Source organism: Arvicola amphibius, chromosome 10, assembly GCF_903992535.2.
Source record: "Arvicola amphibius chromosome 10, mArvAmp1.2, whole genome shotgun sequence".
NCBI lineage: Eukaryota > Metazoa > Chordata > Mammalia > Rodentia > Cricetidae > Arvicola > Arvicola amphibius.
In genome coordinates, this window is record NC_052056.1 from 77,452,448 (window position 1) to 77,586,378 (window position 133,931).

Here is a 133,931-nt window from a genome sequence, read left to right on the forward strand (position 1 = left end):
TCGGCGGAGATCGTGGGGGTCTCGCGGGGCGTGGCCTGGCGAGGGACCCCCGAGCCCCGAATCCGAGGCGACCGAGCTAGTGGCTGGGCGGTGGGCAGGTCCGGGTCCTGGGAAGGCCACACGGCCGAGCTTTCCCACAGGTTTGCGACTCAGGCTGCAGGCAGGAGGACCTCTGCAGCTGGGTCCCCGGAGTGCAAGCTTCTTCGCTTTCTCCATCCCTACCACCCTTTCTCAAGTCTCCAAGTCACCACTGAGAGCCTCCAGATCTCCGTGGACTTGAACTGTGGAACCCCCAGATCAGAACACAGGGAGCCGACATCCAATTTCCGTGTCCACATTTGCGCCTCTTCCATATGCCTGTTATTTTTTTCTTGGTCTCTTTACATCGATTTTTTTTTTAAAAGCACACCGCTGAGGGTGGGTGTACACATTTTAATACGTCTTAGCGCCCTCTAGAGTGTTAGTATTTATTGTATTGAGAATACCCCTAATTGATTAGATTACGACTTTTATTGCCAGTTACCCATGAGTTGCCATTTACATAGCGACTCTCAAGTGATTGATTACTCTCTTCTGTATTCTTCCTAACTGGAAGATGGAATTTTATTGGTTTTTAAGATAGCGTGTGTGTAATTCAAGATGGCCTCAACTATGCAACCCAAGGATGATCTTGAACTTGACTCTTAAAACTTATTATTGAGTGAATAAGCGTGGGCAAGCACATTCAGCATGCAGTGGAGGACAGAGAACAGCTCTGCTTCTCTCCCACCATGTGGGACCTGTGATTTGAACTCAGGTTACCAGGCTTGACAGCAAGTGCATTTACCCAGTGAACCATCAGGCTGGCTCTTTTATTTTTAAAGGATTTAATCTTCTAATTTTTTAAGGTTTATTTTTGTTTCTATCTATGCGGATGTGTTAACGCATCCCACATACGTGCATATCTGTGGAGGCCAGAAGAGGGCATCAAATATTCAGTAGCTGGAATTACAGGTGGCTTTGAACCACCCAACGAGGTTGGGTGTGCGAGCGAGCAAGTGTGCATGCACGCTTCTGTGTGTGTGTGTGTAAGAGAGAGACAGACACGGGCCTATTGTGTTTAAGAGATGCTTGCACGAGCATGGGGGTGGTTATTTGTGGGAGCAAGGGCTACACCACTGAAGACTGATTCTGTTAGACATGATGGGGAGCACCTTTAATCCTAGCAAAGACAGGTGGATCTCTGTGATTCTCTGAGTTCCAATGAAATATGGAACTCCATAGTGAGTTCCAGCAGACATACATAGCAGACCCTGTACCCAAAGAGGAAAAAAAGAAAAAGATTTCAAAAGGTTAGAGCAGTGGCTTGGGGTTGAGAGCCCTCGCTGCTCTTGCAGGACTGGGGTTCATTCCCAGCACCCACATCACAACTCAGTTCTAGGGGATCCAACACCTTCTTCTGGCCTCTGTGGTCATCTACATGTACATGCACACAAACACACAAGTGCATACATGCAGACACAAAGACATATATTTAAAACTATATGATAAATCTTTAAAAACAGGAAAAGATTTGATAACCCTAGCAACCACACACACACACACACACACACACACACGCCTGTGAGTGAATGTGATCAGCTCCATCTTGTGCTGGGTTCCTCAGCACAGCAGCCACACACGTTCAGAAAGTGTGTTCCACAGACACTCCCCCTCCTCCGCTGTCACATTCTCTTTGGCCTGTCTTCACAGTGCTCCCAGGCCTTGGAGGTGCCAACACAGATGTCCTGTTTAGGGCTGAGCATTCAACTGTCTTGTTTCAAAACTTAAACCAGTTATGACTGTTAGCCGTTGGCCACTGTAAACGGAAGCAAGCAGCACCGACCCATGGTGAATCACGAACATGTAAACATGAACATTTAGATGACAGTCTGACCACACAGCCATGAGCAGGGCAGCAGGTTTTCCCCAGCGCTGATGACCTCCTTAGAATGGGCTTTTTTATTTGTTGTTTGTTTTTGTTCTGTTTTGGAGACAGGGATTCACTGTGTAGCCCTGGCTGTCCTAGAACTCACTTTGTAGACCAGGCTGGCGTTGAACTCAGAGATCCACCTGCCTCTGCCTCCTGAGGGCCGGGATCAAAGGAGGTACCACGCCTGCATCACCAGTAGTTTTTAATAACACTAGTTTGTCAGAGAAATTGGGTGGTGCATGCCTTTTAATCCCAGCCCTAGGGAGGATTGTAAAATGGGAAGAGACAGATCTCAAATACAGTCTCAATCTGGGATTCCTGGAGGCTGAGATAAGAACTAGTGGTTGGCTGTTTTGCTATTTGGGTCTTCAGGTGGCAGGTTGAACCCCAATTTCTCTCCCTGAGCTTTTTTTTTTTTTGGTTTTTCGAGACAGGGTTTCCCTGTAGTTTCTAGAGCCTGTCCTGGAACTAGCTCTTGTAGACCAGGCTGGCCTCGAACTCAGAGATCTGCCTGCCTCTGCCTCCTGAGTGCTGGGATTAAAGGCGTGCGCCACCACTACCGGGCAATACTCTCATTTCTTCACTGGCATTAGAATCCAGTTCTTTAGGACTGTGGAGTATACTGAAGACCAGCTGAGACATCCGGGCTCATGGACAGAAAAACAGGATTCTTGGACCTTCCATTGGTAGACAGCCATTGTTGGACTAGCTGAACCATAGCCTGTAAGTCATTCTAGTAAGTCCCATTTATATATTCTTACTATCAGTTCTTCCACTAGTGACCCTGACGAAGAGGCCTTGCTTTTGATTCTTTGACCTATATCCTGAAACGAAACTGTTTATTCTAAAGTGGCTACAGCACCATTCAACAGGCCCATCAGCACTGAACAGGGTCTCTATCTTTGATGACAGTTTTTTCAAAGTGGGTCTCACAGATCTTCAACTTACTCCACATCTGGAAATGACCTTGCTATTCTGATCTTTTTGCCTGAACCTATCAAGTGCTAGGATTGCAGACATGTGCCACCACATGTCACTTACATCATGATGAGGATTGCAGGCGTGTGCCAACACACGTCACTTACGTCATGATGAGGACTGAACCCAGGGTTTCATGCATGCTGGGTAAACACTCAACCACTTGAGTTGCACCTCCAACCCCCAGCTCACACTTTGTTCTTTTGTTTGTGGATGTAAAACCACAGATCTGATCTCAAAGGGAGAAGGGATTAATCTGGAGCCAGCTACAGCGGCCAGGGAACAGGTTCAAGTTCAGGTTCCCACCTGGAAATAGCTTCATAAACTTTTTACGGTAACAAGAGCCATAAATCAAGCCATTTGGAGAGTGGCCAAGCAGGAAAATCTTGCTATCGACCCAGATGTCATTGATAGCATCCTTAGGCAGTCCTCTGATTGGTGGAAAATACAGTTTTGGTAATATATTCCAAAAGATTGGCTATCTGGAGATGAACTGTAATCAGGGTCTGGAGCAGCAACACTCCAACCTCTCCACATAACTGAGGTTCTAATCCGTCAGCAGCTTTTGCAGACGGAGCTTCTTTTCGGGAATTCCATTCCCGACATTCCATTCAGTTGATATTTGCAGCGGGGATACTTCACTGTGACTTTCATTTGGTATCCCAAATGCTTAGTAATGTGTGCTTCTTTTGAACATGTCATTGGCCTGAAACGTTTTTAACCATGGCCCACATGACCCACACACTTTATCTCTACAGTGCTATTTGGGGATACACAATTGAAAGGAGAGAACTGGTTGTATGACAGTGGCCCTAACACTACTACTAATTTAAAAACTGCTACAATTGCAGGCTCTACAGCCCTCATCTAAAAACCTACATGCTGGAAATGCTCCAAAATCTGAAACGCTCGGAGCGTTTAGCATGATATCCTAAGTGGAAAATCATGGAACGAGCCATGGTCAGGCATGAGCACAGGGGCTGGAGCTGAACTCAGTAGTGCTTAGCCCTACATTAAACCACACAGTAAAGTCGTCTCCAGCGAATGACTCTCCTGCCAGGACAGACATTCAGGGCCAAAGAGACCACACTAGAGGCTGAGGAGAGGCCAGTGCTGTCTGGGGCACGCCTTCCCTGCATGGCTCCCACCTGCGCTCTGCAGCAGGCTACTCTCAGGCTCCTTACCTGTCTTCCCTCTCCTTCCGGGTTCTGCTCACCTGCCCCTTTCCACTGTCAGCACACAGAGAGCAATGCCTTTGCCCTCTCCCCTCTTCACCTAGTTTTCTTCCTCATTCTCCCCATTCCCTTGGGGAGATGTTTACCCCTGAAGGCAGGGACTCAGTGTGTTCCTCTGTTGCTCAGTGCTAAGGACTTGTGCTGAGGGCACCGGTAAAGCCCAAGATGGCAGCCAGAGTCACTGCTCAGGATGGTTAGTCCTCCAGATATTTCCTCTCGGGAGCCAGAGCAGGGCTTCCTAGTCAGTGGGAGAGTGCTCATTTAGCACATGCCCAGCTCCGAGTTCAATTCCACCAAAACCAAACAACAGGGGCAGTAGCTCAGGAGACGGTTCTGTGGGTAAAGAGCCTGCCACACAAACACGACAAATCCCGAGTGCCTGGCATGGTGGCAAGTGCTTGCAATCCCAATGCTAAGACAGGAAGCTCTCAGGGGCTAACCAGAGAGACCCTGCCTCAAAAAAGTATGGTGGGGAGTGACGAGGGAGATACCTGACATTTCCTGGCCTCCACAGGCCCCATGCACACGTGAGCACACACACTCTGGTAGGGATTGGGGGGGGGGGCTGCAGAGATGGCTCAGTGGGCAAAGTGCTGGCTACACAAGCATGAGGAGTTGAGATGAACCCCCAGGATCCATGTAAGAGTTCTGTGCAGTGCAACACACCTATAATCCCAGTGGTGTGTGTGTGTGTGTGTGTGTGTGTGTGTGTATGTGTGTGTGTGTGTGAGAGAGAGAGAGAGAGAGAGAGAGAGAGAGAGAGAGAGAGAGAGAGAGAGAAGGGGAGGGAGAAGGGTAGAGGTAGAGGTGGATCTCAGTGAGTTCAAGGCCAGTCTGGTGTACAGAGTGAGTTCCAGTACAGCCAGGGCTCTTACACAGAGAAATCCTGTCTTGAAAAACCAAAACCAAACCAAACCAAACCAAACCAAAAAACCAAACCAAAAAAAAAAAAAAAAAAAACCCAAAACCAAAAAACTATCCAGTGGCAGGAGTGGGCTCCTTTTTTCAGAGTTGCCAACATTACAAGCTTAAGCCATTGCTATTGGCTCCTCCAATAGCATGAGTCACTGAGCTGATGCTCACCCCACCCGGCTGGCTCATACAGTGCTGGAGGTGCTGTGTATACTGCAGAAAGTGAAGTGAACGTCCTCCTCCAACCAGGCTGACCTTGAACTCACAGAGATCCTCTTGCCTCTGTCTCCCAAGTGCTAGGATTAAAGGTGTGTGTCACCACCATCCGCAAAAGCAAATTATATACTTTTTGTTTGTTTGGTTTTCTTTTTTCGAAATAGGGTTTCTCTGTATAGCTTTGGAGCTTGTCCTGGAACTCACTCTGTAGACAAGGCTGGCCTCAAGCTCACTGGAAGGCCTGTGCCCCCACCTCCCATCTGGAACTGTAATGCTGCCACTGTTCTGAATTGTAATGTGAACAGCTGTGTTTTTGGATAGTCTTAGGTGACCCCTGTGAAAAAGCCATTCAAACTCCCAAAGGGGTAGCGACCCATAGGTTGAGAACCAAAGGAAATGCATGCACTTAAGAGATAGCTCTTACTGGATGTGCTGGTGCATGTCTTTAATCCCGGCACTCGGGAGGCAGAGGCGGAGGCGGAGGCGGAGGCGGAGGCGGAGGCGTGAGGCGGAGGCGTGAAGCGGAGGCAGGCGGATCTCAGTGATTCTGAGGCCAGTCTGGTCTACAAACCAAGTTCCAGGACAGTCAGGGCTACAGAGACCCTGTCTTAACAGAGATAGCAGTAGGTGGACTCTGGGATTAAAAAAAAAGTACACATGAAGATGGGAAGGAAAAGTGGGACCAGGAGAGAGGTTAACTGTAGGGAAGTGAAGGGGGGGGGGGCGGACTTTGTCAAATATATTAAATACATGCATGAAAATCTCTAACAATAATAAAGGGGAAAATGCAGTGGCTAGTGATTGAGACAGACAGCAGACGATCTCTGCCCAGCACGTACATTCATGCATGTGTGCACTTTTTGCACAAATATCTACACATCTCCCTTTACCTTCCCCACTCCTAAGAAGGGCTAACAGCTGTGAGGGAGCCAGGCCTTCAAACACACACAGCAAAGGCAAGGTGACCTCAGAGGGTCCAGGCTGAAGCTGGACTGACTGTTACCCCAAATGTGACTGCAGTTTTTAAGATTTTTATGTATGTGGGTATTTTTCCTGCCTGCACATTGATGCACCATATGTGTGCCTGGTGCCTGCAGAGGTCAGAAGAGATGTCAGGTTCCCAGAACTGGAGTTACAGGTATCTGTGAGCCACCATGTGGGTGCTAGGAATTGTAACCCAGTCTTCTGCAAGAGCAGCCAGTGCTCCTAACTGCTGTCATCTCTTCAGCTCATTTGTCCCCTCTTAAGATCAGACTGGCTTCAAACTTACAATCTTCTTCTGCCAGTCTCCCAAATAACTGAGAGAACATTCACAAACTAATGGTGAGAAACTTGCTGAAACTAAAAAAAAAAAAAAAAAAGGTAATTAGGAGCCTGATGTGATGGTGCACACCTTTAATTTCAGCACGCAGGAGGCAGAGGCAGAGGCAGGTGGCTCTCTGTGTGTTCAAGGCCAGCCTGGCCTACAAAGAGAACAACCAGGGCTATACAGGGAAACCCTGTCTGAAAACAACAACAACAACAAAAAACCCAAACCAACAGATAATTAGGTTAAAATGACGTCATAAGGGTGGACCTAAAATATTCTGGCCAGACACCTACCAGATGTGAAGCCACAGGCCAAAGACAGGCATCGACCAGTTAAGAGGCCTCAAAGGAAACCAACCCTAGCAACACTTTGGCATCAACCCCCAGTACTACGGCAATTCATCACTTCAGCCGCCAGTACAGGGCGCTGTTCTGCGGCCCTAGCAGACAAACGCACTGTTTCTTGGCAAAGAGACATACCTAAAGCAGTCCCCTAAAGGGTCTGCCAATCTGCTTCCACCCCACAGCGCTGTTCCAAACCCTTGGATCAGCCAGGTGGAAGCAGTCCACACAGGTGTGACTTCCGTGAAGACTGGGCAGATCGCTGGTGCCAGTGGGCTCCTTGGCCACGTGAGGAGCAGGGACGAGAGCTCGTCACAGCTCCCTCATGTCTAAATTTAGCTGGTTCTCTAACAGTTTTCTGTATGACCTTTCTAGTCCATTATGGAAGTGCGCAGATGCCACTGACATAGCAACCACACATTATCGTATGTTCTTTCCAAATTAAAATATTTCCAGCTTTAGGACCAAGACGAGGAAACTCTAAGAGCAGAGATGAAAGTAAGCTATTGATGGAAGCCGTTGCCATGGCACTGTGCTGTCCTTGGAGCTGCCAGCTGCCACTTGATTTCCCCATTTTTCCTGCAAATGAAGGAGTACACGAAGCTAAGGACTTGCCTCCCACTGTGAGGGAGAAAATAAACTCTGCATTTTAATTAGAAAGTTAACCAGTGATGGGAATAGGTCTTCAAAGTGCTATGCAACCAAGGTGCAGCACTGCTCTCTCACCAGACGACCCTGCTAAAAATGCACACACTGAACTGCTAAGTCCGGAGCCTACTGTAAAGTACAGGGGCTGGGGGAGTGCGGCAGAGATGAGCAGTTAAGGGCAATGGCTGTTCTACTGGGGGAAAGATTCGAACCCTAGCACCCTCAGGCAGCTAGCAACCATCTGTAACTCCAGTCCCAGGCAGCCCCATCTGGCCTTAGTGGACAATGCATACATGTAGTATACAGACATACACACAGACAAAACACCTATACAAAAATAACTAATTAATCGAAAAACCAAAAAAAAAAAAAATAACTAATCAAGGGGCTGGAGAGATGGCTCAGAGGTTAAGAGCACTGGCTGCTCTTCCAGAGGTCCTGAGTTCAATTCCCAGCAACCACATGATGGCTCACAACCATCTATGATGAGACCTGGTACCCTCTTCTGGTCTGTAGGTATACATGCAGAACATTGAAACCTTCAAAAATAGACATTAAAAAAAGAAAGAAAAAACTAACCAAAATGTAAAACGAATCTTTTAGCCTTTTATTCTCATTTATCCCTCAAACTTAGTATGTAGCTAAGGATGACCTTGAACTCGATTCTCATGCTTGGTTTATTCTGTGTGTGTGGGGGGCTGAACCCAGGGCTTCATGAATACTGGACATGCATTTTGCCTGAGCTTCATCTTCAGCTCCACCACAAACACCTCCATTGTTGTAGAGTCAGGATCTTGCCCAGATTGTATGACCCGTTTTTATTTTTCTTTCTTCCTTTCTTTTCTCTCCCTTCCTTCCTTCCTTCCTTCCTTCCTTCCTTCCTTCCTTCCTTCCTTCCTTTTCTCTCTCTTTTTAGTTTTTCAAGACAGGGTTTCTTTCTGTAATAGCTCTAGCTGTTTTGGAACTAGCTCTGTAGACCAGGTTGGCCTCAAACTCACAGAGATCCTCCTACCTCTGCCTCTCGAGGGCTGGGATTAAAGGAGTGTGCCACCACTGCACGGCTGCATGACCCATTTCTAAGTGCAGAGGAAGGTTAAGTATATTATGCACACACCACTGTTGATGGAACCTTCTCATTTGTTCCCGACCACCCAGACCTGAAAAAAATCACACAGAAACTATATTAATTATAACACTGTTTGGCCTATTAGCTCAGGCTTCTTATTAACTAACTCTTATATCTTAAATTAACCAATTTCTATTACTCTATGTGTAATCATGAGGCTGTGGCCTACTGGTAAGGTTCTGGTGTCCTCTTTTGGCAACTACATGGAGTCTCTGAACTCCGCCTACTCTATGTATCTCTTCCAGCCTGGCTATATTCTGCTTTGCCATAGGCCAAAGCAATCTCTTCATTAACCAATGGTAATAAAATGTACTCAGAGCATACAGAGGGAAATCCCACATCATACCACCTCCAAACACTTCTTTTCCTTTTCAGTGCTAGGAACGTACCTGCTAGCAAGTGTGCCACTACTGCTGAACTGTGTTGCCCCCTCAGTTAAAACACATCCTTCAACAAGGGCACTCTACTTCCATTAAGTCACGTCTGTCCTCCCCAGTGATTGGGTGTGCCTAGGTCGCAGGTGCTAGTCTCTAGGCCCAATATCTGAATGTGAAGCTTTTATTTAGAACCATTTTTGATACCTGAACCTGAGGAAGGCAGCAGCCATGGTGACATGCACACACAACAATGTTTTTGTCGTAATTTCCTGGATGAGAGAACAGGCAATGTGACTTTGGGGTAGACAGCAAGCCTACCTAGCTCAGACACATGGCTAGAATCTGTACAGTGTGGGGAGACACAGCTGCTGATACTTGCTCTGGTTTGGAGATGGTCTGAGTGACCTTCCAGAACTTTACATGCTGAGGTTCAATTTATACCGTGAGGCATGAGGAGAGCAGATGCTTAGGCCAATATTTAGATGGGGGTGGGGTGGGGGCAGGTGACTAAGATTATACAAAGCCGACAGGCTGCAGCTGGGATGATGTGCATTCTAAAGAGGAAAGAAGCACCCGGGAGGCAGAGGCAGGAGGATCTCTGTGAGTTTGAGGCCAGCCTGGTCTACAGAGTTCCAGAACAGTCAGGAATATACAGAGAAACCCTGTCCCAAAACCCCTCCCCCTCAAAAGAAGCAAGATGGCCAAGGCAGTGTGTGTGTGTGCTGTTTCTTGCCATATGAAACGCTATGCTAAAAAAAATTCTCACCAATTGCTATACTGCTGTGTTGACTTGCTGAGATTGCCAGCCTGATGAGAAACTGACGTGACATACTTTCTTTTTACCATGCTAAAACGCTGGCTAGTATCAACGTCTTTACCCATGCTGCCACTTTCTCTTTCATTATTTTCACGGGATATCCGATGCTGGCATCACTAAGGTGAAATTCAGTTCTCGCTGGGCCCAGGCATGCTGGCTGGCCAGGTGCACTGCATTTATTTCTAGTATATCAATGGCGCCAAGGCACACACTACAACTGTACAGCATCTGGCCTTTACCATTCCCATTTGCTGAAAGCAAAACCGCCAACAAAACAGGATTATTCACTAAAAGACATCTAATTAGCTCGGTAATCGTTAGTGGTGACAGGTGAGGGCTCTTGGCTGTTAAGCTGGAAATGAGGCAGGATTTTTTTTTTTTTTTTTTGGTTTTTCGAGACAGGGTTTCTCTGTAGCTTTGGAGCCTATCCTGGAGCTAGCTCTTGTAGACCAGGCTGGTCTCGAACTCACGGAGATCCGCCTGCCTCTGCCTCCCGAGTGCTGGGATTAAAGGCGTGCGCCACTGCCGCCCGGCTTTTTTTAATATTTATTTATTATGTATACAATATTCTGTCTGTGTGTATGCCTGCAGGCCAGAAGAGAGCACCAGACCCCATTACAGATGGTTGTGAGCCACCATGTGGTTGCTGGGAATTGAACTCAGGACCTTTGGAAGAGCAGGCAATGCTCTTAACCTCTGAGCCATCTCTCCAGCCCCGAGGCAGGATTTTTTATTGTTGATTCTTCATATGTTTTTTTCTCTCCAGCTGCATCAGCTCTTTGCATTATTGTTTCTGGTGGCTGGTGTGAAATCAGAAAAAAACCCAAGACAACGACAACAAAACCAGGCCAGCAAGATGACTCAGTGGTTCAAAGTGCTTGCTTGCCATGCAAGCGTGACAACCCACATTTCATCCTCAGACACCATGGTAGATGCACACGTGGTCAGGACAACCTATAGGAGTTGGTTTTCTCCTTCCATCCACCCCACCCACACATCAGCAGGATCTTTCCTGCGTAGCCCTGGCTGTCCTGGAACTAACAGAGGTCTGCCTAGCTCTACTTCCTGCATGCTGAATTAGAGCCTTGTTACTTTTTCCAGACAGGTTCTCTGTAGGCAGCTCAAGCTGGAGCTTGTGATTCCCATGCCTTAGCTTTGCGAGTGCTAGGATTAGAGGCCAAGAGCATCATGCTTGACCCAAGGTCTACGTAAACACACTGTATCAATGGAAGGAAGGTAGTAAAATGAAATTTTGAGACGGGCTCATCATAAAGTCCAGGCTGACCTAGAACCTGTGTCCCTCCCACCTCAGCCTCCTTTTTTGCTCTTCAACGTGTCCTTAAGTTTCTTTCTAGGTTGAAAACTTCCCTTTCTCTTGTTGCCAGGGTCACACAAAGCATTAAGCCCTTTGGCTGGGCTGGGGATGTACCTTGGTGGTAGAGCACATGCTGAGGAAATACAAACCTCAGGCATCTGTTGGGATGCTGAGGATGGTGCCTCATACAAATTCCCTGATGTAGCAGGTAAGCTACTGGTGAAGTGGAGATTGTGAAACAATCATGATCAGACTGTTCCAGAAGCAGAGCTCCCACGGGTGCAGGTTGGGGAGCTCTTGGTCTCCACTCTGGAAGACTTGCCTTTCTGTTCCACCTTGAGGAGCGGTAGTTTGGTTCTTGAGTCAGACCTGGTGGGGCTTCATCACTGGGAAGGGAAAGCGGCCCAGCTCAGCCCTGTGGTGAGCGGGCTCTGGTGACCTCAGAGACTTCTTAGGGCATGTGACCTGGTTCTTGCTGTGTGCTTGCTGCTGAGAGCGGGACGGAGATGGGGACGTCCTGGGCTGGGCAGGTCGGTGCTCACTTCTGACATCAGGGACCCGGCATGACCTGTACAATCAAGGAAAAACAAAACTCAAAGCAAGCAGGATATAGGAGAGGAGGGAAAGAGGATGTGTCGGCAAGCCTTTGGGGTAGCCATGGTGAGACAGAGCAACTTCAGGCTGAGACCGACTTGTTTGATGCTACTCAATCACAGTACAGCTGGGCCTATACAGGCTGTATGGGGGGTAACTAAGGCATGCCAGCAATTGGCCATGGCCTGGATGTGCTGCCTGGCTCTAGCTGCCAAGGTGTCCCAACAGTGGCTCCTGGTGGCCAGGGTGTACTTGTTTTTTCTTTTTTTTTTAAAAAAATATTTATTACGTATATAATGTTCTGTCTGTGTGTCTGCCTGCAGGCCAGAAGAGGGCATCAGATCTCATTTCAGATGGTTGTGAGTCACCATGTGGTTGCTGGGAATTGAACTCAGGACCTTTGGAAGAGCAGGCAATGCTCTTAACTGCTGAGCCATCTCTCCAGCCCCCGGTTTATTTGTTTTCTTCTGAGACATGTTTTTTTGCTCTCTAGTGGACATCATTCTATGACCACAACCCATTCTTTTTTTTTTTCATGGTTTATTTTTTTATATTTAAAAATTTCCATCTCCTCCCCTCCTCCTCCCCCTTCCCTCTCCTCCTCCTCACCCTTTCCTCCCCTCCCCTCCACCCATACCTCCCCTCCCCCCCCCCTCCAGGCCAAGGAGCCATCAGGGTTCCCTACTCTATGTTAAGACCAAGGTCCTCTCAACTCCCCCCAGGTCCAGGAAGGTGATCGACCAAGCTGAGAAGGCTCCCACAGAGCCCGTCCATGCAGAAGAATCAGAGCCCAGCGCCATTGTCCTTTGCTTCTCAGTCAGCCCCCACTGTTGGCCACATTCAGAGAGACGGGTTTGGTCGCATGATCCATCAGTCCCATTCCAACTGGAGTTGGTGATCTCCCATTAGTTCTGTCCCACTGTCTCCATGAGTGAACGCACCCCTCACGTTCCTGACTTTCTTTCTCATGTTCTCTCTCCTCCTGCTCCTCATCAGGACCTTGGGAGCTCAGTCCAGTGCTCCAATGTGGGGCTCTGTCATTTTCTTCATCTATCGCCAGGTGGAGGTTCCCTCACAGTCCTGACTTTCTTTCTCATGTTCTCTCTCCTTCTGCTCCTCATCAGGACCTTGGGAGCTCAGTCCGGTGCTCCAATGTGGGGCTCTGTCATTTTCTTCATCTATCGCCAGGTGGACCACAACCCATTCTTAAGTGAAAACAGCAGAAAAGCAGCCATAAAATGCCAAGTGGACTCTGCCAGTTCTACATGGCTTCAAGTCAAGCTCTGGCTGCTCCCTATGTGGGCAGAACTGCAGCCTGTATGCTGGCTGACTGTTTACAGTCTGCAAACCCGTGCCTCCAGGGTGCACAAAGAGGTGGGGCAGAAGCACACTGTTCCTTTCATGACATTGTCTACTTTTCAAAAACAAAAGATTAAAATGCTCTTTGTGTGGCTTACTCACTCACGGCTGCAGCAAATACCTCAGGCAGGCCCAGGGTTCCCAGCTTTAAATGCTATGCCTCAGCCTGTTTCCCCGGATTAATCCCTCTTATCCTTATATGAACTCCTTTAACCTTTCCTTGGGGTGGGATAGTGCCACCAACAGCCTAGTTTCCTTTGTTAAATGTTTGGGTATTGCATTTCCGTTACAACTGAACTGAGTTCAGCTAAGGCAGCTGCTCTGACAAGTAGGGATTTAAAGTTAAAAAGCAAACAAACAATAACAAAAAAGAATTACTTCATTTGTCTGTGTGAGTGCAAGTGGTTCCAAGAATCAATCTCAGGATTAATGGCAAGTGCCTCTATCCCTGAAGCTACCTCAATGGCTCAGAGATTTATTCTGAACTTAGCAGTGGCCAGGGCACCGTCCTGAGGTGCTACTCACTCCTGCATGCTATGACACTGTGATTTAAACACGCAGGCACTTCAGATTACACAGAACCCTTGCTTCTCCAGACCAATCAGGAGAGCCTGCTTCCACAAATCGTTAGTTCTTTAAGTCTTTAGGTGTCTCTCCGTTGTGTATGGCTTCTCTGTACAGGGAGGATGACCTCACCAGACAGATTCTGGACTTGACATTGGCATCTACAAAGTTGAAGCTTGGGAGCCACTCAATCTAGTTATGAAATAATCCCATGTTTTGAGAAAGTTTGTCATTTTGTGTTGGGTCTCATCTGGAGCTACTCGAGCACATGGGTCTGTTGCCAGCTCAGTCCCCCGTCCACCTCTGTCCACAGTGGATAGCTGCCTATAGCTTCACTATTTCCTTGGTTACTTCATCTTCTGTGACATTTGCTCTTCTCTGGGTTCTTCATCTTTAAGGAGTGAGAGATAGACAAGGATGGAGGTAAGCCTTCCCAGATTCCATCTCATGAAAGGCACTGGTGAGAAAGGCACCCTAAACTTGAGAAATTTGTTCTGTGGTCTTTACATGTACAATAGATGGCCAAAACAAAACAAAATTAAAAACTGGAATATTTTGGGAGTATTGGGCCTTGTGTGCAAGTAATATATACCACTAAACTACATCCCAGCCTGTGTCGGTCTAGCAACCCTGGGAGCGTTTCTACATATCCACTTGTTTTTTTACTTTGATCTTGTCTCAGTGACCCCCCAATTCTGCGCAGTCAGTTCTAAGAAATCCACATTTTCTGCTCTAGAAGGCCTTTGAGAATCTCACAATCATGGTTAGGAACACTTTAGTACTGAAAAAGGAAAGACATTAAGGGAAGAGATACAGGAATATTCTGAGAGACTAGGTGGTGTAGAATTCAAGGAAACAATGTGGCTATTTGTCTCTAAACTAACTTAGGAATGGGCCTGGGCAAATGGACAGCTACTATGTGTTCCTGAACTGCCAGTCTGTAGCAAGTCACCACCCATGGTCTTCCCTTGGGCTCAACAGCTTTGGCCCTGAACCCAGCACCCAGGCTGCTCACCTCCACTTCTTTAAATGCCTAGCTTTCACTACTACTTTCTTATACAGATAAACCCCTTGCTCTAGGATTCAGCTTCTACTCACCATTCACACATCTAAATGACTCCTCTGCTCCTGCTAAGAAACTCAAGAACAATCCAACACTTAGCCACTTAGGCTTATCTACCTGGGTTACTACTTTGTGACTGGAAGCATCACCCCAGACCCTGGCATTCACCCTTGGGGCGCCAATGGAGCATAAAGCTCCATCTCAAGCCCATTCCCCCTGGGAGTTGCCTTGGACTAGACTCCACCTCTGGGAAAGCCTGCCAAGCGCTGACCCCTCCCTAGGGAGGGTCAGGACCACCCCCACAGGCTATTTAGGCCAGAAAAAGGAACACATAGTCTTTGGGTGTTTCATGTGTGTTCTCCCTGTATCTCCTCCCCCCCCCCCCAGGTTCTGGATCACCCGAGAATGCTGCATTCATTAAACATGGGCACCTTTGATTTGGTCTGAGTTATTTTGTGTCAGCGGAGAGGCCCATCTTAAGATTTTTCCTAATGGAGGTTTCCCATGGAAAGGGTCTGTATTTTCCCTGCGGGACCAGGGCCATGTGCTGGAAAAAGCCCTTCATGCACTCTCCACCAGGCAAGATTGGCTTCAGGTGACTTCCCCTTTTAAAGTGTATGGCCAGTAGGGTTCCCGGGGTGACCCATTTGCTTTTTGGGCTTTCTGATCAAGTAGCGGCCTGCACCGGAAGCCTGACCCACACTTTCGCTGAGGTGAAGATTGCGTGGCCCAGGGATGCCTGCCATTCCAATTTTCACAGCCCCATTTTTGGCTCAAGGTCTGTCTCAGTGGATGCAGGGTGACAGACTCGAGTCACACAGGCATGTGCTTCTAATGGGTTGCTTGCGATTCCAAGCTGATTCCTAAAACACCTTTTGATGGCCTTTTAAAAAAAATCCTTTAAAATTGGGTCTAACATTTTAAGTAAACAAGGCTCCAAAAGCCCACGGTTTCTGCCACACTCCCTTGCTCTCCCATCTCCCACTGTTTGTCTCACTGTGCTAAACTACACCATGATTTTTAAGTTGGTCAGCTGACACAGGTTCCCAAGAGCTTTCTCTGTCTGTAAGAATGATGTGGCCACAGTATGTCTATGTGAGTGTGTAAATGTGTTTTCATGATGTAGACTTATGTTTCTGTGTGCTCATGTGCTTGTTTTAATATTACTCTAGACTGTAATAGCTCTGGAAAAATCCAAACACCTGAGTAGCTGCCATTTTGACTATAGCACCATCTTTAGGTAAAAGTACCTGTGTGTACTAACATTCTTTGGCTCATTAAAATATTCCTTTTAATCTTCTTACATTTACATTTACTAGCATTGGTAAACTAACTTACTGGATAAAATACACACCTAAATTTAGCTTATATGCCCAGATTAAAATAACAGGAAATGGCACCTAATTCTCAAGTGCCTCTACAGATCTGAGAATATGGCATTTAACAAAAGAGCTTCTAAAACAGACATGCCAGCTTCCGCAGCACCCTTTAGCTCCTCCAAGAAGACAGAAGACCTTTCACGTCCTGGCCTTACCATTGGGTTTGGTAAACCCACCCACACAACAAAAAGCAGCCTTTCACCTCTTCAGCTTCCTGCATGCTTCACCCAGGGAATCGATCTCATCCTGCCAAGACAGGTAGACTAAATCTTCCCCTCACAGGAAAAATCTTTGTATTCAGCAGCTAGCAGCAAGCACTGCTTCTAAGACTGGGCTAAGGAAGGGATTTGGGATTGCCTGCATAGCTAAAATGCTGTCTCATTTTTGCTAATTTAGGTACTGTTAACTTTTTACTTCATCTATGACATTTAATGAAGCTGCCTGCTAAAATACAGACAGGTGTGCCTCTTTAACAAGCTTCATAGTCAGGATTAACAATTTTCAGGTGTATCCTAAAAGCAATTGTCTCTTCCAGTTTTCTTACAGGTTCCGGGAAGTCTTGCCATGCTAACCCCAGACAGTTTCAAGCTATTTTACAGGTCCCTCCTGCTGCCTGGGCCAAGACCAACTTATAAAGCACTCTCCAGACAACACCAACAATCTGCACCAGCTACTGGGACTTCACTATTGGTATCTGCTACTGTGTCCCATCCCAAGGCTAGCCCCATTTCATAGGGCCAATAGTCACCCGCCTTCTCATCTCAAAAAGCTGCCCGAGGACTCCAGGATGACAGCAAACTGGATGCCATTCTACCCACACCTCTTGCTAAGTGTGAGTGCACCAACTTCCCAGGTCCCCCTCTTCACGTCGACCCATGCCTGCAGGAAGTAGCCAAACTTGAGCCAACACCCCTATATCCAAGGACTCTGGGATGTTTCAAAGTTAGACCCCAGCCCCCTAACATCCTTATATCCAATGAGTTTGGGATGATTGTAAACGTCACCTCAGTCTGTAGCATCTATCCTAGGGGAGCCAATGGAGCAGAAAGCTACATCTCAAGTATTCTCCCCCTGGGAATTGCCTTTGGCTGGACTCCACCTCCCAGAAAGCCCGCCAATCGCTGACCCCGGGGAGGGTTAGGACCACTCCCACAGGCTATTTAGGCCGGAAAAAGGAAAACAGTCTGTCTTTCCCCTGCCATGCTCCCGATCACCCAGGAACACTGCATTCATTAAACGTGGGCATCTCTGATTCGGTCTAATCTGTTCCAATTGAAGTTATTTTCTGTCGGCAGAAAGGCTCATCTTAAGATTATACTTAACACCTTGTTTTTTGATTTCTACTATTTCTCAAGTCTTTGTCTCCTGTACATCACTGAGCCCAAAGCCTGGGCAACCTTCCCGTCCTTGGCCAGGTCCAGCCCAGCACTATTGTCAAAAGTCCAGTCAGTCAAGGAGATCATCTCTAAACTCATATGTGGATGACAAGAACACCCCTCAGGCTGGAGGCAGGCTCAGGGACTGAGTCCTTGCTCTTGTTCATGCTGCAAGCTATAGAGTTCACCTCTAGCACTGTAAACATCAAAACCCCCAAAATAGGCACTTCCCCCATTCTCTCATAAACCCTCAAGTTTGTGAAGAGGAAATAAGGAAATTGTAAATGAAGAGAAAGCAGGAAACAAAGCAATTTCCCCAGAGACCATTGATTAAACATGCCTTGAATTTCAAAGACCACCCAACTGTTTATGTGCCCACAACCAAAGTCAGCGAAGGGTACCTAGTAGGCCCTGCTGATGTTCTCAGAAAGTAAGAAAGCTGTTTTAGCAGTGACTACTTCTCACATCCTTGTCACAATCGTTGCTTTTAAGTGAATACTTTGTGAGTCCCCACAGGAATAACCCCAAATCTACTACAGGAAAGTTTGTTGTTTTTCTTTCTGAAGAAAGGTCTTGCATTTTACAGTCAAGCAAGCGTTGTCTTTCCTTCTCTGCAGAGACAACTCTGGTGGTTTCATGAAGACACCGACGGTTCTTGAGGCAGTCAGTAGGAGGCTTTGCAGGTTCCCAGCAGGAATTTAGTGTTTTCTAGATTTACTTGAAATTAGTAAATCAGGGCAAAAACACACAGACAAGTTTCTTTTACTGGTTTTTATTTTAATTTGATAAGGTCTCCTTAAGTATTTTCGGCTGGCCCTCTTTAAAGACCAGGCTCAGTTTCCAGAGTGCTGGGATTCAATGTGTGTGCTGCCGTGCCTAGCTGCAACTGGACGATTACTGAAATGGACAGCCTCTTCTCCTCCTCCGTCCTAGCTATGTAGTGTCATTATGTGCATGGGAGACACACCCAAACTGTGCAACTAGCTCTCCTGACTTTTCTGCCCTCCTGTAAAGAGAGGGGAATCTGACTTCAGCCTCCTACCGTACCCTCTCTGCACTAAGTGTCTACACCACACCTTATCCACACTATAGCCCTATGCCCCTGGCCCTCTGCTGGTTTTCTCACTGAGTCACTGCTCCACTGCCCCCTAGAGGATAGCCTTTCATTTCTACTTCTCACAGAGGATTTTTCTCACCATTAGCTGTGATCTTTACTTCACCAAAATAAAGACATATTGTGAGGCATGAGCCTGCTGTTTCCTCCCCACCTGAAAAATTACTGGCTTTAGCCATTCTTTATGGCTGAGTCAAAGAAGCTGGCATCTATCTACTGTCCTTGTTTCACTGACTATTTTCTCTTCCCTGCTGTCTCTTTCCTCTTAGACCTGGAGAAACACAAACCGTATCACACTACTACTCCTATGGACACTCTCAGGCCCTATCCTGTTCATCTGGGTACTGGACCTCAAGGAGGACTTCTACATTTGTCTCTACCTGCTGTGACTCCACCCCCAGTCTTAGTTCAGATTAAGTATGGCAATGAAGATGCTGGTCTGTCATGGCTGTTAAGAGATGGTAAAGTAGGTCAACCATAACCATCAGGCTTCAGCAATGAACAAAGAAAATAGTCATTTCCATCGTTTTCTCCTGAAGATTTGAATGTGATATGCCAAGTGGCTCAAGATACCCTTCTGAACCATTCAGCTTAGGTGACACCATTTCCTGAGGAGTTTTCAAAGCAGAGATTTACTAGCACCATGCAACAACATGCAATGTCATAGAAACACTTAGGAAGACTTGGTACTCACTATTTGCTGTGTGGTATTGGTGATAACTACTTGAAATTTATTTTTATACCTCTGTACACATGGCATATGATACTGATTCCCTTTCACAGTTGACAGTCTGCTGCAGAGACTGAGCACAAAGAGAGCCAGTTATAGCTAAGAACAGAGGGGAAGGTGGTCAACTTGGAGTTAGTGACTAAAGTCACCCCAGCATTTAAAAAAAACTTGTCCATATCTCTAACTTGTAAATAAGTCACTGCCAACCACACTAAGAAGCCAATGCTCAAGACTTGTTAACAGTCATGAATTTCTGGTGTGAAAAGAGACTGTACCTGACGTCTGCTTGTACTGGGGCCACTGAAGGCCAGGGGATGGGGCGGGGGATGGAGGGGCCTTCTCCTTCCCCATAACCAAGGTCTCAACAGAATACTCAGTCACCCAGAGCATCAATCTGTGACTACTACTAATAGCTACAGTCAAATCAAAGTCAGCAGGCATGCTATGTGGAACGACTACACCGTACTGAACAGCACCGTTACCTGGTAACACAGTGACACAATTTAATGAGTCTAAGGAGTTTTTTTGTAATTCTTTTTACAAGTCAGGTGCCATAAACATTCAAATAATCTCTCTTAAAAAGCACGTTTACAGCATCAAAAGAATTAAAATGAAATATAAACTTCTCTTACAATTTTTATACACATTAACCAAATCACATAAATCACAGGTAAATGTTAAAGTTTAACAATATAATGAAACAACATTTAGATTCTCAATAAAATCTTCCTTCAACATTTATTTTTTTAAACTTACCATTATCCTAAATAATCTATGCATTTTGGGATACAATACCAAAAATGTACCAACAATACAAAGCAGATACAAAGCAGTGTAAGAACTTCTGGAGTGTTCCGCAGGGATAAATGGCACAAAAGGGCAACAAGCTTTAGGTAAACCTGAAGCAACCCTAGAGACTCTGATCCTGTTGTTGTTGATCCACTATGTCATGCTGGACACTGTATGAGAAGTCACACTGACTCCCCTCTTCCACGTTTCTCTTCTGGGTTTTAGGTACCATATTTCATACAGTAGCACAACAATTTTAAAGCTCAAATGCTTTAAAAATGCGTAAGCAAAAGAATTGCTAGATTTTCAAAACCATTATTACATTTACAAAAATATTTCCCTTAAACTTGGGATTGTTCCAAAACACTGATTTACAAATATAAAAGAATTATGAAGGACCCAAAGCATATGCATATATGAGTTTGTGTATTAACATACCATTACCATACTATATAAGTCACCAAAAATTCAAATGTAACTATTAATATTAACATAAGTGTTATAAGCAGATGAAACGCTCCCCTAAGTGGTCTGAACACTATGTGGCATGCAGTGTGGTCGACCTTTGTGATCCCTCAGAGACATCTGCTGTTAGTACACAGCTTTTCAAAGCCAATGGTCACCTCCACCCCACTGCACTGTCCCACTCAGGAGCAGGAATGAGGTGAGCAAGCACACATGCACACACACCATTCTTTACTGAGAGGCCTCAATGTAGGTCAGTGTTGGCTCAACATTGGGCAGAATGCTCATAATCTGTCTTGGATTGTTGGGCAGGTGTCTTCTTCAATTAACTAAAAGGAGCTTAATTTTCTCACCAGCGTTCTGCTCAAATTTTCAGACATGGAAAAACCCACCATATATACATAATGGAGGCGCTCAATGTCACCAGTGTATCTTGGAAATGTGAGAAGAACTAAAGTAATGAGTGTGATCATACACGACAGCTACCAGCTGTCACAGTCACAGTGGCTACATGGCCTCGGGTGTGTCATATGCCATGCACATAATGACAGCTACCCTAGTTGTGGCATAGCAAGTGACTGTAGGATGCAGCGAGTGGTTTCAGGCTAATCTCATCCCACAGTACCAGGATTGGGGAGCGCAGAAAGCTCAGTCTAGAAGGTGAGGTTATGGTTTCCTGATTTAGAAGATTGCAAATTAATCTCGTAATATAATATGAAAACCTTCCTTAGAAATATAAACAAGTAGGAAAACTGTCAATGCTTTAAAAAAAAAAGAAAAATGAAAACTCGCTACTAGTGTATTATTTGAGCTGAGTGGACTTCATGTGTGGAAGTGAAAGGCAGGTACTTAGGGCAAGAATCAAGATCTGGTTTGTGAGTAGTCAGCCATGCTGCAGGCAGGTGAGATGTGTGTGTCACTCTGAACCCGGCAGCAGGTACCACGGCTCCAAGGAGCCCTTCTCACAGTTCTCTAGGGTCACACAGGCAGGAAGGCCCTTTTTAGAAGGAACCAGATTCCAGCCTTGTATGTTTGGACTATGTCAGAATAATTTGCTGTCCAGAGAATGAGGAGAGGACCTTTCTTTTACTTGCTCTTTCGAGGCTGGGCTTATGTAGTCCTGGACTTCGCTATGTAAACCAGGCTGGCCTTCAATACAGAGAGCCACCTGCCTCTGCCTTCTGAGGGCTGGGACTAAAGGTGTGCACAATCACGTTTGGCAGAGGACCTAAGCCATCTTATAGAAACAGCTGTGTGGGGCAGTGCAGGGAAAGAGGTGGGGGAGGAGTGGAATGAGGCCCAGGAACATTTCTGTCTAAAGCACAGATTATAAATTGATTATGACTATCCACTTAAGACACACCGATCCAGAGGAAATCAACACTGAATCGTATCATCGGTGTAAAGATAAAGATGTACATTTATTTCCATGAGTTACAAGTGCATTGCTGTTCATACTAGCAGGCAGTCTATATAGAATCCATTCTCCATTGCTGTCAAAAAACAAGGGAGAAAAACAAAAAAGACGGCTGAGAAATAAAAAGCTAACACTAGAATTATCTTTCCTAAGTTATCTTCTGGGTAGCAATCTCTCTGTGGAAAACAACTCAGAGGTCACAATAGATTTTGCTCAATCATAGGCTATGACACTTGGACAGTGATCTCTGCACAGAAAGCCTTAACAGTCATGCAAGGGCACAGTAAGTATGGAACAAGGCAAACTTCTCACCAGAGAGCAGTGAGGGGGGTCAGGAGGCACTGTACTGGGATAACACCATCAACTCCACAGCACACAGCGCAGGAACAGAATAGAGAGGCAATCAGTAAATAGGAGAGAGCCCGAACAGTTACTGCTAGTCTTTTATGACATTAACTCAGCGGTACCAGAAACACCTCAACTTGGCAACAGAACAGAGCTTCATGATGAGAGCTCATGAAGGCTTTATTATAAGTCATTATACTGCTGAAAAGTGGGCTTGAGATGCTGACATGCTGTAAGAGAAGAACTGTACACTTTCTCATTTAAAGACGCAGCGTTCCTCTTACCTAAATCCCAAGGCAGTGAATGTGGTTACGCAAACAGCCTTCTGTGTGAAACAGCTCAAGGCATATATGGAGCTCCTCCCTGAACATCTAGGTCAGCTTGCTCTCTACTTCACCAGAAACTTCTAGAGCTCAGTGCTTATACATCTTGCAGCAAATGACAAGCACAGCTGTTACTTTAAATCTCTGGTTAAGGACAGCACCTAACATGTTGGCAAGTGCTATGCCTCCATTACAGTATAAGAAAACCTGTAGAATAACATTGCCAGTGCAAGGCTTCCTTTCTAGAAGAAGGACCAATTTTTTAGAAGCTGGGCAAATAGCACATACCTTAAATATGGAACTAACATGATACACAGAAAAATGCCCCCAAAGGACTCCCATGACGGAAGCACATGCCCCTGCAGCCTGCAATACCATCCAGGGATGTCCACAAGCTCCTGCTCTGGGTAGAGTTACTAGTCAACAGATAATGTGCAAATTTTGAGCTGTCACTGACATAAAGTGCCTTATGTAATAGCATTCTTTACTGTAAAGCGAGAGCCAGTGACTGGAGCCAGTTTGGAAAGACTCGCTCTGGTGAGGCTGCATGGTTCAGCAGGATGACATGTAAAGGATTCAGGAGAGGGAGGAACCACTGCATCTTTCAAACCAGAAAGCAGTTAGTGACTAAGCAACAGTATGCAGTAAGTGCACTCAATGTGCACACTGCTGCAGGGCACTGGTGCCAGGAAACATCTCTGGACGAAGGGATTCTGTGAAAGTATAAAAGCCACTACTACCAGAAACTGCCCCTCCAAGCAGCTCAAAGGAGTCAGAGTGGGTAAGCTGAGACGGGCTGGAGACAGGACCAGGGGTCAAGAACTGGGAGGAACACCGACATCTGAGCACGTCCAGTCCTCTGAGCCCTTGTCCTGTAAAAAAAAGACAAACTCAGGAGTAAGGATTGAACCATGTCACAATAGCAGTAACAGTACAAACAGCAAGGTAAAATGTAATGGGAATAAAGAGCCTTAAAAAGGTCACTGTACTCTCACACACACATGGCATCTCTAACATGCGGGTCCTGAAGGCTGAACGCAGCCTCATTTCACAGCCAACTTTCTTAGAGAACCCCACTCCCCAACCAGGGACGATTTCTCTGTAGCTTTGGTGCCTGTCCTGGAACTAGCTTTTTAGACAAGGCTGGCCTCAAACTCAGAGATCCGCCTGCCTCTACCTCCCGAGTGCTGGGATTAAAGGCGTGCGCCACCATTGCCCGGTTTTTCAGACAATTTTTAAGAGTTGAGTTGGTACAGTGTGGTGGTCTGATTGAAAATGCTCCTCCATATGGGAGCGGTGTCACAAAAAGTGTGGCCTTGTTGGAGGAAGTGTGTTACTTGGGGGTGGGCTTTGAGGTTTCAGAAGCTCGAGCCAGGCCCAGTGGCTCAGTCTCTTTTCCTGCTGCCTGCCAATGTGGATGTAGAACTCAGCTACCTCTCCAGCACCATGTCTTCCTGTACACTGCCATGCTGATAATGGACTAAACCTCTGAACTGTAAACCAGCCCAAACTAAATGTTTCCCTTTATAAACATTGTCAATCATGGTATCTCTTCACAGCAATAGAAACACTAAGATACGCGGTGACTAAGGGAAAACACATGCCCACATTTAATCACACTCACAGCATTGTTGGCTTTCCCTTCACTAACAATGTAGCACCCTCCACTCCCATAGCCAAACACCAGAGTTTAAAGGATCTTTTTAAAATATTGCATCTCTACTGAAAAGACCTTCCTATCTTAGAAAGTTCCCTTTCTGCTAGATGAACAGGCAGGACAGTCACCTATACTTGCAATGGGACGATGGGGTTGCTACTGCCCAAGTTTTCTCTTACTGAGAACGAACTAAGCCCTGATGGGGAGTGAGAACAGTATGCTGGGGTGCTGAAAGGTAAGAAGCTGTAGTTGGTCTCCATGCTAGAAGGTGAAATGAAGCAGTCAGGTCAATGGCTTGTCATCTATCTTCTGATCAGCAAAACATCCATCTGTCTGTGCTCAGCAAGACACCTCTCCCTCCCCTCCAGCAGCCTGAATACGGCTGGTCACCTGTAATGTCACTACAGGAAAACACAAATCATATCTCTTTTTATTTTTCTGAAGTATGTTTTTACTTGGGAGAGACCATACCCCAATCCTCTCTCACCATAATGCAGTCCAGTGATTGAGTCAGGGCCCCCAAAGCCCTGAGTATTAGGAGTTCCTGGAGGGCTTGTTCAAGTTCACACTACTGGGGGTAGACATGGCCGACACTCAGGCTCAGACATGACAGACCAGGTCAGCCTCGTTAGTACTCATCATTTTGTACTAGAAGAGAAAGCACTGCCATGTAAGTCCTATGATGTATCTGATTCTGATAAGAAAATCTAGTTGGGCTGGTATAGTGAACAAGTGCTTCTAATATTAGGAAGATCTTCTCTTTGGGATTTTACTGATTTGATATACTAGCACAAAAATCTGGCAGTGTTGCTTTGATAGGCCGCAAACAACTTCAGGGATATGGCTTTCACCTGCCACTCAAGAGACAGGGTGGAGGCCAGATGTGTGGTGGCACATGCCTTTAATCCCAGCACCCAGGAGGCAGGGGTAGGTGTTTTTCTGAGTTTGATGCCAGCCTGATCTACACAGAGTGATTTCAAGGTTGGCCAGGGACACACAGAGAAATCCTGCCACCCCCTGCAAAAGTCAGGGTGGGAAGGAGGAGTGCCATAGGTCAACTAGGCTGACAGGTTAATGAGGCCCTAAAATGCTTCTATCTTCTAGGAAACAAAGGGAGCTGAGGGTAATGCTCTTAGTAATCCACCTGCCTAAGGAAACTCATAAAGAGGCAGAGGAAGAAAGACCTACTTCTATATCTATAGAAGGGGGGGAACTGAGGAGATGGCGCTGGATGAGTATGAGGTACTGACCACACCACTTTAGATTATCACTGGAAATGCCCATAAGCAAAATGCAATTCCCCCCCCCCCCCCACACACCTTTCAGAACTGCTCTGGCCACAGATGGACACCTGAAAGCTAGCCCCAGGTAGCAGTGTTTGAGGGCACAACTAACAGTTGTGTGCCCTCCTTCTAATGTCCCTATCTCTCAGCACTCCCTATCCTCAGCTTGGAGCTTGTCTGAGCTCAAGAACATTTCTTCATACTGTTGTCAAGTTCTCAGATATATGACAAAGACTGAGGAGTATGACCACCTGCAAAATGAACCTGAGAGGACCTGTCTCTGTCACCATACACTTCAGTGCTATCTTCTGAATTTTTACTTTTTTTATTTAAAAAATATCATTTATTTTATGTGTATGGGTTTTTTATATGTGTGTACAGTGACGATGGAGCCTGCAAGAGGGAGAAGTACACCCTGGAACTGGAGTTACAGGTGGTTGTGCCATTCCCCTGGCCCTTTATTTTTATGTTAAAGGAATAAACTGTAAGTCAGTCTAGACAGCAATTTCTCCTTGAAATGTATGGAACAAATGAGATGGGTTAATAGGTAGACGGCGAAAGAGACAGACTGGTAAGAGGAGAGAGTGAGTGCAGTCAAACGTCCACGGCACCTGGTGGTGGAATATGAGTATTTACTTTAAAATTTTTTTAATTATTCAGAATAGTTGAAAATTGTCATTGAAAGCACTCTGAAAATACCAAGCTTTAAGCATATATGGTTCTCCAACACTAAACTGCTGTAATAATATTATTGGCTTCTTGTCAACACTCAACACCACCTTAGCATCATCGTGGCTGTTTGTCTGCAGTGGCCATGGACGGACACGACTGTTTGCAAGGCTATCACCAGCCCCTTTCAAGCTGCTTCTCTAAGTCTTTTCCCTTGTAAGTACTTCAGCCCATCTAGAACACTTTACCTCACTGTTTTACATTCTAACATAAATTATATTTTCTCTTCTTTTACCATATTCTCCCTTAAGTTCTTGTACCTAAGTTCATGAAGTTCAGTCCAGGAACATACAGATCCTTCTGAGAGATCAGTCTAGACTTTGCCTCAAGAAAGCTTTTCTCAGTTCTCTAGCCCATACTCCATGTGTGAACCAACAACAGTGGCATCTGGCACAGTGACATCTGTCAATCAGGTCCATCAGGAGATTCTCTAGCATAAGTACTTGGGCTATTTCTTTTGGATCTCATCTGGGGAGACAATTGGAAAACTCAAACATTGTGGATTACTTCTTCTGCAGCTGTACTTTATTCAAGAGGGAATCTGCCCAAGAACACAGAACGGACAAGAACTGCAAGATTAACAGAGCTGTCAACAAGGCCCATTAATCCCCTTGAGTACAGACAAAAGGGACAAGTAATCCCTAATAAAACTTGGTACTGTGGTGATGGTGTGATGGAGTGGATGGGAAGGAACATGACTCCTAAAGAGTAAGTTAACTTTCAAATAATCTTTAGTTCTAATTTAAAGGATTATGGAAAAGAATACAAAATGATGGACTATCTTGAAGACAGAAGATGGAGGGACTGCTAGAGACTAGACTGCTACCCTGAACACACAAAGCTTAACAAGAGACCCCTCCTCTCTTTGAAAGCAGTGGAACCACTCATGCTTTCTAGCCAGCACAAGAAGTACTGTGCACTGCATGTTCCAATCCCCAACTGAATCCTTCAAAACATGAAGCCACAGCATCACAGCATGAAATCCATTTCCTTCTGTTTTTTTTTCAATCGAGACTGGGTTTCTCTGTGAAACATTTCTCGCTATCCTGGAACTCACTTTGTAGACCAAAGTTACAGGGATCCACCTGCCTCTGCCTCCCAAGTGCTGGGATTAAAGGTGTGTACCACCACCGCCCGGTTATGGGACTGTTTATTAATTTTTCTCTCTTCCCATGCTGTGCTCCTCTCTCCTTCCTTTCTTTGATGTCTTCTGCAGTCTCCATGATCCTCCCCTCACACACTCACTGTCTTCCTAGTTTGCTTAATTCCTATGTGTAATTCTCCTATCAGTGTTTGTCATGAATGGCTTCCATTTAGTTACAGTGTTTAGTGAATAAAATTCTATCTTTTCAAATCTTTATTTTTAAATGTTTTTTATTATATATTAATTGTACATAATAATGGGTTTCACTGACATTTTCATACATGTTAATGTATTTTGAGCATATTTATTCATTATCTTTTAACCCCCTTTCCCTCTTCCATTAATTTCCTCTTCTCAAGTCTTAGAAGTGTAGCTCAGTGGTATACTTGCTTAGCATGCATGAGGCCTTGGATTCAATCCTTAACACCACAACCAACCAAACAACCAACCAACCACACAGTCCCAAGGCCATGAAAGTTACACAATAGAATTTCTGAACATTTAAAATGTCATATAAAGTAAAATAAGGTTTTTCAGGAGTAAATGCCTCAAAGCTATTCCTTCCCTAGTAATGTTCTCACATGTACCCCCACCCCCACAATACACATCACTGTCATAGTGTCTAAGAGCTGCCACTTTATTTCATGTCCTCATATCTGTGAAAAACGAAGTTTAATTTCTTCATTCCATACCATGAAGCAATCAGAAGGAAAGCTCTATCAATCCAAGGGATTTCCTTTTTCCTTCTAAAGATGTTTTTAACTTGTACCATCTCTCCCTTGCTAGGGGGTTAACTGTATAGTTAAAGTTCTAGATACCTGACCAATTTAAGATCTGTATCCTGGCTGGAATCTAGCAGTCTCTTCAAAAATGAGTTCTTTGAGCTTCTCCTTAGGTAAGTCATCCAATTCCATGTCAAACTTGAATGGTGCTTCAGCAATGGGCTTAAAGACAAAAACAATATTTACTAGTCACAAATTGTCATGGTCAAGGCAGTGATTTACTGATCTACAACATAAGTCTGGCTTAAATTCTGAAATTTATACAATAGGATCAATGCCACACAAATCTGAAAAGTCCTAGGGCTTAGTGTGCAGCTAACTGGTAGCATGTGTGAAGTTCTGCACACAAAAGGAGAGGGGGGTATAACCATGGTTATTTTGAGAATTTCTTGAACTTATCACATCCCCTAGAAGGATTTTCAAATGTTTTAAAGGTACTAAATATCTCAGTAACAAAAGTAGAGGTGGTTTTACATACATAAAAACAGAAAACTAGCAAGAGGACTGTTGAATGTGAGGTCAGCCTGGAAAACTTAGCGAGAACTTGTCTTACAGCAAAAACAGAGTTGGGGATGTAAGCTCAGGGTAGATCACTTGAGACCTGGGTTCAATGCCTAGTACCACAAAACAAAAATGTTACACTAAGACAAATACATTTGAATTATATGAAGATTAGTATTGTGGAGAAATACCCATGTCTGCATATAAGTAAATGCATCCTACTTTACTCACCAATGCATATAAAATAAAACTACAAAATCAGATATAGAAAAATATAAAACTGGGTAGGAAGTATTTTCTTCATCCTAACTTAAATACTTTTTGACATAGTTTTAACTTTGTTTATGTCAAGTCTGGTTTTACATTTATAATTTTCTTGCCCTAGCTTCCTGAAAACTTTGATTATAGGTGCTAGCTGCCCAAGACAGGAACTCAAGTATCCCAAATTGGCCTGAAATTCTCTATGAAGCCTTTCACTTTTGATTTTCACATCTACAGAGCACTGGGATTAGAGCATACATGACCATCATGCTTTTTTATACATTGCTGGGGAATGATACCAGAACTACATGCATGACAGGCGAGAACAAGATCAAGTGAACAATACCCTAGCACCATATTTGATTTCTTGAAAAAACATTTTTCATTGGAGCTTGGAACAGACTCATGGCCAGAACAAAAGAGAATTCAATGGCTGAGGCGAGGTACCTTGAATCCAATTCATACTACCCTTCCCTAAGCTGGGTGTGGTGGTGCATGTCTTTGATCCAGGAGCTGGGAGGCAGGGGCAGGAAGCTGACATTGAGGCTAGCCTGGTCTACAAAGTGAGTTCCAAGACAGTCAAGGGCTATACAGAGAAACCCTGTCTCAAAAACTCAATACCAACCAACCAAATCATCTTGTGTGGGGGATCATGTGTGCCGGAGTATGAGCACGGAGGACTGAAGAGAACTGCAGAAGACATTTTCTCATTCCACCACGTGGGTCTTGGGAATCGAAGAAGCTGTCAGGTTCGACAAGTACATTTAACTGCATTTACCCACTGAACCATCTTGCTGGCCCCATTTTCTTTTCTTTCTTTTTCTTTTTTTTTTTTTTGAGACAGTTACTCTGGAAGACTGGCTGTTTTCAAACGCATAACTCAGTCTGTCTCTGATTCCCAAGTGCTGGGATTTAAGGCATGTGCCACCACCACTTGACCCATATTTTGATTTTAAATGTCTAAAACTAAAATATTACAGGACTAAAAAGATAGACAATGATGTCAGCTATCAATCAATATTTACCTAGACCTCCAGATCTTATGTAGTACTTAATCCTCATACATGGAATCAAATACTGTGTAATATTTTGCCCATGTGAAAAGAATTCCCATCCTCAAGAGAACATCTGTCTCTCAAGGACAGTGAGTGTGCAGGACCACACAAAGCATCCTATGCATGTCATATACTGCCTCAGTTTGTTTGAGGATAACACTAGCACTTTAGGAAATAAATACCCAGTTCAAAGAACTGAGGAGAGCCTGAGCTCTCTGAGTTCCCACTGACTTCTTTGTCATCACACTGTAGGTATGCTGCAAGTGCTTTATGGGTGGTCTTGGATGTGGAAGGGACCACCACTTAAAAAAAAGACATTTTGTGTTGTGGTGTGAATAGGAATGAATGGCCTCCATAGACTCGTGTTTGAATGCTTGGCACTATTATTAGGAGGCATGGCCTTTGTTGGAGGAAGTATGTCACTGTGGAGGTGGGCTTTGAGGTCTCAGATGCTCAAGTATGAGACACAGTTCACTTCAGCTGCCTGCAGATCAAGAAGCAGACAGAATTCTCATCTCCTTCTCTAGCACCATGTCTGTATGCTGCCAAGTCCCACCATGATGGTAATAAACTCTGAAACTGTACACCAGCCCAATTAAATGTTTTCCTTTATATGAGTTGCAGACGTCATGGTGTCTCTTCACAGCAATAAAACCCTAAGACATCTTTATTTCTACATTCTTCCATTTTATCATTTTAAGCCATGTTTGTATTTTGTACCTTAATTTAAACACTCTACTTGCTTTTTCCTACATTAAGAACAGGCTTTGTTTTCTAAGTCCCCAAGTAGAAAAACCTAAAATTTTAATTCACTTTGTATCTTCTTTGGTTATCCTTGAGAGCTTAAACTGGTGCTGGCCAGGGGATCCAGAGAAGCAAGGCACTGGGTGTGCTCTGGAGAAAGCATGGTATAAAGTATGAGAGTCTGTTCTCAGGAGCTATCACATCTACCTCTGGATTCACTGGAATGGCACAATGGGAAGAGTCATGAGGTCACAGTGTGAGTCACTGGCTAACTAACTCTACTTGCTGTTACAACAGAAGGCTGCCTATCTCTTCACCCTCAACCCTCAGGACCAGTACATAATTCATCTATCTCTTTCTGCCACAAGCCATTCCAATTTTAGCTGTGGGAAGCATAGGCTCATGCTTGAATACTTAGTCCTCAGTTGGTGGAACTCTCTGGGAAGGATTAGAAGGTGTGGCCTTGTTGGAGAAGGTATGTCAAGGAAAGGGCTTTGAGGTTTCAGAAGACTTTTGAGTTACTTCCCTTTGCTTTGTGCTTTTGTCTCAATATGTGAGCTCTCACCTACTGCTCCAGTGTTGTGTCTGCCTGCTGCTGTGCTCTGCCAAGATGATCATGGACTCTAACCTCTAAAATTATGAGCCCCAAATGAAATACTTTCATTTGTAAGCTGTCTTGGTCCCACCTTCCTCTTTCCAAGCTCCACAGTGGTGTAGCCGTCCTCCTCTACATGCACTGCTTTACCTGCTGTGCCTGACAGTGCTCAGCCTCAGGGAGAGAAGGTGGGTATGGCATTGTGTTCCTCAGGAAAATCTTGACAAGGGCACGGCTAAAGCTTCTGCTGACTACTAAACAAACATCTCTGATGCATCAGCCAGAAGCATGGGCTCTTACCTCATCACTTGGGTCATAATACTGCTCCAGGTATGGGTGGGCCAGAGCCTGTTCAACTTCAATCCTCTTGTGAGGGTTAAATGTCAACATTTTATCCAGTAAGTCCAGAGCTACAAAGAGAAAGGATTTTACAGTGGTGAGAAGCAGAACTCATTAGCAAATGTTTTCCATCTCCTACTAAGCTGACCCTCAAGATAGTGTGGTATCTGTTAAATCTCTCTTTAAAAAACATGTGTATGAGTGTTTTACATACACGCCGTGCACCATTTGAGGGCAGTGTACACAGAGGTCAGAAGAGTAAGTTGGATTTCCCCCTGGGACTGGAGTTACTGATGACTGTGAGCAGCCATGTGGGTACAGGAAGTTGAACCTGAGTTCTCTGGGAAGAGCAGCTGGTATTCTTAACTACTTAGGCATTTCTCCAGCCTTACTGTAAATCTTTTATGACTATGTGAATCACAGATGCCGATATTCAAATAAGAGGAATGGACAGCCAAAGAAGAAAAGTTAAGAGTAGGGTTCAAACCCAGGTTTGCTTACAAAACTTTGACATTTCCTGTATTACTCAGCTTTGTAGATATCAAAAGGATAGAGCTGGGGATATGGCTGAGTAAAGTGCTTGCTCTATAACCACAGGCCTTGAGTTTGGATCTCCAGAACTTGCAATAAAAAGGCCAGGCTCAAGAGTGGGATTACCAGTGCAAGGAGGCAGAGTCAAATAGACTCCAGAGGCTTGCTGGTCAGTCACTCTAGCTGAATTGGTTAGCTACAGGTCCAGTAAAGTGGAAAGTGGTTCAGTAAGATACCCAACAAAGGCCTCTGGCCTCCACAAACATATATTTAAGCAACATCACCCACACAGCTACGCGTACTGACATCCATATACTATGCTCACATATCCAAATAAGGTAGGAAGCAACTGGAGACACCATATGTTAACCTCCATGCAAACTCACACAGCACGCACACACATGCACACATGGTTAGGACAAAGTGTTTCTCTTAGAGTCATTCCAAAGCCGTTTTTTTTTTTTTTTTGTTATTACTGATATGCATGTGAGTGTGGGGCAAGCATGTAAGCATGGCCAATTTACGTGAAGAAAGTTGGCTCTCCCTTGGCAGCTGCCAACTAGGGGCTTTGAGAGCCCTAAACTGTTTTGCAGCATCTTCCCACACCAGAGATCTGTGGTTACTACTCAGCACAAATCATGGCTGCCTATGTTGTGTGTATCTAAACCTATGTTGTGTGTATTTAACAGGAGCGGAGGGGGCCTGCTTGGAGGGGGCCTGCTTTTCGTCCCAGCCGCCCTGCTAGCTTATACCCAAAATAATCACACAGAAACTATATTCATTTAAACACTGCCTGGCCCATTATCTCTAGCCTCTTATTGGCTAACTCTTACATATTAATTTAACCCATCTCCATTAATGTGTATCGCCACGTGACTGTGGCTTACCAGCAAGATTTTAATCAGCGTCCGTCTCAGGCAGGAGAACCATGGCGTCTGCCACTCTACCCTTCTTCCCAGCATTCAGTTCTGTCTTCTCTGCCTACCTAAGTTCTGCCCTATCAAAAGGCCAAGGCAGTTTCTTTATTCGACCAATAAAAGCAACATATAAACAGAAGGACCTCCTACACCATGTGTATGTTTTCTTCCAGTTTATTTTCCATTAAAGACTGAATACCCCATTGGAAGCTGAGATTATATCTGACTAGGATCACTAATACCTTCTCACAATCCCACATTTTCTAGTACTTTCAAAGGTTATATGTACATAGCCAGCCAATTCCTGTGGGACCAACTAGGAAAGAAACTTCTGACTACAACTGTGATTAAAGGTGTGTGTCATTGCTGCCTGGTTTGTAAGGTTGGCTAGTGTAGCTGTTTTACTTTTCTGATCTTCAGGAAAGCTTTGTTTATTAAAATACAAATACCACTACAGATTTCCATTCTTTTGCCCTGCCCATCCTTATTCTAGCCACATCCTGGGCAAGCCAACTAGCTCTCCAGGTCTGTTTAAATTCGCATCTTGGATCAATACTGACTGCAACTTCAACTTGAACTTCTGGACAGGTCCAGAGAAAACCAACTAATTTTAAAAACTGCCATAGTAACAGTGCTCCTCACACCCTTTGACCTCAGAACCCCTTTATAGCTGTTAAAACTTACTGAAGACATGCTACTTTGAGAACTAACGCAAAAGAATCAAGTTCAAAGACAGCAAGACTGCCTCAAAATCATCACTACAGATCCATTTTTAAAAGTGGCTAATTCAGATCAGTTCCAGTAAGTACATGAATACTCTTCTTCAAGAAAGCTGATGCATTCCAAATATGGCAGAAATGCTCTTAAATAGATGTCTTATTTCTTCACACAGAATAGCACAAAGACTTGTACTGAGTTTAGGAGTTAATAAAGAGAGGACTTTTGCTGTTTTGTCAAAGTTTTCTTCCCTGCACCCAACATTTTTAGTGTGAAGTTATGGTAGTGTAGGAGCCCAGGGTTGGCACTAGTGCCACATAGACTTGCCATCTTAGTGATGGCAGTCATAGTGATCAGTGCCTCAGTGCTGTGAAAGTATATGGTGATGTAAAGGAGTCTGTAATAATACTCTTAATAGTATATGAATGTAGTTCTACTCGCAAGGAACCCTCAGATTCCTTGGGTGAAGGAGACACTGGGGTCTAAGCAACACACTACAAAACCTCAGAATTTCTACCCCATCAAATCCTTCAACAGCCTCCTCCTGATTTAAGAGCCTATTCAACTGATGGACTATGGATCTCCTCCTGCTGATAGTTCCCAGAAGTGATATCCCTGGACTTTTCCCTACTCAGTCAACCTTCCACACTGAGCTCCTATCACGAGTCCTGCCCCTCCAATGGTCCAGTCATTTCTGTCTCCACTTTGTATCAGATGCCTTACTGTTTCAATCACACCCTCCTCCCAGGCGTGGTGTGAGTGCAATATACACATCTACTGTGAATGTCTCCACAGGTATACAACCTTCTCCCCGCTTAAAAGACAAAGTCTTCTGTTCATTTCTGTATGCACCAGGTTAAGTGACCTGCCAGTTTCTGAAGATTCTCTTGTCTCTACCTCCAAATTTCATCATTGGAAAGCTAGGCACTTATTTGTTACATATATGGACCAGTCTCCATTTTTTTTAAAAAAATGTTTTTTCAAAGGCCATGGATTAAGCAACATTCAAAGCAGTCTTTAGTCTGAGGTGATTGAGTTCCAGAATAAATGCAACTCTGTGGCACTAACATCATGCTAGCTCATGATTCCAACTATGACTCACATACACAATATCAGAGTTTAAAAGACTCCCAAATATTTGATGTAAACCACACTGGATTTTTGTTTATTGATTGAGAGACAAGGTTCTTTCTAAAAGTAACCATTGCGGTGTAATCCCTTCCCATGTTACAGTTACTGTCAGACTGCTTTAAATGCTATTTCAGTTTAGACTTATTCTCTGTATCTCCATAACTAATCAGTCTAATGTTTTAAACCTTAAACATACTTAAAACTTTTGTTTGAGCCGGGCAGTGGTGGCGCACGCCTTTAATCCCAGCACTCGGGAGGCAGAGGCAGGCGGATCTCTGTGAGTTCGAGACCAGCCTGGTCTACAAGAGCTAGTTCCAGGACAGGCTCCAAAGCTACAGAGAAACCCTGTCTCGAAAAAAAACCAAAAAAAAAAAAAAAAAAACCTTTTGTTTGAATGTGTGTGTAAGCTCATGTGCAAGGATGCCAAGGTATATGTGAGTGTCAAGAGGACAATGTGCATGAGTTATTTCTCTCCTACAATGTAGTCCAAGAGAACAAATTCAGGCTGTCAGACTTGACAGAAAAGTCATCTTTCTGGCTTTAAATTATTTTAAATGTTATGCGACCAAATTTACTTTTTTTTCATATTTGCTTTCTTAGTTTTTTAAAAACTATTTATTCATTTATGTGTATAGATATTTTGCCTGCAAGTGTATCTGTGTACCAAGTACATACTTGGTGCCCACAGAAGCCAAGTGGTGTCAGATCCCCTGAACTGGAGTTACAATTCCATGTGAGTGCTGGGAATCAAACCTGGGTCCTATGGAAGAATGACAGTGCTCTTAACCACTGAATCATCTATATCCAGCCCTTCTTGGTTTGTGTTAAAAGCTTAGGAAAAGAGTACATAAAGAATTCAGAAAACGGGATACCCCAATATTGTTCTCAACAGTATGATTTAAAAAGCTGTTTTAAGATTTGTTATTTTATGTGTATGAGTGTTTTTCTTGAATGCATGTGTGTGTACCACATGTGTGCCTAGTATTCTCAGAGGTCAAAAGAGGCTTTGGATCCCCTTGAACTGGAGTTGTGGGTGGCTGTGAGCTGCAATGTGTGTGTTGGTAACTGAACCTGGGTCTTCTGCAAAGGCAGCTAATGCTCTAACTGTTGAGCCACCTCTCCAAAGTCACAGCACCATTTAAAATTGCATTTGATCACTGATTCTCTAGGAATTCATTTTCATGTATGAGTAATAATTTAAACCAAATGTATTCCAAATCAAGTTCCAACTACCTTGTAGCATCTGCTGTAATAATTGTTTCTTCCCTCGCACCTTGAAGAAAATTCTAAACTATGACTCCTTTGAAGAAGAAACTTGCAGCATTACTGGCTCAAAAGATTCAGCATTAAAAACTTTCAACAACCAAGTAAAAAAATTCTCAATTCATCCCCCACCCCAGGGTTTTTCTGTGTAGACCTGGCTGTCCTAGAACTCACTCTGTACACCAGGCTGTTGAGAGATCCGCCTGCCTCTGCCTCCTGAGTACTGGGATTAAAGGCATGAGCCACCACCACCCGATGTTCAATTTCATTCTTAATTAAAACTAAACAAATTAAATACACATCCACTCTCAGTGTTGGCAGAATGAAAAGATGAGTACCTAGAATTGTTGAAAAAAAGATCCAAGACAAAACTGCCCAACTTCCCTCCACAGAGACTCAACCCACCATATGTTCTGCTCTATTTCCCACAGCCTTAACCAGAAAATAAGTTCAACTCTCAATGTCTGCCATTTTGATAAGCTGGGTTTTTTTTTTGTTTGTTTTTTTAAAGGGTAGGGAAAGGAGAGTATTCTCTGATTGTTCAGTGTTCATATATTGTAAAGATGAGTACTTTCCCTTATATTAAATAACACCTTTTTCTATGAATTATTATTATACTTAAGACCTCTACTATTTCAGCTTGAAAACGGAAATCTCAGGTTCAAGACTTATCCTCCTGCTTGATTGGAAGATGTTCTGGTATTATAGCTGCATACTACACCATTCGTTTCATTTTCTGTTTTGTTCCTTTTAAAATTGCTGTTGCTGCTTTATTTTTGGAGATAGGGTTTCCCTGTGTAGCCCTAGCTGTCCTGGAACTCACTTTGGAGACCGGTACCAAACTCATATAGATCTGCCTGCCTCTGCCTCCTGAGTGCTAAGATTAAAGTATGAGCCACCATCACCTAGCTAATTTCCTGGGTTTTAATGGCATCAATTCTTGTATGACTTTAAGTTAAGGAAAATAAGCTGAAAGATTCAAGCAATCTGATAGAAACCAAAAGCATGCAGAGAAAGAGTAAGGGAACAAAGGGTGAGTCTGGGAACAGGTCAACTTATATCTTAATCACCAAGTTTTCTAATGTACGAGTCTATCTAAGAGAGCAACTCTGAAAATCCAATCTAAATGTAATGTGTTAGGGTTAGCAACTGGCCAAGCCTGACCACCTAAATTTAATCCTGGAACCCATATGGTGGAAGAAGAGTATCAATTCTTGCAGGTTATCTGTCTTCAACACATAAAAAATAATGTTTTTAAAAAAGGTAATGTGTCATATGGGTTAAGTTCTAATTTTCAAAATTAACAGTATGTTTCTACATATATGATTTTGTTATACCCACAGCAAAACACCAAAAGCTATTTGGAACTAGGTCAGGTATGAATGTAACCCCAGAAACCAAGAGTTGAGGAAAAGAGGGTAACTTTTGAGTTCAAAGTCAGCCTGGGCTATACAGAAAGATCCTGTCATAAGCATGCTCTCCCCACAAAGTTATTTTGAGATTCTCATTATTCATTATCTACAGTAACAAACTGTACTATATGTACCAGAGATGAAAACAGAGAGTTTCTCCTATAACCAAAGTAAATTATAAGCAAATATTTCTAAACCTTAACTTGGGCCCATCCATGCTGCTAGGCTTGGAAGACAGCATAGTAGGTAGAATGTTTGAGGACCAGCTGTGAGCTGCCTTCTCCTTGGCCTGTTCAGATCCTCTTTTCTATACTGTTCACTTATATCAACCAATTGTGTGTGTGTTTGTGTGTGTGATAGAAAGAGAAAAGAGAGAGAAAGAGCACTCTAGTAGTTAGTTCTAATAATGTCAATACCACTTGGTGAAGAGACTGATATAAAAAACTAATAGGTTCTTTACAAGAGTGGTCCACAATCTTACCCAAGGAAACATCTTTCCAGTCTACCACTTTCTAAATAAAGAATTCTAAATAGTTACAAGTTAATTTGCTGAGATTTCAGGTTGGAACCTAATAAGCAAACCTAAAGCTAAGCTTAAGAAAAAAATTATCACAACAATGAGGACACTAAGAGAGACTTACATAGATCTAATCTACATGGGAAGTAGAAAAAGACAAGATCTCCTTAAGTAAATGTGCAGCATGGGGACCTTGGGGGGGGATGACTAAGGGGAAAGGAGAAAGGGAGGGAGGGGAACAGAAAAAAATGTAAAGCTCAATAAAAATCAATTTAAAAAAGGGATTAAAAAAATAAATAAAAGAACTTCCTGAGATAGCACAATGTCTTATTTCAAGCTCTAAATGGGATCAAATCAAAGACCCAGACTTAAACCCACACACCTACGGACAATCAGAATTATACACTGAAAAAACAAAATATCTTCAACAAATGGTGCTGACCAAACTAGATATCTGCATATAGGAGAATGTAAACAGAAAAAAAAAATTATCGATAAAGTAAGATTTACCTTTGGAGTCAGCATTTGGGAACAGCCTGTTCCACGGCACCTTATTTTTGTGCGGGAGAGAAAGCAAGTAGTTTCTAGCTTTTAAATTTATAATACAATTCAGATCTTCTTGTGATGGAGATCCAAGAATACCTATCAGACAGAATATTAGCTGTTAATTGTCAATGTAAGAACAAATTACTACATACACCAGCTACAGCACAGAAGGGACTCTGCACTTAATGTCTTCTTACCATGCCCAGTAATCACCCCACATTACAAGTTTTCACAAAAAGATCTTTAATATTTTTAAATTAGAGAAGATTAAAACAAATCATCACCATCAACAACAACAAAAACCCAACATCTATAGTGAGTCTCATGTAACCATGCTCAAGAACTTACCCAAGATGTGATTCAGCTGGTCAAGGTAATGCTTTCCTGGGAAGATAGGCCTATTGGAGAGCATCTCTGCCAGGATGCAACCCACAGACCAAATATCAATGGACTTGGTATAACCCTATAACAGAAAAGGAGAGTAATAGAATGTGGTGTCCCAAAGAATACAATGAGATCTTCTTATCTGATAATCATGTGGTAGACCAGTCTGAACATCTTTGAGACTCCCATTTCAAAACACACAGATACAGAACAAAACACAGTAATTTGGCTTTCAGAAATGCTGCTGGAGGGTGGTGGTGCACGCCTTTGATCCCAGCACCTGGGAGGCAGAGGCAGGAGGATCTCTGTGAGTTCAAGGCCGGCCTGGTCTACAGAGTGAGTTCCAGGACAGTCAGGACTATACAGAGAAACACTTAAAAAGTAAAAGCAAGGGCTGGAGAGATGGCTCAGAGGTTAAGAGCATTGCCTGCTCTTTCGAAGGTCCTGAGTTCAATTTCCAGCAACCACATGGTGGCTCACAAACATCTGTAATGAGGTCTGGTGCCCTCTTCTGGACTGAAGGCATACATGCAGACAGACTATTGTATACATAAAAAAAAAAAAGTAAAAGCAAAAAACACCTCTAATCCCACTCCAAAGAAATCGGGGTATGAGGTGGAGTAGTAACACTCACTTTATGTCATTTAACTCATCTTTATGAAGTTACAAATAAACTTATAGGGACACTGTTATATTTTTAGAATAATTTTATCCATTTTATAAAGAATAAAAATATTAATATCAATCAGGCTGAGAAAAGCCCCACCTCTTTCTCAATTTCAAACAAGCGAATTTTATAGAAAATGCTAGGTACAGAAATAAATGGAAAGAGAAATATATACAATAAAGAGGGAAAAGGAAGGAGTCAACCAGTAAAACTGAAGAGTGAGTTGATTTGGGAAACCAGAGAACCAGGGACTTGATTCCTGAAGTAACAATACAACAGGTAGAATTCTAACTAATTCTTTCTGAAACTCTTGTAATTTAAAATAACCACTGCTCTGGGCCAAAGCTAAATAAAGGGAACAATGAAAACCCTAAGCAATAACACATACAAATTAAGAGGAATCTGGGTTCTTGAGAGAAATGGCTGTTCCAGGTCTGGGGCAGGGAGTGTATATAAGACAGTCTAGTCTGGTGCAGCTGATGCCAGAGAACAGCAGGAAACTGTCCAAGGGTGCTGGGGAGAGGTCTACATCCCAGACAGCATAGATTATAACTCAAGAGAATAAATAATAAAGAACATCAAGACACAAAAGGGAAGACAGTTATGTTACCACCAAAGGAGAATAAGAAAAGCATGAGAGTTTGATGAAAAGAAAATCTCACAACTCTTTCCTCCAATTACTATTAACTGCAGTGTTCTAGAAATGACCCAGAAACTGCTCATGAGTATTACCTGTCATCAGTACAAACAGCTTTGCCTTCTAATATACTGAAGTTAGCATCGTTTCTATGCATACACATTAAACGCATGACACAGAAGTCAAATCCTGAGATGGTGCCACACGCTTCACCAATAGCACGGGTTAGGGCAGGTATTTGCTGTGCTAAGATGCCGTGACTGGTTCACAGCCACAATGGGTAGCTCATACCAAGGCCTATAATTCAGCCTAAGGATCCAATGACTTCTGGCATCTTTGGGCACTACAGATATGTACTCATAGACGCATAACAACAAAACCAAAAAGCCTACCAGAAAAAAACTAACCCAAATGGAAGGAATCTCAACACCCTAAACAGCCCTCAAGTTTGCATACTGGCTTATAATTCTAACAAAAAATGCATACATACTTCATTTTTTTCCCAGTCATGTTATTTGTGATAAGGTCTTAATAGCCCAGGATGGCCTTAAACTTATGGCAATTCTACCTTTGCTCCTGAGAGCTGGGATTATGTCTGCCCGCTTCTCCCTGCTCCACCCTCCCCATTCCTCCCTTTCCTGTCTTTTTGAGAGATCTCTATGTAGCCTAGGCTATCCTAAAACTTGCTATGCTGAACCATAGAAATCTGCCTACTCTGCCTCCTAAATGCCAGAAACAAAGGTATGTGCTACCACGGTCCAGATTGCTGGGTTTATTTCTCGAGACAGGGTTTCTCTGTGTAGCCCTGGCTATCTTGGAACACGCTCTGGAGACCAGATTGAATTTGAGACCTTGAACTCAGAGGTTTGCCTGCTTCTGCCTCCTGAGTGTTGTGATTAAAGGTGTGCCATTATTGCCTGACTTCCAAGATCAAGGTTTTGTTAGCAGAGTTTGGATGACCTGGATCTACTCTTCACAACTCAGTGAAGAGGAGGAAGGGCTTCATTCTGAAACACAACTATCTACCCTGTGATTTCAAGAGTCCACAGTGGTTCCTATTCTTTCCACACCCAATAATTTTGCTGAAGAGAAATTCTTCATTATCAGGCAAACTGAAGTTTGTAGAACAAACAGCTCTGGAACATACAGAAACATGAATTACTAGAAACATAAAAGTAGGTGTGGAAGCAGCTATAGGTAACGCCTCAGTACTGCAGATAAGGGAGGGCACAGACATTTATGTTTACCATGAATCAAGATGTTGTAAACCTAAGACCCAAAAGTTAATTCTGAGAAAGACTAAGACAGCATTCTGGCTGTGGCCAGATATACCAGACTGAAGGATGAAGACAAGGTTTATAGCTACTGTTTATTTTTTCTTACCTTGGAATTCAACATAATTTCTGGAGCTCTGTACCAACGTGTGGCTACATACTCTGTCAAGAACCCCGTGTGATCATGATCTGGATCTGCAACACGGGCAAGGCCAAAGTCACAGATCTAAGGGAGAAAAAAGTGGGATACCTTTTTAGAGATACCAAAGAGCCAATATCAAAACACTACGAAAATAAAAAGACAAGAACAGTAACATGAATAACAAGTGTATGCTACCAATACTACGTTAGATACCTTTCTGGAAACTACAAACTCATTATTCTGAAGTGATGACAAGATACATGCTAGAGGTGAGGAAACAGGCTAAATGATAATTTAATAGGACATAATCTGACAGCCATGTTTGGATTTCATAACCATCAGCTAGTGTGAGTGCACAGCACTCTCACTTAGGTGATCTGAGAAAAGCCACCTTAGGGGGACTGGAGAAATGTGCTTTTCGACAGTGAAAAAACCATAGATTACTCTTGCAGAGGACCCAACTGGTCATCAATATCCACAATAAGTGTCTCACAATTGCCTATAAATTACAAGGGATCTGATCTGAGACTTTCTTCTGGCCTCCTTGGGTATCCGCATATTACAATGTATAGACATAAAATCACCAAACCCACCTAGAGTCCCTTTCCTCTCCATGCCACTGTAGCTTACAGAATCACAGAATTACAGAATGATTTGCTTTCTTAAGCTGTCCGCCCTGTCCTATTTCTCAAACTCCTCTATTTCTGACCTAAAAAATTTTTTTTGTTTCATTTCCAAAAATTCTCATTTCCTTACTTTTTACATAGTCAATCCTGACAGTTTTATAGCTTTCATGTACTTAAGAGAAATCATTTGTTCTGATGTTCATTTATATACTGTATGCGTGTGTCATAGGTGGTGGTCAGAGGATGACTTTCACCAGTTGATTCACTCCTATCATGTGAGTCCAGATAGTAAACACAGGTCATCTGGCTTTACCACTGGGCTATCCTGTTGTTCACCACTGCTCTGTACAGCACCCAGCTTCTCACATGCTGACTCCAAGCAGCACCTCCCAAGGCTCTCATCATCTAGCTGTCTTAACACTGTGATGCTACTTAGGTGGGCTTCCTTACAGACCCCAGAGCATATAAAATGCAAGCATACTCTACTTAGGTCAATATAAATAAAAAGATCTGGTCCCCAGGAAACCAATGCAAGAAAGAGACAAGTTAACAGTATAAGACTATTTGGAAAACAGATTAATATGGAGGCTTCATTGTATTAAGTCAGCTAAAAAACAAGGGCTGGCACTTAAGTTCAACAGTAAAAGACTGGTTAATGCTAACAAATACCTTGTAAAACCCCCACAAGAAAAGGTGAATGTTCTGTGGCCCAAGGCATTTTAAAATTCTTCGTTTTCAAAACTGGTACTTTTAAATAAAAATAATTTGACCAAAATTTTACCAGAGAATTTTGAGACCCATGAAAACGAGTTTAACGAGAGAGAGAGAGAGAGAGAGAGAGAGAGAGAGAGAGAGAGAGAGAGAGAGAGAGAGAACAAGAACGAAAAAATCCAAGGGCTTGAACTTTGGCTATACAAGTATGATAACAAAGGAAGAGTAAGTCTAAAAGATACAGGACATAGCTATTTGGACCTCCATCTCTCTTTAGACAGCCCAGAGAGTGTATCAATAATTGAGAAAGACAAGCAAAGAGCCCCTACCCACTGCACAAATATCTTCCTCCTGACCACTGTGTAGGCCTTTGTTCTCAAAGAGCCTCTTGTTTCCAAGAAGTAGCACATTTATTTTGCAGAATGTTATCAAAAGAAGTAGACCACTTGCTAAGTCTCCTGCAGGCTATTTCCCATGTGGGTTCTCATGAAGGGCAGAGAGTGAGGAACTCCTGTGGGAATTGGGAATTCCACAGGGAATTGCCCACTCCAGTCTCTCTACTTGGCACACAAAACCTCCTGTGCCTGAGTCTCCTTTAAAAGACAACTTGCTTGTCAATGAGGTTATAACCCTGATAATGACTGGTCCCTACACAGGCTATCAAAGCACTCTACCAATGAGTTACATTTCTAATCCAGCTGTTATTTTTACTATTATGTGTCTGTATGAAGATGTCTGTGCTATGGTGTGTATATAGAGGTCAGAAGGTAACTTTTAGGAGTTGATTATCTCCTTTCACTGTTCAATACAGGGATCAAATTTAGGCTGTCAGGCTTGGGCAGTGCTTTTATTCACCTGAGCCATTTCACCAGCCCCCAGCTATCACTTTTGAGGAAGAATACAATTAAGTTCCAAATTCTGTCTGATTGATCTTGAGGTTTTCATTGTTTCCATTCTATGTGTTTCCTTAAGAGTCTTTTCTACCTCTAGGTGTAGCAGAACATCAGTTCTAGCACTCAGGAGGCTCTGTGAGTTCAAATCAGCCCTATTTACATAGTGAGTTCCTAGACAGTTAGAGCAATACAATGAGATCCAGTCTCAAAAAAAAAGTCCTATCAACCAATTCCTAAAGAGTTAGTAGCATGAAGGGTTTCCAGCATGAGGCACTGTAGTAAGTAGTTAAGACTCAAACAAAAAAAACCCAATGAATAAATGATTTTTTCCATGTCTTAGCCACTACTACTTCCTATTGTAGATTACTACCAATCCATTCATTTCTGAGTGATTTAAACTTTTCAACATGTGTGACTCATAGTTTCTTTTGCAGAGCTAATGCTTCATTTTATGATTCACCTTCAAGCAAAGCTCACCATTCAGTCCAGCCACAAACACCCCCTTGTCTTCCTTCCCTCTTTTCTTTCAGGACAGGGTTTCTCTGTGTAGCTAGAACTCACTCGGTACATCAGGCTGGCCTCGAACTCATGGAGATCTGCCTGCCTCTGCCTCTGGAGTGCCGTGATTAAAGGTGTGCAACACCATGCCTGACCACAAAGTTTTCTTAGTATCACACTACTGAAGACAAACCAAATCAGCAAAGTAAAAAAATAACAACAACAAAATCTAAACAAATCTATCACAGCTACAGATAAAGCCCTAGTAATACTCAGAATAACTCTATAAAAGAAGCCAGACAACCAGTGCAGCCCAAGAAGCATAAAAGGCATTTCCATCTGACCACCTTTTGAACTATGTAAATGTTTATAAAAACGTGTTTCATTTTGTATTTTTCTTTACAGGTGTAATTGCAATCAAACAGGCTATGGTAATGCTTACTGATAACTCTGAGTTCTATTTTACAAACAATGACCACACCTCCCATTCTTTGCCCTACAGAAAATATGCCAACAGAAGCTGTAAATAGTGTTTAAACCCTTTATGTGTTTCCGTGGACCTGGGAAACAATCATCATGAAGTTCCACAATGCGGTACTACTTGACTCTCCTCTCCACTAGTGTTAGCTCACATGTCATATAAATATACTACCGGGTACCATAGCCTATTCTGCATGCATATGCTTGTTGTAGCAAATAAGAATCTCAGTGGAAAAACTACACTCATTTTAGGAATGAAATGCTCTCTGTATGAATGATATACTCCAGATACACACCTTAAAAATATGCGTGAAGCTAGCTAGCTATGGTGGAACATGCCAATAATAAAAAGCTGAAGAGAATGAGGCAGGATAATGGAGAGTTTGGGATCGGGCCCAACTATACCTTGCTGGGTGTGGCGGTATAAATCTATTATTCTTAGCCTGAGCCACACAGTAAGACCATGTCTCAAAGTAACAATAAAAAGCAAACTTTAGATAGGTTGTCCATATCTCATTTTCAGCCAATCTTTCTTGCTTATTAGTGACTGCCCAATACCCAGTGCTGCCCCAAACAGAAAAGGATGTAGTACTTTTCTTAACTCATCCATTGCCTTTGACTTTTATTCCTCTGGTCTTCCTGCTTATGACATTCTATGTCCAACAGATCCCCTCAATAATAAAAGCCGGTTCTTGGAGGGCTAACATGGACATTATCATCTTCCTTTGTATATGAACATTATTTTCTATGGCCAGATGCAGCGCATGTTATTAATTATATACTGTCCGCTGGGTTTCCATCTCTCAGTTTTCCACTTTCAAGGGCAGACATTCAGCCTCTTGGCTTGGCATATCTAACAAAGCTTTACATAAGACTGTTCATTTAACTGGAAACTCAAGAAATTATTATTCCTACACATCTACATATATTTTTAAAGTTTCTTTACTGGAATATTCTACACATAGTTAAAGTATACTACACTATAGTTTTTAATATTACAGCTACAGAGTTATGTAACCTTAAACAATTTAACAACATAAAAAAACTTTAATGAATTAGTACTGTCTCCCCTAATGCTCTCAACTATAAACTCTATATAGATCTACCACATTTTATCCACAATTACCTGGACATTTGGATTGTTTACATTTCTCAGTGACAATGATTACACTACCATGAATACCTATGCACAAGTTTTTTTGTGGACACATTATTTTCATTTTACTAAGGTACATACTTAAAATTTTTTTTTTGTGACGTGAGATGCCCTCCTGTATGCTGTAAATATGTTGCTTTTACTGACTGATGAATAAGGCTGCTTTGGCCTATGGCAAGGCAGAATATAGCTATGTGGGAAAGCCAAACTGAATACAGGGGGTAAAAAGGCTGAGTAGAGGGAGACACCAGCAGCTGCTGGAGAAACAAGATGTGAAGTAATAAGTCACAAGTCTCATGATAAAATATAAACTAATAGATGGGTTAATTTAAGTTGTAAGAGCTAGATAATAATAAGCCTGAGCAAAAAGGCCAAACAGTATGTAATGAATATTACGCCAATGAGTGCTTATTTTAAAAGCAGCTGTGGGACCAGGCGGAACGAGAAATCTCCAGTTACATCTTTGTCAATGTTCGCTATCTTATCTTTCTTCTTTCCTTGCCAGCCTGGAACATGCCATATACACCAGGCTGACCTTAAACTTCCAAAGATCTGTTAGCCTCTGACTCCTAGTGCTGGGATTTGACGCATATGTGACCATTCCTGACATTACTGAACACTTAAGATTATATTCATCTCAGCGAGAAGCTGTATAATACCATGGATCTTGCTTCATTTTCTTGATACAAAGGATTAAAAAACAAAAAAATGCACATGACACTGTATATATAAAATATCTAAGCCCACCCCCCCCCCCCACATAAGAGCTACTAACTTGCTACAGTGGCTACTATCTCTGGAAAGGAAGAGTGGGTTAAAGAAGGAACAAGACTGATACTGTGTACTTGTGTTTTTGTTATACAATACTGTGTTTCTGGTAGTTTGAATATAAATAACAATACCTCAAACACAAGTTGTTTTAAAAAGTATTCATCTTTTTTTTTTTTTTTTTTTTTTTTTTTTTTTTGTTGTTGTTTTTTCGAGACAGGGTTTCTCTGCAGCTTTAGAGCCTGTCCTGGAACTAGCTCTTGTAGACCAGGCTGGTCTCGAACTCACAGAGATCCGCCTGCCTCTGCCTCCCGAGTGCTGGGATTAAAGGCGTGCACCACCACCGCCTGGCTAGTATTCATCATTCTTAAGAGTAAATGACTTAGCTGACCTTGAGATCACAAGTGGTGTTCAACAGGAGGTTGGAAGGCTTGAGGTCACGATGCAGAACGTTAGCTGAATGGATATATTTCAATCCTCTCAGGATCTGATAAAGAAAATAGCAGATATGGTCATTGCTGAGGTGTTGTGTCTTCAAGAGCTTGTAGAGATCTGTCTCCATGAGGTCCTGTACTATATATCTGTTTGACAGGTTAAGGTAAAACATCCAACAGTTGATCATACTTAGCAAAGCACCAAAATAAATTCAACTTCTCTTAAAACTTTTCCCATACAGCTTCCGATATAGCAAGGTCATCAACGAAAAGGAGAAACTGAAGAGAACATGGGTACACTCTCATGGAAGAAAATATACATCACCTCTGCCCTATGTGGGCCTAAACTGAGACTTGAAACAGAATATTGGCCAATCTTGAAGTCTCAACTTCCCTGCTTTCCAAAATTGTCCACTATCAGCCAATTGCCTCCAAAGCTTAAAGAGTGTGGCAGTCAACAAACATCAACATTCATCTCTTCGGCCCAGAAGCAATGTGTAATGACACTTGTTTTCTTTACTTCCTGCACCAATATCTTCACAAACCTAGAAATGACACTGCCTCTGAGTCCAAGTCCAATCTCTGCCTTTCTTCCATATTGACTACTGTTAAATTCTGATACATATATAAGACTAAGGGAAGCAGTGTGAAAAAGGGGTTGATGCTGGATTTTTCTCTTCTTCCTTTCCTGCCAGCTATTACTTAAGCACCCAAAATTTCAGCTAACACATATCATTTCTTGTAAAAATTATACTATGATGTGCAGTGGTGCCACCCAGCTCTTGGTGGAGAAAGAGGCAGACGAATCTCTAAGTTCAAGGCCAGCCTGGTCTACGGAGCTCCAAGACAGAAGAGGCTACACAGAGAAACAGTCTTGAAAAACCCAAAACCCAAACCAAACCAAACTTGTCATCTACAAGAGGCTCTATGACAAAAGGTAAACCAAGACTAACAGGTGGTGGCAGCAGGAGCCATTTCACTTAAAATACCACACTACCTACTAACAGAGCTGTTTAAAAGTGGAAAAATCTGCCTGGAGACATGGAGCTGCCAGTCCCTAGTGGTGCAGACTACAAGGGGATCTTCTAGAGCAGTCTTGACCTCCAATGCAATATAATGCACGTAATGTAATGCAATTCCATGTGTCAGAGCTGATCGGGGCATAAAAGACCAGGAGGCCCAGTTTACCCATTTTAAAGACAGGAAGTTGAGGCTGAAAGAGGAGCAGACTAGGACTGTCTGGAAGGCACTGATCCAGCAGGTGTACCCACTTCCTCATGTGAATGCTTGTTTGTTTCCCTTTTCACTATTATAACAAGCACAACAGAGCTGGAAAGACAATAACTAAGATTTTCCAAAACTAAAACTAAAGAAAATTGTTATAGACTGACACAGAAAACACTGGACTTACCTAAAACATAACTAAAATTAGTTACCAAAAACTAATAAAATGGAGAAAAGAGTAAAATGCTTTAAACATTAAAGTATATGCAAACAGATTACAATCTCCTCTTAGCATGCTATATGTGTACGGGCAGAGTGATTGAAAGAATGTTTTTAATGTACTCTTCCTTGATTCCCAGTTATTTAGTCCACAAAGTGATCAGGCAGCAGCAGCGGTGGCTAATGTTAGAAAAGGATACACATCTTTCATTTGCTCAATGGTTGGTGCCCGGATGATGTCATTGATGCCAATGATATTCTCATGTCTGAAGCGCAGTAAGATTTTTATCTCTCTTAGGGTTCTCTGGCAGTACGTCTGGTGCTCAAAAGGACTGATTTTCTTGATAGCAACTCGAACTTTGTTGAGATTATCATAGGCAGAGCTAAAAATAAAAATTTAAAAAGGTGCTATGAGTGAGAAGACAGTATTAAAAACAGCTCACAGAATTTTTTGGCGGAAGGAATACAAACTTGTATTAAAGTTTTAACATCTGTACTGATACTTAAGAGAAAGACGGCAAAGCAGGCAGCAGATGCTGACTGACACCTAAGAGCTTCGGGGCCCTGCTCACAAGATGAATGCTCATTTCCATAAACCCAAGATAGGTTTACAGGACACAAAACAAAACCCACAAAAACAAACCAACAACAACAAAAATCACCACATTTTCCCATTGTCTTAAATAGCAGATACATTTTTTGTTAGAACATTTCTGCCTCCAAAACAACTATTGATTGTTGTTTTGAATTCCCTGACTCAGCAAAAACATCACATAAAATCAATCAACAGGTTTGCCACTAAAAACCAGATTTGGAAAGCTTAACTGTCTTTGATCAACCTCAACCTCCTACTTTTTTTTCTTTTAAAAAGATTTGTTTGTTTTTACTTTGTATATATGGATGCTTGTCCCCTTTATCAACTTCAACCTCCTATTTTTTTCTTAAATTTTTTTCCTTACTTTTATTTTGTGTATATAGATGCTTGTCTCCATATATGGCGGTGCACATGTATACAGTACGTGAGGAGGCTAGAAAGGGCATTAGACCTTTTTGAAATGGAGTTACAAGACAGTTGTGAGCTGCCATCTGGCTATTGGGAATGGAACCTGGAAGGGATCTCTCTAGCCCAGTTATCAACTTATGTGAACAAAACAGGACTATTTTTGTTGTTATTGCTTTCAAGAAACTGAATCATAATACTGAAGTAATTCTGTAACAAAACCTACAAAGTAATCTTCTAAAAAACACTTTCACAGATTCAATGCAATGCCCAGCAAAATCCCAGCAAAATTCTTCAGAGACCTCAGAAGAACCTTCATATGGAAAAGTAAAAAACCCAGGATAGCCAAAACAAAACTTTTGGAGGCATCGCAATCCCTGACTTCAAACTCTACTACAAAGCTACAGTACTGAAAACAGCCTGGTAGTGGCATAAGAACAGACAGAAGGACAAATGGAACCGAATAGAAGACCCGGATACCAATCCACACATCTTTGAACACCTGATCTTTGATAAAGCAGCAAAAAATATCAAATGGAAAAAAGAAAGCATATTTAACAAGTGGTGCTGGCATAACTGGATATCAACATGTAGAAGAATGAAAATAGACCCGTATCTATCACCATGCACAAAACTCAAGTCCAGATGGATTAAAGACCTCAAAAATAAAGTCAGCCACACTGAACCTTATTGAAGAGAAAAGTGGGAAGTACACTTGAATGCATTAGCACAGGGAACCACTTCCTAAATAGAACCTCAGCAGCACAGACACTGAGAGAAACAATAAATGGGACCTCCTGAAACTGAAAACCTTCTGTAAAGCAAAGGACACGGTCAACAAGACAAAACGACAGCCCACAGAATGGGAAAAGATCTTCACTAACCCCACATCAGAGATCTGATCTCAAAAATATACAAAGAACTCAAGAAATTAGACACCAAAAGATCACGTAATCCAATGAAAAAAAATGGAGTACAGACCTAAACAGAGAACTCTCAACAGAGGAATCTAAAATGGCTGAAAGACACTTAAGGAAATGTTCAACATCCTTAGTTATCAGAGAAATGCAAATCAAAACAACTCTGAGATTCCATCTTACACCTGTAAGAATGGCCAAGATCAAAAATACTGGTGACAACTTATGCTGGGGAGGTTGTGGGGAAAAGGGAACACTTCTGTATTGCTGGTGGGAATGCAAGCTGGCATAGCCCCTTTGGATGTCAGTGTGGCTATTTCTCAGAAAATTGGGAAACAACCTTCCTCAAGACCCAGTAATACCATTTTTGGGTATATATCTAAAGGATGCTCAATTGTGCCACAAGGACATGTGTTCAACTATGTTCATAGCAGCTTTGTTTGTCATAGCCAGAACCTGGAAACAACCTAAATGCTCCTTGACGAAGAATGGATAAGAAAAATGTGGTACATTTACACAATGGAGTACTACACAGCAGAAAAAAAAAACTTCTTGAATTTTGCAGGAAAATGAATGGAGCTAGAAAACATTATTTTGAGTGAGGTAACCCAGACACAGAAAGACAATTATCACATGTACTAACTTATACGTGGTTTTTAAACATAAAGCAAAGAAAATCAGCCTACAAATCACAATCCCAGAGAACACAGACAACAATGAGGACTCTAAAAGAGACATACATGGATCTAATTTACATGGGAAGTATAAAAAGACAAGCTCTCCTGAGTAAATTGGGAGCATGGGGACCTTGGGGGAGGGTTGAAGAGGGGAAAGAGGCAGGGAGGGGAGCAGAGAAAAATGTAGAGCTCAATAAATGTCAATAAAAAAATGTAAAACAAAACAAAACAAAAAAAGAAAAACAAAAGACAAAACAAAACAAAAATACTTTCACAGCCATGATAGGTCTTTAGTTTTTCCCAAGCTATCCTAAAGACACAAATAATTCTGAACAGAAGCAATAAATATTTCACTTTCAATTTCAGGATGGTTCAAATTTTTCAATATTACTACTATCTTTTTTTTGGGGGGGGGGCAATCATTTACTTAAATATTTTCTACAAAGGCATTTTATATTAATAAATGTCAACATCTGGCCATTGACTACGGCAATGAAAATTTTGGTAAGCAATGAAATATTGTTTCCTCATTAACTACTAGAACCAGGACACAGTAAAACAGTTTATTATTCTAAAGTTCATGCTTATAAAATGGTATTTATTTTCATTGATACCTCTGTTGAGTCCACCCGAAGAGTTGATGCTTTAGGAGTAAACTTGGTGGTGGTTGCAATCATCTCACGATGCCATTAACACGCTGTATTGCCCCCAAATACAATTGAAATACAATTCTTAAACAGAATTAAGTATTTAAATGTTATTTTCCTTGGTTTGTACAATAGGGCCCAAGGTAGTGGTTTTCAGGGAGGCAGGCAAAAGGACGCATAGTTGGCAAGTGTATCTATACTCGGGCCTACTTCAGGTTGGTGGTGGTGGTGCTCTCCTTACTGGGGAGGCGAAGACAGGTGGATCTCTTTGAGTTCAAGGCCATCCTGGTCTATAGAGCTCAGGACAACATAGAGAAATCCTGTCTCAAAAACAAACAAACAAAAAGAAATAAATACTCTCTTTGGTAATCATAACAAAGAAAAAAACACCACTAAAACAGTTAACAAACATTTGGGATTGTCAGCTCAGTGCCAGAAAGCTGCCTGGTAGCATCTAAAGCTGCAATATTTGATCCTTCAGCACGGCAAAAAAAAAAAAAAAAGGTTGTAAAATACTGGTCAAACTCAACATTACAAATTCTTAAGTTTTCACTGAACATCATAGTCAAATCTGGCCTGTTTTACAGAATTATAATCTTTTATTTTGTGTGTTTGCTAATTTATTTATATTTACTATTTAGTCTAGTTTGTTTGTTTTGAGGCAGGGTTTCTCTGTGTAGCCCTGACTATTCTGGAACCCGCTCTGTAGACCACACTCAAACTCAAAGATCTGCTTCCTGAGTACTGGGATTAAAGGCGTGTGCCATCACTGCCGAGTTATTTATTTACTTTTTTTAATTTAATATTTATTTTTATTTTTTTATTAAAAATTTCCATCTCCTCCCCTCCTCTCCACCCATACCCCCACTCCCTCCCTCTCCAGGTCAAAGAGCAGTCAGGGTTCCCTACACTATGGAAGTCCAAGGTCCTCCCAACTCCCCCCAGGTCCAGGAAAGCAGGGTCTTTCTAGCCCTGGCTGTTCTAGAACTCAGATTTGCCTGCCCCTGCCTACCTGAGTGCTGGGATCAAAGGTGTGGCCAGCACAATGGGTTTGTCTGATGGGGCTGTTTAGGAGTCAAGCATCAGTGCAGCTTTCTACTGTATCACCTGTCTTGGTGGTGAAATAATCAAATTTTTTTTTTGTTTGAAGGTTTGACACCATTTCCAGCTTTACCTGAAAGGAAGCCATGATCCTGTTCATATAGTGTGGCCTGCTCTTGTCTGCACAGATATACATGCAGGCAAAAGGCTCATTTACATAAAATAAAATTTTTAAAAGAAAGGGGAAGGTGACCTACAGTATCTGTCCTGATGGCACATGCCTATAATCTCAGAACTAAGGAGGCAGAGGCAGGTGGATCTCTGAGTTCAAGACCAGCCTGGTCTATATAGGATGTTCCAGACCAGCCAGAGTCACGTAGTGAATGACCCTGCCTGGGTCAGTGGATAAGAGTTCACACTGTTATTTCAGGAGGCCCAAGTTCAGCACACAGCATCACTTCTGGATTGGATTTGAAGTCTGCTCTACAGGAGAGCTGTGTCTGGTACTAAAAGTCCACGGCCAGGGAAGCCATGGGTCCTTGAGGAGAATCTACTAATGCTGTTTTGCTAACTGGACATGCAGTCAAATTGACTTCTAAATATATCTATACCCATAAGTTTCTTTTATTTTTTTGAAAGGGTCTTTTTAAAAACTTTACTTAAATTTATTTCATGTGCATTCACGTGAAGATGTCAGATCCCCTGGAACTGGAGTTACAGACAACTGTGAGCTGTCATGTGGGTGCTGGGAATTGAACCAGGGTCCTCTAGAAGAACAAATAGTGCTCTCAGCCATTGAGCCATCTCTCTAGCCCCTAAACCCATGAATTTCAATGCTTTCTCAATCTTGGTCAGAGAAACTTTCTGCAGTGGGCAGCAGTCAATGCAGAGACGTAAAAATGGTCCAAGTGCTGGGAACAAGTGACTGCTGAATGTTCAGTCCTAAACTGCACATCTGTATCATGTCCCCATACTCTCGTCTCAGGAAATTTCATGGGAGATGGGGGAAAGAATGTAAGAGTTGGAAGATGGGGAGGAATGATGTGAAATTCTGCATATGATCACACCAGTATGAATGAGAGAAGGGTTCATAACATCCAATAATAGCTGAAGAGTAACTGGCAAGTGATGGTTGCTGGGGAAGAAGTTATTCTTTGGAGGCACAGCTGCTGATAGGTTGTCTATCCTCTGGTATATGGTCCCATGTCCAAGTAGGTACACTAATTGAACTCAAAGGTTATAAGAAAAATAAGAGGATAGGAATGTGGGAGGACTTTGGTGGAAGTGGGAAGAAAGATATTGGCTAGACATCACCGAGACACATTGCATATATGCACAAAATTATCAAGAATAAAAGAATTTAAATGGGGGGGGGGGGAATGGGACGGACAGGACTTTGGATATGTGGTCTATTCCACGGCTGAGATGAGTTGGAACAGGTTCCAGAAGCTGTTCTGGATACGATAGACACAAAGGCCATAAAATTCTGGATTATTATTTAACAGATGCTTTGTGAACACTTAGGAAAGAAAAGGGATTCAACATGAGTCAATTATGAATAGTCATGGTAAAGCAACTTCATTTCCTGTTTTGATAGGTTTACCACAGCAACAAGAAAATGCTGGTCACAGCTTCTGGGGAACTCAAGCTATTTGAAATGTACTTCCCTTTTGAAAGACTTCATCTTAAGTGTGGTGGAGGGGAAAAAAAATTCCTGCTCTTGAGCTCTGAATTTAGTGAGGAATGGAAACGTCAATGTAAAACATTACCCTCACAGAAATACATTTCCTAAACACAAAGAGAATCTTGGTACATTGATTCCAAATAAGGATATTAGAGAAAGAATGAAAAATTGGGTCTAAACTCCAGGTATAGTGGTGCACATTTTAGGTTTCTCGAGACAGGGTTTCTTTGTATAGCCTTGGCTGTCCTGGAACTTGCTTTGTAGACCAGGCTGGTCTTGAACTCACAGAGATACATCTGCCTCTGCTTTCTGAGTTCTGAGATTAAAGAAGTGCATCACCATCGATGACCCAGATGGCCCAATGTTATTTCAGATTCAGTCTTGAAACTGTCCCAAAGCTTGAGGACAAAAATGAAAAAAGTTACTAAGAGGTCACAAGGAAACGTGTACCTTCCAATATGACAGAATATAGGCTCCGCCTCTAATATTCTTGTGTAAGATTTTTTTCAAGTTTACAATCCCAACCAAAATGAGAAAAATTGAAATTTCCTCTGCCTAAAGAGCAACTATAAAGCAAAGTTTATGCAGACATAATTCAAGGAGAGGACCAGTTCTATTTCAAGGCAAAATTGAACAAACACATGGCTCTAGACAGAGTCAGGGACAGAATCTTCCATAGCTATTGAGGAATGCCGTTGACGTCAAGGGTGTACCTGCATGGAGGACTGGAGAGCCATTGCATGAAGCTGTGAAAGTTAAGCCTGGATTCTAATGGAGGCCACAGATGTTGGAGATGACAGGACAGTGCCATTGGATGTCTGCTGAGGAAAACTCCCGAAAGAGAATGAAACCAGTCCAAGAGAGAAAAGTATGTTGCAGTCTACAAAGCTGGAAGGAGCTGGAGATCTGAGAGCTATTTAAGCTTTTTTGACATCAGACATAGAGCTACAAGATTTGAAGTTTGCCTGCTGTGTTTCAGGTCTTGTTCTGGCTCAGAAAGCAAAGGCAGGTGAATCTTGTTTTGGCTCAATATTTCCTCAATAATCACTCTTTCATCCTTTTGGAAAGGCAAATTCTATGCCATTTGTTGGAAGTATGCAATTTGCCTTTTGCTTTTACAGAGCTTTATAGTTAAAAGATTGCCTTGAGTCTCAGAAGAGACTCTGGATTTAGAAACTGTGTTGAAACCGTAAAAGACTATGGGAACTTTCAAGTTGGACTGAGTACTTTTTGTTTTATGATATGGTCATGAGCCTCTAGGAGTCAGGGAATGGAATGTAGTGGTTTGAATAAGAATGGTCCCCACAGGCCCATATATTTGAATTCTGGTTCCCAGTTGGAACTGTTTAGGAAGAATTAGATGTGTCACCGGAAGGTGGGCTTTGATGTTTCAAAAGCCCATACCAGGCCCAGCCTCTTTGCCTCTAACTTTTGGATAAAATGCAAGTTTTTGCCAGGTGGTAGGAGAGTATGCCCAGTGTCACAGTTTACTTCCTGTTGCCTTCTGATCAAGCCAGTACCACGTCTACTTGCACACTGCCATGCTCCCTACCATGATGATAATGGACTAAATAAATCTCTGAAACTATAAGCTATCACCTCAATTAAATGTTTTCCTTGTAAGAACTGCTGAGATCATGGTATCTCTTCACAGTAATAAAAACCTTAACTAAGACAATTGGTAAAGTACACGCCATACAAGCATGGAAACCTGAGTTCAGATTCCCAGCATACACATGTGAAGCAAGGCTCGTTGGTGTGTGCTCATAATCTCAATCCTGGGAAGGTGGAGATAGGCAGAGTCCTAGGAATGGCAGGCCACCTATTCTAATCCAACAGCAGAGCCCCAAGTTTCAGGAAGAAATCCTATTTAAAAAAAAAAAAGAAAAGAACGGGGCTGGAAAGATGCTTGCTGCTCTTTCAGAGAACTTGAGCATCTACACCAGTTGGCTCACAACCACCTTTAACTCTAGTCCCAAGGGACCAAATATCCACCTTTGACTTCCAATTGCAGCTATACACCTGTGGCATTTAACTCATATAGACACAGACATAAAACAGTAATTATAACAAGTTAATTGTAACATTTTTTTTTTTTTGCTGGACTTTTGAGAGGCAGAGGCAGGCAGATCTCCGATTTCAAGACCAGCCTAGTCTATAGAGTGAGTTCTGGACAGCCATGGCTACCCAGAGAAACCCTGTCTTAAAAAACAAAACAAACACAACCAAATCTCTTGAAAAAAATACAAGATAGAGGGGCTTATGAGAAATCACACCCATTCATGCACACTCACACCCACCTTATAAGAACATGCATCCTTACACACACTGAGCTATGATACAAAATTAAGGGGCTGATTTCTTTCATGGTTTGTGGTTGATATTAAAGGCAACTCCAAGGGAAATGTTCTGAACAGGTTTTGATTAATGACAATACCTTTGGAACAAATGCCTAGCCTTCCACAATGCCCCTATGCTTTGGTATGGAATTTCTGATTATGTTTAGCTTTTCTCTCTATCCTCTCTAACTACCTGTCATGTAGTCATATCTCATGGCAAAAGCTCAATAGTATTTGTCTAAATAAAGTGGTTATATAAAAGTATCACACACTGTATACAATGTTAAGCAACCAAAATGCTACCTATCAACTGTGAATGGATTATTTTTAGAGGAAGCCATTAAGCTGTTCTCTAAGCCTCCCATTTTGGAGAACTTTAATTATCTGAACACAAAACTACAGTATTTCATCTCACAGATAAAAATTAACTCGTCTTCAGATGCTAAGCAAGTTAGACTGATCCAAATTATTGTTCCAAAAATAAGCAGGTAGATGATAATGACTGCTTTGAAGTATTCCTTACTTTAACTCAGCTCTCTCATAGTGCACCAAGCCACCACAACTGGGTTTTTGTCCTTTTTTCTTTTTTTTAAAAGCGAGTTCAAATCATTAAATGAGGATATAAAAGAACAGAAGCTAGCCTAAAGCCATTTTGGCTCTGAAACCAATAGTAATAAGTGCTTTGGAGCCACTCAAATGGTTAGCATGTAGGTTCCAATACCTTATAGGCACTGTAAAATCTGATGCCATAAGTAACCTCTAGGTGTTCTGGAGCCCAGAGCGCCACACAAATGTTGATGGCTATGAATGCATTTTTCAACATGTTCTGGCGTTAAAACTATTTTTTAAGTTTTCTTTCTCCTCTCCCTCCCTCCCTCCCTCCCCCCCTCTCTCTCAGATTTATACAACAGGCATGGTGACGCACACCTTTAATTCCTACACTCAGGAGGCAGAGACAGGTGTATGTATCTCTGTGAGTTTGAGGCCAGTCTGATCTATACAGAGAGTTCCAGAACAGCCAAGACTGCATAGTAAGACTGTCTCAAACAAAAACACCCCCACCTGCCAAAAACCAAACAAATTTATAATTAGATACCCTAGCACAAGAATCACAGAAAATTTCAAGTTACCAGAGAACTGATGCTGGGTCCTCTTCTAGAACAGCCAGTGCTCTTAACACTCAGCCCCCCAAAATCTTACTGTTCATTACATTTTCCAATGTGCTACTCTAAAAAAGAACTAATTTGTTAGAAGAAAATATAGTATTCAAATCAAGAGGTTTGCGTTTTAGTCCTGACCTAGATATGCCTTACATGTGTTGCAATACTGTTAAATTACAAAATAAGAAAGCCCTGCCCACGCACTAATACAGAGGAGAGCAGCATGGCACCTGCACAAAGATGATGTACGAGTTCATGAAGAGCCGTATTTTAAGAGAAGAAAACCAACCTGTAATAGTTACCCTTGTCAATCTGATCACATCTGGAACTAACTAAAAACCAAGTGTATGGCCAGGCAGTGGCGGCGCAGGTCTTTAATCCCAGCAGAGGCAGGCAGACCTCTGTGAGTTCAAGGCCTGGTCTACAAGAGCTAGTTCCAGGACAGACTCCAAAGCTGCAGAGAAACCCTGTCTCAAAAAACAAAACATAACAAGTAACTGGGTAAACCTGGGAGGGATTTTTCCTGATCAAATCATCTGATGTGGAAATGAATTCCCCTTTGATCAGGACCACACCTTCTGCTGGCAGCATATTTAAGTACATGGAGAAAGGAAGCTTGTTTTCTTCCTACTTGCCCTCATTTTCACTGGCAAGTCCTCTCTCCACTGCGTTAAGAGTTTTCTACTCTGGTAATCCAGTTATACTGAGGAACCATCTGAGACATCCAGCCCTGTGGACGGGAACAACTACTGGATTCTTGTACTTTCCACTGGGAGCCAGCCACTGTTAGAAGAGTCAGATCATAACTGTAGGCCATTGTAATAAATCATGTGTGTGTGTGTGTGTGTGAGAGAGAGAGAGAGGAAAAGGGAGAGGGAGAGGGGGAGGGAGGGAGAGAGAGAGAGACTGATTTTCATTCCATCAGTTTTCTTTCTCTGGAGAACCCTAACTAATATACTTCCTAAATGCTCATGTATTGGACAGAAGCTGAATACATTAATGTGAATACATTAATGTGAATTCATGTGTAGCATATCCTGCAGAAGCAAATGAATGAGGAAGACAGGTGTGGTGGTCCACATTTCTAATCCTAGCATCTATTAGACAATTTCACAGAATAACAGAATGGTAGTTGTTATCCCAAATGGAATAAATACGTAACAAAACAACTTAATTGTAACACAAATGAATTGCAGAGCCACACTAAGAACAGCAGGGAAAATTCTGTCAGATAGTACTCTAGCAGGATACTTTTAAAGCTAAAGACATAAAGAAATGAACCACACACAGATGCTAGAACTTTTATTTGAGTTAGAGGCTCACAACTGTGGTCCTGGCTGGCCTCAAATTCACAGAAATCTGCCTGCCTCTGCCTTTTGACTGGTGAGATTAAAGTTGTGAGTAACACCTAGGCAAGCAGTAAGTTAACACATACAGAAAAAGACGAAATCCGTAAGTCAGTATGCATACATTTTCCTAGCTCTTCCTACTGAGACCTATAAGCATCAGAACCCCAGGAGCAATAAACATACAACTATACTCAAGAAAAAGATGGGGCTTGTTGAAGGAACTTAGGCTAAAGAAGCAAACAATCCTAAATTTTAAGAATTTGAACAAGTAAGTCATAGAATTGGATTATTGTCTGTAGAATAAATCAGGGACAGAAGAGGCAAACAGAAGATAATGAGCCACACTGATGAACAGATTACAAACAAAGGGGAAAGCTAAAATTGTGCAGTGCTAGGACCTGGGTGCTGGATCAAAGATGTGCACCACCATACCTAGTTATAATAATTCTAAATGAAGCTTGCTTCTACTGTCTATCTTCTCATAATAAACTAAAGAATAACCAATTTCTAATGTATAAACAGCCTAATTATTTGAATATAATTCAAATACTAGATAGAAACACAAAACTGAGTAAAAGATTTAGATTTACAAACAACCCCAATAGAATAAGGCAATTCTAAGTACCCGATACTCTAAAAAAACCACAAAAAGGCGTGCGCGTGTACACACACACACCCCCACACTCTAGGCTGTTCTCAACTTTTACATAGCCAAGGATGATCTGAACTTCTAGTCCTCCTGCCTTGACATCCTGAGTGTAGGAATTACAGGTGTGCAGCATGCTATATCCAGTTTATACAATGTAAGATTGAACCCAGTGCTTTGTACATGCAAGGCAGGCCCTCTATCAACCCAGCTTTGCCCTCAGACATCTATTTAAAAGTAAAAGAAAATCACATCAAGGGGGTATAAGGAAGCACAAAGATATTGCTAACAAGTTTAATGACATTATAAATGCAAACCTATTTCTGCATACAGAGCAATCTGGTCATGCACTACAAACACTTTTTTTTATTTGATCTGGACATTCCATTCCAGAGAGTGTAAGGGAGCGCTGTTGTACTAAGAAAAAGCTTATAATTGTTTCATTTAAAAATATAGTGTTCTTAATTTTCCTGCAGGCTATAAAGTCATGCATTGTATATTGACATGAAAGTAAAAGCAAAGCAGAACTGTCTGGAGAAGAGAAACAAGACCAGTGGGAAGGGGAAAGAAGAAGGCAGAGGGTATGTAGGGCTATGGAGCAAGGGATTTGCTTAACACTGTATGACATACACTTGTATGAGAATGACCTTATATTCCACATTACCATGTATGGTTAAATAGTTTAATTTTTTTCATCTGACTTTTATATGTATGGGTGTTTTACTTGCATATATGTCTGTGTACCGTATAGTTGTGTGCAGGAAAATTAAGAACCACAAATGATTTTTAAAAAACTCATCTGTGGGGGCTGGAGAGATGGTCAGAGGTTAAAGCACTGCACTGGCTGCTTTTCCAGAGATCCTGAGTTCAATTCCCAGGCGTACATACAGGCAGAACACATAAGTAAAAAAAAAAAAACAAAAAAACAAAACAAAACCACCTCTTCTTCGAATGGCTTGATTTGCTTAATGATTATCTCCAGTTGCATTTAAAAGGGAATTCTGACACAGGCTATAGCATGGATAAATAAATCTTGAGGACATTAAGACCAAGATAAATGAAGTAAGTCAGTCACAAAAAGCCAAATTCATATAAGGCAGAATGGTAATTGTCAGGGAATAAAGAGAGGAGGAATGGAGAGTAGTTATTTAATGGGTATATGTTTTCAGCTTTGCAGATGGTTGTGAACCACTACATAGGTGCCAAGAACTGAACCCAGGTTCTCTTAAAGAGTGATTTAACCACTGAGCCATCTCTCTAGCCCTGCCAGACACGGAACTGTCAACTGTAATCCCAACACCTGAGAGGTTGAAGAACAGTTTCAAGTCCAAGGTTACAAAAATCGAACCTTGGTCCACAAGAGTAGGAATAAGATTTTTTGTTTGTTTTGTTTGTTCAAGACAGGATTGCTCTGTGTAGCCATGCCTGTTCTGGAACTCTTATCTATAGATCAGGCTTGGCCTCAAATGAATGAGATTTGTGTGCCTCTGCCTCAAGTGCTGGGATAAAAGTGTGTACCACCACTGCCCAGCCAAAATGGTAAACTTTAAGTGTCTTTTACAGTTTTTTTTCAAAGCCTTCATGTTCAGAAACATTAATTAGACTACACACCAATCATCTGCTTCAGGGCTTTCATTTCTAGCCAAGCCTCAAGACATAGTTATTTAGCCAATGCAATCATTTCTATACTTAAAAGGTATAAATATGTCTCACCCAGAAGAAAGGAGGCTAAGGTTACAGCAGTAAATGTTAGCAATCCCTTCATTCAGATCAACATGAGATCCAGGTCATCTTGGGTTATACAGTGAGTTTCAGACCCGTCTGGGCTACTGTGTAAGAAAGATCCTGTCTCAAAAACACAGTGTCTAAGTCACCCAGTGTTGAAGGCCAGAGCTCAGATTTCAAAAGTGGTGTTATAAAACAATACGTGAGATATTTCCTGTTTGAAGAAGGTTGCAAGGAAGTAACAGGAATATCAGGACACCCCAAGGCATTATCACTAATACTGTTATACATCCTTGAGTACTGTATACTGTGCATATTAGCTGTAGGAGATAAAACAAGACCAAGTAACTAAGGAACTTAGGAGATAATGTGGTTCAACTCCAGGTAACTTGCAAGCAGCTTCACCAAACTTTTTCACTTTCTAATCCTCCAATCCCTCATGCAATTGTGACAGACACTCAACTGATATTTCTCTCAGATTTTAGGGTAAACTGAAGCCCAGGGAAAAGACTCACACCCATGTTAGAACTTTGTGATCCTAGAGATGTTTGGGCATAGCTCAAACACACTGATAAAGCATTTGTTGCTTGCTGTGCAAGCATGAGGACCTTGGCTCAATCAACCCTGAGGACTCACACCATGTAAAAAGGGCAGGGGTAGCAGTGAACACCTGTTATCCCAGCAACAGAGACAAGAAACCCTAAGGTTTCCTGGCCAGCCAGTCTAACTGGATTAGTGAGCTAAGGGCTTTGTGAGAGACCCTGTCTCAGAAACTAAGATGGAGAGCCATACAGGAGGACACCCAATGTTGACTTCTGGTCTCCACAGGCACACACAAACTCCAAAGCTAGGAATGTCACTAGAGAGCTTCTGAAACCTAAGACAGAGATCTTTTCTGTGGGGCCCAGGGCAGCACAAGGTTCCAGGAAAAGCCATAAATTGGCACCCCTCAGGAACAGACCATCCAAAGGAAATTCCTAACATTCCAACCATTGTAGAACACCTGTCAGCAAACACCCATTGCTTTTCACCAGGACACCCCTAGACAAATGCCAGTCCATCAGTCCTGAACCTTAGAAATCCCTCACCCATTACCTTTGCTACTATAAAAACCCAACCCCAACTGAGCTGGGGGTGGGGGCTCTCTGATCACTTCAATATGTTGGAAAAACTGAGAGTTTGTACACTTGTTCAAGAATAAAGGCTCTTTGTTTTTACATCCAGCACTTGGTCTTCTAGTTGGTTTTGGAGGGACTCTGTGATCTGGGCATAACACTTTCCATTTTGCTGAAACCCATCTATCTGATGTTCACACTAATGTATTTAGTGAGGTGGCTGTGCTAGTAAACATACTGGCTCCCTAACCCAATGACCTGAGTTTGAGCCCCAGGGCCCTCATGGTAAAAGCAAAGAACCAACTCCCACAAATTGTCTTCTGACCTCTACACACATACCACACATGTACACACCCACACATGTACACACCTAAAATTTAAAGTGCACTGAGTTATGATTTCCTTTTGTTCCGTAACTATAAAAACTATGAAGTGTTTCCACATTGGAACATGGTATTGGGGGTAACCTGAATCTGTGTTCCTGGGCCAAGGACATTCACATTTAACCCAAGAATAAACTGTTACTTCCTGTGAAGTGAGAGCTGTGTTTATGTCCACAGAAGTAATATATCTGCCTCACAGAACTTTCTTTTCTGTATCTGACAGGGAAAAGAGCTCATCTGTATTCCCACCATCTTGTGTACAGGTGTGCATGAAACTAGGGAGGCTCAGGATAGACCTGGTTCCTGCCTTCCTAATCAACCCCCTTTTCCCCCCTATCTTTATTTCCACAGTGTTGCTCAATTCCTGTCTTACCCTTAGCCCACTCAGGGACTCCTGAAGGCAAGGCAGTTCCCCTCCCCCTGCCAGGCTTTCCCTCTTCCTACCCTACTACTCTCTTGAATGCTACTCAGTCCCTTCCTTAAGGTCTAACCTCAGTGAGCCCCACCCCTAAACAACCCCTTTTTAATTGTCCTACTCTCTCAGTCCCTAATCATCCTTTTTCTCTAATATTGTCAATGTATCCAACAAAAAATTAGAAATTTCTCCATTTGGTACAAACAGCTTATAAATGTTTTATCTCTCGCTGATAAACTACTCTCATAGCTGTTAAGTTTTTTCTTTCCTTTTTTTTTGGGGGGGTGGGGCTTTGGACCTGTCCTGGAACTTGCTCTCTAAATCAGTCTGGTCTCGAACTCAGAGACCTACCTGTCTCTGCCTCCCGAGTGCTGGGATCAAAGGAGTGCACCACCAGTTAAGTTTTTTAATTACTATGACAAATACTCAAGAGAAACACGAGAGACTTACATTAGCTCAGTTTGAACTCCAATACAGAGCAGAAGTTCTGCTCCATGACCCTATGACTGAGGGGAGGCAGAGTAGTATTGGCAGGCGGGGGAGGGAGCAAAGACGTGATCGTTGCATTGTGGTAAGGGGGCACCACAGCCCCCTTGTAGATTCCTTTTCCCTCCTTTATCTATGTTCCTAACCCATTGGATGGTGCTGTACACATTCAGATGTGGATCTACTTCACAGTTAATTCTCCTTGAAATGGCACTCAAAAACTCACAAAACCGCCTAGGGATGTGTTTTACTCATTTCCTAGGTGTTTCTCAATTCAATCAAGGTGATGACAATGAGGATTAAGTTTTACAAAAAAGCAAACAAAAACAAAAAATTAACTGTCACAAATGCTGATTGTGAAGCCTGCATGCACACACTTTCCCTACATTCATTTCATCCTCTACAACTGTATAACAGAGAAATAATCATCTTCCCTACATATAAAGAGGTTCGAGGCAATAGCAGTGAAGGAGATATAAAAAGTACAAAGTTTTATGTAAGAGACATGTTCATAATTACTATACTTTCATATGACATCTTTTATTATCTCAAAGTACACATTCCAGTCTTGTTTTGTGCATAAAAGCAAATACCAAGTTTGGCACTCCTCCACAGAAACAGAAACACTCATATACACACACTCATTCTCTCTCTATTCCCTATTTAATGTTCACCTGGAAAGTGGTATTTTTCATGTAACTGTGGCATTTGGAGCCACTCTTAGTAGTATACTAAGGCCAAAACAACAAAGAAGCCAGATAAACTTGGGTTTTCAAGAAATCTACTAGAGCAGACGGGGAAGCATACAACCAACACACACACACACACACACACACACACACACACACACACACACACACACACACACACACTTTCCTAAAGCTACTGAAGAGTGTTTCTGGGCAGGTGAGAGGGCTCAGAGGGTAAAAATATTTGTTGCACAAGTATAACAGCTTAAGTTTGCTTGCTGAACTCTACTGGAATAAAATGACTTCCAAGGATTGTCCTCTGACCCCTACACACATAACTAATTAAAAGAATAAATTGGTGCGGGACAATTCTGTATTCTGTCAATTATGTTTTAAACAAATGCTGATTGGCCAGTAGCCAGGCAGGAAGTATAGACAGGACAACCAGACAGGATGTAGAGGTGGGGTAAGGAAAACAGGAGAATTCTGAGAAGAAAAAAGCCCATTCCTCCGTAGTCCTGTCCAGACACCAAAGGAAGATGTGACCTGCCCTGCCAAAAAAGGTAACAAAGCCACATGACTAACACAGATAATAATAATGGGCTAATAATGGGTGACATAAGTTTTAAGAATTAGCCAATAAGAAGCCTGGGCTAATGGGCCAAGCAGTGTTTTAATGAATACAGTTTCTGTGTGATTATTTTGGAGCTAAGCTAGCTGGGCGGCCAGAGCGACAAGCAGGCCCTCGTGTTACCATAAATAAATAAGAAGATTTTTTCTTGTGTCTCACAGTGTTAAGGTGACAGAAATAGTCCGGGTCTGAGAACTTTAATAAATACCCCTGACTTGCAGGTGTATAGATGGTTATACCCTTAGGAGTGATAGTAAAAATCAGAAGTAGGCAAAGATGTACGAAAACTGCAGCCAATCTTTAAATCACAGTTTAAAATCACCTGACTGGACACAGGTGATGTTATCTCATTCTATCTGCCTGTTAGAGGCTCAGGGAACCTCTCTGGAGGAAGAGAATGTCACCTAGGGTCTTTATAAACTTCATACACAGTATCTAGCATTCACTTGATTATTAACTACACAAAGTGACAGAAAAAAGGCAAGAAGGATAGTAGAAATATCTACAGATGCTTTATTACAGGTGAACTTTTTTTTTTCTTCAGCTTTTTGAGATAGGGTTTCTCTGTAGCTTGGCGCCTCTCTGGAACTCGCTCTGTAGACCAGGCTGGCTTCGAACTCAAAGATCCACCTGTCTCTACCTCCCGAGTGCTGGGATAAAAGGCGTGCGCCACCACCACCCAGCTACAGGTCAACTTTTAAATAGCTGTGACTCATATGCTTAACAGACAAAATGATCAATTCCACCTGAGAACTGAAATCTGTAATTACAACAGAAAAGATTCCATTAAGAGAGGAAAAGTAGGGGCTGGAGAGATGGCTCAGAGGTTAAGAGCTCTGACTGCTCTTCCGGAGGTCTTGAGTTCAATTCCCAGCAACCACATGGTGGCTCACAACCACCTGTAATGAGGTCTGGTTCCCTCTTCTGGCCTGCAGGCAAATATGAAGGCTGAACACTGTGTACATAATAAATAAATCTTAAAAAAAAAAAAAAAAAAAAAAGAGAGGAAAAGTAACTCAATCTAATTTGTTCTCCTCCACTTGACCTACTACTTAGTCATGCCCTGCTCACAGGGAAAACTTAGCCATTGTCTCTTCTAGTAAGTAGGCTTGGCCAGCCACTTTGTGTGGTTATAAGACCACCACACAGACTTAAACCAAAGAGTCCTTATGAGCTGTTGGCTACAGGATACAATTTGTACAGTGTGCCCAGTTACCCAGAGAAAATAGACATTTAGAGAGTTGTCCCTTCTGGTATGTAGATAGTAACACAGATAAAGATTACTGGAGAAATGTTGTGCTCTGTGTGTCGTTTAATTTTGGGAAAGAGAAGTTGAAGTAAAAATGGGTGATTGCATAGTCATTTGTACACAGATTTATTTTTTTTAATCTGGAAACAGAAGTCGAAATTCAGGATGACACTGAAAGTCAGGGTTCAGAAGATTTAGATTCTAATAGAATTAGAAAATTTATCTACAACAGAAAATGAAAAAATTTCTTAATGACAAGGATCGGCCGGGCGGTGGTGGCACACGCCTTTAATCCCAGCACTCGGGAGGCAGAGGCAGGCAGATCTCTGTGAGTTCGAGACCAGCCTGGTCTACAAGAGCTAGCTCCAGGGCAGGCTCTAAAGCTGCAGAGAAACCCTGTCTCGAAAAACCAAAATAAATAAATAAATAAATAAAGAAAGAAATAAATAAAGAAAGAAAGAAAGAAAGAAAGAAAGAAAGAAAGACAAGGATTGAAACATTTTGCTGTTTCGATATTGTGAACGTACACCTAAGCTTTTAGAAAGTACTCATAAAGCTATCTGTTAGGATCTGTCTTTAGTTAAGGCTTCTACTGCAGTGAAGAGAGAGACACATGACCACAGCAACTCTTATAAAGGATAACATTTAATTCAAGTGGCGGCTTACATCTTACATTTTCAGGGGTTCGGTCCATTATCATCGCAGCAAGTAGCATGACAGCGTGCAGGCAGACATGGTCCTGGAGAAGTAGCTCAGAGTCCTACATCTTGCAGGCAACAGGAAGTCAAATGAGTGTCACAATGAGTGAAGATGGAGCAAAAGAGACCCCAACCCCCCCCACTCTTCCTCCAACAAGACCACAACTACTGCAAAGAGGCTACACCTTCTAACAGTGACACCACTCCTATGAGACTCTACTTTCAAATCATCACAGGATCACAAGTCATTTCACGGTGTTTTATGCAACTGATGGCTGCATGTAGAATTGTACTGTAAAACTGTTTTTATGTTACATTTATTGGGTGATGTGCTGACTGACACACACCTTGAATCTCAGCACTCAGTGAGTTTCAGGCAAACCAGAACTACAAAGACCCTGTCTCAAAAAAAGCAAAATAAAAACAAACCTCAAAACAAAGTATTTTATTTATCTTGGGAGAGGGGCATATATGGAGGTCAGGGTTAGTTTGCAAGAACAAGTTCTTCCCTTCCACTATGTGGATCTGAGGGATCGAACTCTGAGGTCATTAGGCTTGGTGGCAAGTACCTTAAAAAGCTGAGTATCTTGCTGGCCTAATGCAAATTTTTAAATCAAATCTACAATTACAAATATGAAAATTTATTTTAAAGCATTAATATCCTTTTAAGCAACAGAAAAGGGAAAAAAAGAAAAGGGAACTCAGAATGGAGGAAATACTTGCAATACATAAACATTAATGTGGTAGAGGGGATGGAAACTCAGTAAAGCAACTGCTGTATAAACATAAGGACCCGAGTTTGATCATCAGAACCCACAGAAAAAGCAAGGCATGGTGGCATATGTTTGTAACCTCAGAAGCATAAACAGGAGGATCCATGATGCTCATTAGCCAGCTAACCTAGTTAATCAGTGACAGCCCAGTTATCACTGACAGAATCTGATATCCAAAAAAACAAAACAAAACAAAACAAAAAAACAAAAACAAAAAAGGTGGGCAGCTCCTGAGACCTTTTACCCAAACATGGACTCCAAACATGTGTGCACCACACACATACCACAAACAAACAAACAACTTCACAACAAAAAGTGGCAAAACCAAATGTGGCTGAATAGAACTGGACCACCAGTGGGAGTACTGTAAAATCTAATCACTTTAGAGACATCTGAAACTATGTACTGCTGGTGACACAACCATTCTGCTCCTATGGTACAGATATACCTAAGAGAAACGTGTATTAATTCACTAAACACATTTAAGATAACCACGGAAGCACTGTTAATTACAAACTGAGAGCAAGCTGGCTGTGGTGGCACATGCCTTTAATTCCAGCACCTGGAAAGCAGAGGCAGGCAGATCTTTGTGAATTTGGGGCCAGCCTGGTCTACACAGTACGTTCCAGGACAGCCAGAGCTACAAAATGAAAACCCATTTAAAATAACAACAACACACAAACAAACAAAAAAATGAAATGGAGAATAAGAATTGGGAATGTAACTTAGTGTGGTACTTGCCTAGCATGCATGAAACCCTAAATTAATCCTCAGCACTGCACAAACTAGACACGGTGACACATGTCTTTGATCCCAACAGTTAAAGGTAGAGGCAGGATGATCCAAAGATCAAACTCATTCTAGGGTACAAGTAAGTCTGAGACCAAGCTGGGTTACATAAGACCTTGTCTCAATACATTAATAAGAAAATTGTAAACAGAGCTAAAATCTGGCCACAGACCAAAGGCCTATTCTCAGACTGAAAAAAATAATTTTATCATATACTATTAATACTGTGGTAAAGATGAATCCTCAAACAGGAGCACAATGTTAATCAGAAAAAAAAAGACATAAAAGAGAATGTTACCTGATTCTATTTATAAAAGTACGAAACCAAATGAATCTGCTGTTAGATGCCAGTATAGAAGTTTCTTTATGAGACTAATGACTGAAAGGGAATTAAAAAGAACTTCTTTGATGCTGGGGTTCAAACTTCATTTGGTTGGAAGTAGGTTATAATGGGTACATTTGATTTATGAAACTATATCACACTGCAATCTTTGAGATTTTACTTTTTTATGTGTATGAGTGTTTGCTGATGTGTGACACATTTGTGACACATTTGTAAAAAAAAAAATTGTGTGTGACAAATGTGACACATTTGTGACACAGAGTGCCTGCAGAGGTCAGAAAATGGTGTCAGTGTTGTAATTTAAAAAAATCGGCTTGTAAAAGACACCATGTGACAAGAGCTCAGGTGGAGAGTTTTTTTAATTGGGGGAAAGTATTTGGAAAAGGAGGGGAGGGGAGAGTGGCTTCTGGGGACAGGAGCAGCAGCAGGGGAAGGAGGGAGGGAGGGAGGGAAAGAGAGAGAGGGAGGGAGGGAGGGAGGGAGGGAGGGGGAGAGAGAGAGGGGGGGGGAGAGAGAGAGAGAGAGAAACTAGAGAAGGGCAAGGCCCTTTTGAAATGGAAGAAGGTCCTGTAAGGACCACAAAGGCAGGCTAGTGCAAAGGCCTGAATACTAACAGTCAGATCCCCTGGACCCAGAGTTCTAGACTGCTGTGAGCCACCACATGGGTTCGTGGAATTGAACTGAGTCCTCTGAAGAGCAGTCAGTACTGTTAGCACTGAGCCATTTCCCCAGAATCTTTAACTGGAGCTCTTCTGGCTTCTGCACTCACTGCACCTGTAACATGGCACACATGTGGAGGTCACATAGGAGAACTTTGGGTAGTCAGTTCTCTCCCTTCACCTCTACATGGTTCAGGTCATCAGGCTTGTAAGACAAACACGTTACCCTGCCAAGTGGACCTGTTAGCTCCAAATCTATTTTTCTATATGTGTATCATGGTTCATTAAAAGCAAAAAAAAAAAAAAAATATATGATGCAAGACTGAAAAGAAAATGCGAACCACAAAAAAACTGAAGACAGTAACCAACTCCAGAAGGGAACTGGTTAAGGGTGCCTGTGCACATGGAGGCCAGAAGACAGGCTCAGGTTGGACAATCTCTCCAGACCTCTAAAGTACCTATTTTATAATCTGCACAATGATAATCTATGTATTTATTTTTAAACAATGTTTAGATACATTTGAGTAAATGTTCCAAGGTTAAATTAAAATAACTTCAATAAATACAAGAATAAATAAATTTATAGAAAAGCAATATAGTAAAAAGAACCAAAAAGGGGCTGGAGAGAGGACTCAGGTTTGGTTCCCAGTATCCCCATATGGTGCTTCATAACCATCAACCCCAGTTTGAAACCTGATCCTTCTTCCAATCTCAGAAGGCACAGGGCATGCATATGGTGCACATACATACATGCAGGCAGGCAAAACAACACACACAACTCATCAGTTAAAAGCACTGGCTGCTTTCCAGAGGACCTGGGTTCAATCCCAGCACCTACATGGCAGCTCACAACTGTCTGTAACTCCAGGATCCAACTTCCTCACACCAATACAAATAAAAATAAATTAAAAAAAAAAACACTTCAAAAAAGAAAGTGAAGACATTCATATAATTATCTAGAAATAATTTTTTAATATTTATTTATTATGTATACAATATTCTGTCTGTGTGTATGCCTGCAGGCCAGAAGAGGGCACCAGACCCCATTACAGATGGTTGTGAGCCACCATGTGGTTGCTGGGAATTGAACTCAGGACCTTTGGAAGAGCAGGCAATGCTCTTAATCTCTGAGCCATCTCTCCAGCCCCCTAGAAATAATTTTTAATAGAAGTATTTTCATGCCAAAATCAAACTACCCGGAATCAAACTACCCAGAAAAACAAAAATCAGCCAAGTCCAACCTGTTATATAAGCAAATTCTATCAAGCTTTAGTAATCAAGCCATTCTAACTTTCAAAAATAGGAGAACAGGAGAAGGAACATGCCCTACTCTCTGTAAAAATGGTTTAATTTTGACACTAAAAACAAACGAGAAAAAACAGTTAACTAGCTGGCGATGCTGCTCAGTAGAAGAGAACTTGTCTAACAAGTACAAGGTCCTGGGTGCAACACACACACACACACACACATACACACACTTATATACTAACAAACCTAAACCAGCTCTGTAAAATAATGCATTGTGCATTTCTATAGCCGCAATTAAAAAAAAGTCAAAGGTGGAAATACCATCATTCAGAATTTTCTAAAAGCTAAAAGAAAAAAAATGTGCCAGGGAGTGGTGACTCATGCCTTTTACTCCCTCCCAACACTCAGGAGACAGAGGCAGGCAGATCTCTGTTGAGTTCAAGGCCAGCCTGGTCTACAGAGAGAGTTCTTGGACAGTCAGGGCTACACAAAGAAAATTTATTTTGAAAAACAAATCTATTCCAGTTAAATGGTCAGTTTCCTGAAACCAGGCAATTAGTATTTCTGACTTGTTCTCCTAGATTCCCAGCATTGCCCACTGCAGACCCTGCTATTGGCGATCATAAGAGATTTTTTTTATCAAGGCACGCCCTAGTGGGGCGAGGCAGGCGGTGTTACATTCAGTCTGGTCTCTGAGTCCAGCCTGATCTATACAAGTTGAGTTCCAGGACACCCAGAAGTGAGCTACATAATGACACCCTGCCTCAAGCCTTTACTGTGACATCCTTTTACTCATGTCTTACCATTCTTGTCACTCCTGGCAACTGCCAAACTCAAGTGTCCTCCCTGCAGATTTTTCAACCTCCTCCCTCCATCCTCTCTACCTGCCCAATAACTACCTCAGCTTGTAAGGAGACAGCCAGGACACTCTAATTCTTACAGATTCCCCCTGTGCAGGATTTTTTTTTCCCTCTAAATAAAGGCCCACATTGTCTTCGGTCATTTGTCCGACCTTGCTGATCTTTCAAAATCCAGCCAGCATCTTTAAACAATGGCTTTCCTTTAACAGAGCAAGTAGGAATGCCCTCTACCAACACTGTGCTTCCATTTCAGTTCTGTTATGGACAGTCTGGTAATTAAGACAGGATAAAAGACACCTAAATTGTCGGTGGTGCTTTAATCCCAGCACTCAGGAGGCAGAGGCAAACGAATCTCGAGTTTGAGGCCAGTCTGGCCTACAGAGCAAGTTTCAGGGCAACCAGGGCTACACAGAGAAACCATCTTAAAAACAAAGAAAACAAAAACAAACCAACCAAATAAGAAAGAAACCTAAGTAATGAAGAGACAAAGCAGAGATGATAGACAACCACAAGTTTATTTTCTTTCCATATTTCTTTGTATTGAAGAATATTTCTAATATTCTTTGAAAGTATCATTTTTATTGTCAATGAATGATGTATGACTAGGAATGTCCCAGAAGATTACTTGAAAATATAATCAAAAGAGATGGGAGCTGGGCATGATAGCACATGTATTTAAATCCCAGTACTCAGGAAACAGAGGCAAGTAGATCTGAGTTTAAGGCTAGTCTAGTCTATAAAGTGAGACCTTGGTGCAAAAAGATGACTCTGCAGTTAAGAACACCAACTGCTTCTCAAGAGGCCCTTTGGTTCTGGGTTCCCAGCAACCAAGTCTGGCAGCTCACAACTGTTTTTAACTCCAGTTCCAGGGGATCCAACACCTATGGCCTTTGTATCTGCATACAGAGGCAACATTAAAAATATCAAAACCAACCCCCCCCCCCCAAATACTAGCAAAATGTTATCACAGGCAGAATGTCAAGTCATGTTGGTGACTTTTTTTTTAATGTAGGGCAGCGATTCTCAACGGGGGGGGGGGGGGTCAACGACCCTTTCAATGCCTAAAACCATTGGAAAACAGATATTTACATTATGATTCACAACAGCAGCAAAATTACAGTTATGAGGTAGCAATGAAAGTAATTTTATGGTTGGGGGGTCACCAAACACGAGTAGCTGTATTAATATTAAAAGCTGTATTAATATTAAAAGGTCGAAAACCACTGGGGAAGGGAATCACACACACAAGGCAAAAATGTCCTACCACTGAGCTAAATCCTTAATTGTTCCCACAAAAGTTTTAATATAGCAATTAGCTGTTTTGTCACTAATGTTAAGTATCGATTTTCTTTTTGTCTTTTGAGATATGATCTTGCTCTGCAGCCCAGGCTGGTCTCTTTCCTCCACTTTCCAACAGCTAGCTGGCTGTGTGACTATAGCCATTTGCCATAATGGTCTACCATCATGTATTTTGACTCAAGGGAAAGGTCTAAACTTGTATATATGTATTTTTTTTTAAATCAACTGATTCAAACAATGAAACAGAAACAAAGATTTTCTAATGGGAAAAATATAAATTTTAGGATAGGTTTTAGCATTGCCGGACTGAAAAGTGAGCAAACATTTTCATATATGTTGAAGCAGAGAACCTAGATTGGTTCTGCTGATTTCCAGACCAAAGTTCTTCAGTTAGCTGTCTTCAAGGCTCCTCTCAAGTTTTGGCAAATAATTTATAAAAACATCTTCCTCAGAATAATTAACAACTTTTAACTGAAGAGAAACAAAATACAGTTCTAAGCCGGGCGGGGTGGCACACGCCTTTAATCCCAGCACTCGGGAGGCAGAGGCAGGTGGATCTCTGAGTTCGAGGCCAGCCTGGTCTACAAGAGCTAGTTCCAGGACAGGCACTAGAAACTACAGGGAAACCCTGTCTCGAAAAAAACAAAACAAACAAAAAAAAAATACAGTTCTAAGTCTGCCAATGATATCTGACCTATTATCTTATTATACATCTTATCACATACTTAGAATGCAAGCTCCAAACTCATTAACATTTGATACATTACCAGCAACCTAATGCTTAGATTCCAATCTAGTCTTGCCAATTCAGAATAGAGTACTACCTATAACCATCATGGCTTTAGACTCCTTCAGTGTGAAACTATTTTTTTTTCCCCCCGGTTTTTCGAGACAGGGTTTCTCTGTAGCTTTGGAGCCTGTCCTGGAACTAGCTCTTGTAGACCAGGCTGGTCTCGAACTCACAGAGATCCGCCTGCCTCTGCCTCCCGAGTGCTGGGATTAAAGGCGTGCGCCACCGCCACCCGGCAGTGTGAAACTATTCTTTCTTTTTTTTTTTTGGTTTTTCGAGACAGGGTTTCTCTGTAGCTTTTTTAGAACCTGTCCTGGAACTAGCTCTTGTAGACCAGGCTGGCCTTGAACTCACAGAGATCCGCCTGCCTCTGCCTCCCGAGTGCTGGGATTAAAGGCGTGCGCCACCACCGCCCGGCCAGTGTGAAACTATTCTGCGGCCTTTTCTAAAACAAAATAAAAAAGTCTGAGTTAATTTGTTGTTGCTTTTGAATGGGCATTGGCATGTGCTCACCATAGCTTCTATGTGGAGTTCAAAGGTCAATTTTTAAGAGTTGGCTCTCCCCCACCACACGGATCTCAGGGATCAAATTCAGGTAGTCAGAATGATGCCTGCTGAACCACCTTACAGACCCAAATTGCTGGTTATTTTGTCACAGTAATGAGAAAAGAGACAAAGGCACCAGGTACTCAGCATTCAACACTTCACCAACACTCTTATCGACTCCTCACTACATGGAAGTGCTGGTAATTTCCCACAGCCGCAGGTAAGTGGACAAAACCCATTCTATTCCTTGCTGCACTGAAGAGACACCATAAACAAGATAAAATGCTGGAGTAAGCTATAGCCAGGCATTAGGAACACTAACCTTAGAAAAGTACGGTCCAGAATGTCTCAACTGGGTGGTGGCGCCACGCAAGCCTTTAATCCCAGGATTTGGAAGGCAAAGAAAGGAGGATCCCTGAGTTTGAGGCCAGCCTGGTTTATAGAGCAAGTTCCAGGAAGGCTCCAAAGCTACAGTAGAGAAGCCCTCTCTCAAAAAACAAAACAAAAAAAACCATTTCTTCATTTTTGTCTGTTGCTATACTGGGCCTTATTTCCCCAGCCCCAAGAACGTCTCTTGAGGACCTTGGGAATACGACTCACAGGCAGAATGCTAGCTGAATTTGGATCCTCAGAACCCACATAAAAAGCCAGGCACGACTGTGCATACCTATAACCCCAGCTTGGGGAGTAGACTCAAGGGAATTTCTAGATATCCAATTTCTGTAAGACCTTGTCTCAAAAGAAAGAGAAAAGATAAGGCAGATAGGTGACTCTCTAGTAACTGCTTAGCCTGCTGCCTCTTGCAGTATGATCAGTAAGTCAAACTGCCTTCTCAAACGTGGGAACAACAATGGAAAACTCCTGATAGCAACATCTGACCATGACAGGTATGCACACAAACACCCAGGGATGGCTCTTGAGGTGGGTGTAGTCATTTGTGCCTATAATCCTTACTGAATTATTAGGCAGAGGCACAATTCCTCCAAGTTTGAGGCTAGCCAGGTCTACATACAGTAAGGCTAGTGAATTCATTATTTGTAAATTTTAAAAAGGAAAGAACATGATTGTGAAACTAGGCTAATTAAGACAGGTTTACAACCACAGTCTATCAGTTAGCTGTGGCAGATTCCATAATATTCCACGTTTTAGTTTCAACTATAGGTTCCTGACTCAGAGCCTGTCCTAAGACTTCTGTTGCTGTGATAAAATACCATGACCAAGACAGCTTAAGCAATAGTTTATTTTGGTTTATGGATTCAGAAGGATAAAAAGAAGTCTACGATGGCAGTGACAGCATGGCTGCAGGCAGCAGGCATATCCTCTGTTAACAGCAAGCTAAGATTTCACAGCTTGAACCACAAGCAGGAAACAGAGGGCACATGGGACCATACCTTGCTTTAAATTCTCAAAGCCTACCCCTAGAGACATACTTCTTACAACAAGGCCACACCTTCTAAACAATGCCACCAACTGGAAACCAAGTGTTCATACGAGCCTATGGAGGACATTTTCATTCAATCCACCACAGGGACCCTGGAGAATAATCTATTCCATTGACCTCCCCCCCTAAATAAAGTTTCACCCCCTTCTCTCCTTCTACTCCCTCCCTACCATATCCCCTTTGTTCCCACCCCCCAATCCACTCTTCCATTTCTGTTCAAGGAAGGGCAGGTCTCCCATGAGTATCCACAAAACATGGCACATCAAGTTGTAGTAAGACTAAGCACCATGTATTAAGGCTGGACAAGGTGAGCCAGTATAAGGAGTAGGGCCCCAAAGGCCTCTAAGAGTTGGAAACAGCTCCTGTTCCTGTCCCACAGGAGGAACAAGCTGCACAATTATAAAATATATGAAGAGTCCCTAGGTTATCCTGGTGATTTTTTTTAATGCTTTTAAAGCAACTGAATCCTTGCCTTATGCTGCTGGTCCTAATAATCATGTGTGAAGGTTAATAGATGAATGAAAGGAAAACAGAAAAGCAGAAGAGAAGGGAAGGGAGAAGACAGAACAAAGACAGGCCAAAGTGGTGTTGCTTCAGTAGGGGAAGAATATGTTGCACTGGTGCGGGAGAATTGTCTATATTCTGTCAATCATGTATTTTAATAAAACACCGATAGGCGGGTCAACCAGACAGGAAGTAGAGGCGGGGCAATAAGAACAGGAGAATGCTGGAAAGGAGGAAGCCCATTCCCCAGTCCTGCCCAGACCACCAAAGAAACAACATGTGAGCTGCCCTGCTAAGAAAGGTACCGAGCCATGTGGCCAACATAGATAAGAATAATGGGTTAATATAAGCTATTAAGAGCTAATACGTAGCATGAGCTATGGGCCAAGCAGTTTTATAATTTTTTGAGATCTCTGTGTGATTTTCTTTGGGAGCTTGCCGACTGTGGGGTACTGGGCAGGACAGAAACCCCAACAAGTAAGCCCTCTCATGTTACATTGCGCCCTCGAAAAGGCAGCAATTTGAAAACCCCAGACAGAACACAACTGGTTTGTTTTTTTTTGTCAATGAAACAGGAACCTCTAACTCTGTTGTTTGTAGCTTTCTCCTTTAGAGGTGCGCTCATAGTCTACTAAAGCTACTGTAGTCAAAATCCTCCTGTCATCTTTCTCCTTGCAGAGTAGGCCATTTCAAAGCTCAACCAGCCAGCCTTCACTAGTGGAGACAGAAGCAATGAAGCTATTGGATGTATTTTTAGACATCTCTCAGTGTGGGAACCCAAAGTGAAAAGGAATAAAAGCAAAGGAAGATTCAGAGAAAACATTCAAGATAATGTTTTCAGGGCTGGAGAGATGGCTCAGTGGTTAAGAGCATTGCCTGCTCTTCCAAAGGTCCCGAGTTCAATTCCCAGCAACCACATGGTGGCTCACAACCATCTAAAATGAGATCTGATGCCCTCTTCTGGCCTGCAGGCAAACACACAGAATATTGTATACATAATAAATAAATAAAATATTTAAAAAAAAATAAAATGTTTTCAAAGACTTATTTTTGTGTAGTGAGAAAACACACACACACACACACACACACACACACACACACACACGGAGGTTGGTAGACCTAATGAGCTGGTCCTCCTTGAAGCAGGGCTTTTTACTTGCACTGTGTTGCACGCTCCAAGTTAGCTGACCCATGAGCTTCTGAGGTAATCTTTTGTCTCCACCTCCCATTTCATGCCCAGGAATGCTCTAATTACAACATATGCAACCGTGTCTGGCTTTTACATGGGTTCCAAAGATCCAAATACAGGTCACCAGGCTTGCAAAAACTTTTACCCACTGAGATATCTTCCCAGCCTTCAACTGTTTTGGTTTTTCCTCTTTCTTTTCTCAATTGTTTTTATTTTTTGAGACAAGGCTGAGACTGAACTCAGCACTGCCTCCCAGTGCTGGATTAAAGGTGTGAGCTACCGCCGGGCGGTGGCGCACGCCTTTAATCCCAGCACTCGGGAGGCAGAGGCAGGCGGATCTCTGTGAGTTCGAGACCAGCCTGGTCTACAAGAGCTAGTTCCAGGACAGGCTCCAAAGCTACAGAGAAACCGTCTCGAAAAACCAAAAAAAAAAAAAAAAAGGTGTGAGCTACCATGCACAGCTTCAACCACTTTTTTATATATTTATTTATTATGCATACAATGTTCTGTTAACATATATACACCAGAAGAGGCACCAGATCTCATTATAGATGGTTGTGAGCCACCATGTGATTGCTGGGAATTGAACTCAGGACCTCTAGAAGAGCAGCTAGTGCTCTTAACCTCTGAGCCACCCCTCCAGCCCTCAACCACGTTTTTTAACTAGTAAGTACATACAGTTGCTGGGGAAACTTAGATGCTTTTCATAAGAACCTTTAAAATACCTAAGAACTGGAAACAATCCAAGTAAATTCATAGTAATAGTATTAACAATTAGAACTACAAGAGTACCTTAGGGACTATAACAAAAATTTTATAATCTAGATTGCTGAGACTACATTTCTACATTTCTAGTGTTTACGTGCGCCAGCCTCCTCATGTATTTAGGCTCTAAATGTGACCTAAGATTTATTAGTTAGCAACTAATCTGAGTTTCTTAATCCCAAGATGGATGTGGTGGCACACCCTATAAACCTAGCATTTGTGCTAGAGACCAAAAGCCCAAGATCATCCTCAGTTACAAAATAAGTATCAGTGGCCAGGTCGAGCTACTAGACCCTTTCACAACACACACACAAAACAGAAATAAAAGTAAGTGTGGACACAAACTGCAGAAAAGGCCGTCCTTTGATGAGTCCCAGTCATCTACAACACCAAGTTCAAACTCCCAGCTGTTATAACCACACCTTTCTCCCTAAGGTGTCCTTTACGCTAGCTGTGGCACTTTGTGGTTTTCCTGACCACATATGCTATTTTCATGCTGTTGTGCCTTTGCATGTATTATTTCTCTCTGCCTCGAAAGCATTTTTAACATTAACACTAAGCTCAACATCGGAAAGGCCTTCCATTACCTAGCACGTTATGCATCCCTCCTGTACAGCACTGGCAGTCTGTTACTGCCCAAGTATATCTTATTTAAGTTACCACTATGCAGGAACCAAGTGAATCAACCCTGTGTTTGATAAGCTCCTCCTGAGCAAACCACCTTATATCAACAGTTTTAAGGAAGGCTATAATGAGACACAAGAAAATATAAGTAACATTTTTGTTACTGAAGTCATTATTTTCTCAACTTCATCTTCCCTCCCTGTTTGTTTTCAACACTGAAGACGAAATCCAGAGAAAGAAAGCACCACCACTGACTCCGAGTGCCCCACCCCTAACTCTCTAATCCTCTGAATGTCACTCAGGAGCCAGCCAGAATGGGACTGCTTCACATCTATCAGGCACGAGTCCTCTACCACAGTCATACTCTACTCTTTTGCTCCCTGGAGTAACTCTTTAATGACTACTATGTCCTTCCTTGGGTTCCTGTAACAATATCAATCCTGGTCCCTTTCACCAGTTCCTGTCCTCTTTGTGTGACTTGCCTTTCATTGCTACCTAGAGAAAGATATTCCCGTCTCAGTTCTCAGATAGTTTCTCACCACTTCCATTAGCCTGACCTTAAATTAAGAATCTCCCAGCCCCTGTCACACACTGAAACAATATTTCAAAAATTAAAATTATTCAGGGATGGAGAGACAGCTCAGGGTTTAAGGGTGCTAGCTGTTCTTGCAGAGAACCCCAGTTCAGTTTTCAGTACCCACACCAGGTGGCTCACAAAGCCTTCTTCTATTTATTTATTTATTATGTATACCATATTCTGTCTGTGTGTATGCCTGCAGGGCAGAAGAGGGCACCAGACCCCATTACAGATGGCTGTGAGCCACCATGTGGTTGCTGGGAATTGAACTCAGGACCTTTGGAAGAGCAGGCAATGCTCTTAATCTCTGAGCCATCTCTCCAGCCCCCTCACAAAGCCTTCTTACTCCCTTCTTTTGGCCTCCAAGGAGACACACCCACATACCCATATAAACTGATTTTTTTTTAAAAATTGAACTCATCTTAGTAGACAATCAAGTACACAGCTTCCATTTCTTCCTCCTCATCTCTGACACATCTCATCTTCTACACAGCTCAATGGTTCTCAGGTTTCTCTTGTTTGCAGTGATGCTTTTATTCTTCCTCTTCTATTTCAGTAGTTCTTAATCATACTGGGGACCATGAAACCCTCTGAAAATCTACTGAATAATATACTAAAAACATGTTGAACATGCATGCTTACGTCAAGAAACCAATTCCTCAAATAATAACTTATGTTCCTCCACTCGACATTTTAACTTACTGTATAGAGTTTTCTTTTTAAAAAGATTTTTTTCTGTGTGTTTTGCCTGCTTGTATGTTTGTGCATCATGTGCATGCCTGGTACCTGTGTAGCTGGAAAAGATGGTCAAATCCCCTAGAACCGAAGTTAAGGGCAGTTGTGAGCCACCATGTGGGTTCTGCAATTGAACCCAAGCCCATCCATTAAGAATAACAAATGTACCGCCAAACAAACAAAAATAGGCGGTTGCACCACCTTTAATTCCAGCACTCGGGAGGCAGAGTGGATCTCTGTGAGTTCGAGGCCGACCTGGTCTACAAGAGCTAGTTCCAGGACAGGATCCAAAGCTACAGAGAAACCCTGTCTTGAAAAAAATAAAAGAAAAACAAATGCTGTTAATGCAGAGCTATCTCTCCAGTCTCTGTATAAAGAAATTGCATCATTAGCTCCTGCTCTCAAGATGCTTTCTGTATAGCCATGAGTGATCTATAAACTTAATAAGCTGACACAGAAATCACTATTTCTCCCTGATAAACCCGTTGTGTCTACAGGACCCTCTCTTGGATTAGGGCCCCAATCCTTGTCTCACGTTAGCTCAGCAATCTTCAAACCTAAGCCCATCTTTCAGATTCTTACCTTTTAGCTGCTTTGCTTCTGTCCTCCCTTTGTGAAGTCTCAGTGTCTCTCTCGGTTTTCTGAGACAGGGTTTCTCTGTAGCTTTGAAGCCTGTCCTGGAACTTGTTTTTGTAGACCAGGCTGGCCTCGAACTCACAGAGATCCGCCTGCCTCTGCCTCATGCTGAGATTAAAGGCTTGCACCACCACTGCTCGGCTTTGTTAAGTCTCACCACTTCTGCAAGAGCTCCTGACTGATTTGTCGGCTCAAGACTCATTTCCACCGACAATTACTGCACCCAGAGATGGCTACAATGGACTCATTTCTCTATCACCACCAAAATTAAAATTTGATCATGACTATCAATGCTTTCTTTCCCATTAAACAAATAAAATCATTTACTTTTGCTGTTATGGAGTCCACTACAGTTTTCACCCAAAGACTTTTCTAAGATTAGATTCAACAGCTCAGGCTGTTACTTGCCCCTATTATCTATCAAAATTACACCCACTCTTAAACACCCAACTCAAAACCCAGTCTTGCTTTCTTTTAATAAACATTTTACATTATGTATATTCCATATGCATGCATATTTGTGCACACACACAGGTACCCACAAGAGTTCAGAGGCATTTGATTACTTGGAGCTGGAGTTACTGGCTGTTAGGAACTCAATTCTAGTAAGAACTCTTGGCTGCTGAGCACCCACCACTCAATCTTATCTTTTAGTCTTCACATAATAATTAGGAAAGAGAACCTAAATAAAATAGGCACAATGTCCAGTGAGCTGCTTTAGGGAAAACCCTGTTAAAGAATAGCTGAAAATACCTGAAATAATTTTAAAGGATTTTAAAAATTATTTTCATAATTTTATGTATGTGTACCCAATGAGTTTTCTATGCACACGTGTGCAGATGCCCTTGGAAGCCAGAGGGTCACGTAATGCAGATGCGGGGATCTAAAGGAGCTCTTAACTACTAAGTCATTTCTCCAGCTTTTTAAAGATCACAACTATTCAAGAAGACATTCAAGCCAAGATGCCCTTCATAAGTCCAGCACAGATAAAATGCTAATTACCTTTAATTAAGAATACTCTATAAATACTAAAATGTTTTCAACCTGGAGATAAAACGATGGATCCAGAATTTAAATTTCAATTATATCTTCATTTTCTTAAAACTAAAATTTGTGCCGGGCGGTGGTGGCGCACGCCTTTAATCCCAGCACTCGGGAGGCAGAGGCAGGCGGATCTCTGTGAGTTCGAGACCAGCCTGGTCTACAAGAGCTAGTTCCAGGACAGGCTCTAAAGCTGCAGAGAAACCTTGTCTCAAAAAACCAAAAAAAAAAAAAAAAAAAAAAAAAACCTAAAATTTGTATCTTTAAATTTATTTCATGCATATGGGTGTTTTGCTCAAATGCATGTTCAAACGGGACAGTTGTGAGCTGCCCATGTGGGTGCTGGGAATCGAATCCAGGGCAGCAAGTGGTCTTAGCTGCAGAATCCTCTCTCCAGCCTCTAAAATTTGAATTTTAAAGAGAACTTTGCACAGCAGCTGGGAACTTCAAAGGTCAAGTAACTAACTCCACAGCAGCAATAGCACCAGGATCTAAACAATCCGTTTTATCAGACAGGTGGGGGAGAGGAGTCCAACTGACAAAGCCTAAACTTATCGTCCCTATTTAAAGTAAGCTAATTTTTTTTTTTTTTTTGTTTTTCAAGACAGGTTTTCTCTGCAGCTTTTTTTAGAGCCTGGCCTGGAACTAGCTCTTGTAGACCAGGCTGGCCTCGAACTCACAGAGATCCGCCTGCCTCTGCCTCCCGAGTGCTGGGATTAAAGGCGTGCGCCACCACCGCCCGGCAAGTAAGCTAATTTTTAAAATGAGATTATGACAGGCAATCTTGAGTATCTTATTTATAATAAGAGAGTTACTGGGACGTTTACTGCAGTTGCGAGAGCAGTAACAATAGGTGCATGACAGACGTGATGTGGGAAGTGCTGTTTTTCTATTCCTTTATAAAGGTCTTTCTTCAATTGTGACTCCCAGGACTAGTCCTCTTCTATCTTCATAGTTGTACACTATGAAATATTTTGCTCATAAAGAAAATAAAATTATAGTCTTTTTCAAAAGAATATTATTCTATCTAGTTCAAACACTTGGTTAAAAAAATACATCTTTCCTAGCATTTCTAAAATGACCACCATTCAAATTTGATGCACTTCTTGCTCATCAGAAAAATACGCTAAGTCCCGAGATTATTAATAACATCAAGGAAAGGCGTGTGTAATGATTTTAAAGCTACAGCATTTGAAACAGGATCTGTCTATAATCAAAGCCTGATTCTACTTCTGCACCCTTGGGAAAGGACTTCTTACAATACCTTATCTGAACAAGAAAGGTATCATTTCTTTCCTAAAAATGGCTATCCAGGTAAAATTAAACTATGAGGATAGCAGAGTATCTAACTTAGAGATCTTCAATAAGTTTACTTCATGTAGCACAAAAAACAAATTTAAAAGAAAATCTATTTCCCCGAGTTTTCTACGTACAAAATACAAGCAGCCCGTTTTTTAAAAAAAATACACTTCATCATTTCACAATCTGGTGAGAAATCTTGCAAGTGACCACGCAAGAACTATCAGGGCTGTATAGATACCGAAAACTAAAATGTGAAGGAAAAACGGCCACAATAAACTGGGCTAAAACGTATGGATACACTTACAATTTTAAGAAAGCTCCCCTTCGATGGTAAGGAAGGAGTAATCTAAAATCAATTTGGGCCCAATTCCAAATACATCTTAATAACTCTAAGAGTGATGCTGGTGCCAGCCTGGTCTACAAGAGCTAGTTCCAGGACAGGCTCTAGAAACTACAGGGAAACCCTGTCTCGAAAAACCAAAAAAAAAAAAAAAAAAAAAGAGTGATGCTGGTTTATCTTTCCTGAAACGCAACCGCTACGATATTTAAAGCCATTTCGAAACTCTTCAATATTTAAATATCCTCACAACCAACCCTGGTGTCATTAATGCTTTTTAGAAAGCCTGAGTAGGAACGCATCATTAGCGCCACTGAAGATATTTTGTGAAAGCTGTTCATGTGTACAGAAAGAAGAGAAGAAAAATATTTTGGTGTTCAGCACACAAACTGAGGATTCTGGTTTGCAAAACCACGGCCGCCTCCATCACCGCCACCACGGACAAGTATGTGATGGAATTCCTGGTTTTAGAATGTAATGTCAAAAGAAGACGATTATAAAGCTATAAATTAGGGGACACGGTGCACTTCCGTTCCTGTCCCGAGGGAAAAGACACGAAAGTACGAGCCCGAGAGCAAGTCCTCGGGTCCTGGCTTCATTCTGGAGGTGCCCCTCCAACCACAAACGGGGGTCAGCCCAGGAAGCACACAACAACACCTAAGCCTCGACGGGCTTCTTGAGTGTGGACCAAAGAGAAGTCAGGCATCCAGGGCGCTGCAGAACGCGAGGCCAAGGCGCGGGAAGGGCCGCGGCTGCGCCCAGAGCCACCGGCAGAGGCATGAGGTGAGCGGGTGAGGCCGGGCTTGCACACCAGCGCAGACACTCACCAAACCATGCCGTAGGCGCCCTCTCCGATGTACGAGAGGTTGGTGTAGCGCGGCCCCACGTCGAACACCTGCCCGCGGACCATCTCCGGGCCCGCCGCCGCCGCCGCCATGTTGGCTGCCTAGCCGCCGCCGCCGCTTTGGGCTCGACGCTTCGCGGCTACCGCTCGGCTTGTGCAGCGCCTCCCGCAGGGACCGCGCCGCCACCCGTGCAGTCGCCGCCGCCGGCAACCGGGAACGAGGAATGGAGACAACACAGAGGGGAGAATTGACCGCCAGTCGAACCACTGCCTGCCTTCCTGCCTGACGGGCAGCGAGCGGGAGGAGGGAGGGGCTGGCGTCGAGGGGCGCTGGGGCGGAGTCAAGGGCGTGCTCACTGATTGGCTCCTCGCGGCGCTGGGGAGGAGTCTCGCGAGCCGGCGGAAGCAGCGAGCGCAGGCAGGAGCGCTGCGGCTGCGGGGGAGGCCCGTCACGTGCGTTTGGAGAACCCGGTGCTAGGTGGCTCTTGAAAGCCAAGTTGGAACCTGGGCGTAACGACCCCATAGAGTGTCCCTCTGTGCCCGGTCCAGGACGAACTTGTGTGGGACCCGGAACTTGGTGAGAACGGAGGACTCACCATACACCAGCCACTGGACCCCTGAGACTGGCCTCTGGGAATCCGTTGCCCACCACTCTCTGATGAACTTAGACTAACAAACTGAGACAGAAACCAAAAACCATGACCCATACCCAGATAGATATTTTCATACATAAAAGTGTGAGACAGAAGTAGAAACCAAAACACAAGGCATTGAATCCCTTAATTAGAGATTTGTTCAAGGAGATTTGCTGCATACTTACAGTGTTGGAGCCAACCACCCTTCTAGAGAGAAGAGAGACGAAATGCAATACTTAACTGCAAGTGCTGTTTAGGGGGTTGTAGGTGGGGACGCTGGGAAAATACTTTCAAATTCAAGGACTGAGACCCGGGTGTTGTGTAACAGTTTCCTGAGATTGAAACATTTTATCCTGAGGTTCTCCTTAAACAGGAAGGTAAACAACAAAGGAACTATGGGAAGTCCTTGAAACTGATCAGATTCACCAGGCTACTTCTTGCTAGAGTAAGCAATAAAACCTGAGAGTCCCTCTCAGATGAACTCAGGGGAGCTAGAACGAAGTCTCAGCCAAACTGTCTGAGAAGCAGAAACCAGCGCCCCCTCCCAGGAAGAGGTTTAGACCAACTTAAATAGCTGGAAGGACACTCTTCAACTTTGATGATAACTGTACTTTGGTCTGTCCTGAGCTCCCTGTCAGTAGTGAGTAGATGCATGTGGTGTCTCTCCAGGAATCCTTTTATCACACAACACCAGTTTGGTACAGATGAGCAGAAACGTAGAAATACAGCACGTTTAGAATTGCTGAAACATGTGAAGAAGATTTAGAAAAAAAAAACAACACGATGTCGTGGGTCAGAACCAGTCACAAACACCAATAAACTGAAGAATAAAGTTGGGATCTTAAAGTAGGTGGGTGTCAAGGAAAGCAATGGTGAGATAGCGACCCAGTTTGTGTCCCTGGAAGCAGACTCCTCTATGGCCAACAGTGCTGTCTAAGCCAGAGGCCAACTCTGCCCTTTTAGACATCAATAAGGATCTATTGGGCAATCCCAAAGATAAAAAAGTAAATCTTTAAAAATAAAGGGAGGAACTAGGGGGTGTCCTTGGGTGGTAGAGTGCATTGTTATCCTATGGCAGGCCTTGGATTCATTTCGCAACACTAAAGGACAACATCCTGAAAGGGAAAAAACAAAGCTCCGAGAGTTAAAATTAGTCCTTCAAAATGTATTGGGCCACTCAGCAGAATCCTTTTTAGAAGACAATACCATGGCTCTATTAAGATGTATTTTTTTTAAAGATCAGGATAAATGGATAGTACCATGAAATTAAACCCACATTCACCAACACAAAGTAGCAGTTGAAACAGTAAAACAGACCTGATGACACAGCAAGTCAGCAGTGTAAATGGTGGACGTGAGAGGAGTTTACAAAGTCGTAGAGTAGTTCCTGAAGGAAGAAAATTATCAGAGACAGTGCTGTATACTTTTAATCACAGCATTTCCCTGCCAGGGCTACATACATAGTATAAGACCTTGTTTTTAAAGAGAGACAAAATAATTGAGATAATCGTAGGGGTTCAAACGATACAGATTCCAAGAATAAAACTGAGGGAATCAATTAGAAGTAGAAGTCTAAGTGGAAGAAGGCTTTCCTCAGTAGCAAAGGAGAAAATTCAGTGAGTTTGCTAGGTTTCAGAAAATTAATAAGCAGAAGCCAACCTCTTCTATTGCTGTGTCAGAATGCTCTGACAAAAGCAACGTCTGGGAGGCAGGGTTTATTTCTACTCCTCATTTGAGAAAACGTGGATAAAAGTCCTGGCGGCAGGCGCCAAAGGCAGTTGTTCACATTGCAGAAGCAGGAAGCAGAGAATAATGTTAATACTCAGCTCCCCTGGCCCCAGTTTTAAATATAGTCTTGGACTTCACCGCTGAGAAAGGTGCTCTCCATAGTTAAGGTGGGTCTTCCACCTTCCATTAACATGAACTAAATGATCTCTCACAGGCATGAAGATTCTAACAGATAGACAGTATTGACCATCATACAACTTTAAGAGGAAATCTGGGTGAGTGCATGTGTTTAAAAATGACATATATCTCTATTATATGTATATAACTGTTTGGCCTGGTGTGGGTAGAGTCAGAAGAGGGTGTTGGATCCTGTAGTTACAGACAGTTGGGAGCAGCCATATGGATGCTGAGAACGGAACCTGGGTCCTCTGCAGGAACAGCCAGTGTCCTTAACTGCTGAGCCATCTCTCTAGCAGCCAAAAGCTGATGCATTTCAGGGATAAAGAACACACTAGTAACATCCTATCAGAGGATAAAATTACTTATTTGAAAAGCTAGAAACTAGCTCCAGAGTGATGATAGATACCCATAGTCCTGCATGCGGAGGCCAAAGATTGTAAGAGTAAGGTTATTCTTGGCTGCAAAGCAAGTTGGAGGTCAGTCTCAGCTACAGGAGATGCAGTTTCAAGGAAAAAAACCCAGATACCTAAATACTGACCTTCAGATATCTTCTCTGTAATAATTATTATAATAATTAAATGCTAAAGGAAAATGAAGCAAAACGGGCAGCTGTTGGAAGGGTTTGATGTGATTCTCCTTGGATCATTTCGTTCACTCTGAAGTCTTGGTTGCCCTGAGTAACTCCCTTAATTTTGCCTTTGCACTGACTTACTGGGTGGGCAGGGCATGTCGCAAACAGCTTGTCTATGGAAGTCAGTGACGACTCGTAGGAGTTCTCTCCTTTCTACCATGTGCGCTCTGGAAACCAAACTCAGGTCATCAGGTTTTGTGGCAGGCACCTTTATTTTCTGAGCCATCTCACTGGCTCAAGAATAACTCTTCTTTGAGTTTCAGGTCAGTATATCTACTACACACAGGACAGTGCCATGTGACCTCACACATTTACGTGAACTCTACATAGCCAAACTACCAGCAGTTACTTGATAAAACCTTAGCTTCAATTTCCCCAGACTTAGAGGGGTTTGCAGTAATACCCACCTGATTATATGTATTGCACAGAGTAAATAAGATAACACACAAAGAACCCGGTACATAATACTACGTACCCAATAAAGGTTATCAGTTACTGTTATCTACCCCACCCAGCCCTGTTCCTCATCTTGTATCTAGAGGACAGTGATACCTTTACATAGATACAAACTGTAAATAAGGCTGTAATTGTAATGCCTCATAGGCTGGCGGTGTAGCTTTGTGGTAGAATATTTATCCAATATGTATTTTGCCCCACCCCTGAATGTAACACCACCTACCCAGTCACAAATTCCCATAAAGTTTAATGTTTATGAATCTATTTAAGATTTCTTTTGGTAACTTTTTATGTGTAAGGTGTGTCCTTATGTATGTGCATGTATGTGTGTGTAAGTGTACTTATGTATACATGTCCAGGTGGAAACTAGAATTCTTATTTCTGCTAGACTGGCTAGCCTTTCAGCCCTCTGCCCAACACTGGGGGTACATATGCATATTGCTAGATCAGGCTTGTATGTGGGTGCTGGGGATCTGAACTCAGTTTATCATGCTTTTGTACCAAGCACCCTACGTTCTGAGTCCTCTTCCCAGTTCTAATACCTCTTTAATATATTTTTTGCTACTTGAAAGTATGGTCCCCAGACCCAGAAGCATTTCTGAAAGTTTGTTGTAGCATCTCAGGCCCCACCCCTAACCTCTTGAATCCAGATGTGCATTTTAACAAGAGCCTCTGGTCATTAGTTTCCATCTAAAGTTTGAGAAGCAAACTTTGCGTATAACCACTTGTTGGTTAAAACCTGTTGTATCATCTTACTGAGACTGCACAACGTCTTGACTCCTTCCAGTGGTGTCATCTCCAGTTGTTTCTTCTTGTACTGGGACTGGTCTTTCTATAACAAACTTAATCATATTCATGTTCTGACTCCTATCTTCCTTTTCCTTTTTGTTGCTGGGGCTTGAACCCTGTATCCTTCCATACTTCCCAGATAATCAGGAGTTTTGGCAGGACCTTAAAGCACATATCAGGATTGTGAGGAGCCAGGCAACGCCCGATAACTATGGCACTGACGCAGATATGACACCACGTAAATGAGTTAAAAGCTCTGGAGGAGCCCTGAAAGTTAAGTGTGAACACTGATACACAAATGCTTCAGTTAGGGGCTGGAGAGATGGCTCAGTGATTAAGAGCACTTGCTGCTCTTCAGAGGACCCAGGTTCAATTCCCAGCTGGCAGCTCAAAATAAAGACTCCAGTTCAAGGGGATCTGTCACCCTTTTCTGGTCTCTGAAGGTACCACACACATATGGAATATGGACAAAACACCCATACATATAAAATTATTGATTATAAAAACAAAAGAAAACCAGAGTTCTAGCTCTCAAAAAAATTTTATGCTTCAGAATGGCAGAAATGGAACATATCTTAAATTTCTAGATATTTTTTAAATGGGCTAGTATGTGGCTTTGAACATGATATTCAGTAGTTACTGCTTTTTTTGAACCATGTGTATTCCTCAAAAATCTTGCTTAAGATTCTGATTTCTACCCTATTAGTTTTCATTAATATCAAGTTGTTTCCTAGTCTATATATTTTTCTTATTTTTATTTTTTATGTGTATGGATGTTTTGTCTGCTTGTATGTCCGTGTACTACATTTGGGGCTGGTGCCCTTCGGAGGCCGGAAAAGAGCACTGGATTCCCGGTACTGGACTTACAGATGGTTGTTAAATGGAAATCAGCCCTGGGTTCTTTGGAAGAGTGGCCAGTGCTCTAAAGAATTATATAGTATTGACACTTGACATATATGCTTGTCAGTGTTTATGTGGCATGTGGTTAATTCAACCTGTAGAAGATTTCCATGTATGTACATTTTATTTTTCAGCTGTTAATATCGGAATTATGAGAACACCTTTTAAAACTCCTGATCTAGAGCTGGAGAGATGGCTCAGCAGTTAAGAACACTGACTGCTCTTCCAGAGGACACAGGTTCAACTCCCAGCACTCACATGGCAGCTTACAACTGTCTGTAACTCCAGTCCTGGGGACCTGACACCTTCACACCAATGCAGATAAAAAAAAAAAACAACCCAGATTCACACACAGTATTAGTAAGGGGATAGTTCAGAAAGGGGAAATTTCTTTTTAAGATACCATTTGTCTAAAAATAAAGTATGATTTGGCCATTGATACATTTTGTGTTTATTTTCCATTTGTTCTCATCCCATGCCCCCAAACAAGATTAACATATGTATTGCTTACTAATATTTTATCGACATACTTATTATTGTACTACTTTAATCTCTAGCTATAAAGCTTAAATTTGATCAATTCATTGAGAGAAAAAGAAGTTCAAGGACTAGGTACAATTTCTTGAGGCCGCAGATGTCTCAGTGGGTAAAGGTACTTGTCATCAAGCCTAAGGACCTGCGTTTGATCTTTAGATGCTGCAAGGTAGAACGAGAGAACTGGTTCTCGCAAATTGTCTCCTGAATTCCACTGGTTAAGGTGTTGGAACCAGGAGGCTCAGAAATCCAAGGCCAACCTTAATTTCATCAGGGTTTGAGGTTGGCCTGGGTTAGAGACTCCATCTAAAAGAAAAAAAAGTTCAAGAAACAAAACGTTGATTCTTGTGACCAGTTCACGTTATCATAAAAATGTAATTGGTAATGAAAATCTGAAGTGTAAAATACCTTTCCTGGGGCTGGGGAATGAACGCAAACCAGTAGAGCTCCTGGCACGCAAGCATCCAGGAAGCCCTGGACTCAGTACCCACAAAGCATGAACTGGGAGTGGAGGTGCAGGTATGAAATTCCAGTACTTAGGAGCTGGGAGCAGGAACATCAGAAGTTTAATGTTAGCCTTACCTGCGTAGGCAGTTCAAGGACAGCCTGGGTTACCTGAGTGTTTCTACAGAAGGGTAACTATTCACAGTAGAAATCTTAGGCAACAATGGGAGCTGTTACATTTACCTGTCCATCAGGGATGTCTCCCTTTCCTAGTAGTAACAACTCAGTTTTCCTTGGGTAAACTGTATTGTCTACACACTCCTGTAGTTTGAAGGGCTAACTCCTCCCCCACTCCCACCCCCACCCTGTGCTCTCCAACCAGAATCTCCAGTGTTGGCTGGAAGGTTGGGCATGTGACCTTGTCCAGGTTAATGACAAGCAGCTGAGACTCTTTCAGAAAAACAATGTTGCTCTCTGCAAGGATGTCAGGGTAATGAATGCAAATCGGAGACCCTGCTTTCTGAGTATGAAGGCAAGGTAGGAAAAATAGAATTCAGAGATACAGATACAATTTCCTGCGGGCAGAATTTGCTCTTATGCTTAAGTTGCTCCTGGACTTCAAAGGATGATGAGCCAGCATAGTTTGAGCTAGTTTTCTGTCACTTAAAACCAGAGTTACAACACATGATTCAGCTCCATTTTTTCCCAAATATTGCTTAGGAGTGTTCCATAAATCAGGGAACATCAATCAGAAACTCATGAATGATGAAATGAGAGGGAAGAACTGGCGTCAGCCTCAGAACTGAAGATAGTTGAGGTAGCTGAATAAAATCGCCACCCAAAGGAACGTGGGGTACTGAGCAATTTAAATATTGGTAGTTATCTGTCTCGAAAAACCAAAAAAAAAAAAATATTGGTAGTAAGCAAAATTCAAAAGAAAACTGAGAAAAATGATGATGATGCTTTTAAGACAGTGTCTTATAGTGCAGTCCTGGCTGGCTGGGAATTTGTGATGTAGACCAGGCTAGCCTCCAAATCAAAGAGATCCACCTGCCTCTGATCCCCGAGTTCTGGGATTAAAGGTATTAACATTATTTGACAAATGAATAATGAAACCAATTTTAAAAATCAATGAACATCCTGCTAGATACTTCAGAATTAAGACATTATACTAAGCCAGCAGTGGTGGCACATGTCTTTAATCCCAGCATTTAGGAGACAGAGGCAGGTGGATCTCTGAGTTTGAGGCCAGTCTAGTCAGCAAAGAGAGTTCTAGGACAGCCAGGGCTACACAGGAAAACCCTGTCTAACTCCCCCTCAAAGACATTGTACTAAAGAATTTTTTGGTCAAGATGGAATACAACTAGCACACTAATACACTTCAGGAAACCATGAAATAAGATAGCTTATTTTGGGTTTTATTGCTGTGAAGAAACACTATGACCACAGAAATTCTTATAAAGGAAATATTTAATTGGGGCAGGCTTACAGTTTCAGAGGTTTAATCCATTGTCATCACGGAGGGAAGCATGGTGGCGTGCAGGCAGACATGGTGCCGGAGAAGAAGCTGAGAGTTCTACATCTGGATCTACAGGTAGCAGCAAGAGAATGCCTCACTGGGCGTGGCTTAAGCTTCTGAGACTTCAAAGCCCACTCCCTGCTGATACACTTTCTCTACCAAGGCCACACCTCCTAATAATGCCACTCCCTTATGAGCCTGTGGGCCCCGTTTTCTTTTAGACCACCACATATGCCAAGTACTATTGCACAAACTTAGAGGATAATCCTTTTACTACCAGGCACATGATTGCCATGCTGACTCAGAGACACTGCTTATTTATTATATTCCTTTGCAGGGTCCTCTGAGTTATCTGTCTGTTTCTTAAGTTCTGCTGCCCTCTGTCTTACTAGTCCAGGAAACCTTGGGACATACATGGCTCGAACCAGGGTGAAGCAAGCAAGTGGTGGAGGGCTTAAGGAGCTCTGCTCTGCAGGTGCTGATGGGAGCACCGAGACGAGACCTTTCAATATGCTATCCAGGGGCCTCACATCTCTCGCTGGGCTTGTCTCTGTCAAGCAAAATTGACACCAACGGTAAGGACTTCCTCATCAAACACAGGGGAGGTGCTCTGCCCCTCTGCTGTTGGTAAGTGTTTCTCTCACTCTTCTAAAACATGAAATCAGTTGGCATTACCTTAGTCAAGGGACTGCTCGGTAAGGGTCCTCTTGCTGCATTGTAAGGCATCAGGAAAGAAGCATGCCAGCCCAGGGCTCCTACTCTCGTTATGAAAACCACTAGTCTCATCATTGGGCTCCACATTCATGACTTCAGTTAATGGTGTAGTTTGGATATGAGTACCCCAAAGAAGCTCACATGTTGAAAGCTAATGTTCTGCAGCTAATGGTCTCACTCACTGTGAGGTGATTATATCAGGTCTCTTATATACCTTGTGGATTAACCCACTGATGGTTGCATAATCTGATGGTCTTATTTGGAAGTACTAAAATTGCATATGGCGGTGGTGTCTAGCTGGATAAAGTAGATGTGCATGTTCTTAGGCTGTATCTTGTTCTGGCACCCCGGCTCTGCTTCCTGGATATTAGGAGATAATCATTTCTGACCCATTACACCCCCTCCACTTGATATTCTGCCCCACCACAGTCCCACTCCAGTGGAACCAAGCAAGTGTAGATTAAAATCTTTGAAACTATGATCCAAAATAATTTTTATTCTCCTTTTAAGTTGTTTAGGTCAGGAATTTTGTCATAGCCACAAGAAGCTAACTAGCCTCCCTAACTACCACCAAATACCACCAATATATGAATTTGAAGGATTGAGTTCCCAACACAAGAATTTTGAAAGGGCAGTAAAAATCATCCTCAGACCAGTAGGGAGTTAGTACAACAGCCCATGGCAACACGTGGTACCACACTGTAAAAACGGCAGACAGAAGCTGTTTCTTTGGGAATTGCTTTCTTGGTCCCAACAGGCTCATGTGTTTGAAAAGATGGTCTCTGGCATCTTTTCAAATAGGTACCTTCAAATGGTGCAAAAGATGGTACTGGCAAAACTTCTGGAGGTTGTGGGGATTTTTTGAAATGGTACCTAACTCACAGTTAGGGGGGTAGGACTTTTGGGTTAGAGTCACATAAGGTTGGAGCCTGAGGTCTGTGGTGTCTGATTGGCTGCTGAGATGTAGACAAGTTGCTTTGAGTCTTTATGGGAGTCTCTTCTGCTGCCATGAACACCGTCATGCTTCCCTCCACGAACGTCATCATGCTTCCCTGCCATGAACGCCATCATGCTTCCCTGCCATGAAACTATGAACTAAAATAAATCCTTCACCCAAGTTAATTCTGTCAGACATTTTGGACATGTAATGGGAAAAGTCCCAGTGCTCCTCTCAGACTCCTTTCATGATTAGCATCTTATGCAAATGTGGTACCTTCATTACAACCCGCAAAACATTGCTGATATGTACTCTTTACCAAAACCCATACTTTAATCAGGCACCCTTGGTTTTTGCTTAAGGTCCTTTCATTATTTGAGAGTAAGAAACCACATAGGGGACATCTTCTCAATCCTCATTGGGAGACTGGGTCAGTGACCCATCACACGTCATCACAGTAAAAAGTGTGACTACCATGAGTGGTTGGATTTATGTCTGTCTTCCAAGAGAGAGTGAGTCTTCTTCCTAGTTACATGTCACAAGGGAGCTGTGCACTCCACTCAAGTTGGTGGGCTAGCACAAATGGGGAAGAGAATATGGACTATAGAGAAGCCTGCTTCCTCTTCTCTCCTTGTCCTCAGGGTCTAGACATTATAACCATCCATCCTAAATGTCCTCCTAAACTTCTCTCTGCCCACTGTTTTATATTTTACCCAAGAAACTCTCCATCTTTATAGTTCCCTAAGCCAAAATATAAACATCTACTCCAACCTCATTATTTACCAACTCCCAGATTTGACTCACAACTACATTAACTCAAGGACTGACTAACATACACACACAAACACACACCATGTCTTGGTTAGGGTGAAGATACACCATGCTGTGAAGATACATCATGATCATGACAACTCTTATAAAGGTAAACATTTGATGGTTTGCTTACAGTTCAGAGGTTTAGTCCATTATTTTCACAGCAAGAAGGAAGATAGCATGCAGGCAGACATGGTGCTGGAGAAGGAGCAGAGAGTTCTTACATCTTGATCCTCAGACTACAGGAAGGAGTCTGAGTGTGACACTGAATATAGCTTGAGCAAAGGAGACCTCAAAGCCCACCCTGGCAGTGACACATTTCCTACAACATGGCCACACCTATTCCAACAAAGCCACACCTCCTAATAGTGCCAGTTCCTATGAGCTTATGGGGTTAATTACATTCAAACTACCAGACACACACTACACATATAGAAAACACAGCGCACACATGACATACACATAAACCTCATACACCACACACATAACCACACACATATACACATACAACCACACACACCACATATATTTTATGACAGAGTCTCACATCTCGCTATGTTGCTCTAGCTGACCCAGAACTCACTACATAGACTAGACTGACCTTAAATAATCAGAAACCCACCTTCTTTTACCTCCCAAGTACTAGAATTAAAGAGGTGTGTTATCATGCCTAGAAACACTGTTTACTTTTAAAAATAAGCTTTAAAGTTTAGAACATTTTATGTCTATGTTTGTATCTTCTGCCATTTAAACACTGAAATCCTAATTCTAGGATGGCGTTAAGAGGTGGGCTTTTGGGAGCTGATTGAATCATAGGAGTGGAGCCCACACGGAGGATGGTGGTGCCCTTATGAATAGAATCCCAGGGAGGTCTTTTACCATGAGAGGCTGTAGCCAACAGATGGCTGTCTGAGAACCAGAAAATACATCCTTACCTGATACTGAATCTGCTTCCATATTAACCTAGAATGTCCCTCCCATAGCACCATGAAAACGTTGTTTTTAGTTACCTAGTCTGGGGCATTTTATCATATATCTTGGTTACTGCTCTATTGCTGTGAAGAGACACCAATACCAAGGCAACCCTTATAAAGCATTTAGTTGGGGACTTGTGTAGGCAGAAGCCGCTTGTTCATTCTCAGCTGCCCAGACCTGAAATAATCACTCAGAAACTATATTGTTTTCAATAATGTTTGGCCAATAACTTAAGCATATTTCTGGCTTACTATTAACCCATTTCTATTAATCTGTGTATCACCACGTGGCTGTGGCTTACTGAGTAAAGTTTCGTCTAGCATCTGTCTCTGGCAGGGCTACATGGCTTCTCCTGACTCCACCTACTCTCTCTATTTACATCTAGAATTAACCCATTTCCATTATTTTATTTTTTACCATGAGGCTTGTGGCCTACCAGTAAGGTTCCAACTAGCAGCTCGCATATTTCCCCTTTGGCGGCTGCATGGTGTCTTCTGACTCTGCCTACTGTCTCTATATAATTGGCCAAAAGCAGCTGCTTTATGAACCAATAAAGGCAACAAATATACAAAAGGACTTCCCACATCAGACTTGATTACAGTTTCAGAGGTTTTGTCAGGCATGGAAGCTACATCCTGATCCACAGGCCGAGAGGGAGGAGGAAAAGGAGAAAGAGGAGGAGGAAGAGGAAGAGAAGGAGGAGAAGGAGAGGGAGGAGAGAGACAGACAGAGAGAGAGAGAGAGAGAGAGAGAGAGAGAGAGAGAGAGAGAGAGAGAGAGAGAGAGAGAGAGGATATGAGAATATGAATGATATGTATCCTGGCATGGACTTTTGAAATCTCAAAGCCCACCCCCAGTGAGACACTTCCTCCAACAAAGTCAAACCTCCTAATCCTTCTAATCCTTTCAAATAGTGCCATTCCCTGGTGACCAAGCAGTCCAAAGACATAAAATCCAATGGTCATGTCCATTTGTACCCCACTCCTGGTACCAATACTGTTTTAGTTTTATTATTTTGCTTTGATAAAGCACTTTGACCCAAAGCAACTCAAGGGCAATCCTTCAGTTTCATCCCAAGCCTTGTAGCAGACCACCTGCAGCTTCCTATCTTACTTTCTGCCTCCATTCCCAGACCCTTGAGGTACCACCTTTCCTCCTTCCTGTGGACCCTCTCAGCACTCTTCTCCATCTAGCCCATCCCCATTCCTTCATGTCACCCCACACACCAAACAACAAAATAACAGGAATCTGCGAGTTTGAGGCCAGCCTGTTCTACAGAGTGCATTCCAGGACAGACTTCAAAGCCACGAAGAAACCCTGTTTCAAAAACCAGAAAAGAAAAAGAAAACAAAAGAAAAGAAAAGGGCCATCCTACCAGAAGTAGTCTATAGATTCAAGGCAATACCCATCAAAATTCCAACACAATTATTCCCAGAAATTGAAAGGAAAATTTTCAGCATCGCATGGAAACACATAAACCCAGGATAGCTAAAATAATCTGAATAATAGAACCTGTGGAGGTATTACCACCCTCAATCTCAAGATGTACAACAAGCTATAGTAATAAAAACCACATGGTATTAGCATAAAAACAGACACATTGATCAGTGGAATCAAAATGAAGTCCTAGACATAAGTCCACACACCTATAGACACCTGATTTTTTTATTAAGGAGCCAGGAATTCACACTGAAAAAAACAAGACAGCATTGTCAACAAATAGTGCTGGTCAAACTATATGGTTGCATAAAGAAGAATGCATATAGATTTACACTTATCACACTGCACAAAACTCAGCACCAAATGAATCAAGGACCTTCGTAAGGCCAATGTCCTAGTCATAACTATCGTTATGATAAAACAGCATAATCAAAACGCAAGTTGGGGAGGGAAGGATTTATTTGACTTACACTTCCATATTAGTGTTTATCATAGAAGGAAGTCATGACAGGGAAGGAACCTGGAGGCAGGAGCTAATGCAGAGGCCATAGAGGGGTGTTCTTACTGGCTTGCTTCCAATGGTTTTCTCTGCTTGTTTTCTTAAAGAACCCAGGACCACCAGCCCAGGGATGGCATCACCCAGCATTGGCTGGGTATTCCCCCTTCAATTACTAATTAAGAAAATGTGCTACAAGCTTGCCATCTTATGGAGGCATTTGTTTCCTTCCTTCCTTCCTTCCTTCCTTCCTTCCTTCCTTCCTTCCTTCCTTTTTTTGGTTTGATTTTTTTTCAGACAGGGTTTCTTTATATAACCCTGACTGTCCTGGAGCTAGCTCTGTCAGGCTGGGCTTGAACTCACAAAGATCCACCCGCCTCTGCCTCTTGAGTGCTGGGATTAAAGCATGCACCATTACCACCCAGCATGGAGGTGTTTTCTTAACTGAGGTTCCCACTTCTCAGATGACTTTTGCTTGTGTCAAGTTGGCATTAAACTATCCAGCACAGACAGATACACTGAATCTGATGGAAGGGAAAGTGGGGGAGTAGTCTTGAACTCATTGGCACAGGAGAAGACTTTCTTAAGAGAACATTGATAGCACAGGCACTAAGATCAACAATTAATAAACAAGATCTTATTAAACTAAAATGTTTCTGTATGGCAAAGGACAACATCATTCAGATAAAGCAGCAGCCTACAGGATGAGGAAAGATATTATTTTACTAACTATGCATCTAATAAAGGGCTAAAATCTAAAATATATAAAGAAAAATAAAGCAAAAAAACAAACAATAACAATAAAAGCCCCAAACAACAACTGGGCTTCAAGAAAACAAATTATAGCAGGGAATGGCAGTGCGCACCTTTAATTCCAGCACTCAGGAGGCAGGCAGAGGAAGGCAGATCTCTGAATTTAAGGCCAACCTGGTCTACAGAGCAAAATCCAGGACAGCCAAGACTACACAGAGAAACCCTGTCTTGAAAACCCAAAATGAAGAAGGGAGAAGAGGAAGAAGAAGAAGAGGAAGAGGAATCCAATTTAAAAATGGAGTACACAACTATATCTAAACAACAAGTTCTCTAGAGATGAAACACAAATGGCTGAGCAGCATTTAAATGTTCAACATCCTTAATCATCCAGGAAATGTAAATCAAAATAAAGCAAATGACAGTTCATGCTGTTGAGGATATGGGGAAAGGAAAAGGCTCATCCATTGTTGATGGGAGTGAAAACTTGTATAGCTACTATGGAAAGCAGAGGTGCAATGCCTCAGAAAGCTAGGAATATATCTACCTCAAAATCCAGCTATACTACTCTTGAGCATTGCCTTATATGGTTTCTATTGCTGTGAAGAGTTACCATGACCATGCCAACTCTTTTTTAAAAAATATTTATTTATTTATTTATTTATTTATTATGTATACAATATTCTGTCTGTGTGTATGCCTGCAGGCCAGAAGAGGGCACCAGACCCCATTACAGATGGTTATGAGCCACCATGTGGTTGCTGGGAATTGAACTCAGGACCTTTGGAACCCAGGCAGTGCTCTTTTTTTTTTTTTTTCCACATTTAAAAATTTCCATCTCCTTCCCTCCTCCTCCCCCTTCCCTCCCCTCCTCCTCCCCCTTCCCTCCCCCCCTTCTCCCCCTTTCCCCCCCTCCCCTCCACCCACACCTCCCCTCCCTCCCCCTCAAGGCCAAGGAGCCATCAGAGTTCCCCACTCCATGCCAAGACCAAGGTCCTCCCAACTCCCCCCCCCCGGTCCAGAAAGGTGATCGACCAAGCTGAGAAGGCTCCCACAGAGCCCGTCCATGCAGAAGAACCAGAGCCCAGCACCATTGTCTTTTGCTTCTCAGTCAGCCCCCTTTGTTGGCCACATTCAGAGAGACGGGTTTGGTCGCATGATCCATCAGTCCCATTCCAACTGGGGTTGGTGATCTCCCATTAGTTCTGTCCCACCGTCTCCATGAGTGAACGCACCCCTCTAGTTCCTGACTTTCTCCTTCATGTTCTCGCTCCTTCTGATGCTTATCAGGTCCTTGGGAGCTCAGTCCAGTGCTCCAATGTGGGGCTCAGTCACCTTCCCCATCTGTCGCCAGATGGAGGTTCCCTCACGGTCCTGACTTTCTTTCTCATGTTCTCTCTCCTTCTGCTCCTCAACAGGACCCCGGGAGCTCAATCCGGCGCTCCAATGTGGGGCTCCGTCATTTTCTTCATCTATCGTCAGGTGGAGGTTCTATGGTGATATGCAAGAAACTCATCAGTATGGCTATAGGAACTGGCCTTTTCAGGCTCCCTCTCCTCAGCTGCCCAAGGAACTAACTGGGGGCGTCTCCCTGAAAACCTGGGAACCCCTCTAGGGTCAAGTCTCTTGACAACCCTCAGGTAGCTCCTTAAATTAAGATATATGCTTCCCTGCTCCCATATCCACCCTTCCTATATCCCAAGCACCCCATTCTTCCGAGCTCCCCCCATTCTCCCCTTCACACTTTTCTCTCCCCGTCTTCCCTTGGCCCAGTCTTGCCCAACCCTCAAGTTCCCAATTTTGCCTGGCGATTGTGTCTACTTCCAATATCCAGGAGGATTACTATATCTTTTTTTGGGTGTTCACCTTCTTATTATCTTCTCAAGGATCCCAAATTTATAGGTTCGATGTTCTTTAATTATGGCTAGAAACCGATTATGAGTGAGTACATCCCATGTTCATCTTTTTGGGTCTGGGTTATCTCACTCAGAATAGTGTTTTCTATTTCCATCCATTTGCCTGCAAAATTCAAGATGTCATTGTTTTTTACCGCTGAGTAGTATTCTAGCATGTATATATTCCACAGTTTCTTCATCCATTCTTCCACTGAAGGGCATCTAGGTTGTTTCCAGGATCTGGCTATTACAAATAATGCTGCTATGAACATAGATGAGCATATGCTTTTGTTGTATGATTGGGCATCTCTTGGGTAGATTCCCAATAGTGGAATTGCTGGGTCCTGGGGTAGGTTGACCCCGAATTTCCTGAGAAACCGCCACACTGCTTTCCAAAGTGGTTGCACAAGTGTGCATTCCCACCAGCAATGGATGAGTGTACCCCTTACCCCACAACCTCTCCAGCAAAGGTTATTATTGGTGTTTTGGATTTTAGCCAATCTGACAGGTGTAAGATGATATCTCAAAGTTGTTTTGATTTGCATTTCCCTGATAGCTAGGGAGGTTGAGCATGACCTTAAGTGTCTTTTGGCCATTCGAACTTCTTCTGTTGAGAATTCTCTGTTCAGTTCAGCGCCCCATTTTTTAATTGGGTTAATTGGCATTTTACCGTCTAGTCTCTTGAGTTCCTTATATATTTTAGAGATCAGACCTTTGTCAGTTGCAGGGTTGGTAAAGATCTTTTCCCAGTCAGTAGGCTGCCTTTGTGTCTTAGTGACAGTGTCCTTTGCTTTACAGAAGCTGCTCAACTTCAGGAGGTCCCATTTATTCAATGTTGCCCTTAATGTCTGTGCAGCTGGGGTTATGCGCAGGAAACGGTTCCCTGTGCCCATTTGTTGTAGAGTACTTCCCACTTTCTCCTCTATCAAGCTCAATGTATTCAAATTAATATTGAGGTCTTTAATCCATTTGGACTTGAGTTTTGTGCATGGTGATAGATATGGATCCACTTTCATTCTTCTACAGGTTGACATCCAGTTATGCCAGCACCATTTGTTGAAGATGCCCTCTTTCTTCCATTGTGTACTTTTGGCTCCTTTATCAAAGATCAGGTGTTCATAGGTTTGTGGTTTAAGATCCGGGTCTTCTATACAATTCCATTGGTCAACTTCTCTGTTTTTATGCCAGTACCAAGCTGTTTTCAATACTGTAGCTTTGTAATAGAGTTTGAAGTCAGGGATGGTAATGCCTCCAGAAGAACCTTTATTGTATAAGATTTTTTTGGCTATCCTGGGTTTCTTGTTTTTCCATATAAAGTTGATTATTGTCCTCTCAATCTCTGTGAAGAATTTTAATGGGACCTTGATTGGGATTGCATTGAATCTATAGATTGCTTTTGGTAGAATCAGGCAGTGCTCTTAACCTCTGAGCCATCTCTCCAGCCCCACCATGCCAACTCTTATAAGGAATCATTTCACAGGGGTAGCTTGCTTACAGTTTCAGAAGTTCAGCTCATTATTATGGTGAGGAACATGGTGGTATGCAGACAGGCATGGTGCTGGCTACATCTTGATCAGAAGGCAACAGGAAATGGACTAAAACACTGGGTGGTATCTTGAGCATAGATGAGACCTCAAAGCCCACCTCCACAGTAACACTTCATCCAATAAGACCACACCTCCTAATAATGCCACTCCCTTTGAGAGTCATTTCTTTCAAACCACCATAGGCACATGCCCAAAGGATTCTACATCTTACGCTGCAGAGACACTTGTTCAATCATGTTCACTGCTCTGTTCATAATAGCCCAAAATTGGAAGCAGTCTATATGTCTGCCAGTGGATAAATGGATAAAAAAATGTGGTACATTTACACAATTGAATGTTACTTAGCTGTTTATGAAAAAAAAAAGCTCACATCATGAATTTCACAAATAAGTGGATACAGCTAGAAAAATATCCTGAGTGAGATAACCCAGACCCCAAAAGACATATATGGCATGTGTGCTGGCTAGTTCTATGTCAACTTGACACAAGCTAGAGTCATCAGACAGTAAGGGGGCTTAGTTGAGAAACTTCCTCTAGAAGATTGGACTGTAGGTAAGCCTGTAAGGTATTTTCTTATTAATGATTGCTGGGGGAGGGCCCATCCCATTGTGAGTGATGCCATGTCTGGGCTGATAGTCCTGGGTTCTATAAGAATGCAGGCTGAGCAAGCCACAAAGAGCAAGCCAGTAAGCAGCATCCATGGTCTACACATCAACTCCTGCCTCCAGATTCCTGCCCTGTTGAGTTTCTGTCCTGACTTCAACGATGGACTATAATGTGTAAGTCAGACGAATCCTTTCTTCCCCCAGTTGCTCATGTTCCCCATGTTGGCCATTGTGTTCCGCTGCAGCAATAGCAGCCTTAACTAAGACAGCATGTGTTTGTTCTCATATGGATGTTAGCTGTTAGCCTTTGATAAATAGGCTAAAAGCTATACAACCATGGATGCTAGGTATTAGAGTAAGGGACTATGGGGCAGGGAGGGATCTTCCTAGGCAGGGAAATAGAATGGATAGTTGGGGTGGAAGGCTGGAATGGGAGGATCACATGGAGAGTGGGCACAAAGAGGGAGGTAAGGGAGTGAATTTAGGGAGGGCCAGTTAAAACTAAGGGGCATTTGAGAAGTTGTATAGAACTCTGCTATAATAGAGGCTTCTTAAAACATATACATTTATGAAATAAATCTAAATAGAATCACCAAATAATAGGGAAGACAAAGCCCCAACTAGACATCTCTTGCCACCAAATGAAACATCAAACCCCAAGAACAGATTACATCTAATCAAGTTGTTGGCCAAAGGGGCTCCAAGGAAAGCCCTAAACAACCCATGCTATTGACAAGGCAATTGTTGCTCTCTACAAACTGATAAGGCTCTGTTGAGGAAGATAGCACCTATGTATAGTGAACAAGAAGAAGTCAAGCTGGTGCCTATCTAGAGCTTTTACCCCTACTGACTAGTGTTTATAGGACTGGAAGGTGCTCTGCATGCTGTCATAGGGAAAGGTAAAGTTAACTCAGCTACAAACCCTGAAATCTACCATGGTGACCTGCCTGAAAGTTATACTGGTGCAATAGTGGCACAAAGTTGTGGGAGTATCCAACTACTATTTTATTGGAATTAAGGTCCACCCTATGAGATGGAACCCATGCCAAACACTGCCTGGGTGGCAAAGAACCTAATAATACATTGGTCATGGACCTAGGGGAAATTCAAATACTACTGTTCTGCTAAAGAAATGCAGCAATACAATAACTCCTAATGCCATTATGCTCTGCTTGTAGATCACTGTCTTGCTCAGCCATCCTCAGAAACACTTCCATTGCAGGAGGAGGGCCCCTTGTTTGTCCTGTCTTCCCAACTAGCTTACACCCGAAATAATCACACAGAAACTGTATTCATTAAAACACTGCTTGGCCCATTAGCTCTAGTTTCTTATTGGATAACTCACATCTTGATTTAAACCATTTCTATTAATCTGTGTATTGCCACGTGACTGTGGCTTACCGGGAAAGATTCAGCATGTCTGACTTTGGCAGCTCCATGGCGGCTCTCTGACTCTGCTTTCTTCCTCCCAGCATTCAGTTCTGTCTTCTCCGCCTACCTAAGTTCTTCCCTATCAGGGTCCCAAAGCAGTTTCTTTATTAACCAATGAAAGCAACACAAATACAGAAGGACCTCCTACACCACACTTCCTTCTGCGGTAGATAAGGACAAATACAGAGACCCACAACTAGACAATGTGCAGAGAGTGAAAGACCTTGGAACACTCAGTCCTAGGTGGTTGTCTCTATCAAATTCCTCCCCTCAGGACTCAGGGAACCTGAGGAGGCAGGAAGATTGTAAGAACTGATGGGGATGGATGACACCAAGAACAGAAGATCTTCTAAACACAACAAGATGGATGCATATATGAACTTCCAGAGACTTGGTATGGCGGATGCACAGATCCAAGCCAGATGGGGTCCATGATGGCTATTCTTGGTTGCCAATTTGACTACACATCTGGAATTAATTAAAAACCAAGTTTCTGAGAACACTCATGAGGGATTTTTAGCTAGTTGGATCATTTGAGGTAGATAGAACCACCTTAGGTCCAGATTACTTAAATCAGAATCATTTGAGGTCAGAAGAACCACTCTAAGTCTGGCCACACCCTCTCAGGGCAGCCTGTATAAAGAACAAGGAAGAAGGAAGCTTTGCTCTTTGCCTTCACGCCTTCACTCACTTCACTGGCATTAGAAGAGAGCTACTTCCTCAGGTTTCTAGCATGTACCCAAGAGCAGCTGAGACATCAGCTGGGTTCTTGGACTTTTCATTGGTAGACAGCCATTGTGGGACTGTTATGACCACAGCCTGTAAAAACCACTCTAATAAATCCCCCCTTTACATATCTATATGTCTATATAATTTTATAATAAAAATATAAAATTCTATCATTTCTATCATTCTATCAGTTCTGTTCCCCTAGAGAACCCCAAGACAGGATCCTAGTATTGAGAGGGAAAGTAGACACAAACCTCCAGGCCTAACTCAGAACTATCCAGAAAGGAAAATATAGTTTTCTCCAACAGAGTCTCTCTGGATATACAAACCACACTTAAGGGCAGGCCACATATGCAGAAGTAGATGGACAACAAAAAGTGAACTCGATGGCAGTTTTGGATTTTTTTTTGGGGGGGGATGTCTATAATGCTTTGTCTGGTCTGGTCTGTGGTTTGTTTTTGTTTTATCTCTCTCTCTTACAGATTGTAATGATATGTGGCATGAGATGGGACTGTGGACAAGCACACCATCAGACAGAGCTTACATGGGAAGGAAGTTTATTAGAAGGGAAGGAGAGAGAAAGAGACAGAGAGACAGTGACCTCCCTTCTCAGAGAAACTGCAGAAAGAGAAAGAGTGGGAGAGGGCAGAGCTTGTCTCTTAAAGGGACCTTTGCACCTGCAGCCCTCTGCCAGGTCCCCAAAGGGGTGGGGTCAGGTTTGCATTTGCCTGGATATTTGCCTGGATGATAACACAGATCTTATGCTTATGTGTTAAGGTTTCCAATTTTGTTTTTATGGGTCTCTCTGTGTGCAAATGTGTGTGTTTCAATGTCTGTGTTTCTTGTGCTTTTTCTTTGGCTCTTTTTCCGTGTTTGTTTTGTCTTATTTTGGTTTATTTTTATCTTATTATTATTGCCTGTTTTTTTTATTTTGTTTTTTTTTTAAGATAAGGCCTTTCTATTATGCATCTCTGCTGTCCTGGAACTTGTTCTATAGACTAGGCTGCCCTTGAACTCACTGAGATCTGACTGCCTCTACCTCCTGAGTGCTGGGGTCAAAAGGGGTGTGCCCCCACACCCAGCCTATTCATTTTTTAGTTGCCTGTTTGTATTCTAATGAAAGAAAGAAAGAATTTAGATTTGGATAGGTGGGGCTGTGGAGAGGAACTGGGAGGAGCTGGGGGATGGGAAACTATAATCAAAATATATTGTATGAAAAACATCTGTTCAATTTAAAAAAGCAACTTAAAGAAAGGAAGGATTCATCTGGCCAACATTTCTAGGTCACAGTTCCTCTTTGAGGGAATTCATGGCTCTGAGGAGCTCCAGGCAGAAGGAACCTTGAGGCAGAAATCATAGAGGAACTGCTCCCTGGCTCATCTAGAGGTTCATGCTTAGCTAGTTTTCATACATGGTGCAAGGCCGCCTGCCTAGGGATGGTGGCCCTCACCATGGGCTGGGCCTCTCCCATCAACTAATAATCAAGTCTAGAGACACTCCCATGGGTCACTCTGCTCTAGACAAGTTCTCAACTGAGGCTCTCCTCTCAGATAACTCTAGGCTGTGTCAAGTCAGCAATTAAAACTGACCAGGGCAATAGATCATAAACATCTAGAAGGTCATCCATCCATTTCTTTTAGATTCTCTAAATTAGTAGAATGTAGGTTTTAAAGCATGATTTTCTTTTTTTCTTCCTTTTTTATTTTTATTTTTGTTTTTTGTTTGTTTGCTTGTTTTGAGATGGGTTATCTCTGTGTAGCTCTGGCTGTCCTGGTACTTACTATGTAGATTAGGCTGTCCTCAAATTCACAGAGATCCACCTGCCTCTCCTCCCAAGTTATGGGATTAAAGGTGTGCACCACCACTGCCCAGCTAAATGTGTATATGTTTAAAGATTTGTTTTTATTTTATGTGTGTGTTTGCCTGAATGTATGTTTGTGCATCAATGATGCCAAAAGAGGCCTTCAAATTCCCCTGAGCTGCAGTTGTGACTATAGCAGTTGTGAGCCACCATGTGGGTGCTGGAAACTGAACCCAGATCTTCTACAAGAGCACTCTTTTTCTTTCTTTCTTTCTTTCTTTCTTTCTTTCTTTCTTTCTTTCTTTCTTTCTCTCTTTCTTTTATGAAGCGGCCAGGGGGGGGGAGGGGAGAGCACAAACTCAGTCCCTCACTACCACAAATTATGCAGTCAAGTTTCCTTCCAATAGCTTCCGTAGAGTTGTCTTAGTTGTTTAAAGAGTTTTTTTTTTCTGTGTTTTTTTCTTCATGTATAGCTGTGCACTCTATGCATGCCTGGTGCCCTCAGAGGCCAGAAGAGGGCGTCAGATCTCCTGGAACTGGAGTTACAGATGGCTGTGAGCTGCCATGTAGGGGCTGGAAACAGAACCAGGGTGCTCTGTAAGTGCAGTAAGTTCTCTTAACTGCTGATCCAGGCCCTCAGTTGGTCCCATTCATGAGGGCTTCACCTTCATGACCTAATCACTCCAATGTCATACCTAATGATGCTGTTCTAGATTGGATTAAGGCTTTGAATATGAATTTTGGAGAAATATTAACACTCAGTTCATAGCACATAGGATATGTTCTTTTCCTGTAGGGATTCTTCATTCATTTCTTGTACTAATAGTTTATTTTTAATTTGGAGGAGTAGCCCCTCTTGCTGTATTGATCTATCAAAATTTCATTATCCATTCATCAATGGACGAACTTCTGTCTTTCATTTTTGAGTGATTATCAACAGAGTTACTCTTTACATTCATATATAGGTTTGGGAATGGAGATGAGTGTTCATTTCTCTAAACTAGCACCCAGGAGTGGAATTGCAGAGTATTTTCCAAAGTGATTTCACATTTTATATCAATACCTGCAATATAGGAGAATTCCAGATATTTCACATCCTGGCTGGCACGTGGTATTGTTAATATTTTTTTATTTATTTTTCATTCTAACAGTCAGTAATATTTTGTATGCTCTTATCTTTAAAAGTTTATAGTTTAGCATTTTAGATTGAATTTCTGATCCATTTTGAATTAATTTTTAAAGCTTAATTTTTAATTGAGGTTCTTTATTATTTACCTGTGGAGGTCAAATTTCTCCATAAGTTATGCTAAAAATCCTACACTTTGAGAATAATGTGGTGATTGGGGTCTGTAAGCAGGTGGGAGTTGAGACACAAAGCAGTTTTGGCTACCCAGTAAGATACAGACCAGCCTCAAAATTAGATTATTTTGTACTTGGTATGTTAATCAGAATACCGAAGGTTGTCACTAAGAATATACTAAGGAATACATGGAAAGGAAAAGAAAAAGGGATAAAAAAATACACTAGATAAGTAATAAACTTAAGTAACAGTGATGGAGGAATTCAGGAACCAATAGCATACAGGACACACAGAAAATCAACAGGCAAGATTAAATTTTTCCCCATCAATTGCTTTGCTTTAAGTACATTAAACTCTCTTATGAAGCAGAGGTTGTGCAAGTGAATTAAACATTAGCTGTATTTATTGTCTTAGTAAATTCCACTTGACTTGTTATGATAAAAGTACCTTAGTCTGGGGGATCTCATAAGCAACAGAAATCTGAGGCGCTAGAGATCAAGTCACTGCTTGGTTTGCTCCAGATAAAGACTTGACTTTGCCTCACAGATGACTCCTTGTTACCAGGTGTGTGGCACATACCTGTGATCCCTGTACTCGGGGCCTGAAGCAGAAAGAGCATACTTGGACCGGGTAGTAAGACTATGTCTCAAAAATGGGAGCAAGATTGTGGAGGAGACGACTTAGTGGTGAAAGCATTTACCATGCAAGTGTGAAGATGGGAGTTTGGATTCTCAGACCCTACTAAATGCCCAGTGGGTTTAGCAGCCCACCTGTAATTCCACGCCCAGGAGGTAAGAGACAGGGGAGTCCCCAGAGCAAGGGGGCTAGTAATACTCATCTGGGCTCTGGTTTTGACGGAGAGACCCTACCTAAATTAATAAGATGGAAAAGCAATCGAAAGTGATTCCCAATATCAACTTTGGGCCTCTGCAGGCACATGCACACACACCCAGACACAAGTGCTCACACACATGCAAAACATGCACACACACACACAAATAGAAGGAAAAAAAAACAAGAATGAGTCAATAAAAGGGTAAAAGGAGATGAAGAAAGAAAAGAGAGATGGAGGGAGGAGGAGGGGCTGGGGAGATGGCTCAGAAAATACACAGCTAAAATCAATAGACAAAGTCAAATCTTTTACAGTGAATTGCTGTATTTTTATATAGTTTATGACTTTTTTTATTTTATTAAAAAAACAAAAAAACTATTGTTTTTCATTTTACATACCAATCCCAATTCCCACTTCCTCCCCTCCTCCCCTTCCTTCCTCCTTTACCCTTACCCCACCCCCCATTCACTCCTCAGAGAGGATAAGGCACATTGCTTTGAGGAAGAACAAAGGCCCTCCCCACTATATCTAGGCTGAGCAAGATATCCCTTCAAAGAGAATGGGTTCTTAAAAGCCAGTACAAGCAGTAGGGATAAATCCTGATCCCACTGCCAGTGGCCCGGCGGTGTGCCCAGACATACAACTGTCACCCATATTCCGAGGGCCTAGTTTGATCCTTTGCTGGTTCCTTCCCTGTCCAGCCAGAGTTGGTGAGCTCCCAGTAGCTCAGGTTAATTGCTATGTTTTATTTTATTTGTTTTTTTATTGTTATGTTTTAAATACATTAAAGTTTCTTATTGTAAAACAGAGGTCGCTAGAATAATTTAAAAAATAAGATCTAGGGGCTGGAGAGATGGCTCAGTGGTTAAGAGCATTGCCTGCTCTTCCAAAGGTCCTGAGTTCAATTCCCAGCAACCACATGGTGGCTCACAATCATCTGTAATGAGGTCTGGTGCCCTCTTTTGGCTAGCTGTATACTAAATAAATAAATAAATATTAAAAAATAAGATCTATTTGTTGTTATAGTAAATTCCATTTGGCTTGTTATAATAAAAATGTGTTGGGCTGAGTGCTTGTCATGAAAACATGAGAGTCTGAGTTCTATCCCTAGGACTCATATAAACGAACAACCAACTAACCAATCAAACAATCAAACAAACAAAAGGACATGATAGCACACAACTATAATCCCAGAACTTCAGAAGTAGAGGCATCAGATCTCCTGGGACTGGAGTTATAGACAGTTGTGAACTATGTAGGTCCTGGGACTTGAACTTAGGTCCTTTGGAAGAGCAGCCAGTGCTTTTAACCACTGAACTACTGCTTCAGACTCATAAAAATAAAAATCTAAAACGAAGGTATAACCATTACAAATATTTGTGCATTAAATATTGGAGCCTATAATTTCATAAAATAAACAGTAAATGCATAAAGGCCATTATTGTCCTGACACAATAATAGTGGGGGCTTTGGTACCCCACTCATAATTAGATATGTCTTTCAAACTAAAATTAAGTAAAGCAACTTCAGAGCTAAAATATAGAGTGGATCAATTGAATACTCCACCCAACAGAGTCTCCTTTTTCTTGACAGCACATGGAACTTTCACCAAAATTGATCACATCATAGACTACAGATGAAGCATTAACAAACACAAAACTTTCACAGGAATTTCTTGTATCCTATCATACCATAGTGTAATAAAAGTAGAACACAACAAGAAAAACTACAGAAAGACTGAACAATTAACAATCTCTTTGAATGATTGTCAGTTATTCTAGAAACCAGAGGAGAAATTAAAAAAGAAAGTTCCTGAGTCAAATGAATACAGTTACAATCAGAACAATCCCAGAGCCTCTGGGATTCAGCCAAGGCAGCCCTAAGAGAAAAGTGTGTAGCTGCGAGAGCTCATATTTAAAGTGTCTCAAATACCCCACGATGTACCATAAGACTCTAGAAAACAACAGACCTAGTAGATGGCAAGAAATAATACAAATTAGGCAGGACATTAGTAAACTAGAGGCTGAAAACAATACACAAAATCAACCAAAGAACTGATTCTTTGAAAAGCTTAATAAGGATGACAACCTCCCAGACAAAATGACAAAGAAAGAGAAGGCCCAAATCAACAAAATTGGAGATGTTGAGTGTGCTACAGCAGACTCCAGAGAAATAAAAAACATGATTAGAGAAAAAGAGCCCGTCTATATCGTCAGCATGCAAATTTGCTGTGGTCTATGATCAATGGTAACATATGTATACTGAGAATTAATGTATTCTCCTTTTATCATTTGTTGTGCACTTTTCCTCATGGTGCTGGGGATCAAACCCAAAGGCTTGCACTAATGTTTGGCAAGCTCTCTACCATTGAGCTACAGCCATAAGTGCTGCTTTAACAAAGAGTTAAAGCACTTTCCAAAAGTCATCGAAGGTATTGTATTTTATTAGATTCCTTTTCTGCATCAATTGAGATGATTGTGCGAATTTTTCTTTCTATTCCTTTCTCTGAGTGTGGGATATGACATTAATAATTATTTTGTGTCGAGCCACAATCCTGGTATAAATCCCATTACTTTTATTAATACTTATTTTATTTTATTTTATTTTCATCTTACTGACTAATTCATTTATTTATTTGTGTGTGTATGCATGCCTGGGCCACAGAGTCCACATGGAGATCAGAGAGCAGCTTGTTCTCCTTCTAGCTCATGGGACCTGAAGATTAAGCTCAGGTATTAGACTTACATTCACCTTACAATATTTTGTGGAGGATTTTGTGGTTTTGTTTTTTTGAGAAAGGGTCCAATGTAGCCCAGGCTGCCTTTGTTTTTTTGAGAAAGGGTCCAATGTAGCCCAGGCTGCCTTTGTTTCACGACGCTGGGATTATAGGTGTGTACAGTCTAGGAACTGAACGCAGAGTTTCTTGTGTCCTAAACCAATACTTCACCAGTTGAGGTATATATCCACTCCTTGTAAGGGGTATTGATATGTAATTATTTTTCTTATGATTTTTAAAAATACAACTTCAGTATCAGAATAATGCTGATCTCAGATGAGGGCTTTTCTTAAACTTTTTCTACTTATGACCCCTTATCACCGGAGGATATTTTTACACACGTCCAGCCATATAAATATATAGAATAGGTATACAAGTCAAACATTAACCAATAATAAACAAATCATAAGAAAATTTGTTCTAAAACAATTGTAAGCCAGGTGTGGTGGTTTATGCCTATAACTCTAGCACTCGGAAAAGGGAAGACGCAATCACTCTTGGCTACATTGTGAGTTTAAGGCCAGCCTGGCTTATATGAGAGCTAGTCTCAAAAGAAGGAGGAAGAGGAAAAGAAAAATTATTTTTCTCTGAATATTAGGACATTTTTAGCAGTGGGTGTTATGACAACATTGTCAGTTAATTCTAGTTGCTCTGATGTGCCAATATTGGTATCTACCGATAGACTTTTCACCTTTTTTCTGATCAAGCTGACATTTTTCTAGCATGTTTTTCCTTTCAGTGTTGAAGACTGAATCCAGGACCTAAGGCCCCATGCATATGAGGCAAGTGCTCTATCATTCAGCCGCAGCTGTAGCCGAGTGTCGCCTCCTGATCCTCCTGCCTCGGCCTCTTCAGCACACCCTGGAGTGCATCACCATAACTGGCTCCATGATTTTTTGTTGTTGTTGTTGTTTTGTTTTGTTTTTTTGAGACAGAGTTTCTCTATGTAGCTTTGGAGCCTGGTACTCACTCTGTAGCCCAGACTGGCTTCAAACTCACAGAGATCCTCCTGTCTCTGCCTTCTGAGTGCTGGGATTAAAGGCATATGCCACCACTGCCTGGCTCCCATGATTTTTTTTGCATGCTGAGTGATTCATTATCATTGTTATAAATGTTTTGGCTTATGTCTCAGTTAGTTTGGGATGCTGTACCACAGCACTGGCAGGTTTACAAACAACAGAGACTTAGTTTTCAGTATTTTGGAGGTTGGAAAATTGAAGATAAAGGTGCTGGCAGATTTGGTCTCCAATGTGTGCTTGTTTTCTGGTACACAGATAGCTGTTTTCTGTGTCCCGCGTGACTGAAATGGAGAATCTCTGGGATGCCATCTTTATAAGGGTTCCATTAGTAAAAGACTTGTTCTCATGACCTAATACCCCCGCCTCCAGATATTACTGCACTGGGAATTATGTTACAAAATCTTTATTTTGAGTTAGTATAGTCGGTAGCAGATTATAGCCTGGGCATTTGAAATAGTATGTCATAAGACTCTGGGCCTGTTCAATACTATGGAAGTATTGGCATTTTGTTTAATACGGTTAGTTTCAGGTCACATGTCCTGAGCGGTCTTCTGTGGTTTTGATTTCAGTCAGCTGCCTTTTCAGATCTGGTGTCGTGCCACTTGTCTCTGTCCTCCTCTGTGACACCCAGCGGCCAGTCTGCGAAATGTGCTCAGTCGCGCTGAGCCGTTCTTAGGGTCAGTTCCGCACACACACAGCTTGGAGATGAGTGGAAGAGTTCCTAAAAGGTTCCTCGACCTACCTTCCTGGTCCTTTGGCTATGTTAAAGTTACTTTTGTACTCTTCAAGCTGGGAAGAGGTGGTCCACGTGCCAATCAATTTTCTGTCATGTAACTAACTGAGAGAACAATTTAAGAAAAGAAGGTCCATCAGGTGATGGTGGTGCACACCTTTAATCCCAGCACTCAGGAGGCAGAGGCAGGTGGATCTCAGTGAGTTCAAGGTCAGCCTGGTCTACAGAGCAGCCAGAGCTACATAGAGAAACCCTGTCTAGAAAACAAAAACAAAGAGAGAGAGAGAGAGAAAGAAGAGAGAGAGAGAGAGAGAGAGAGAGAGAGAGAGAGAGAGAGAGAGAGAGAGGGAGAGGGAGGGAGGGAGGGAGGGAGGGAGGGAGAGAGAGAGAGAAAAGAAGATTGTTTTGCTGACAGCCTCAGAGACTGCATATAGGTCAGCTGGCACAGTTTCTGGGTGTATTAAATTTTAGAGACTCCTCAAAGAAGGGCGTAAAGGAACAATGCCCCCTGCCTCATGGGAGCATGAAGTCATCTTTATTGCCAGCTTCCTAGAGCCTAGAATCGCCTGTGAGACAGGCCTCTGGAATACCTTGATTCCTTACTTTAGGTGGCAAGAACCCACCCACTGTGGGGGTGACCACGCCCCGGATGCAATTTTAAACTGTGTAAGTGGAGCAACACTGCTTGTTCTCTGTTCTTAATTATGGCTGTTGGTGTGAACAACTGCTCCATGCTTCCTCACCATGATGGACTCTACCCCTGAACTGTGGGCCATAATAAACCATTTCTCCCTTATGTTGATTTTGTCAGGGCATTTAATTACTGCAACAGGAAAAGAAGCTAAGAAAAGGCAGAGAGACAGGAAACAGCTAAGACAAGAGAAAACCTTTTAACAGACCCCAGTTTCCAAAAGCTTATTTAATATGAACTTATCAACATATTAACTACTTGATACCATTGGCACCCTGTTGCATGAATCTTCCCGAGGAGACATGAGCAAATATCTGTTTATCAAAGATGGGGTATCAATGATGACCACAAGATGATGCCACTCAAGTCTAGCTTAGTGAACCAATGAGATTACTGGGCTACTTGTAAGAGTATTGGTGAAGGGTTATTTATAGGAGAACCAGTGATTTAAAGGCAGCTGCATCGCCAAAAGACTACAGTGATACAGGTGATGACTCAGAGGCTGTGCTGCTGGAGCTCCCTATTCGCTCTGCAGGGAGCTCTTTCCCTCCCCGCCCTCTCTCCCTGCCATCTTTCCACTGATTATTAGTGCACATATGTAGTGATGAGCTGCGGGCAAGGCTTCCCGCAGCCCTGCTCTCGGCCACCGTCTAGCTTATGCCCCGAAATAACAACACACAAATTGTATTCTTTTAAATACAATTTAAAAGAATTATTTTCAGCCTCTTACTCACATCTTGATTAACCCATATCTAATAATCTGTGTAGCACCACGAAGTGGTGCCTTACCATTTGGTTTCTAGCATACGTCCATCTTGGGCTGGAGCTTCATCGTATCTGGTTGCAGAGGCAGGGCAATTGTCTGAGCCATCTACCTCACTTCCCTCTTCCTGTTCTGTCTACTCCACCCACCTATTTTCTAACCTATTAGGCCAAGCAGTTTTCTTTATTAATTAACCAATGAAATCAACAGATTGATAGAAGACCCGCCTCCATCACACATATAGTCTTAGGGAGGGACCTTCTGAATCTTCTAAGTTTCAGGAACTTCCTCAGCCTGATAAATTTTATTTACTTTTTAAGTCTTAGACCCTGCCCCCATGAGGAAATGCTCAAGTTCAGAGCAAATGAACAATATGTCTCCATGGTCCAGTCACCTCTCAATAAAGGAGCAAGCAATAATTGAATCCACCTGCTGGAACCAAGCCTTCAAGACAAGAGCCTTTTGGAGGACACAGTATATACAAAAGATAACATTTTGTTTTCTCAATTTTGCTACACATTCCTGTGGAGAGACCCATGCATGGAATAAAGTACTGGAGGGCAGGGTAGACAAGTTCAGAAACCTGGGAATCACAGTTCTCTAGTCAGAGACAAAATCTGTCTTCTGTGGCTCACAACACAGTGCTCAGACCGGGTAAATTACAAAGAAAAGAGTGTTGCCTCAGTTCAAGCCATAGGGTTCTCTCTCAGATTTTAGGGTTTTTTTTTGAGACAGGGTTTCTCTCTGTAGCTTTGGTGCCTGTCCTGGAACTCCCTCTGTAGACCAGGCTGACCTCAAACTCACAGAGATCTGCCTGCCTCTGCCTTCTGAGTGCTGGGATTAAAGACATGTGCCACCACTGCCCTTTTTAAAAAATTAATTTACATATCAACCACAGTTCCCCCTTGCTCCCCCATCTTTCCCCAACTCACCCCCATCCACTCATCAGAAAGGGTAGGGCCTTTACATGGGGAGTCAGCATAACCTGGCACATTCATTGAGGCAGGACTAAGCCCCTCCCCACTACCTCGACGCTGAGCAAGACATCTCACCATATGGAATGGGCTCCAGAAAGGCAATTCACTCACCAGGGCTAGATCCTGGTTCCACTGCCAGGGGGTCCCACAAACAAACCAGGGTACACAACTGCAGCCCACTTGTAAAGGGCCTAGATTGTTCCCATACAGGTTCCCAACTGTCAGTCTAGAGTCAGTGAATTCCCACAAGTTTGGGTCAGCTGTCTCTGTGGGTTTTCCCGGTCATGCTCTTGACCCCCCTTGCTCATATAATCCCTCCTCCATCTCTTCGACTGGACTCCCAGAGATGGGCCTGGTGCTTGGCTGTGGATTTTTGCATCTGCTTCCATCAGTTACTGGATGAAGGTTCTATGAAACGATTGGTATAGTCACCAATCTGATTACAGGGGAGGGCCAGTTCAGACACCCTCTCCACTATTGCTAGGAGTCTTAGCTGAGGTCACCTAGATGTCCTTCAACCAAAGAATGGATAAAGAAAATGTGGTACATTTATACAATTGAGTATTACTCAGCTGTAAAAAATTAATGATAGAATGAATTTTCAGGCAAATGGATGGAACTAGAAAAAAACCATCAAGTGAGGTAACTTAGACCCAGAAAGAAAAACATGGTATGTATTCACTCATAAGTGGATACTAGATGTAAAGCAAAGGATAACCAGACCACAATCCACAGCTCCAGAGGAGCTAGGTGACAAAGAGGACCCTAAGTGGGACACATGCATCACCCTGGGAAGGGGAAGGAGATGAGATCTCCTGGGTAAACTGGAGTGGAGGTCAGTAAAGCGGAGAGGATGGGGGATGAGAACGTGAGGGAACAGGATGGTAGAGCTGGGGGAGGGATGGGATGGGAGAGCAATGAAGGAGATATCTTGATAGAGGGAACCATTATGGATTAGGGAGAAACCTGGTGCTAGGGATTTTAGGTTCCTAATGACCCATTATTATATCAACCATGCAGCTGCCACCAACCAGGAACTTCCTACTAGATGGGACAAGAAAAAATAAAGACTGGGAAAATTGGAAAAATACAACAAGGATATGTGTGCTCTTGTCCTGTTTGTTGTGGACGCCTCTTTTTTGGTTCACTTAATTTAAATAAATCTTTAACAAGTAAATTAATTGGTAAGAATAAGTGTGTTTCGAATGTGTAAAGCTGTTAATATTGAAGTGATAATTGAGCCCAGTGGTAAATCCTCTTGGACAGGCACCATGGTGGCCAAACCAAGCTGCCCGGGGAGAGCAGCCAAAGGAGCAGGGGAAGGGCTGCTCCTCCACATGCCCCACCTGTCGGGTCAGGAGACTGCCATAGTCCAAGGAAGCTACCAGGAGAGGACTTGCACAGTCTTCCCTCCCATACATGCTAGAGTCACAAAGATCATCGAGGCTGCAGAGATGGATCTCTTGCTGCCCCTCTCTGCATAGTACCAAAAGCAGGGCCTGGTAGGCCAGAGGGCCTGAGAATGTCCCCTTTCACTCAGCTCAGCTGTGCCAGCACTCACTCCATAAGTATTTAATTAATAATTAATTAATTGATTTCTATTGCTTAATCTCCCTTTCTGAGGTATGTCTCATAATGGCTTCACTTTTGTTTGTATAGTGCTTAGTGGGTTTTAAGGACTGCGTTTGTTTCCCCAGCCAGTCTAAACAAGGCTTTCTTTTTTTTTTTTTTTTTTTTTTTTTTTTTTTTTTTTTTTTTTTTTTGGTTTTTCGAGACAGGGTTTCTCTGTAGCTTTGGAGCCTGTCCTGGAACTAGCTCTTGTAGACCAGGCTGGTCTCGAACTCACAGAGATCCGCCTGCCTCTGCCTCCCGAGTGCTGGGATTAAAGGCGTGCGCCACCACCGCCCGGCTACAAGGCTTTCTTGAGTGTCCTGTTCACTCACATCTCATGTACTTTCCCCTCTCTTTCTCATTATTAGGCGGAGTGCCAAAAGCAAGTGACTGTTGAGAGCTCAGACTTAAGATGGGACATCTAGATCACCCACCTCCTCAAGGTTCAGGGAGCATCATGGAAAGGGGGGCAGAAAGAAAGTTAAAAGCCCAAGGCTTGAGAAGAAGCGCTGTTCACTAACTCACAGCAGCCATGATTACCTGCACATGATCCAGCCTGTCAGCATTTCAGTGTGAATGGAGGAGGGGCTCGTGAGCCCCGCCCAGCTAAGGAAATATTGGCAGTAAATTTTGCTGAGGGGGTCACTTTGTTTCAGGGATCCACTCACTGATAGCTGCCCATGATTCAATAACTAATCCCACATTCGTATTCATGCCGGCAACCCTGATTAAACCCCATGGGTTTAAGACAAAGCAAAAGCATGAAAACAAGATGGAGGAAAGATGTGCTTCAGAGAGATTAGCAGGGCATATGAGAAGGAAATAGGGGAGAGAATATGACCAAAATACCCATTTATATGTAAGAAATTGTCAAAGGAATAACATGAGTTCTCTCTGGGCTGCTGCTAGTCAGGTCTGTATTTGTCTTTCAGATGTTTAAATTACAGTGTTCATTGCGTTACAAGCATACGTAGAAGGGATCACACTGTTTGGAGGAAAACTCTGCAGTAGTTGCAAGGAAAATTGTAAGGTTCAATCAGATGGGACACTCACATGGGGCTCACATCAATGACTAGTTTGTCTAATCAAGTAGACATCTGTGCAGGGCTCATGTCTAAATGATTAGGTGGCATCTCAGTATTTTGCTGAGAATGAGTTTCACAGTGTGGGTTGTTTCTTATTGGGACTGGTTATGTCGAATGTCGTGGGTCATAGTATGAGTCCACGATAAAGTATGGAATTCTCTATAGCAATGTCTTGGTGCCCTAAGACAGATTGAACTTGTCTGTTATGGTCAATTTCTGATGACATGCAGTTCCTGCTCAGAAGTAACAAAGGCTTTGTTTCTACTCTACCCAACAATAGCATTCTTGTTCTAAGGCTACAATAGCTCATCACAGCCATCATCTTAGAATGGCAACAAAAGTGTTTAGTTTAAGCTTTATATATGCTATAAAAAGGAATAATATATATTTGAGGCTATCAACATGTATGACCTATTATAAACTAGATATATAGCTGATAACTCAGAACAATAACTTCTTCCTTCTCTTTCTTCTTTGTCGATAATCTCTTTCTTTGTAGTCCCAGCTGGCCTGGAACTTGTTATGATGTAGATCAAACTGGCCTGGAACTCAAAGAGATTTGCCTGCCTTTGTCTCCCAAGTGCTGGAATTAAACATATGCACCACTATGCCTGGTACTCTTCTTGGGTCTTAAATATAAATTAGGGCTTCTAGAGTTTTAAAATTCACTTGGTAATTTCATATACAAACTTTAAAAACTATAAAATACAAAATAGAGGACTTGGGATGTATATAGCTGAGCCAATAGTGCTTGCCTAGCAGGTAAAAACTGTTAAATCAATGGCACTGCATGAATCAGGTGCATGATGACACAGCTTCCTGTATTTCTGGCACTTGAGAAGTGGAGGCAAGAAGACTAGAAGCTTAAGGCCAAGCTGACGTAGCCAGACCCTGTCTTAAACATATGAGAGATGACTCAGTGGTTAGAGCATGTCCGGCTCTTGCCATGGTCTTGAGTTTGATTTCCAGCACTCACAACAGAGAGCTCACAATCTCCTCCGACTCCAGCTCCAGGGAATCCAATGCCTTGAATGCCACAGGCACCTGCAGCCACGTGTGCACACACATAGATCAAAGTATAATATTTAATGTCTAAAAGAATAAGCCGGAGCAGGCCAGTTTAATCAAAGGTGGTGCACACCTTTAGTCCCAGCATTCTGGAAGCAGAGGCAGGCAGATCTCAGTGAGTTCTAGGCCAGCCTGGTCTATATAGTAAGTCCAGGTAAGCTGGAGCTACATAGTAAGATCCTGTCTCAAAACAAAACAAATGATGGCAGGCTGTTAGGAAAGATGTTCAGTACTGCTGCCTGGACATGTACACCCATGCACTTCCACACAGATGTTCAGTACTGATGCCTGGACATGTACACCCGTGCACTTCCACACAGATGTTCAGTACTGATGCCTGGACATGTACACCCGTGCACTTCCACACAGATGTTCAGTACTGATGCCTGGACATGTACACCCGTGCACTTCCACACAGATGTTCAGTACTGATGCCTGGACATGTACACCCGTGCACTTCCACACAGATGTTCAGTACTGATGCCTGGACAGGTACACCCGTGCACTTCCACACAGATGTTCAGTACTGATGCCTGGACAGGTACACCCGTGCACTTCCACACAGATGTTCAGTACTGATGCCTGGACATGTACACCCGTGCACTTCCACACAGATGTTCAGTACTGATGCCTGGACATGTACACCCGTGCACTTCCACACAGATGTTCAATACTGATGCCTGGACATGTACACCCATGCACTTCCACACAGATGTTCAGTACTGATGCCTGGACAGGTACACCCGTGCACTTCCACACAGATGTTCAGTACTGATGCCTGGACAGGTACACCCGTACACTTCCACACAGATGTTCAGTACTGATGCCTGGACATGTACACCCACCTGTACACTTCCACACAGATGTTCAGTACTGATGCCTGGACATGTACACCCATGCATTTACACACAGACACACAAGAAGTGAAAGGATAGAAAAGGAATTAATAGGTAATAGAAAAATATAAAATGTTCTAAATATATGAATATATTTGATAGTTATTTTTAAAAACTTTTGTATAAATTTATTTATTATTATCACTATTATGTGTGTATATGATGTCTGTGTGTGGGCATCTATATGCAACAACATATGTGTAGTAGAGATCACAAGATAGCTTTAAAGAGTCAATTCTCTCCTTCCACCTTTATATGGGTTCCAGGGATCACACTAATGTCATCAGGCCTGAGCGGTAATCCTTTTATCCATTCTACTCTCTCACCAGCCCCCATATAAAATTATTTATATGATACAATAAGATTATAAATAAAGATAAGGCAGGGGCCTGGAGAGAATGCACCTTGCAACCCAGGTTCGGTTCCCAGAATCCACATGGCAGTTCATAACCATCAGTCACTCTGGTTCTTGGAGGTCTGATGCCAAAAATAATAAACTCTTCAAAATTGGCTGTAGATTCAGAGGCTAACTTTTCTCAGTTGAAGAGCTTGCCTTTAAGGATTTCAACAGTGATGTCAGTGTTGGTAACAGTCCTGATGAAGAGGAAGGTGAAGAAACAAGGTGCTCCGCTTACAGTCACTCTCTAGTCTTCTCCAGGTAGCGCAAAAGAAGCCATTCTGGGAGAGTGTCCCTGGCTCCCAGAATAGGATCTCTCAGCCATCAGTAAAGTTGGGCCAAGTCAGTGTGCATTCTGCTGGACACAGAGGAGCTTTGCCCAGACTCAGGAGCATACTGATGAGAAGCAGGTTTTCCGGGCTATCTAGTACTATGTTTTATTAATCATTTTCACTTACTTAAGCCTGTAGTTGTGCCCTATCTTTAACTATCTCAGATGTATTTACTTTATGTGTAGGAATATTTGCCTGTATTTGTGTATGCACCATGTGCCTGCCTTGTGCTAGCAGAGGTCAGAAAGCTCCACCGTTGTGTTTGCAGCACGTTGGCTCTGTGCTCTCCTCTCCCCATTGGGGCCGGCAGCACCACCACCAGCGGGAGCATGCCTTCTGTGGGCCAAGCATCTGGTGACGTGACAGGGCGAGGTGGGACCAGAGGTGGCCCAAACCTCCTGGCCTCCCCAGGATCGGTTCTACTTAACAACAACATGCTTCTTTGTTTGCTTTGGGGTGCCCCCATACCCTGCGCTGCCCTTGGACTGTAAAGACTGTGGTTGAGGGCTGGATGGTGATGTAGGTGTGTCTTCTATCTATCTGATGATTTCATTGGTTAATTAATAAAGAAACTGCCTTGGCTTTTTGATAGGGCAGGATTTAGATAAGTGGAGTAGACAGAACAGAATGCTGGGAAGGAGGGAAGTTAGTCAGATGCCTCAAGCAGTCGCCATGACTCTCCTCTCCGAGATGGATGCAGGCTAGAATCTTCCCGGTAAGCCACCCCTTGTGGTGCTACACAGATTACTAAAATTGGGTTAATCAGGATGTGAGAATTAGACAATAAGAGGCTGGAGCTAATGGGCCAGGCAGTGTTTAAATGAATACAGTTTGTGTGTTGTTATTTCGGGGCATAAACTAGCCAGGCGGCCGGGAGCCGGGCAGGATGAAAAACAGGCCTGCCTGTAGCTCATCACTACAGGATGGTGTACAGCACGCTGCCGGGAGCTCTTGAAGGTCCTGTCCCGACACACAGCGCCCAACCACAGATCACCCTGACTCTGAGCAACAAGAAGATATCCGAGATGGAATGGTGCATTTTCTGGGTGGAATCTCCTCAAAGGCTTTCAAGATCTGTGCTGCCACTGGAAACCACACTGATGTCTGTGATTTGTGCAGCTATAGGCAGGGAGATATTGTTTGCAGTGATCTCAATGACTGCAGATCCATAACTGAGAATGAGAGACATTGAAGGCTTCTGTGACAACCTCCCTGCTCCCCCACCCCCACCCCAAGAAACAGTCCAGACACGAAGCTATTGAAGAGAGTCCTCCAAAATTGTGATAAAGATGCTGAAGTGTAGCTGTTCACAGTCGATGGCTTCTGGAGGGGGTGGGGAAGGGGCTGGCCGCTGGGAGTTTGACCATGCTCCAGTGAGTATGTGGGCAACACAAATTGGACTTGATCAGTTTTTTCGAGGGTGGGTGGGCACAGGGGTGGGAGGGAAGATCTAGGAGAAATGGGAAGCAAGTGTGATTGGAGTGCACTGAATGAAATTCCCAAATAATTAATAAAAACATTATGTTGGGGAAGAATAAATATTTCTCAGATAACAACCTCCCCCAAAACACTTGCACATATTGCTCTGACCTGCGTAGTAGATGCCCCAAACAGAGCATAAGCTCAGTCTACTCCACAAAATGTCTTTCTAGGAAAAACTAGCTCTGAGGTACACCCTGATGGCAAAATTAAGGTGACATTAAGCATAATCAGCTGGCCAGGACTTGTTGCTCCTTTGGTAGAGAGTTTGCCTGGTCTGCACGAAGCCCTACACTCAGCCTCTAAAACCACATCAACTGGGTAGGACTACGTGCCTGGAATTCCCCTCTAGAAATCTGGAGTTCAAGGTCATCTCCAGCCGCACACCAAGTCAAGGTTAGCCTGGGGTGCACAAATCTCGTCTCCAAAACAAACCAAATAACTAGGCAGTCAGACAGCACACAATCAATCTAGGACTTAACTTCCACACACTAGGTGATTAGAAATATTAAAAAATTAGAAGTCAGGGTTCCTTTAAGATTGGTCCAACCTGTTTTGGACAGGTCCTTATTTAATTTAATTTTTCTAACTACAGAAAACATCTCTCTTAGATAACATATGACTCCTTTGATTAATCAATAATACAAGAGTAAAGAGGGTACAAGAACAGAATCAAGGGAGCCTATAGGTGCTGGCTCTGTGGACCAGAACCAGGACACATGGTAAAGCAAGAAGTCAAAAAATAAAGTCAATCAGTAAGTGAACCTTTTTGTCCCACCATCTTAGTTAATCTGTTTGCTTGTTTAGCCTTAATTGTATAAATGTGTAGGTTCTTTTACATTTCAACTAACAGAATATTTTGGGCCACCTAAATTACAAATGTAAAAGGTTACTGATTATATTCATGATTGATGCCATATTTAGATGTACCTTAAAATGTTTTGACAGAACAATATATAAAAACCTTAAAAAGACTTATAAGATTACCTCAGGCCTTGATGTAAGGGGAGGACCTCGGTCCTGCCTCAACTTGATGTGCCATGCTTTGTGCAAGTTCATGGGAGGCCTGCCCCTTTCTGAATGGAGACATGGGGAGAGTGGGTAGATGGGAAAGGGGAGGGGACCAGAGAAGAGGGAGGGAAATTAGTTGGTATGTAAAATAAGTGAAAAAATGTTATTTAAATAAAAAAGTAAATCTCAAAAAAGAAAAAAAGAAAGAAGAAGAGAAAGAAGATTGCCTAGGCTGTCCTAAGACCTATTCTATTCTAGCTATAGCAGCCCTCCGAATATAACTCCAAAGAATGGGAGCCTGCAGGGAGCTCCAGCTCTTCCGGGTCCCTCTCCCTCCCTTTGTGACTTTCCATATCCAAGACCCCTCCCAATCAGGGTCCCTTTGGCCTGCCCATGTGGTGTGTACACACAGACCACCTGAGCTCCCTTTCAGGGCACCAGGAGCTGCCACCCCCTCCAAACCCCTTCCCTTTCTTTGGGTTCTCAACCTTCTCTCCACAAGGGACCTGCAGCACCCAGGCCCTTCCTTCAAGACTCAGGGGGCCCTGCCAGCTGCCTGACCAGGACCCTTCAGGCAGAGACAGAAGAGGAATTTGTTAGCAGCTAAGGAAGGCGGTAACTTGTGGAAACTTGCATGCTAATATGTCTTCAAATAGCATTTTCTTTATTTTCACTGAAATCTTTTTTAAAAGCAGCTAAAAAAAACCCCCTTATCTGTGTGTGTGGGTATGTGTATGCATGTGTGGAGGTCAGAAGACAGTTTGGGGTTGGTTCTCTTCTTCCACTGTGTGAGTTTAGGGGGTGGAGCCCAGGTTGTCAAGTTTGGTGGTAAGATCTTTTCCCACTGAATCATTTTGATAACCCTGAATGTTCATGGTGCAATAAGCATGTCTAGAACAGTCTCTGCCTATCATTTTCCTCTCTTACATATGTGAGCTAAGAATGTCCCCAAATGCATTGTCTAGCTTTTGTTTATACTTAAAATGAGTATGACTAAGAATATTCTTCTTAACTGATTATGCTTAGGAGTGGACCAACCATATATGAATGTTTAAGCTTCTGAGTAAACCCTTCCTGTTTCATTTATTCTGGAAGCACATTGATTTGGAGTGGACTCCTGTGCTGCCCTGGCCTGCTACAGTAATAAATCTTGCTCTTCTCTTCTGTGTTTTAGCTGTGCTTGTTTGGCTTTGCACTTGCCATAATATAAGCCCACTGTGTTCAGTTGCAGTGATATTTAAAATTCAGTAGCTTTGTCTAAGATGCCAATTTCTACAGCTGGATGCCCAAGATCTGGCCCAGTCTTACAGCTGCATTCATTCAATGGGCGAAACAGGATATGAATGTGTGTATGTGTGTGGGTCGAGTATGCACTGACTCCATCTTCTCTGGAATATTCCTTTTGTAGGCTGTCTTCCACCAGGATGCATGGTGGCACTTCAGGCTCTATGTAGTCTTGCTCTTTTTAAATTTTTGTTTGTTTGAGTCAGAGTCTCACTATGTAGCCTGGCTATCCTGGAACTCACTCTGTAGACCAGGCTGGGCTCCAACTCACAAAGATCCACCTGCCTCTGCCTTTGGAGTACTGGGATTAAAGGTGTGTGCCGCCAGCCTGGCATCAGTTCTTTCAATGACAGAGGAGAGAGAAGGGAGAAGGATGGATGGGGAGAGAGAGAGAGAGAGAGAGAGAGAGAGAGAGAGAGAGAGAGAGAGAGAGAGAGAGAATGGTTCACACCTACAATCCAGTTCTTGGGAAGCAGAGGCAGGAGGAATGTTGCAAGTTTAAGGTGTAAGAGTAAGAGACCCTGTAACCACAAATAAAAACGAACCAGTAAAAGGGCGCTACGGAGTCTCTTTATGTGATGATTTGTTAGAGGTAAGGACAGGAAAGGTGGAATTAATTATTATAATGCTCATTTCCCCTCTACTTTTATAATATATTAAAATCAAATTAAAACTTTCTTGTGGGCCTCTAAAGTATTATGGACACATTGGTCCTGTCTCAGTGTAGGTGTGTCTGATGTTCTCTCTCTCTCTCTCTCTCTCTCTCTCTCTCTCTCTCTCTGTCTCTGTCTCTGTCTCTCTCTGTCTCTCTCCCTCCCTCTGTCTCTTTCTGTCTCTCTCTCTGTCTCTCTCTCTGTCTCTCTCTCTCTCTCTCTCTCTCTCTCTCTCTCTCTCTCTCTCTCTCTCTCTCTCTCTCTCTCTCTCTCTCTCTTGACTCAGGGTTTCTCCACGTATCTCTGGCTGTCCTGGAATTGGCTCTGTAGACTAAGCTGGCCTCAAACTCAGAGTTTTACCTGTCTCTGCTTCCTGAGTGCTGGGATTCAAGCTGTACACCATCATGACTGGCTTTCTGATGTTTTCTTAAGATTTAAGCTAGATGATTGCTGCAGAGATTTTTGTGGGGTATGCACCAGAGAAGACTGACTGCTCAGACATGGGTTTAAGTGAACAAAAAATCTTTATTAGCTGGCCGGTGACTACACTGTATTCAGCATCCTAGTGTAGCCTTAGCCTCCCTCAGGATGAGGTTTTAAGCACAAAACAAGAACAGTTCGTCAGAAGCAGAACTACAGAAGCTAAAAAGGAAGGTTAGTACATTTAGAGATTCTCCTAGAACTATGGACTCTGATGGATTAGGTCTTTGTTTTGGAAGGTGGTACTGTCTACAGGCTGAGTTTTACAGCCTGAATGGCATTTCTTTTATGAAGTTTGTTGTGCTCGGGTTTGGGACCCTGTTACAAGATGATGCTATGGGGAAGACACAGCCCACCCATCAGAGGGTCATGCTGATGACCTTGGTACCATGGTCAAGTTGGTATTTCCAACATGGAACTCCTATTGAGGTGTCTGATACTCTGCCAACACTTACATTATCGATTTTTGATAAGTTGTTATGACATTACAAAACGTAATGTCATTGTGGATTCTGTGGATTAGGGATCCAGTCAAAATGTATCAGGCTTGACTTTTGAGTCTCCTCATTATGTCTGGCCCTGACATGATTCAATTTTAAAAATAATTTAAATGGTTGGTAGTTCTATGTCTTAGTTAGGGTTCTCTAGAGAAACATAAATGATAGACTGAACATGCACACACACACACATACACACACACACACACACACACACATACACACACACACACACACACACAATTTATTAGAGTTGCTTAACAGGCCTCCTAGAGGTCTCATTAGTCCAGCAATTGTTATCTACCCAGAATCCAGCAGTTGTTCAGTCCATGAGGCTGGATGTCTCAGCTGGTCTTCAGTAGATGTTGGGATCCCAAAGAGGAAGGCTCTAATGGCAGTGTAGGAGAGGACTTGCCAGTCAGAGTGAGGGAAAACATGAAAAAATCATAAGCTTCATTCTTCTATGTCCTTTATATAGGCTGCCAACAGAAGGTGTGGTCCAGATTTAAAGTAGATCTTCCCACATCAAAAGTCCAGATTAAGGTAGGTATTTCACCTCAGATGATTCAATCAAGAAAAATCCTTGCCGGGCGGTGGTGGCGCACGCCTTTAATCCCAGCACTCGGGAGGCAGAAGCAGGCGGATCTCTGAGTTCGAGGCCAGCCTGGTCTACAAGAGCTAGTTCCAGGACAGGTTCTAGAAACTACAGGGAAACCCTGTCTCGAAAAACCAAAAAAAAAAAAATTAAAAAAAAAAAAAAAAAAAAGAAAAATCCTTCACAGGTTCTAGTTAATTCCAAGTGAGGTCAAGCTGACATCCAAGAACAGCCACCACACTCCAGAGTCACCTCTAGGATGATACCTTAGGATATGGGGGCTGGAAGACGAATGAGGATGGACCTGGGAATTGTCACAGCTTGGTATCGTCCAGCCAGGGAGGAGGTCTTCTGGACCTAGTCTTGGGAGTTACATGGTCTCTCTCCTGCCATGTTCTAGGGGCCACAGAAGTTTCAAGGGAGAGAGACAAGCCTCACTTTCTCAGGAGGGTATGACAGGGGTATGTGGGGATGTGACAGGTGAGTGTGACAGGTGGGTGTGGTGGGGATGTGATGGGAGGGTGTGACGGGTGGGTGTGACATGGGTGTGACGGGAGGGTGTGACGGTGTGTGACTGGAGGATGTGATGGGTGGGTGTGACGGGGTGTGACTGGAGGGTGTGATGAGTGTGATGGGTGTGTGTGTGTGTGTGTGTGACAGGTGTGATGGAAGGGTATGATGGGGGTGTGACTGGAGGGTGTGACAGGGGTGTGACAGGAGTGTGACTGGAGGGTGTGATGGGTGTGATGGGTATGTGCGTGTGTGTGTTTGTGGTAGGGGTGTGACTGGAGGGTGTGACACTGATGTGATGGGAGGGAGTGACGGGTGTGACGAGGGTGTGACGGGTGAGTGTGACAGGAAAGTGGAGGGAGGGGAATTCTGTTGGAGTAATCTTCAAAATATATTTTATATTTTGCAATATCTTGTTCCTTATCAAACCTACCCTACCAGCACTAGCAGCCACGGCTGCATTATGCCTGTTCTCCCTAGACCAAGTGAAGCTGACTAGACCGCCTCTTTTTCAGTGGTTGCCCTTTCTATATTCACGAGTTGTTTCTGTGCACAGAGAAGAGCTCCCGTCCTCACTGAACAATGTGGACTCGTAGGGGTCTCTATGAGTCAGTAATTAGTAGTCTCCCATCTTTTATTTATTTATTTATTTATTTTAATTTTTTTTGGTTTTTCGAGACAGGGTTTCCCTGTAGTTTCTAGAGCCTGTCCTGGATCTAGCTCTTGTAGACCAGGCTGGTCTCGAACTCAGAGATCCACCTGCCTCTGCCTCCCGAGTGCTGGGATTAAAGGCGTGCGCCACCACCGCCTGGCTTATTTATTTATTTTTGAGACAGAATCTCATGGAGCTCTAAGTGGCCTTGAACTTATTACATAGCCAAGGATGCCCCTGAGATTCATCAGATGCTGGTGCTAGGATCAAATCCAGAGTGTTGCGAATGCCAGGAAGCAGTCACTCACTGGGCTACATATATTATATGCTCATTATTTTTTATTTTTGATGCTCCAAAGGCCGGATAGAATGTTGAAGGGGAGCTCTTTCAGGCTCCTGTGTCTTGACATCTATGCAAATGTACAAAGAGAGTTAACACACGTATCGAGAGGTTACATATATTGTTAAGAGTTCATATATATGTCCTTAGATACATTTTTTTATACATGCATTGTGTGGCTGTTTCCTCCAGGTTGGACATAACTATTGCCATGGAGGTTCTGCATCACAACAGGCCTACAAACAACAGCGCCAAGTCACCCAGAATTTAAATCTCAGAAACCTCGAGCTTTTCCCTTTAGAGCTGATTATCGAGGACGTTTTTCTTTGCAGCAGTGATTGAGAGCTGGTAATTGCACACACACACACTCATAAAAAATTCAGCTCCATTTCTTGGGGTTTTACATAAGAGCTTTATTTGCCATTCTCTCCAGCAGTGAGAATCCTGCCTTGTGCTGTCCTCAATATATTTGCTCAGTTTTCCAACCGTGCCAACTGCCTCCTTTGGCTCCCAGCCATGTTGTCATTTCTGAGGGGATGGTAGAGAAGGGAGGAGAAGGGTAAGGAGGCAGAGGGTTGTGTGCAAATCTTCTGTAGCCCAGCCCCTGCCACATCTCCATTGCCTGGGTGGTCCTGACTTGACTGCCTGATCTCTCTGTCGAGCGCTTTTAGTCCTTCCTGTCACCTAAGCCTTTTCCTCAGCCTAGTGATCTGGCAGTTCTTTCTGTCTTCTAATGCCCCCAACCTCACAGAGTCTTGTGTAGCTCAGGCTAGCCTCAAACTTGCTACACAACTAATGATACCCGTGAACTCCTGATTCTCCTGTATCTAACTCCCATGTATAACCATGCTTGTCTATTTATTTTTATTTTTAATTATAAAGTATTTCCTGTGGGGCTGAGGAGATGGCTTAGGCAGTAAAATGATTTCTGTGCATGCGTGAGTACTTGAGTTATGATCTCCAGTGTCTACATCAAAGTTAGTGTAGCATCACATATTTGTATTCTTAGTACTGGAAGCAGAGACAGGTGGGCCCTTGAAGCCTGTCAGTTTGCTACCCTAGCCGGATCAATAGGCTCTAGGTTCAGTGAGAGACCCTGCCTTAAAAATGAGGTGGACAAGTGCACATACACACACATGCATCCACATGTACACATATGTATGCTACACACATGTAAGTACATACACACACACACACACAAAGAAGAGAAAACTATTTCATGCTCAGTGTGGTGTTTTGACTAAGAAAGCCCTTCCCCTCCAGGCATGGTGGTGCATGCACTTGGGAGGCAGAGGTAGGTGAAACTCTGAGTTCAAAGCCAGCCTAGTCTACAAAGTGAGTTCTAGGATAGCAAGGACTACACAGAAGAACCCTGATTTGAGAAACAAAAACAAAACAAAACAAAACAAAAAACCAAGAATGGTCTCCATAGGCACATATATTCCAATGCTTAGTCACCAGGGAGTGGCCCTATTTGAAAGGATTAGAAAGATTAGGGGTGTGTGGCCTTGTTGGAGGAAGCGTGTTACTGGAGGTGGGCTTTGAGGTTTCAAGCCTGTGGATCAGGATGTAGTTTTTGGCTCCAGCTCCATGTGTGCTGCCATGCTCCGGAGCTGCCAGGATGATAATGCACTAACCTCTGAAACTGTGAGCAAGTCCCCAATCAAATGCTTTCTTTTAAAAGAGTTGCCTTGGCAATAATGTCTTTTCACAGCAAAAGAACAGCGACTAAGACACTGAGTTTTACAAAATCAAGAAGTGATGTAACTTGTGTGAAGCAGGCCATGAAAGTCTGCATATTTCATTTACACCAGTTCTAAGACAGAACTAGATTCTTGGTTGCTACCTTTTTTTTGTTTTTTTTTGAGACAGGGTTTCCCTGTAGTTTCTAGAGCCTGTCCTGGAACTAGCTCTTGTAGACCAGGCTGGCCTTGAACTCAGAGATCCGCCTGCCTCTGCCTCTGCCTCACACAAGTTACATCACTTCTTGATTTTGTAAAACTCAGTGTCTTAGTCGCTGTTCTTTTGCTGTGAAAAGACATTATTGCCAAGGCAACTCTTTTAAAAGAAAGCATTTGATTGGGGACTTGCTCACAGTTTCAGAGGTTAGTGCATTATCATCCTGGCAGCTCCGGAGCATGGCAGCACACATGGAGCTGGAGCCAAAAACTACATCCTGATCCACAGGCTTGATACGTGCCTCTGAAACCTCAAAGCCCACCTCCAGTAACACGCTTCCTCCAACAAGGAAGCTGGGATTAAAGGCGTGCGCCATCACAGCCCGGCCAGAACTAGATTCTTCCACGTGATTTTTCAGGACAAACATATGTGATAATACTTATTTTTTTTATATGCTAACCTAAGAGATTAATGAAGGTATTGATGATGAGAGGAGAGCAGAAGAACACGGATGCTGTAGCTGTAGCTCAGTGGTAAAGCACTTGCCTGGTATGGGGAGGCCCCGTGTTCAATCCCTAGCATTGGAAAAAAAACATACACACCAGTCTTATCATTTTCAATGTTGAAATAGGATAGTTTTGTGTTGTTTCATTGCTTCCTCTTGCCCAGGTCTGAGCACAACTCTGGTATCATCTTCCAAACAGACATACAGGGATCCATCATGAGATACACATTTATCCTTTTATACACAGGCCACACCCCTGAGGGACACTTCAGTCTGTGCCAAAGGCCTTCATTAACATTGCCATTCAGTCTGGCTTTGCCCTTTGGGCTGGTTCTCAGGTGGGTATGACTAGAAGCTTCTGGAAAGAGACTTGTGGGTGAGGGAGGAAAAGCACCAGAAGGTTGAAGGTTGAGTTCTCTCACTTCTGTGCCTGGCCCTATTCATCCTCGAGCCTTCATGCTTAGGTAGGATAATGGCCCCAGGCTCTCTCTTGCTGGCCCTATAATTTCTTCACCTTTCACATACTTTAGTATAGTTCTCTCACTGCCCAACCTTGTGTGGGTTCAGTTATCCATAGTCATGTGTGGTTTCAAGACATTAATTGGAAAGTTATAGAAATAAACAATCTGGCATTTCTAACTTGCATGCCATTCTGAGTAGGGTAATGAAGTTTGCACTAACTGGCTTCATTCCACTCAGGATGTGAGTCACCTCTTTGTCTGGTGCATCCTGCTATAGACACTATCCACTTGCTAGTCACAGTGGATTGTATTGGTGTTATAAATGCTTGAGTTTCAGAAACTCTCACTTACTTTATTTAGTATTGACTCCAAAGCATAAGAATATTGGTACTGGCTGGGCATGGTGGTGCACACCTTTGGTCCCAGCACTCAGGAGGCAGAGGCAAGGCAGATCTCTGGGATTCCAAGGTCAGTCTGGTCTACAAAGAGAGTTCCAGGACAGCCAGAGCTATTACACAGAGAAAACCTATCTTGAAAAACTAAGAAAAATATATTGATATTGATGATTTTAATATAACAAAAAATGCTAGAGGCCATGGAAATATATAGCATAAAGCAACTGATAATTCAGAAGTCAAACCACTAGAGGAGTAAATCTGATGGTTAATGCTGTCCAGGATTAACTCTGGAAACTGTACCTCACATTTGGTGTCTCCCCAATAACTTCATTGTAGTATGTAATCTCATGTCATGTGCATATGTAATATCATGATTTCAATCTTATGGGCACATGTATCTGTGGGTGGTCAGAAAGATGACTTTTCATTTAGATATATAATTTTGATATATAGACAACATGCTTCATAACTAGATCTATTGTCCCATGAGACCTGTAGATATTTAAAAGCCTGCTTTGTTCCTTTTTGCTCAGACTAACTACACACTATTAGCTCACTTTTATGTCAGAGCAAGTTCAAGTTAGACTAAAGGATTTTTGCAAATGGATCTTAAGTTTGAAACTTTACAGCTGTACACAAGGTCAGAGTCGCAGGTATCCAACCAAGGTTGCTACACAAAGCATCCTAAGAAAAGCATGCCAATTCTTCACTTGCCAGTCTGCTAATAACAGACTTATGTCTCAAAGTTTGTCACTGAGCACTGTGCTTCCTCTCAGTCTTACTCCTGCAACCTTGGAACCTTGGGTTGTCATGGCAATGGCTCAGCTCCCTATAGCTTATCCTAGAAATATACTTTTGATCATTGAGAGGTAACTCTTGTAATTTTTTTATTGCTTCAAGGCTCCTATAATAAGAGTTTTTAGACTAAAGGAAAAGAAGCTGGAAGAAGAAGCCAGGAGGAATTAGAAAGAGGACAGGAGAATTAGAACAGAAGCAGACCAACAGAGAGACTGATTCAGAAAAGCACATGTGAGAGACTTCATTCACCCTCAGATACCTAGGGAAAAAGTCCTTTTCGCTTGTTGTAATTTCCAGTCTAAACCTTGAAGAGAGTCTTGGGGCTGGACCTAAAGACTCTTGTTACAAAAAGAAGCCAACATATTTTCTTTAAGTGAAAAGGTGAAAAACCTTGACTTAATAAGGAAATTAAAAAACCTATACACTAAGTTTGATGAGAACAAATCTTTCCATAAATTAAGAAGAAGCAATAGAAAATTTGTGCTAATATTGTTTTCCCCTCCAGTCTGCAAAAGAGATAGCCAAAGTGCAACCCGTGCACAGCTGAAACAGAAAAGGGGTGATATTTGTGGGTTCTATGCTGCCCTTGGTTTTAAGTGCCTATTGGAGGTCTTGGGATTTGTCCCCTGTAGTTAAAGGGGTTTGTGCATGCTATGCAAGCCCTTGATCAGCTGAGGTGCATTCCCAGCCCAACCACAAGCTCAGCTGATGCTATCTAGAGACGCCATCTCTTTGTGCAAGGGTAAGCACTCGTGTAAGAAGGCGTGAGCTCTAGCTGCATTTCTCTTGCTGGGGCAAAATACCATG

At 42.6% G+C, this 133,931-nt stretch overlaps 1 protein-coding gene across 1 annotated transcript; it reads right to left on the minus strand.

Annotated features, from left to right (window-relative positions):
* Nucleotides 1-20,123: 20,123 nt before the first annotated feature.
* Nucleotides 20,124-85,439, minus strand: Mapk1 (mitogen-activated protein kinase 1). The gene is made up of 9 exons (XM_038345025.2): nt 85,117-85,439; nt 49,181-49,363; nt 47,495-47,684; nt 41,939-42,055; nt 39,216-39,330; nt 38,832-38,963; nt 31,795-31,904; nt 28,375-28,500; nt 20,124-23,615 (listed from the first exon to the last, which is right to left on the minus strand). The coding sequence occupies exons 1-8, from the start codon at nt 85,224-85,226 to the stop codon at nt 28,384-28,386; spliced, it is 1,074 nt and encodes a 357-aa protein (XP_038200953.1). The 5' UTR covers nt 85,227-85,439; the 3' UTR covers nt 20,124-23,615; nt 28,375-28,383.
* Between the last annotated feature and the right edge of the window lie 48,492 nt (nt 85,440-133,931).

Excerpts from the sequence above, each read along its gene's own strand:
- Mapk1 (XM_038345025.2), bottom strand. The coding sequence starts at position 85,226 with ATGGCGGCGGCGGCGGCGGGCCCGGAGATGGTCCGCGGGCAGGTGTTC. Across the intron at positions 49,364-85,116 it reads GGCGCCTACGGCATGGTTTG|CTCTGCCTATGATAATCTCA; the intron begins GTGAGTGTCTGC and ends TTTTATTTTTAG. Across the intron at positions 39,331-41,938 it reads AAATTATGTTGAATTCCAAG|GGTTATACCAAGTCCATTGA; the intron begins GTAAGAAAAAAT and ends TTTCTGTTATAG.